This window comes from Felis catus, chromosome D1, assembly GCF_018350175.1.
Source record: "Felis catus isolate Fca126 chromosome D1, F.catus_Fca126_mat1.0, whole genome shotgun sequence".
Lineage (NCBI taxonomy): Eukaryota > Metazoa > Chordata > Mammalia > Carnivora > Felidae > Felis > Felis catus.
Window position 1 is genome coordinate 27,685,317 of NC_058377.1, and position 144,179 is coordinate 27,829,495.

The 144,179-nt window shown below is 40.8% G+C and overlaps 1 long non-coding RNA gene across 8 annotated transcripts; it reads left to right on the top strand.

Moving 5' to 3' along the window:
- The first annotated feature begins 4,824 nt into the window (after window positions 1–4,824).
- On the top strand, window positions 4,825–76,920 carry LOC109492332. 8 transcript variants are annotated; one of them, XR_006586134.1, is made up of 10 exons: window positions 4,825–5,022; window positions 10,139–10,264; window positions 10,373–10,476; window positions 13,574–13,657; window positions 14,414–14,498; window positions 14,885–14,957; window positions 15,290–15,348; window positions 38,188–38,266; window positions 72,474–72,569; window positions 75,976–76,920. It is a non-coding gene; the product is annotated as an uncharacterized LOC109492332 (long non-coding RNA). The 8 variants fall into 8 exon arrangements; XR_006586135.1 differs by lacking the exon at window positions 38,188–38,266 and having other exon boundaries at window positions 75,976–76,919; XR_006586137.1 differs by lacking the exons at window positions 72,474–72,569; window positions 75,976–76,920 and adding an exon at window positions 40,357–43,137.
- The last annotated feature ends 67,259 nt before the right edge of the window (window positions 76,921–144,179 follow it).

Here is a 144,179-nt window from a genome sequence, read left to right on the forward strand (position 1 = left end):
TAAAAAGTGACCAAGAAAACATTTATTATCTCACAGAGCAGAGTCCAGAGACAGGGTGTGACCATGTTGATTAATTTGCTGGCTCAAAGTCATGCTAGAAGTCTAGGATCCATGTTTCTGAAATTTTCTTTGCTTTTCCCTCCTGGTTGCAAGATGGCTACTGCATTTCCAAGAATCATAGATGATGCCAATCTCCAGAGTCAGAAAAGAAAAATATTTGTATCTTTGCATCCTTTTTAAGAACGTGAGACCTTCCAAGAAGTTTCTCAATATACTTACCCTCATCAATCATAGGTCAAAGTTGCCTCATGCCCATGAATAAACTGATAAATTGGGAGGCAGAATGGAGTTTCTATGATTGGCTATGCAAGACCAGTAGGTCTCAACCTATAGATCATGGACTCATGGGCTCTCCAACATCCTTTCAGGGGGTCAGCAAAGTCAAACTATTTTTGTAGTAATACTAAGAAATTACAGGTCTTTTTGACTGTAGATATTTGCACTGATAGTGCAAAAGCAATGGTAGGTAAAACTGCTAACACCTTAGTGTCAATCCAGGCAAAGTCACAAATGAAAATGAAAGCATTGAAAAAAAAAACGAGCCATGTTTCTGGCTATGGGAAACCATTTTGAGGGTGGGGCGGGGCTCCTGGGACAGGAGGGTGCAGACCCTTGCTGGTTGGGTATGTTCATACTTAACATGAATTCAATACTATGTACCATTGTACCATTGTAGTATAGTAACTTTTATACAGCAAAAAAAAAAAAAAAAAAAAAAAAAAAAAAGACACCATTGTTTTGTTGTGTAGCTGTTGTGTTCTCCACTGCCACAGCTTATGGTAAAGAAAAAGGCCAGTTTCACTTAAAAATGTCCTTGATGAAGTAGTAAAAATGACTAATTTCATAAGACTTGGCCTTTACTTATTTTTTATTCTAGATGACAAGATTGGAACTACACATAAACCACTTCTGTTACATTCTGAAGTATGATGGCTGTCTTAAGACGAAAACACTTGTGTGATTTTTTGAGTAGTAAGATCAATTATCCACTTTTCCATTTAACACCATTTTTACCTGAAATAACAAGAGACAAAGTATGGTTATTCACACTATACACTTGACAGAAATTTCCCAAAAATGAATGAAGTCACTTCCAGAAAAACAACTGACATTATTTTTGTTGCTAATGATAAAATTTGAGCTTTCAAATGTAACTTAGAGTTTTAGAAAAACCTGCACGTGCTACCATCAGCTTTATAGTTTCCAAACACTTAAAAACTTTTTTGATAAAATTAGTGGTGACATTAAGAAATATGTTTTGGTGAGAGTTTTTTGATATTATATAGTAAAATAAGTCAACATTTAGAAGATCTGCATAATTTAGTGAACTGATATTTTCCAAATGACCAAGGCATGCTGTTAAAAAAATCATATGTGACTAAATGACCCATTCAAAGAACAAGATAAATTAATGGATTTTCATGCAATAAAATATGAAAAGGTCATCACTTTGTTTAAGATTCTACATTGAAAGTAAATAAAAAAAAACACTTGCAAGGTTTAGAATATCAAAGAATATGCACAATTATCTGAAAAGAAAATATTCCCCTCTTTTTAATTACCTACCTGTGTAATTAAAGGCTAGATTTTCTTTATATACTTCAACCAAAACAAATATCACAACAGATTGAAATGTGGAAGCAGAGATGGAAATCCAGCTGTCTTCTATTAAGCCATACATTAAGGAGATTTACAAAATTGTAAAGGAATTCCACTTGCCTCAAATTCTTTTGGCACATGTAGTTATTTTTTAATAAAAATATGTTATTTATGTTGGCATGTACTTGGTTTATCATTTTTTGGAATAATTTTTACAAACAAGTGTTTTAAAATTTCTCAATTTTAAATGTTAATGTGGTAAATATCAGTAGATATTATACACATAAGCAAAACTCCTTGAGGAACACAATTGGGAAGAGTGTAAATAGATCCTGAGACAAAAAAAAAAAAAAAGTTTGGGAAATCCTAGTTCAAAGCAATAAGATTTATCCATGGATTTGGGAGGGACACAGTCTGCCTGGAAGGACATGACTACCTGAGTCCTGAACCAGTTGGGAGTCCTGGTAGGAAAAAAAAAAAAAAAACACAAAACAGGTGGAGGTTGAGTGGTGATTCAGGGTTTACCACAGGGATAATCCTATGAGGAATGGAAAAAGGAAGTATCAGCTACTCTTTCAAGGAAAGAGAACCATGGCTCAAGGGAGGAGACAAGGTCATAGATGATTCCTTGTCCTCACCCTGTGCCTTCCCTTCCTCTCTTCTAACCCCCTTATTTTAGAAAAGAGGGACTCAAACAATATGTTAGGCAAGAAAGACAAGCATCAGTGGAGGAGACAGTATACAAAGTACAAAAAAATAGTTGAAAAGACCATCAAATCATTTCATTGCAACTTAATCTTTTTTAACATTGAATAATTTCCCACTTTTCTGGGACTCATAGGTATAGGCACACACACACACACACACACACACACACATATGCACATGATTTTGAAATACATACATATTTTTTCCAGTGGTACCTGCAACATGTATCCTACAGCCAAAATATACCATTTACAATCTAATAAATGTATGTTGGGAAATGTTTGAGGAAGTGTTTTAATATTTTGTTTTAATTTTTTATTTTGGGGGCTGCTGAAAAGGGGAAGGGGGAAAAAGTAAGATTAAACTGTGTTCAATATTGCTAAACCAGTTAAAGACAAGGTTAAAAATATCAGGATTATTTTTTAAAAAATTTGAAATCTCCTAACTTGACAACCATGGATCTTATCAGAGTTGGAGAAATGGGATCCAGTGTAAGCCAAGTATGAGTCTCCACACGGATAGCAATAAGCAAAATGATGGTGGAAACCACATGAATCCATCCTCAGATTCTTGAGGCTTGTTCCTGATACTGTCACCTCTGAAACTTTGTCATTTGTTTCACCTACCATGATCTCCACACACATAAAGGAGTTTCACTTTCCACCCACTGGATTAGATCACAAGCTAGTAGCAGTACTTGTTAATACTATTTCTTCTTTGACTTTGCATCCCTAGATTGAATGCACATTTGGCATATATTAGAGACTTTGTAAATGTACTTCTAAGGACAGTTGTGGTGACTGAAAGCCATTTAATACTCCTGGAGGCATACAGATAAGAGGGCACACCCTGAGCATTTATGAAGTACCGCTTGGCAGCCAGGGTCCACAGGAGATGGAAGGATTGGTTTGGAGATGTCGTTGGAGCTTTCATTCCATCTCTTCGACCATCTATGACCATCTTATTCCTGTTCCTTTTTTCTCTTTAATATTCTGTGTTTTCTCTCTTGTTCTTTTTGACCATCCCTCAATCCAAACTGAGCTTTTCTTCAGCTTCTCTAGGCCCCTGGCTATGCAAATTTAGTTTCTCAACTTGCCCTTGGTTCCATATTACTCTCTTGTTATTGCACATGTTGTTCTCTTGACCTGAAATATCCTCCCCTGTTTTCTTATCTTTCTATCCACTCACTCATCCCTAAAGACACAGCTCCAAAGTTTGATGTTCTGTGAAGTTTTCCCTGGTTCCCCTAGGAAGAATTAATTATCTCCTTTTCCACCACAGCGTTTTATTTGCATTTATGTTGTAGCTCCCCTAAAATGGATCAGGCTTTGCTCTTTCCACATTTCCCAGACCATGCTGGGAGCTCCCAAGGGACAGAGGTTTTGCCTTATTCTTAAGTGTGTGTGCCCCACCTAGCAAGCAAGTGGCACATGCCATATGCTCCTCAAATGCTTGGAATTCAGTGAAGGAATGAGAACAGCATCTCAGGTCTGAGTCTCTGGGCTATTTGTCTAACCAAGTCTTCACTTTCTATGAGGTTCACACCATTTGCTCATTCTCCTTTCTTTTTTTCACCCTTTGTAACCTTCAGCCAGAAGCTAAAGCCTCTCATCGCATGCTCTGGGATCCTGCTTCTCACCCAGGGCCCAGCTGCTGAATAATCATTACCAATTAGGATACGTAGATATTGTCATGTAGCATAAGTTTTCACGAGGCAGTATTCTGCCCATACTAAATAGTTATACATGTGGGTACACTAGATGGAGGGTGTTTTTCAAATGATGAATCAATTAACCAATTAATTAGTGTGTATTGAGCCCCTATGCCACAACCTAGCATTAGTGATATGGGGTGGAGGGTGAAAAGAAAGAGAAAGAAATGAATGTTTTATTTATATAGACTTGCCAATATTTGACCCCATAAAAGGAGCTATTTATATAGCTGGAGTGGCTTAGTGGACATATATTGAAATGGCAGAAACAAGGGATGGGTGAATATAACCACCATGGGATTACAGAGGGAGAAGTAACATGGGGTTGGGTTGTTAGGGTGCCAGGGAGAGGAACTTGCCTTGGGTCCTGGAAGTGGGTACATCCTGTGCTGGAGAGTACCACATCCCAATGTAGGACCAACTAAGCTCTGTGTTTGGTTGGACTGGCAAGAGCCTAGGGGAGGACTTTTCCTGGGGTCTGTGGGGAAGCAAATCTGCACAGAGGAAGGGGGCCACGTCACATAGGGCAGTTAAAGAATAAGCCTTGGGATGCCATTTAAAAAAAAATTAACATTTATTTATTTTTGAGACAGAGAGAGACAGAGCACGAACGGGGGAGGGTCAGAGAGAGGGAGACACAGAATCTGAAACAGGCTCCAGGCTCTGAGCTGTCAGCACAGAGCCCGACGCGCGGCTCGAATTCACGGAGCGCGAGATAATGACCTGACGTGGAGTCCGCCGCTTAACCGACTGAGCCACCCAGGCGCCCCTTGGGATGCCATTTTGATGTGGCTATTGTAGGTTTATGACAGGCCAGCAATTCTACAAAGTAGTGTTTAGTGGAGATTAGACTCAAAATGTCCCAGGCCCATGTGGAAAGCTCCTTTGCAGTAAATTCACCTTCTAAGATGCTTTTGATCCAGGGATACTAATTAACAATAAAGGTATGTTAGATTTACTAATTTTCTCCAAAGGATAGTTCTTCTAAAGATTGGCCCCTCAAAAAAGAGGAATTGAGAATAAGCTCCTTACTCAGCTTAAAATTTTTTTTTTAATTTTTTTTCAACGTTTTTTTTTTTTTTAATTTATTTTTGGGACAGAGAGAGACAGAGCATGAACGGGGGAGGGGCAGAGAGAGAGGGAGACACAGAATCGGAAACAGGCTCCAGGCTCCGAGCCATCAGCCCAGAGCCCGATGCGGGGCTCGAACTCACGGACCGCGAGATCGTGACCTGGCTGAAGTCGGACGCTAAACCGACTGCGCCACCCAGGCGCCCCAACTCAGCTTAAAATTTTGATGACATCCTCTGAGCCATGTTCCAGCTCTGCTCAGGGCCCTCAAAATGAGTTTTTAGCATTCTCATCTTGGCTGGGATATCTTGGTGCTGGCTTCCTAATTAAAAAGGTGTCTGCAGAATGTTATTTCCTTATTAGAACTCAAACCCTGAGGTTGTAGTAGCTCAGAACTGCAACTCAGAAGTTCATTATACCCAGTGTGTGCTGAATATATGAGAAAGTCTTTTACCTGAATTGTGTTTGTTTGTTTGTTTGTTTGTTTTGGCCAGGGATTTTGGATTCAACTCTTTGACTCAAGGGTATATGGCTCCTGCACTGATCTGTGGTGGGTTGTCTGAGACCATTGAGGCAAACTTAGGGATCTAAAAACTGACAGCAAAACTACTGTATCACAGCAGAAGGTGGCACCTATTGAAAATCCTTCTATATAGGGGCACCTGGATGGCTCAGTCAGTTGAGCGTCTCACTTAGGTTCAGGTCATGATCTCGAAGTCTGTGAGTTCGAGCCCCGCATCTGGCTCTGTGCTGACAGCTCAGAGCCTGGAGCCTGCTTCGGATTCTGTGTCTCCCTCTCTCTCTGTCCCTCCCCCACTCATGCTTTGTCTCTCTCTGTCAAAAATAAATAAACATTAAAAAAAAAAAGAAAATTATTGCATAAATGCAGACCATGTTCTCAAAGGAAAAATTGACATCATAGCTCATAATGAACTATTCAGTCTAACCCCTACTTATGTCATTGTTTTTATGTGAAAGCCCATTTTCAAGTTCAACTCAAAAGCATTTTGTCCCTAGTGCAACTTTGGGAGAGGGAAGGAATCTTCACCTGTTGTGTTCACACTGAAACCCAGCACTCAGAGAGCAATTTGGGAGTCTGGTAAACAGGGACTTCAGGTTTATCCATTTTTGTCCTTTGTACCTGTTACTAGTGCTTCTTTTTCTTTTCTTTTTTTTTTTTTCAACGTTTATTTATTTTTGGGACAGAGAGAGACAGAGCATGAACGGGGGAGGGGCAGAGAGAGAGGGAGACACAGAATCGGAAACAGGCTCCAGGCTCTGAGCCATCAGCCCAGAGCCCGACGCGGGGCTCGAACTCACGGACCGCGAGATCGTGACCTGGCTGAAGTCAGACGCTTAACCGACTGCGCCACCCAGGCGCCCCATCTTTTCATTTTCAAAAGTTCCCAGTTTGGCCAATACAGTGACATCCGTGAAAGATAGGATAGCCAAAATTACCTTACTTCTGAGGCTTTAAGAGCCATAGTGGGTACTCAGGGGAGGAAGGGAGTCTGGGGACCCAACGAATGTCTGGGGAGGGGATGCCAGGAGGTGACTGCAGGCCCCACAGATCTCCTGTGCTCCTGCCAGTCTAGAATGTTTCTGCAACAAGGGATAATGTAAGTGCTGCTTTCTGCTTTAGGGAAAGTGTTTCCTAAGAGAAGAGGAAGAAAACAAAATAGGGAAAACTTGGGAAGCTCAGCTAAAACTGGGCTTAATGAGTCTACGCCTCTCCTGCCACCAACTCTTCTCCCCTCTGGTAAGAGAGAGGCAGCAGCTTTTATTCACTGAAAATTCTGATGACCACGGGAAGGAGGAAAACACAGCCAGATACTCAGGGCCCCTGTTTGGCAGGCAGCTGCCTTCTCATCCTGGGCTGGAGCTGTTTCCTGCTGAACAAAAAATGGCTGTGAAATGTCAGCTTGGGAAAGCATTGCTGGGCCTCAGCTTGTAACTCCTCCTCCTGGGGGTTTAGTGCGTGGCAGAGCAATCCTATCAGTTCTGCCAGTGATTCCCCTGCTGTCAATAGGGGTTATCATATCAATAGACCCACAAATAATTGCCTCCACCAACTATTGCATTTCCCAGAGAAGCTAATCCCTAAGGGGGAGGGGGGAGAACAGCTAATGAACCACATCAGAAGGTGAAGCAGAAGGAAAATCTCTCCTAGGAATGTCAAGGCAGCACATGCCTCTCTGTGAGATGATAAGGCAACAGGGTTTGGGACTTGGAGAAAATCTCTAGCTGCAAACAAGACTGAGGAAGGAGGAGAAAAAGAAGGAAAGAACAGAATCGGCTTTTTACCCTGTGTGCCTCATAAAATGAATGATCAAAAGTAAATTACAGACTTGCAAATGAGTGGTTAACGACTGAGACAATATGAGTGCAGAGAGAAGCTCATCAAAACACACTGGGCAAGAGCAAGAGAGGGAAGGACTGAATACAAATGACACTCTATAAAGCTGGAGCATCACAGCAAATGGCCCCCAGCGGAGGGCCAGGGTCATTCCCCACACCTGTTAGGGGCAAGGGGAAACGTGCCGAGGCTCCTTTCAAAGGAGGAGGAGATGAAGAGGCTGTGTGCATGGAGGAAAATAATAAGGGGGAAGCATGGTAGAGAGGAAGGAGAACAATGGCGCAGCAGCCCCCAGCTCCCCAGGGGAGCTGATGAGAACAGCTCTCTCTTCCCTCTACAATGGGATGGGACTTCAGTGTGCAGTGGGGCTGGGGGAGGGTAAGAGAGGCTCAGGGACAAGGATATTCTTTGCAGTCATGCACAACCTCCCACACTATAAATGCCCTGAATGATGAAGTCATAAAATGGGGTGAGGTCAGGGTCAGGGAGCCCTGGATTTACTTAGGATCCTTGTGAAGCCCCCTCATCTACCTTGTCTTTCAGCTGCTGCTCATTCCACGGGGACTTCAAAAAAGCTGGAGAACTCAGGTTCTGGGAGCATTTTAGTGGGAGGGAGGGTGCCAAAGCAGAACGTGCCAACACAGTGGAGCAGGTAATTGTAGGGGTGCCACACAGTAACCTCTCCACTAGTTCAGGGCAGGGTGGGGGACCAGAGGTGAACCATTAGAGGTGGCTGCTCTCAGGAAGATGGATACTACTGCATACTGCAAAGTCATGCACACTCATTGGACCATGGTTAATTACGAAACAAGTGATTTTGAAGCCCTAGGATGTGCCAGGCTCTATGCAAGATGCAGAGGGTGCACAAATGGTTATAATTGTCCCCTGTATTTTAGAAGCCTACAGTACAGCAGGAGAGAACAGATATATGAATAAATATTTGCAAGAAATAATTGCAAAAAGAACAACTAGCTGAGCATTGTGGGAGGCTTCACAGAGGAAGTGACATAAGGTCTGGGTCTTAAAGTGCCAGATGAGGAGTGGGGTGAGGGTGGCATGCCAGGAAGAGGATATAGAGGCAAGAATAGAGCATGACGTGTTTAGAAAGTGGCAAGCAGTCAGTGTGGCTTGAGAGCAGGAGATGAATGTGGGAAGTGAATCTGGAAAATTAGGATGAGGATAGATTGGGGAGGGTCTTTAAGTTATGCTAAAGAGATTGGATTTTGTTTTATAGGGAAGCCACTGGTGGTTCCTGACTAGGGAAAAGGCATCATGGAATCTGTGGTTGGAAAGCCCTCCCTGGCAGCTGGGTAGAGGATACACACACATTGAGATGCCTGGGGACATCTGTATTGTGGTCATTGGGTACATCTGCTGTGCCAGGTGCCTACCTGCCCATATACAGGGATGAGGCCCAGCAGGTAGAAGCATGGGAGGAGCAGAATTGGCAGGGGCTAGCAAAAGGTATTAGATTTCTCCGTCCTATGCAGGGGAAGAGCCACCTGCTCCATGCAGGTTTGAGCCAAACCACACAGTAGGTTGCTTTTCTACCTGCCCTTTAGGCTTAGGTGGTAAATCTTCAGCTCAAAGGACATAAAGTGCAGAACATAAAGAGCTAAGGAAACCCAAAGCACTAGCACTGGCATCTGTCCAGCAATGACCTTAAAAAGCCAAGAAATCAAGAAGTTTTCCAATAGGTTTGAATTTCTGATAAATTAGCAAAGACAACTAAGATGGTCTCTTTGCTCCCCTTATCATTTAAGCATGGCATTTGTCCTGATTTAATTTTCATTCGTTAACATTTGCAAAGGATGTTGGGACTGGAATTTTCTTGCTTTCCCCTACCCTGATACTTAATTGATTCCTATTGATCCTTAGGTCACAACTTAAGCGTCACTTCCTCAGAAGAACCTTTCTCAACTCTATAGACTGATTTGGTCCTCTTAATTTTTGTCTGTCTAGGACCTATCTCTTTGACAATAGCCCTGTTTTAGATCTTCTATTTTTTCTCCCTTTCTTTCAACTTCAAAGCATATCTTCCCCATGATACATTCACCCTAGGCATAAGGACTTCTATATTGACTGATGAAAACCATAAATAAGCAAATTCACAATACAGTGTTAGGATTGAACATGGCTGCGTGCGTGTTAATTTCTTGCATTTGTTACTGGTTTATGAGGGGCCCTCATCCGCAATAGAAAGGGCTACTGGTTTAAGGAGAAATGGATGGAGATATTTTGACTTAATGGATCTTCCTCATCAACTTCCAAGTTCCATATCCACTATTTAAATCTATTATATGGCCCCAGTGTCCCTCATCTCTGAAGCTGTACCACTTCCAAGGCATTGGCTGGAACGTGTGCCCCTAATCCCAATGAATGGAGACCACCAGTTGCTGAAAAAGTTTATTTTCCCCTCTTCTTTACACACAATTGTGTTAGGGGAAGCAAAGTATCCAAGTATAAAAGATATATTTCCTAGCCTCCTTTGCACCTGGAGGTGGACACATGGAACAGTATGGCCAATAAGATATCAGTGGAAGTCATCAGGTGGGCCTCCAGGAAAGCTGTATAAGAGGGACTAGACTCAGTTGATACATACACTTTTTGCATTTCCCTCATTCTGGAGCTAGGATGTGATGGCTAGAGCTGGAGCGGCAATCTTTGCAAAATCAAGCAAATTCCACAGACCTCAACTTGGACATCCTTGAGCCACTAAACCAATATCAGCAACTGCCTACATCTGGACTTCTTACTAAGTGAGAAAAATAAACTATGATCTTGTTTAAGCTAACATATTTTGGGTTTTTTTCTGTTATATGCAGTAAAACTCAATCCTGAATTGATATACCCATCGTGTTTTGCAGGCATTCTGGTGAGTGAGTCAGCCAAGCTTATGAGTACCTGCAGTATGTTGCACCTTATTAGGTTCTAGGAGATTTTTTCCCTCCAGTGGGATGAGCACCAATAAGTAAGTACACTTGTCTTATCGCCTCTAGTAGGCACTGCCAGACCAAGCCCCTGCCCTTCCTCTAACCCCATTTCATACTGTCCCTTTTTCTTCACGTGCAACAGTCTCTAGTCCCACTGATTAAATTTATAGAATATACCTTTCCCCGGGTCAGGTTCTTCTTACTTGACGTTCCTCCCTCTGTCTCCATCCCTCCCCCAACTCTTCAGGGTCTCTTGAATCTTACCATGAATGCCATCTGGTATCTAAAACAAACCCTTTCCTATTGCCCTCATTATTTCCATCTCAATCCTTTTTCGGTTTGTTTTATTCATGGCACTATCACGATTAAAACTTTTATTGTTTTTTTCTTGTTTATATATTTTTTGTCAGTTTCTCTCTCTGCATCCAGCTCCTTTCCACCCACCCCCTCCAATCTGAGGACTACATGCTCTCTTAGTTTCTGGGGAGCATCTCACATGTGGTAAACATAAAGGAGATGCTCAGTAAGCACAGCCCATTCTCACTTTGCATGGGTCCCATATTTGTGAATTCACTTGCTCACTAAAATTCATTTGTAACCCCCTAAATTGATACCCGTGATGCTTTTGCAGTTATTCACAGACATGTGCAGAACTGTGAAAAATGTGAGTCACCTCATACACATGTTCCCAGTTGAGGTTAAACAAGATGATGCTCTGCCTTCTTGCTTCAGTCCTCTTACTTAAACAAGTGTCTTTTTGTGGTCTGTTGTGTTTTTTAAAATCCTTTTGTGTTTTTTATTGGTGTTTTCCTGTGTAAAATGGCCCTCAAGCATAGTGCTGGAGAGTCGCCCAGTGATTCTATGTGCAAGAAGGCTTTATGTGTTTATGGAGAAATATATATGTTTAAATGAACTTTGTTCACGTATGAGTTATAGTGCTATTGGCTGTGAGTTTGATATTAATGAATCAACAATATATACTAAACAAAGTGTCTCTGAGCATAAAATAAGGTTTTGTATTGATGGGTTAACAAAAATCTTGTGACCAAAGGCTTACAGGAACATAGTCCTGTACTTCCCTTAGGAGCAATGGTTCAGTGGTTTCTAATTCATGTCCACGGTGACTTTATAGAACAGTACTACCACAGGTAACAAGAATGGACTGTATTTGTTGATGAATGCTAATGTTTGTGCTGTGTGTGATGTGCGCACAGGGGAGGGAGAGGGAATTCTCAGCATCATAGCCAATGCATAGTCAGGCCAAGTTAATTCTGCTCCCAAGCTGGCAGATCTGGAGATTGTTTTTTGCAGGTAGAGGGAGGTTTCTTTAATTCTCTTGGCACCATCCTGTAGAAGGACTGTAGCGAGATGCCCCAGAATCTACAAGGTGCCCTGAGGTGGTGATGTTTTTGGAAAGGGAATTAAGAGCCAGCACCTCTCTGTGCCTGCCTATGTCAGACAATTATAGAGAAGAAGAATGACAAGAGAAAATGAAAAGGAAATGGGCTGACAGCCTGCAGAGTGGTATTTCAACTCCAACACAAAAGATTCAGTAGTAATTATAGAATAACCTTCATTTAAATGCAAATAAGCCTGTAATTAAGATAAGGGACCTACCATTTGCCAGCGTTTTTGTTGTTTCTTTTTATTTTTTAAATTTTTGGGGGGTGACAATTACAATTTCTCACACATCCCCCTGCTTTATTGATGAGTAGTCATTATGTTTATGGATTGTGTTGTGAGTGCAATATTTGGATAACTGCAGAATAGAAATTAGTGTCACTTACTTTCAGCTGCCCCTAGCAAAAGGAAAAAAATGTGTACAGTGCATAATGTTGACATAAGCAAAACTTCCTAAGTGGCATGGCCCTGGACGGCATCACATAATGTGCTGTCCCAGATCACCAAGAGCCTGAGACAAATGCACTGAGTCCAGAATTACAGAAGGAAACAAACAGCTTTCTTGATGACTTCTAGCAGAGCTGCTGAGCCCTTGCAAAGCATCTACAAATTGCACCAAGTGTTTTTCCTTGGTTGAAAATGGGCAGAATGAAGGATAGAATTTTTAGACATTTTCTCAATAGGATCTTCAGAGAGGGAAGATGATGATCTAGCCATGGCCTGTGTATTAGTTTGTGACACAGGACAAATTTCTTAGCCTCTTTTGCCAAGTTAATATTGATCACTTCACTTATTGCCTGCTATTGACTCTGATTGACTCACACTCTGGATTAGGAAAAGTGAGATCTCAAACAGACCAAATGGGCTACTTGCTGGGTAAGCAGTTATTCATTCATTCCCTCAACAAATATACCCCTTTCCCCAACATCTTTTTTCTTTCTTTTCTTTTCTTTTCTTTTCTTTTCTTTTCTTTTCTTTTCTTTTCTTTTCTCTTTTCTTTTCTTTTTTCTTTTCTTTTCTTCCTCCTTTCTTCTCCTCTCCTCTCCTCTCCTCTCCTCTCCTCTCCTCTCCTCTCCTCTCCTCTCCTCCTCTCCTCTCCTCCTCTCCTCTTCTGCTCTCCCCTACCCTCTCCTCCCTTTCCCTTCTCCTCTCCTCCCCTCCCCTCCCCTCCCCTCCTCCTCTCCTGTTTCTTCCTCTCTTCTCTCTTCTCTCTCTCTCTCTCTCTCTCTCTCTCTCTCTCTCATCTACTAGTGCCAGAACTATTTTAGATGATTGGGAAATATAGCAGGGAAAAAAACGGCATCAATCTGAAATAAACCATTCAAAGCATGCTGTGGAAAACTTTCACAGGCACGCCTGGCTATTATTTTTGGAAGGTATGATCAACCATTCCAACCAGTCCTTATTGCCACTTTTCCTTAACTCATTGACTTATGTTGTGATGGAAACCTTGCTGGAAAACATCAGAAAAGAGGGTGTTAAAGAGCAGCTGAAAGGTCCAGCAAGTTCAATTTATTCTTTTAATTAGCAAGGGGGTTCTTTTAATAGTCCATTAGCCATCACCTAATTAAAGAAAACTTTTTTCCCCCTAAAATATACAGAACTCAAAGGAGAATTTTCTAAGATGTTCTTTTGCAGAGGTTTGTCAGGTAGTCTAAATACTATGCTATATTCTTCAGGAAGTAGTTGGATAGTTGCCACCTTAACATTTTTTTTTAAATTATGTCTTGAAAGGATACAATATTTTTGTAGATTCGTGTGCTAAACTGGAGAAGCTTGGGACAATAAGCTGAACAACATGAGCAAAGCCAAATTCAGGTGACAAATCTAACAAATCTGACTCTACTAGCACAGTTTTCTCACCCCCCATCCTAACTTGTCCTTTGGCATTTTTCCTTCTCAACACCATGAAGATTTTACAAAAAGTTATGTGCTGTAAATGAACACATCTTTGCCTGAAAGGTGATTCCATAGCTTTCCTTAGGCTCTTTGTATCTTTAGTGAGTGTTACCCATTTGTCTGGCTATAGATGTTTCCTAGGGAACCTCAGATGCCCTTGATAGAGTTTACACACTGTTACCTAAGACTGAAATGTGTTTGATGGATTAACTGGGGAACTTACAAAACTTTAATGTCTTTTTTTTAAGTGCCTAACTTTGTATCCTCTGGGGTGATTGTTAACTTCAAAAGCCATTTCAAGGTTCAATAAAACTAATGGAGGTGAGATGGGCCTAGTAAAGCATTCTCAGATTCCTATTCTCACCATTCTTTATCACCCACACAATGAGCTTGCTAAGCAGTTCTGCATTATCCACAGATAATGTACACTCATCCTTCATCTTAAGTCAAATGACACCTCCACCACGGAGCCTTCTCTAATCTCTCCTAAGAACACTAGAATTAATTAGGCATTCCTTCTTCCATGTTCTGTAACAAAGACACCTCCTCTTCTTTGCCAAAAAAGAAAAAAAGTGAGTGCTACCCATAGTTCCTTCATATTTCTTGAGATAGAAAATAGATCTTAAAGTTGTTGAAACTTTTGATTTGGTAATTCTATGTTGCTTCTAATTCCAGGGTAGGATCTCAGGGGTGTCCAGCCAGCCTTTCTTTGTACTGAAAGGGGTCACCTTTTCAAACATTGTATTCACACAGCTTTGAGGTAGGTATCACCTTCTAAGGTTCTTAGGAAGCTTTGAGCTGGGGGAAATCTTCTAATTTCAGATACTCCAGACTTAGGTATTCTGTTTAATAATTAAATAAGGCTATCTTCATATGTGTGTTTAGAGAGAATACCATGAGGTCAATTTGTTTTGGATTCCTCTAGCTGAAGCCAGAGAGTTGAGCAGGGCACCATAAACTTGGGGGGAGGAGGGTGGCCAAGGTGAAGAGGCTCCCCACCTGAGGTGGTCAGTGAGCCCCAGTCATACGGTAAAAGGTTGACAAAAGAGGTGACCATTCAGGACCCCTAAGGAGAGACTTGTCAGTGGATTTTGGGAGAGTTACATATCATAATTTAATTTAGATTTTCCTTTTAAATTTTTATAGTTTATTTCTTCTCTGAACTTCATTTCTAAACCATTACTGTTCTGGGTGAGCTGTGCTTAGAGACATAACGGAGGTATTTATGTCTTCACTTTGGGAAAAAAGGGAGGTGGAGGAGGGTTGTGGCAGCGTTGAGAAGAAGCTCTGAGAAATCTGAGGGAATGGGCAGAAAAACCTGGGCAGTAAATTGAAGAGAAAGTTGATGATCAGCTATAAAGACAGATTCGTGCAAGGTTTAAGTACTCCCACTTAGAGAAGGAATTTGACTTCTTGCAGTTATGCAGACAGGGGCTCAGTATAATAATGGGGTTCTATAATTTGGTATCCAAGTGAATGATGAACCCCACCCGCCTTGGGAGGATTTTTGGTGACTTTGCTCATTCTTCTTGTTCTCTGTCTTCTAAACAGTTGAAGATGGATCCAAGGGCCCACATGGAGATCAAAATGCAGCATTTGCTTCATTTCTGGTACATCTAGTTTGAACAATATAGGAAAACTTAGTTACTGTAAACTTTGGGACCTGCAGAATCCTGATATGGGTTTGGACCACCAAGTTGCAACAGAATGAAGTAGAGATGAGCATAAAAGCCATTTTTAGATATCTGCCAGATACTGCTAATATTTTGGGGGTTTGCATGTATTTAAATTATTGAGAAATGTTCTATTCATATTCTCTCTCTCTCTCTCTCTCTCTCTCTCTCTACACACACACACACACACACACACACACACACCCCAAATATATATATATATTTGCTATCCAAGTTCATGGGACTCCCTAATTCTATCCTTGGACTCCTGAGAGTCCTGTGGAACCCAGATTAAGTAGTTCTTTCTTGGGAAGAAATTTCATGAGCAAGAAAAATATCAACAAACATTTTATCGAGATTAAGTAGGCTGCAGAGACCTAGACGCCTTAACTACCCACCCACCCCCAGATGCATCTCCAGGGGGATGAAAGTCAATGAAGGTGGAGGAAGGTGTCTTTCTGGCTCCAGGTGCAGATGTTCCACCCTACCCCTTGCCCTGCCCCAGACCCACCCTGATTTGGGTTTTGTTGCTTTCTTTTTTTTTTTTTTAACTTTTATTTATTTTTGAGAGACAGAGAGAGATAGAGCATGAATGGGGGAAGAGCAGACAGAGAGACACAGAACTTGAAGCAGGCTCCAGGCTCTGAGCTGTCAGCACAGAGCCCAACATGGGGTTTGAATCCACGAACTGTGAGATTGTGACCTGAGCTGAAGTTGGACGCTCAGCCCACTGAGCCACCCAGGCGCCCCTGGTTTTGTTGCTTTCTTCACTAGCTCACCATGCAGCCTCCCACAGCTTGCTTCATTCTGAATTCACATTGTTCCTAACTAAGAACAGCTCATTTAGTTTCTCCTCATTCTCTCCTGAAGGGAAAGCAACACAAATATACAAAAAATGATGAGTATCTTTCCAGATGCAGACAAATTCATCTTTTTCTGGGGCATTTTATTTTTACTCTTGGCAGAAGTGGTAGACTTGGTCAGCAACCCCCAAGGATGGTTCATTAGGGATGGGAGAAGGAGCACCCATGATGTTTGCTGTCCCAATCCTTTGCCTGCTGCTGTGATGACCACCAGGAATGGAATACAGTCAGAAAAGCACACTGTTGTTAGGGTGGGTTTTTTATTTACTTTCTTAACAAGCACACTGGAGGAAAAAGTCCCCTCTGTGACTTTGTTGTCACCTTTATCAAATTAGCTGCATTTGGATATGTCAGGGACTGTGAATATCAGCCTGAACCATTTAGCTGAACCTGCCTACTATGTGCAGGGCACTGTACAGGATTCTGTGTTGGCTGCAAAGAAGAATTCAGTGATAAATAATAGTCAAAACATCTTGTCTCCTACCATCCCTCTATCACAGATATTGTCACTGTTAATTTTACGTGTCTGCATAGCTAGACCATGGTGCCCGGGTATATGGTTAAACATTCTGTATGTTTCTGTGAGGGGTTTTTTTTTTTTTTTGAATGAGATTAATACTTAAATTGGTGGACTTTGGGCAAAGTAGGCTGTCCCCCATAATGTGGGTGGGTCTCATCCAATCAGTTGGAAGGCTGAACAGAACAAATCTGATGTCCCTCAAGCAAGGAGGAATTCTGCCAGCAGATGGCTTTCTGGCTGGAATTACAACACTGAATCCCTCCTGGGTCTCCAGCATGCTTGCCCTCCTTGTGGATTTTGAACTTGCCAGCCTCTACAATCATATGAGCCAATTCCTTTAAATATTCCCCTCTCATACACACAATTTTTAAATTTTTGATTGAAGTACAGTTGACATATAATACTAAACTATTTTCAGATGTATAGTAATTCAACAATTATATACATTATGAAATATCATGATAAGTGTTATATTATTGACTGTATTCCTTATGCTGTGGTTTTCATCCCTGTGGCTTATTTATTTTGTAACTGGAGGTTTGTACCTCTTAATCCCCTTCACCCATTTCAACCATCCCCTTCATATCCCTTTGGCAACCTCCATGCTAAATGAAATAAGCCAAACAGACAAAGACAAATACTGTATGATTTCACACACACACACACACACACACACACACACACACACACACACTATTGATTCTATTTTTTTCTGGAGAACCCTGACTAATAGAGATATTTTACACCTTTGTCTTTCATCTGATTTGCTACTTTTAAGGCACATCTCATCTGCAGGGGAAGTTGTCTATGACAGGGCTCTCCTATAATCTACTTCCTTAGAGATTGGTGGATAAATTAATTTATATCTTTAACAGCATGCTTAGAATTCTGCAAGGAGCATCTAAACTTATAGAAATCATCTTTGATTTAAGCAAAGGAATAAGCAAATGAAAATGATTGTCAAATACTTAATGATTTCCTTTCCTCTGGCATATTTAGGGTAAAGAGTGATTTTTTTCATCTTACAAAATGACTGTTATAATCCCTGGTTACGGAGAAGGGACTAAATTCCTAATATGTCTGTGCAGGGTTTAGAAGAAATAGGGTCTAACTGGTAAACAGGCTTTGGTTTTACTGACTTCCTGCTGTTCCTATTCCACACACAATCCTCAGCAGTGCTCATCCTAATCCATGACTTCAGTTACCAATGCCATGCTGATGACTATTATGACCCAGAGCAGCTCTGAGTCTCAGATCCATATATCCAATGTGTCTTTTCTTCTCTTGGATGTCTCATGGGCCTCTTGGTGTTAACATGTTCAAATCTAAGTGCATCATCTTTGCTGTAAATTCCAAATTCTGACCTCTTCCTGTATTCTCTGACTCAATGACTATGCTTCTGTTTGCCCACTTGTCTAAACCAGAAATTTGGGCTCATTAATATAGCTTAAACCTACATCTACTTCTTCCTCCCTTTTTGATTGTTTTGGTACAGTTCACGATCTGTTCAGGATTGGGTTATCATGGCTGTCTCTTTCCAGCTATCCCCTTTACTCTTTCATTTTACCCTCCAAACTGCTAACCCAGTGACCTTTCCAATGTGCAAATAGTTGTCTAGCTTTGTTTTTTCTTAATGTTTATTTATTTTTGAGAGAGAAAAAGACAGAGTGTGAGTGAGGGGAGGGGCAGAGAGAGAGGGAGACACAGAATCTGAAGCAGATGCCTATCTCTGAGCTGTCAGTACAGAGTCTGACCTGGGGCTCGAATCCACAAATGGTGAGATCATGACCTGAGCTGAAATTGGACTCTTAACTGACTGAGCTACCCAGGCACCCCAATAGTTGTCTAGCTTTTTAGAGTCCTATAAAGACTTTCTATCAATTTAAGGCTAATATTTAAACCTCTCAGCATGGTGTATTAGCCATTGCTGCATAATAAATAATCCCAAGGCTTAGTGGTTTAAACCAATAAACACTTACTATGTCATATAGTTTTTGAGTATCAGGAATCTTGGAGTAGTTTGGCTGTAGTTAGTAGTTAATAATTCTAGCTCAAGATGTCTCATGAGGTTGAAGTTAATCTGTTCACCTGGGCTTCAGTCTCTGAAAACTTGACAGGGATTGGAGGATCTACTTCCAAGCTCATTCATGTGACTATTGGCAGAAGTCTTCAATTTCTTACCACATGGGTCTCTCCACTGAAACATGCTTTTCCCAAAGGGAGTATCTGGGATAGACAGAGAGGTGGGGTAAGGGGAGAGAATGAGAGAATGAGGGGTGGGAGGAGCTCAAGATGGAAGCTTCAGTCTTTTATAATCTATTTTCAAGTGTGATATACTGTCATTTTCCCTGTATGCTGTTCTTCAGACAGACCAACCTTGGTAGAATGTAGGAGGGGACTACACAAATGTCTGGAGACCAGAATGTAGGGTTCATTGTGGGGCCATCTTGGAGGCTGACTACCATATATGGCATTTAGCAACTTTCAAAGGTCTTGCTTTTGCTTACTTCTCTAGGTTCTTTTCTTATTGGACTTCTCGCACTGTGTCTTTAGTCATACTAAACTTCCAATGAATTGTATCTTTCACAACTCTTTTGCCATTGCATGCTATACCCTCTGCTTTAAAATCCTTTTAGCTCTCTTTATTTTTCCTGATGACTCTGTCATGCCTTTTATGAGTCCCTACCATGAAAGGGCCTCTTGTGACATCCTTTTCCCCCAACTATAGGTCTTTCTCTGTGCTTTCACAGATCCCCACATCCACCTCTATCATACTACTTTAAAATCCATCATAATTATTGGTTTATGAATCTCCTACATTCTACTGTGACGTTTCTGAGTTCAGAGATGGTGGATTTTTTTTATCACCCATTTTATTCCCAATATTTCTCAAAATACTGAAATGTACTAGGAGTTCAATAAATGTGTGGTGAATGAGAGAAGAAATGAATGCACATTTTGCTGCAGAATATGAATTACAGGGAGAAGGGAATACAGGCTCTTTTGTCAGGTTTTATTATATTTCACAGTTTTATGGGTCAGGAATATGGGAATGCTGTTCTTGGCAATTCTGCTCCATGTGGCATTGAATGGAGTTGCTCAGTGGTATTTGGCTAGAGTATGAGCTTGCCTAGAAAGTTAAAGATGTCTTCTCTCCTGTGACTGTCACCTTACTAGCCATGGCTAAAATATTTGGCTTGGCTGTGTGTACCTATTTGGTCTCAGCAACTTGGGGTAGTCAGAGTTCTTGTAGAACAGCTAAGCGGTCCTTGAAAGATTTCCAAGAGAGCCAGGAAGAAGCTGCAAATCTTCTTCTGAGCCAACTTGGGAGCATAACTTACATTGCATTTTATGGGTTCAAGGAAGTCACAGAGCCAGCCCATCTTCAAGGAGAAGAGACTAGAAGGTCACGAGCAGCAGGTGGCCTGGCTCACTGGGGAGCCAACTTTGGAAATTAGATCCTGAAACTATAATCAACTATTGTCATATATATTTTACCTATGCTAAGTTTCTCTGCTATTATCCTGAAAGCACAATTTTCAAATATTTCAATCCAATTTCTATTAATAAGAAGGAGAAATGAGGGCTTACTATTATACATTTAGGTCAATGTGTAGCTGGATAAAAGTTGTATCTATAGAATCTTGACCATAAAATACATGTCAGCCTTGAAGGAAGTCTATACTGACATGACAGAGGGCTCTGTTCTTCATACTGCAGCATTTCAATTGATGATTTGATAAGGATTTTCAACTGCAGTGGAATCGTTTTCCTAGGGATGTTTTGGAGGTGCATAGGGTTATTTTTGACTGTCACAAGGACAATCAAATGTTGCCACTAATACTTAATTGCATCCTATGATATACGGAACAGTCCCATATAGCAAAGAATTATCCTGTCCAAAATTTCATTGGAACTCCTATTGAGAAACACTGAATACATAAAGATAAGCCTCCCATATTTGCTAATGTCATGACCTAATATGATTATCATAGGAGAATATTGGCTCAATAGCAGATTACATGGGGAAAGAAAACAGAGATCTTAGTTGGATGCAAGATTAATATAAACCAACACTATGTGTCTGCCAAAAATTATTGTTATTTAAAGCTATATTTAATAAAAGTTTCAGTTCAGAACACAAAGAGCTATATTGATAAAGATCTCAGGCCATTATACAGTGGTCAGAATGCTCGTGGAGTTTTACGGTCGCTCCCAGCAACCTGGTTTTAAGAGTGGCATAGATAAATCAAAGAATGGCCACCAGGAGAACAAAGAGTCTAGAAGCTATGCCTTATGAGTGGGAAACAGCTATTTTCAACTATTTGAAATATTGTGTGGAAGAATGATTAGGCATATTCTTTGAGATTCTAGAAAGCAGAATTAGGATAAATGAAGGAAGACTTTTCTAATAATTAAAACACTTTGTCAAAAAATGGAGTGTTATGCCTTGTGGGATAATTAACCCTGGTTGAGAGTCCCTGTAGAAAGTGGACTGCTTTAGCCCATGGGGTGATTTTAAATGAGCTGAACATTATGAAGGAGACTCCTGTATAGAGTGGGACCCCTAAGTCATCTTCCATAATCATTATTATTATTATTATTATTATTATTATTATTTTAGGACTCATAGACTCATATTCATGAAATACTTGTGGACACTGCTTCTCTACACTTTTTATAATAATGCCTTAGTTCATAATGCCTTTCTTCAGCTTTGTAACTGCAAATCAGTCCCTTAAGCTATCTAAACTTTTATTTCTTCAATCATAAAGCAGGAAATCAGAGTGCCAGCCATATATTCCTAATTGGATAGCTGGAATAATCAACTTACATAATAGTTTTAAACTGTAAAGTGTATGAAAATATAAGAGAATATTTTGTTTTCCACAGAGGCTGTGGACAATGTGTCTTATGTTTGAGAGAAATGATTTAACATTCTTTTTGAAGGCCATCCAAATGACTTGTAATTGTTCTCCTTTTTCTGATAAGGTGTGAAGGTCTCTAATAGCTGTCAACAAAGTGTCATGTGGAGTGATTTAAGTAGCACTTACTGTTCTCGTATTGGTTGGCCTTTATTTGGTCCAAACTTTTGAACAAGGAGGAGACAAGAAGGGGTGAAGGGGAGGGATGTTAGATAAGCTTTTACTTAACTGATGTTTATTTTGGGGGGGAAATGCCATCATCATTATCTGTGAAAAACAAATGTGTGTTGGCATCTACTCTTTTTTGAGATGGCTCCATAGTTAATGGAACTGTCCAAATTCCCCTGTTTGTTACAAGTGTTCAATAACAAAAATTCAAATGAGTAAATTTAAACATCAAATAGGCTGTATTCAATGATTCATTAATTGGGCAGCATCCCATCTAGCAAATAAAAAGGAGCTCCATGGAGCTGCAGAAAAGGAAAGTTTTTTACAATTTTTTAATGTTTATTCATTTTTCAAGAGACAGAGCGCAAGTGTGGAAGGTGCGCAGAGAGAGGGAGACACAGAACCCAAAGCAGGCTCCAGACTGAGCTGTCAGCACAGAGCCCAGCGCAGGGCTCAAACCCACAAATCATGAGATCATGACCTGAGCCAAAGTCAGATGCTTAACCAACTGAGCCAGCCTGGCGCCCCCGAAAAGGAAAGTTTTTAAAGGCAGAGAGGGAGGGGAAAAAAGGAAATGATTAGCAAAGAATGCATTGTTTCAGGCAAGGTTGCTTTCCTACTGGCAATGGACTAGGTCTGTCAGCAGACTACCTCCTAGGGCTGACCAGGAAATTCCAGGTTGGCTGATTGTAAGTCACATTTCTGGGAGAAGCTGAAGCTATCTTTAGGGCAGGTATTAGGTCTTGGTAGGGTTTAGGATATGTGACTCTGTTTTGGCCATTTTAAACACAATAAATTATGAAAAAAAAAGAACACATTGACTTAAACTAAATTTTGTTGTTGTTGTTGTTATTTTTAAGAGATACAAGTTACCGAATCAGCCTCAACAACCCATTCTAAATTCTAAGAAGAAAAAGCAAATTAATGTTCATTTAATGTTTAATTAAATTTATTATAGCTGGTATGCTGGTTTTAGGTTGAATTTATGGTATGCTAATGTTAGAGTTTTATGTGTTCTATGTACACTTTATAGCCCATTGGGGTCTCTTGCATAATCAACATGTACCATATACTTAATGCCCATTTTATGTGAGTTGGAGCACAATTTTACTATTTTAAATGATTATAGAAGTTTATTGTTATGTTTCTCCCCTTATATCATATTGTTAGCGATGTCTATGATTTATTTGATGCCAAATTCTTGATGTGGAACACAATTCCCAATTATAGCAATCTTCCTATAGGGAGAATGGTATTTGGTTTGTAACAATCCACTTTAGCATGAGATTTTAGGAATGCAGTTACAAAATAAGGCAACGGTATGCATTTTTCACTAGAGGTGAAATGTTTGCTGGTTTGTTTGTTTTCTAAAGATAAGGAGGATATATACTAACAGTAGAACAAAAATAAGCCCCATAGAAGTAAAAGTGATTATTGTTGTCTCTGTGGACATGACTAGTGTTGGTTTTCACTGACATCCCATTTAGAGTTACTCCTTCCTCTACACTTCTGCTAGTGTTCTCACATTAGGCAGCTCTCCAGAAAGGAATTTGTAAGAATATCTTGTCCAAGACCCACCCTGCACAAACAAAAATGCTGAGATATGGAGTGCTCACCGAAGTGACTTGCCCTGGGCCATAGAGCTGGTAAAGGTCAATGCCACACTTGAAATCAGATCTTTTGGAATTCGAACCCAGAGCATTTTTTGTGATTCACATTTTTCCTTATTATCCTGGTGCCTTGTTGCCAAGCAAGTGTTAGTCGTCATTGTTTACCTGATACCAGGTTTCTGCTATGGAAATGCCTCTCTCCAACCCCCGCATTTCCTCCTGTCTGGGTGGTCTGATCATAATCAATAGTCTTCCAGTGCATCCAGTAAAGTCTGGGAAGTCCAAAACCTCTGCAAGGAAAAGGAAAATGTCATTTTGCCAGAGGAAATCAATATGACTGATGCCCTCACCTCCAAGGTATACCCCTTGTGATGATTGCCCCTCATTCTCTGACCCTTCCAGGCCCAAGGTATCCCACACCCAGATTAACTGGCTCCCGTACACTTATTTATGTGCCATCAGCCAATATCCTTCAGCAATAGCAGCAGCAACCTTGATTTGTTTTCCCTTTTTACAGCTCTGTTGCTGGAAAAGGTGGATGGAACATTTAATTTGGCATTAAATTCTATTCTGGGGCATCGTCCCCTGTGGCAAAGGTGATGTGGATGGTTTGCATTTATGATTTTGCTCAGTTCAACTCATTTTTATGCTCAGAGAAGAGTTTCTGTTCAAGCTTTTCTTGCTTCTCTTGCAGTTTTATTTCTGATTTCATATAGACGATTTCATAGAGTGGAGCAGCCTGCTTTCCCTTTGTATTCAGACTACCATTTTTCCATTAGAAGTGTTGGCAACAACCTTGTTTCTGCATATACGTGCAGCATAGATAGCACATTTGAATTCTGAGTGTAGCTCTATTCTTGAGGGATGTGGTCTGTGTCAGGGGCAGACATGACAGGGAGCCAATGTGCATGCCAGGGAAAGGGATTCATCTCAGCTCTTCTTCTCCTTTTGCATTTTTACCTCTGATTTCATGGTGACTGGTACAGTGGTGGGTCTAATTCTTTTCCCTTTCTTTATCCTTGAATCACCTTCAGGAGAGTCGACAACCAGCTTGCTCTGCGTATTAGTCTGTTAGAGCCAGAATGCACCGGAATTTGCTATCAGTTCTCCCAAGGTGATATCTCTTCAAGCCTCATGGCTTTGCTGAGTGGCTGCTGGCCCCCAGACCTGCCTGCAGTCCCCATCTCAAGACCCCACAGCATTCCTAATTGCTGGTTTCTCTGCTCAGAAGCACCCTCTGCCCTCGATTTCTTTGGAAGGTGGCCCTCTCTCCTCAGCACTGGAAATCAAATTCTTTCCCCAAAACAGTAAAAACGTGTGCCCCCAGTTTCCTACCCCCACCCCAGCACTGACCACATCATCCTTTCCCTGGCCTCTGTCTCTTCCTTCACATGCATCCCTGGCCAGGAGCAGTCTGTGTGTGGATGTAAGGGTCGCAGGGGCAGAAAAACCAAGGTGAGGAGAAGTGAGATGCTGAGGCAAGAGAGGTTTCTCAAAAGAACTGAAGCCCCATACCCTACCTCTTGCTCCTTCAAGCATTTCCTGATCACTGATTTTTTTTTTTTTAGGTTGATATTTGCAAAACCTTTGGTTTCTGATAAAGCCTTTGTTCTTTATGTTTGTGGGAGAAAAGGAACAAAAAGGGAGAGAGAAACACAGTTAAACAGCAAATCCTACACATATCCCAAGGCTTTTGAAGACAAAAAGAATTGTACAAAATAAATTGCAAAAGAAAAATAAGGAAAAAATAATCCATAATTTTTCTCTATGCTTGACCTATTTTTACAATTGTGTTGTTAATGAATGTGTTTTTTTTTCTTATGTAGCTTAGAACATGGTTAACCAGGTTAGCCAGTCAGGTGTCTGCATTCAGACAGACCTCACCACCCTAGAACACTCCTAGGCACACTACTGGATTAGAACCCTCAAAATCCACATCGTAGACACTGAGAGTGATTCCAGCATAGACCACTAGATGGAGCCCTTGCTATGCACAAACAGCCCCAAGGGCCCTGGGGTAACCAGTGAAGCCTTTAGCTGGAGGGCAGCATTTTTAAGAGTGGTACTTGGTTAAGAGAATCCATTTCTCTTCCAGTTAGTCCAGAAGCCCAGCTGCTATTGCAGGTGCTCAAAATTTCTCAGTATGTGGATTCATACATAGTATCCTTAAACACACACACACACACACACACACACACACACACACATTACCTTTACCAAGTATTTATTGGAGGCCTGGAAGAGTCCCACTGGCAGCCTCCATCCCTCCAGGCTTCCCTGCAATTGCTGGAAGCTTCCCATTTTGGGGTGAGACTCTCTGGCTTCATGAACACGCAGCTTCAATATAATTAGCTGTCTAATTGCTCACCGACACTGAGCCCATGTGTGTGTTACTAATTATGATTTATTTAAAAACCCTCTGTTTGCCATTCTTTGTTCTCTATTTCCTCTCTATTGAAGGGCCAAGGGAGGGATTTGATTTGCAAACTGTTCTGAATGGTAGGCTTTAATTTCTTCTGTAATATCTGGACTTCTCTTTCCAGTTTCAAAGTCTAGGCAGCTTCTTATACATGATTCCCAGTGTGCCCGCCTTCTACTTGCCCACAGTAGGTATAAAGACAGGTATGGCTGCACTATCTGGAAATGTAACCACCGTATTGAATATCACATTAACATACCTGCCACCCCCCAAATCTGTATTTCTAACACAGTTACTGCACCCAAGCATCACAGCCATATATGTAGTTGTTTATTGGGCATCTCCACCTAATTATGCCAGTTCTAAGTCAACATGTGCAAAACTGGGTCCTAAAGCTTAGGTCAAACCTGTTTTCCTTTTACACCTCATCTTGTCCTTGCTCTTCCTCACTCCCAGTTTCTATCTTCAAGTCTGATTAATTTTACTTCCTCATATCTCTCTATCTGTCCTACCTTCGCTGCTACCCCTGCTGCTGTGCTTGCCCAGAGTACTGCGATGGTGCCCCCAAGTTCAGTTCTGACTCTCACTGTCCATCCCACCCAATCCACAATTTGGCCAGCTGGTCTTCCTAATGCACCATGTGCTCAGGTCCCTCAAAGCCCCCCAAGGCCCTAGCTGGTCTTATCAGTGCTTTCCCCAGATGCACTCTGCCCTGCCCCCTCAGGAGCCTCACCTCTTGGGGCTCCTTACACACCAAATGCTCCAACCTCACCCATGTTCCCTCAGGCCATGAGGATATGCCTTATCCTCATACCCTGCACAGACATATCTGCTCTTTGTTCAGACATTTTCTTCATCCCTCTGTCTAAGCCTTATCTGGTCCCAGGTACAGGTGTTACCACAGTTCTGGGCACATTTCCGTCAGAGCCCTGATCACCTGTCATTGCAGCTTTCCTTCTTTGTTTTCCCTTCCACACTGCAAGCTCCATGAGGCCAGGGACTGTCCATTCAACCCACAGGCATCCCCAGTGCCTAGCAAAGCACCTAATAGCAATTCTGTGAATGCCTAGTGAACAAACAGAAAGCACAACTAGCATTAACACTGTAGTGTGGTAATGCTAATCAAATGCCAGCTGGTGTTTGCATGTGTATGTGTGTGTGTGTGTGTGTGTGTGTGTGTGACAGAGAGAGAGAGAGAGAGAGAGAGAGAGAGAGAGAGAGACAGAACACAAGAGGAATTCTAGGGTACACAGCAGGTCTTCATTCTCTCCCTTTTAGTTAATTATTATCTAAATGAAGACCCGCGGGGCACATGGCATTTTGCTTGCAGCCTGAGGGAGGCTATCTACAAAGTTAAATATTCATAAAATGTACAGACATCATATACAACAAATACATGCCCTGAAGGTGAGAAGAGCATTTGATAAAGACCTGAATAAGTAAGGACTGTTAATCAGAGACTAGTAATCAAGAGCCCTGTATTCTAGATAGACTTTAGTCACTCTCCTGTAAGTTCTTATCAGTGACAAAGAGGTGCAGAGAGGAACAGAGATGCTACTGAAGGTACATTCTGGCTTGAAATGGTCAAAGTTAAGATTGGAATGTGGATACAGTAGTTCTTGAGTATGATGAGCATGGAAAAGTGGAGAGGCACTGTCCAGACCCTAGAACACACTGCCCAGCTCAGCGGCATGCCCTTGGCAGTCAGCCTATCTTAGCCCCTTAAGGCTCCATCTCAATTGCAGATGGTTGGCTGCCTCACTGATCATGCTGTTCCCAGAGCAGCCCACATCTGGTGACAGAGTCAGGTGGAAGCATAGCGGCCCAGTCATCCTAACCTGAGAAGGACAACACTGATGGGCAAAGGTCACTCCAAAGCTCCCTGAGGGTTTGCTGAGGCTTTGAAGGGTCTGCATCCCAGTTGGACTTTCTTCTTTCCAATACTTTTTTTTTCTTTATTTTTGTAGATGTTGACTACTGACTAATATATTATACTTTAAATTCCATTTCAGTCTGTTTTAGAGAATCCAGCCTAGGATGGTACTAAACCAGGATATAGTTTGCATACTAAGATGTAGTTTGTGATGAGATTTTGGAGTTGGCTCAATGCACTTCTTGGCTAGCAAGAGGACTCTTTCACTGGAGGCAAGTGGGCCAAATAGAGTCTCTGGCACAAAGTGGGGGTCCAATGGTTACCATTCACTGGTGGTGTACTGGCTGAAGGGAATGCACAATGGGAATAATACATCAGGTGTTTGAAAGGTGTGGAGAAAATATTAACTATAAGGATAACAGGATTGGATGGCTATTGCTAAGGGTTATTGACGCTTCACAGAGTGAAAATAAACAGCTGAGAGCAACAGGCAGTTGAAAGCCAGGTGTGAAAGCCAGAGGGCGTCTTTGGTTGCATACAAAAATTCTCTAGCAGGTGGGCTGGGAAAGCTGAGGACTAAGCCCAGGAATCTGAGGGAGAGCAGCTGAGCTCTAATTACTGAGTTAACAACCCAACCAAGGCAGGTCTGTTACATTGTGGGAAGGGCTCTGGTTATTAATACCTGTGATTCTGATTGGCTGACCTGGAATGACAAAGATAGGAAATTGGAGACTGAGAAGGCTAGGGTAGGAGCATGTGAATCGGCATATGGAAGTGAATGCCATGTGTGAGGATCTTTGTATCACACGTTAATGCCCACCAGAGCTTAACTGCCAAGGAAGAGGCACATAACAACTGCCAAGACAAAATGGAAAGTTGACATTAACTACGGGTATATAGACGAAGGGGTCATGGTGGCAAGGATGAAGAGTGTGCATAGGCACAACAACAGGGATTCCCACTTACCAATTCTGATTTCTGCCATTGCTGAGTGCTCAACCTGCCAGCAACAGAAAATAATGCTGAGATTTCAAAATGGCAGGATTCCTTAAGGAGACCAACTGAACATTTGAGGGTAAGTTGGCCACCATCTTATACTGTTCTCGCTTCTATAACAAAAATACCATGGCGTTGGTGGTATAGGGGTAAGCACAGCTGCCTTCCAAAAATACCATGGATTGGCTTATGAACAACAGAAGTTTATTTCTCACAGTTCTGGAGGCTGGAAAGTGCAAGATCAAAGTGCCAACAGATTTGGTATCTGATGAGAGCCTGTTTCCTGGTTTATAAATTCCTATCTTTTTGCTGTGTTCTCACATGGCTGACATGGAAAAGGAGCTCCCTGAAGTGTCTTTTATAAGGACCCTATTCCCATTCATGAGTATTCTACTCTTATGATCTAAGCATCTCCCAAAGGTTCTACTTCCTAATACCATCATATTGGATGTTAGGGTTTCAACATAAAAAATTGGGTGGGGGGGATAAATATTTAATTAATTCTAGCTATTTTCCATACTGAAAGAGCCTGGGTTTCATCTTCAGAGGAATACACATATATTTTAGTCATGGATTTACCTTTCTGGTCTGAAGGTCTCAGCAAGCACTGTCAGCAGACCGTATATAAAGAGTTTGATCCACCAGTTCTGAATCCCACATTTCCTTGTGCCAGGGTAGGAAATCCAATTTACAGCAAAAAATGTATAGAGTGGTTCCATTATCATGGGATACATTAGACATCACATTCAATACTACCAAGATTCTGTTGAACTGGTAGACCGTTGGGATGGCTTGCTAAAGGCATAGATGAAGCATTAGTTTGGAGCCATCATTATGTAAGAATGAGGTGCCATCCTCTGATATGCATTATATCCACTGAATCAAAAATATTTATGTAGCACTGTGTTCCCAACAGAAAAAAAAAACATGAGCCCAAGAACTGAAAGGTGGAAGCAGGACTGACTCCACTAGGACACCCTTAATACCCACAGGGGAACTTGTACAACTCTAGACTCTTCAGGGTCAAAGGTCCTAGTTCCCCTAAGGATATACTTTCACTGGGAACACAGCAAGATTTCCAATGAATTATATGTTATGGATTTACCATTGGCCATTTGGGCATCTGTATTCATAGATTAATGGACAAGAAGAGGAGACACCAAGTTTGCATAACTGATCCCAATAATCATGATTGGATAGAGGTGTTGGATACAATGGGGCCAGGGAACAATATAGGAGATATTTCTTGGTATTGCCTTGTCTAATTGTGACTATAAATGGACAGGTCTAGCAACCCAGCCCTGAGAATGGCATGGTGACCAGGATCCTCTTGGATGAGAGTCATGCAGCCAGATAAGCCATTGTGGCCAGCACAGGGAAACACATCACCCATATTCCCTTCAGGAGAGACTTATTGCCTAGATGTGAGACAGATATTTTCCCACCCTCAGGTTCTCAGGGTCCATCTCAGCTGAAATGGTGGGTGTCACCTGAGATCATATCATTCTGAGGAAACATATGCTTAGTGCCTGAGCCAGGTGGTATACAAAGTCCTGGCCATTGGGCCCAACACAGGGTAACTGTGACAGGTACTACTTGCTTCAGAGCTCCTTGGTGGGGTGGGTTGGCTGAGCTTGTTGGGTCTGCATGACAGTTCCTCTCTTCCTCTGCCCAATCATGCTTACTCCCTTTCTTTCAGTTATTGATCCCTAATGGACTTCTTGCATACCAAACTATGTCTCACAGTTTGCTCTCAGAGACCCCAACCTGTGAAATTTGTGCATTACCTCGAGCCTTTCTGTTTCCAGTTTGAATACTTCCAGGTTCTTATGTTTAGCTTCTGTTGATCAGTATTGAGATTCTGGAGCTGAAGATAGCCTGAATTCTTCTGGGTAGACCTTTTCTCCAGCTGTAGTTCAGTTCTAAAATGCAGTGTTCTAGAAAGCCTGAGAGGAAATGTTCTATCTTTAGTTTCAAAATGAAAAACCTCCATTAATCTTAGCCACACATCTGATTGTTGGCCACAAATCCATTTCTTCTCATAGATTCACTGTGGTCCTTTCATGGAATTGAAATTCAATTCAGTGATGGAAGCTTTAATCTAATGTTTCTGTGATTGGAGCAAAAAATAGGAGAGAAACTTCTGTTCAGGACCAGGTAGATAAGAATGCAGCAACTTTGTTGGCAGAAAAGGATAAACATGCATGTTTGAAAATAACACGTTTGATAGAACTACAATAATAACTGTAGGGGACCCAGTTAATGTGATGTCCTAGATCTGTCTGACCACTTCTGGTGCCCTCTCCCTGAGGCCTTTGCCACTTTCCTGGGCCTTGGTCTGAATCAATCAGGAACACAGAGGCCCTGACTTGTCCAGAAGTGACATGGGCAGGCCTGGTCACATAGCACAGAACTATGACTAGTGAAAGACAAGAGATGTAAAGGAGATAAGAGAGGAAATGCCTAGTTTTTGTCTTCCTAATAGCTTATTCTTAAAGGCAGTGTTTCTGTGTGGCTGTTCAGGAGGTGACCATTGGGATGAAAAACCAGTGATGTCTTCTTGTGAAGCTGTGGTCATCTTGTTAACACAGGACTTTGGACCTTGTATTTGCATTCCCTCCTTCCCTGTTTCTCTTCATTTTCCCCTCATTTTGTTTCCTGGAATTTTAACCATCCCCTCCCCCTATTAAGGGTTATCACATAAGCTTTGAGCTGAGATTTGTTTTCCATGGGAAGCATTTCCAAGGCAAATAATGGATACTTCTCAAGTTCTTGCTGAGTGCTAACAATTGTTCTTAGAGTTGTATAGGTATCAACTTCTTTCTTCTACATAATAACATGATGAAATAGGTACTACGATCATCTTCATTGTACAGATGAAAAAGGTGAAACAAAGAGAGTTTAGGTGACTTGCCCATGCTAGTGAACCTAAGAAGCTGAATTTGTAAATGGCCACTGTCAAAGCACTGGTTAAGATCTTCATGTTTCAAATACCACATGAGTTGACACCTTTTGAAAGTCTTTCCTGATGAATAAAAAAGAGGTATTCTTTCAAAAATAAAACTCTTATAACATTCTCGGCACCAAAACACCTCCATTTATTGAGTATCTATTATTGTTGAAGACTGGGTTCTGAAAATGAATCTATTCAAAGATATGTATGTATGTATGTATGTATTTGTTTTTTCTGTTCTTATAGTTTGATTATTGGTTGCCAGTTCCATCTGTTGATGAATGCTCTCAGATAGCAGGGGCCTTTCTCCTTCCCTCCTTATATATATAATGTTGGCCAGGTATTGATAAGCACTGCTCTCCCCTCATAGTCTAACTCAAAACATCAAAAAAAGCAAATGGTAGGCTGTGTGGCCTTGAGTGAAATCTTGGAAGAAAAGTAATCCTGGTGAGAAGAAATGGATAGCCTGCCAGAAATGCAGGGATCATTGCCCTAAGTCTATAGACCGTCAACATCTGGCTCTTACGGGAATCCATGGGCACACCTGAAGTCCATGAATATATGAAATCCTGGAATATATGAAAATTTCTGAGTTGGTCAGCGTCTACACTTGGGGGGATGGATTAAGAGAGGACATACACATTTCATTAGATTCTCAGAAATGTTGCTTTTGTGGAAAAACTAAAATTTAAACCTTGGTATTACTACTTTCTATGTGCTGTATGTAAGCCATTTAACAATTGGGGTCTCAGTTTCCTCATGGAAATGGAATACTAGTACTGGTAGTCCTAGTATCTACCTAATGCCCAAGGCTTTTGTAATGATCAGATAAGATGAAAAATGTCTGTAGAGGAATGTTGTCCTCTCTAAAGCACCTTACCAAGGTGGGATAGGTAATCATTCCTATCTGCTGAGGCTTAGATTGTAGGGTATGAAGGGGAAAGACTCTAACAGTGACTAACTTCGTATTTTAGGTTCGGTTCATTCAGAAGTTGGCCTGAGAAAAGAATTTGAATATAAATAGTTTATTTGGAATGTGATGTCTGGATGTATTGGTAGAAGATTGTTTGAGTGAGACAGGGAAGGAAGGAAGGTAACCTACACAGTGCACAATAATGAGCAGGTTGCTTCTGTGAGCAGCTAGGACTCAGTTCCAGTGTGTAGAACATGCCCTTGGGTTGCCTTCCCTGAGGGAAAAGCATACTCCTGCAACAGGAAAAACCTCTCAGGTAGAGTTGCAGGTGGTTGTATGAGGAGGCCACTTGCATATACCAGTTCTAAGTGCCAAGAGCAAATATAGGTAGGGCATTGGCAGCAAATTGTGAGCTAGACACAGTCATGTGCATTATCCATAATAAATTCTAAGTCAGTGGTTCCCTCAGATAGTTTTCTGCTAAAATCACCTGGGAGACTGAAAAAAAATCAGATATTCAGGACTCATATTTGAGAAACTTTAATTCAGTATGTCTAGGGCAAGGTCTGATAATTGACATTTTTCAAAGGCTCTCCAGATAATTCTAATGGTCAGTCAGTTTGGGAAACATGGCACTTAAAAACCCATTTGATGTAGGTATAATTTGCTCCATTTTGAAGGTGAGGGAACGGAGACCTGATTATTAAGTATTTTATACCATATTCTCCCTAGACTGTGGTGGAAGCAGAATTCCAACCCAATGTCTACGTCTTTACCTCAGTGTCCCACTGCCTCAAGGACCTGTTTCTCTTTCAGATACCACATCTCTTGAACCTATAGAGAAAGGGTAAGAGTCATATCTGATGAAATACAGAATCCTAAGCCTGTTCCCTTCAAAGCCATCTGTATTGCCTACCAAAAGAATGAAGCCTTGTAATTGTTTTTCAAATATGTTCTGTTGTCATTATTTCTCTGCCATGGCCAGGTTCTTGACATCCCATGCCCGTGTTATTAAAATGTCCTTCCAGTTCATCTGCCGGCCTCAGTCACCTGTTCTCTAGTCCTGTGACCCACTGCCAACACAGCCTTTATCACCTTTATAATAATGTCTTCTTCCTAGACACCTGCAGGGGGGTCCTCATTCCTTATTTATAAAATGGAGTCAAACACTGTTGATTGGATATAAAGCCCTCCACAATCCAGTTCTCATCCTAGGTCTCCAGCCTCATCTTGTATCTCATGTATGGAATATCAGGCAGAATCCAGGCAGAAAAACAGAAACATGTCTAGGTATCTTGACAGAGAAAATTTAGAATGGGAATTAATTGGGTTAGAGTCCTCACAGAAACAAAAAGCGTACTCTGAGGCATTGCAGAGGTTGTAACTACAGGAAGCAGCTACCAGTCCTACAGTTGTGGCGTAAAAGGGAAGACACTGGGATTATCAGAACCTAGAGGCTCAGAGAAAGAGCTCTGTGGAGATTAGGCTCAGATCTCTAAGGAGGTAGAGATACCCCATGGGCTGTCAGTACCTCAGGAGCTCAGAAGAGGGGTCCATTGGAAGAGGTCCTCACATCTCTGAAGGGGAGCAGTTATTCAGCTTCCACTGTAACTCATGAGTTCAGAGAATGGCCCTCATGCTTCTGGGCTTAACTCTCTGATGAAGAGGAGCTGCCCTAGTGTGACTCATATTTCCATGGGGCACAACAAGTCTGGGAGTCAAAGGACCCAAGAGGTTGGAACCAATTACTGCTGTCAGGGTGATGAGCCATTAATGGGGCAGTGTTGACAGGAAGAACAAGCCAACAGAAAGGGCCAAGTCTCATACTTCCCCCTGCCTTACAGCCTCACCCTAGTGGTCCCTGTCTGTGGGACCTAACAGGGAGCCTGCTGACAGAGGAGACAAGTAATCTGTAGATCCCCAGCCCCGGCACCACATGGCCAAGTAAGATAGTGCTTCTGAGCTGAGAGACAACAGATTCATAACTGGAATGACTCCTGAAGTGGCAGGACCACCAAATGTGCTTGGCCCTTACACATCTCTGTTTTTGGCTAATACTATCCTGTCTCGGAATGTTCTTCCTAACCACAGATTGTTGGCCCACATGAACACTCAGATGGCTTCCCTTTGTGAAGCCTTCTGGTTTCCCCCTATTTCCAAACCCCTAAGCCAGAAAAAATCCTTTCCTTATCTGTTTTCATTTATACTCCTATAAAGCACTTATCACATTGTATTATAATTGCTTGCTTCAAATCTGTATCTTTGAATTGAAGGTCAATTCTTCAAGAGAAGGTTGCTGCTTTATTACTCTTTAGGTCTCCAAGGGTTCAATAAGTGTGTGTCAAATGAAAAAGCCAGAGGTATGAATGAAGAAATGAATGAAGTGGGCAGGTGCAGATTCCCTGCCTTCAGAACACAAGGTCCCAAATAGTGTCACTTTTAGGAGAGCTTGGTGGGCCTTGCCCTTTTCCCCTATCGAAACATGGAAACACAAAAATAAACATTATGTTTAGGATTGTTTTAGAATTTCAAAATTTCATTGGATTTCCAACTGCTGTGTCCCTTTGGTCCAAAGCAAATTGAGAATTTGTTAAATGTTTGGTTCCGTTTAGCACAGATCTGTTCTCTGTTTCCTTTCCCTATACCTCTTTTCTCTTACTTCTGTAGGACCTCAATTGTTTCCCCTTAGCAATTAATTCCTGCTGAGGTGTTAAGTAATATTGGCTTGAGGTAATATTGGCTTGAGGTAATATTGGCTTGAGGGTGTCTTTATTTTAATGGGAATTCTCAGAGACTTGAAGTCCTTTTAAAACCTAAGGTCTATATTGCTAATTGTAGATTTTGAGATATTTACAACAGGCTGTGAATGAAGGTATTTTTGGAAGCCTTCATATTCATACTTGTGTTCCTGAAAACTCATTTAAATTCAGGTCCAACATGTGCTTATCCAGCATTAGTATATTCTAAGCATTCTATTAAGCCATTTTGTGTTCATTGTATTATTCAACTGAATCTTCATAGCAACTCTGAGGTAAACATTATTTTCCCATATTACACCTAAGGAAACTGGGGATCAGAGAGGTCAAATGAGTTGCTTGTGATCACACAGCAAGTAAATGACAGGACTAGAATTTGAATGCAGGTCCATTTGACTCCATGCTCACGGCTCCTTTTCCATTAATTGTGCTTATGGGTGGGCTTAGCTCAAAAATGAACCCAGATATTGAAAGAAAAACCAGATTCCTGTGGAGAAGTCCCTTCCTTCTCCAGAAGGCAGGGATATTGGGATATTTCTCTGAAACATCAGCTCCAGGTGATATATGAATCTCCTGCTCCCAAGGAGAAATTGCCTGGAGGGGTGTGGTCCAGTAGTAGGATCCCTGGCCGGGAAAACAGAGGCTTTTCTGTTGGGTCACTTGACATCCCTTCCCTTGGGTTTCTCAGATACGAAATTAGAGGTTTGTGTGATATGATCTCTAAGGTTCCCTTCAGCTCCAAGATAGAATGAATACTCTATGTTTTGAAATGTGGGGCTCTTTTCCTTCAAAGTCATGGCCTCTTCTGAGTCTTTAAGGACTTCTGGAAGATGATGAAGGTTTAAAAATCAGCCTTTTGGTGGTAGAAGCTTCAACTGCCAGTTTTTGACCTGTGAAGGAGCAGAATCAGCAGGTCTGATGGTGGTAGAAGCCTCAACTGCCAGTTTTTGACCTGTGAGGGAGCAGAATCAGCCGGTCTTAGCCCCTGGCATGGACAAATGTCTCCAACATAAACTTTAGTGATCTAGGCTAACAACTCATGACAAACCCATATGGATTAACCCTGTCGTAACTTGCTCAGTGTTTGGAATGGGTCTTGAGCTGCCTTGGCTAAATGCTAAATAATTCATGACACTATTTTCCTGTTATTGTTGCCTTGAACTGCTCTTGACTCTGCCCTTTGCTGCTGCTCCCCAGAGCTCCTGTGAATTATGGCTTGCGGAGGAAGACATGTGAGGATTCCAGTCCCCAGGGAACAGAGACAAACATAGTCATGGTTTCTATGGCACCCCCGAGACCCCAAACTGCTGAGTCTCCCACATCTCTTATCGTAACATTTAGAGCTGCCTTGTAGTTCACCCGAGGACATGTTCCAGAGAAATCATAGAATATTTATTAGCGTTATTACATTTTCTCTAGCACCTTTCATCCCAGAGGATCCCAAAATGCTTTGCTAACAAAATATCCAGGGAGATTTTACCCATTTCTAAAATCAAGCTGCCGTTCCTCACTTTTCCCTCATCACACCCCTTCTATTTGCCTTCCTTCAATCTATTTCCACCTGAATTTTTATGGCTCTCTTCATTACTTAACAAATAACACTCAAATGCCTTAACCTGGTTATATTAATTTCCTTTGATGGCTATAACAAATTACCACAAACGTGGTTGCTTATAACAATACATATTCATTCTCTTACAGCTCTGGAGATCAGAAATCTGAAATGCATTTCACTGGGCTGAAACCAAGGTGTTGTCTGGGCCATACTCCTTTTGCAGGCTTCAAAGAAGAATCTTTTTCCTCACCTTTTCCCACTCCTTGGCTTGTATTCCTTACGTTCTTTGGCCCATATTCCCTTCCACTATCTTCAAGGTCAGCAGGATAATATCTTAAATTCTTTTTCTATTCTATTGTCACATTGCTTTCTCTGCCACTCTGAAACTTGCCCTGCCTTCTGCTTAAAAGGACACCTGTCTTTACAGACATTTACTTTACATTTAGGGTCTATTGGCATAATCCAGTATAATCTCATCACATCTGCAAAGCCACATATGCCACATAAAGTAACGTTAAGATTCCAGGGATTAGAGTTGGGTGTTTTGGTGACCATTATTCAGCCTATCACATCTAGCAATGATGGCTCTTTTCACCTGACTAAAATCAACATCTAATTCTGTGCCCCACCCTCCCCGCCACAGACCATATGTCTTAGCCAATCTGTGCTGCACAGTTGTGTTCAAAAAGTTTTGCATATATCTGCATTGTGTCTTTGCTCATGATTTTCTCTTTGTATATATACATGTATACATGTATGTATGTATGTATGTATGTATGTATGTGTGTGTATATATATACATTTACGTGTATGTGTGTGTGTGTGTGTGTGTGTGTATAGTGCTACAATTCTGCAGTTTTGAGAGAGAGATACCAGAAATGCTTCTTTGCCTCCATGTGCCCTTCCCTCTCCATTTACCCCAGGTGGAACAAATTCCTCTGAAGTGCGTGCCATTCCTACAGTCTGGCTCAGCTCTGGTTGTGTAAGGTGTTTACTAGCTTGCCTGCTAAGCTGCATGCTTCCTACATGCAAGGACTCTCCCCCACATAAGAACCACTTCCTGCCTTTCACATGGGGAGCCTTTAATAAATGTCACATAAATTATTTCCACAGGAGTGATAGAACAGGGGAATGTTTTCAGATTGATTCCACAGGCTATGGTTTTGTCATTCAACAAATATTTATGGTTCATTTAAAAATATTTATTGTTTTCTTCTGATGCCAGTCCAATTCACAGTGATGAACAGGTATGCCTTTGCCATTAAGGAACTTAAGACCTAGAGGGGACTTTGGACACCAAAAAAGTAAGTATGACTCCTGCTAAATAAGAAATCAGGGTGCTATAGGAACACTTAACAGGGGCTTATCTGGCCTCATAGTGAGAGCTGATGGAAATTAATTCAGCAATTAGAGATTCTACTAAAAGGCCAATTATAATATTATTATTCATAACAAAAATCCACCTTCCATTTGCATAGTGCTTTTCATGAGGTGTGACCATAATGTAATAGAGTGAATTTTTTTAAAGCAAACATAACAAATTATATTACAGGGAATCTCAGTGTTGGAGAGGACCTTAAAGGCCATATTGTTCAACTCTCTTTCTGATACAGCTCTTCCAACCATAGTATGCCTGATACATGTGTTGTTTTTCAAAAAAGTTGCCTCTCATGTGTGCATTAGAGAATATAGAGGAAAGTGGGTTCCATATACATCTATATGTCTATCTACATGCATAAAATTTGTGTTTATATTAATACAAAAAATTTGTGTATGCATGTATATTGTATATATAGATACATGTGTGTATGTGCATATATGTATATGTATATGATATATATGACATGTATGTATGTATATATATAGCAGTTGTGTTATAATTCTGCAATTTTGGGAAAGGAGTTCCAAAAATATTTTGGAAAATAGCATTATTGTTAAACTCATTTGGATATATCTATACTCTCTCAAAGTGACTAATTTGACCAGGAACAGATAAACGTGTGTCAAAGTCTGGAAGCATTTAAAAATTATTTTCTTTACAATTATTTCAAAATAATTTCACAGGGATAACATCTACACATCAGCTTTTCTCCTTTTCTCAAATGGAAGTACAAGCTCAGAATGAGAGTGGTTTAGTGGAAAGACTGAATCTTGGAGTCAGACAGACATGAGATAAGATCATGGCTCTTCTTCCTAGAACTTGTATGGATCTAATTAAGTTATTGAATATCCCTGTGTCACAGTTTAATTTGTAGAATGAAGCTAATAACACTTTCTTTATAGGACAGTTGCACAAAGTATGATTAGCATGTAGCAGAAATGAGTTATTTTCTATCCTTTTATGAAGAAGCTGGGACTGGTCTGATATCCAATTTTATGGTAAATAGAAAATGAGAATGTAAGATGATTTTTCTAAGGATCCATAATTTTCTAAATACAAAGACCATGTTAATTGTTTCTGACATATTGTTCTTTTTTTCCTGTTCAAAAAGATGTACATTGTTTTTCAATTTTTTAGAAGTCAGTACAAATGTATGCCTATATGCACACACACACTTTTATTAGCTCTCAGCACTTTGACTTTTCAGTCAAAAGACTCAAAGACCTAAGACAGGTTGTTCCAACCTTCTGTTTTGAAATAAGAATCTTTCTGTATTTTCATACAAGGACATATCTTATGATTTTAGGATGCTCTAATGATACATGAAAGCTCATCTGAGGTTTAATGTCATCTTTTTGAGGTCTATCCCTGCAGTAGTTTTACCATAGGGTCGTACTCCATTCCTCCACCTGCATGTGGTACATTAAGCCCACATCACCCTTTCCTCTCATTAAGTGAACCAGCTCCAACATCAGAGAAGAAAGGTGGTTATATCACAAGTTAGGGAATCAGAGTCCCTGAAACTGTTCCAGGATAAGAGATTTATCTCGGCAGTTAGATATCATACAATTGGGAGGGAACTGGAAAAGTGAAGACTCAAAAGGGAGTTAGTTGGAAGAACAGAAAAAATGAGCCTGTGACCAAAAAGGCAATCAGAGAGTACATCCAGGCTCTGATGTGGAGATTTAAAAGGGAACTTTGGGGAAGGGCTATGGAGAATGTTGCCTCTCTGCAGCTATTATCTGTGTGGGTCCTCAGACAGGTGTCTGGTGGTGAGCCTGAGTCTGATGTTGCTCAGCAGGGTCCATAGTTAAGAAAAATGGCTGGATGAGGAGCAGATGAGAATGAAAACAAGATAAGATGCATCGGGCAATTCTGCATGTGTCTATCATCACATCTGGTTATTAGTTACTATTTCATTTTTGCCTCTCAAATCTTGTGAAAATTCTTGTTTTAGCCAATGCTAACTTGGAAATATATAGAAAAGGGATTCTTGGATATTTTTTTTTTCAGTTTATCCAAGATGACATAGAATAATCCATCAGGGTTATTTATTAAAGGAGAGAGAGAGAGAGAGAAAGAATTTGTTACGTACGTCATCTATATTCACTTGAAAGTCCACTTACCTTCTTGTGATGGAGTCCACCAACAGGAAATTGCAATTATTTATTATTTTCCTTATTATGATGAAATTTACATACAGTTACAGGCTCAGACCTCAAGTGTGCAATTCAATATTTTTGAAAAATATATACATCTGTATAATCGACACCCCAGTAAAATCTTGTAAGCTTGGAAACCAGGTAATGCGAGTTGTCCAAATTTGTTCTTTTTAAGATTATTTAGACTATTCTAGACCCTTTGCATTTTTATACACATTTTAGAATCAATTTGCTAATGTCTGTAAAATGTCTGGTTGGAATTTTTACTCGGATTCCATTGACTGTATAGTAAATTTGGGGATAATTGACACTTAAACATTATTGAATCTTCTAATCTGTGAACAGCACAGAGATAAATGAATATCTCTTCATTTATTTTTATTTTCTTTAATATCAGCAATATTTTACAGTTTTCAATGTAGATATTTGGCACATCCTTTGTTAATTTTATTTCTAAATATTGTATGTCTCATAATGTTACTGCAAATAACATTTTAAAATTTCATTATCCAAAATTTACATACTGATATTTGTATAGTGACTTTGTATTCTGTGACCTTATTTTATTCACTTCTAAATTCTAATAGATAGATTCCTTAAGATTCTCTGCATAAACCATTACAATTTCTATGAGTAAACAGAATTCATTCCTTTTGAATCTTAATGCTTTTAATGTACTTTTCATGCTTTATCTTACTGGCTAGAACCTCTAATAGAATGTTAAGTATGAGAAATTAAAAAAAAAACATTCTCACTCTTTTCTTGATGTAAAGGGGAAAGAGTTCAATATTTCATAATTAAGAATGATGTTAATTGGAAATTTTTGTAGATGACTTTTATTAGATTAAGTTCCCTTCTATTCCTATTTTGCTCTGTTTTAACCATGAATGGATGTTGAGTTTTGCCAAATGATTTTTAAGTTAAAATGGTCATCTATTCATATAATATATAGTTTTTCACCCATGTTTTGTTAACATGGTAAATTATATTGATTGACTTTTTGAATGTTAAAAAAGCTTGCTTTCTTGGTATAATACAACATGGTCATAATTTAAAACTCTTGTATATTGACGGGTGTGATGTGCTAGTATTTTGTGAAGGATTTTTGTGTCTATGTTCATGGGGAATATTTGATCACAAACTTCTTTAATTGAAATGTTTTTGTCAAGTTTAGAAATCAGAGTTTTGCTGGCTTCATAAACCAAATGTGAAATGCTCCTTTTTTCATTTTCTGAAGGAGTTTCTGAATGACTGTATTACTTCTTAAGTATGCCATATAATTAGTAGTAAAACCATCTGGACTGTAAATTTACTTTGTGTTACGAATTTTACATTTAAAAAAAGCTAGATGGGGCTATTTTTATTTTCTATATTTTTTATGTCAGCTTTATAAAACTGTGTTTTCAAGAATTTGTTCATTTCATCCAAGTTGCTGAATTTATTGGTGCAAAGTTGTTATAATATTTATTATCCTGTTTATGTCTGTAGGATCTGTAGTAATATCCCCTTGTATTTCTGATAGTAGTAATAAGTATTCTCTATTTTTCTTGATTGATCTTGTTCAGAGTTTTCCAATTTTATTAATCTTTCAAAGACCACTTTTTGTTCTATGTTTCTTGTACTTATTTTGGGTTACAATTTCTATTTCTGTCTTTTTTTTTTCTTTTGGCTTTTATAATGAAAACTTAGGTCAGTTAGTTTTAAATATTTATTTTACTTATCACATAAATATTTAAAGTAATAAATTTCCCTCCTAACACCATTATAGAGGCTTCACATGAATTTTGATATGTTGCATTTTTATTACCAGTCAGCTCAAAATATTTTCTAATTTCTCTTACGAGTTTTATATTTTGATCCACAGATTATTTAGACCTATGGGGTTTAATTTCCAAATATTTGAGGATTTTTACCTATTTTATTTTTATTATTTTCTTATTTAATGCTTTGCTGTCAAAAAACATGTGAAATTTCAATCTTCTGAAATTTATTGAAACTTATTTTATGATCTAATATATAGTCCATATCAACAATATGTATACATACATTACATCATGTATACCTGAAATATGTGTATTCTATAGTTTCAGGGTTATATTGTTCTAAAAACTTCAATTAGATCAAGGTAGCCTATAGTGTTTCACAACTAGTGAAATAGTGTTTTTCCTTATTGATGGTTTCCCTAGGATTTCTAACAATTTCTGATTTAAAAAATTAAAAACCTCTGTTTTTCTATTTTTATCTTTATTTTTGTTATTTCCTGCTTCATGTATTTTGATGCTCTATTATTATAAACACTTATAGGATTTTTATATCTTCAAAAAGAATTGATCTCCTTTATCATTGTGATATTTCTCACTTTGTCTCTGAAAATACTCCTTATCAAGATGTGTGTTTTGCCTGTTATCATATAGCTACACAAGATTTCTGATGATTATTGTTTTTGTGATTATCTGTTACGTTATTTTTCTTTCAACTTATCAGGGTCTTTATATTTACAATGCATCTCTTGTAGGCAACAAATAATTGAGTCTTGTTTTCTTTTCCTAGTCTGCAATTTCTTCTCTTACTTGGAGTTTGTAGTACATTTGCTTTTAATATAATTATTGATGATTTTGGATTTAATCTACCATCCTCCTATTTATTTTTCATTTGTTCAATCTTTCTTTTTTTTAACCTTTATTTATTCATTTTGTGTGTGTGTGTGTGTGAGAGAGAGAGAGAGAGGGAGGGAGAGAGAAAGAGAGAGAGAGAGAGTGAGAGAGAGAGAGAAAGTGTGAGCAGGGTAGGGAGAGAGAGGGAGTGGGGAAGAGAGATTCCTAAGCAGGCTTTGCACTGTCAGCACAGAGCCTGCCATGGGGCTCCATCCCACAAACTGTGAGATCATGATCTGAGCTGAAATCAAGTGTTGGACACTTAATTACCTGAGCAACCCAGGCACCCCTAATCTTTCTTTGTTGTATCTCAGTCTCCTTTTATGGCTTCTTTTGAATTTATCAACTTTAGTGTTCAATTATATTTATTCCATTGGGTTTTTAGCCATACCTTTTGGAGATTTTCATAGTTGTTCTAGGAATTGCTATATGATCATTATCTTCTCAAAGTCTGCTTAGAGTTAATATTGCATCTCATCATATAAAATGTAAACATTCTATAAGACTATAATTTCATTTACCCTTATTTTGTATGCTATTGTTTTCATGTATTTTACTCTTAAATATTTTAAAACCATAAAATACATTGTCTTATTTTTGCTTTATGAAGTCAGCTGTTTTTTAAGGGCATTAAAAAAAGAATCTAGGGGCGCCTGGGTGGCACAGTCGGTTAAGCGTCCGACTTCAGCCAGGTCACGATCTCGCGGTCCGTGAGTTCGAGCCCCGCGTCGGGCTCTGGGCTGATGGCTCAGAGCCTGGAGCCTGTTTCCGATTCTGTGTCTCCCTCTCTCTCTGCCCCTCCCCTGTTCATGCTCTGTCTCTCTCTGTCCCAAAAATAAATAAATGTTGAAAAAAAAAGAATCTAATATTTATATTTATCTAGATATTTATCTCTTCTCGTACTCTTCATTCCTTCTTGCATATTAGAATTCCATTCTGTAACCTGAAGAATTCTTTTTAGAATATCTTGTAGTGCTTACAGTGAAGGTCTTCTGAACATGAATTCTTTCTATTTCTTCTTACTTAAAGATATATTTACTTTGTTTTAATTCTTATTAAAATTTTTTTTTAACATTTATTTATTTTTGAGACAGAGAGAGACAGAGCATGAACGGGGGAGGGTCAGAGAGAGAGAGGGAGACACAGAATCCAAAACAGGCTCCAGGCTCTGAGAGGTCAGCACAGAGCCCGATGCGGGGCTTGAACTCACGGACCGTGAGATCATGACCTGACCTGAAGTCGGACGCTTAACCGACTGAGCCACCCAGGAGCCCCTTAATTTTTATTTTAAAGATTATTCTTGCTATACATAAAATTTTATGTAATTGTCAGGTTTTGTTTTTGTTTTCTGTTTTCATTTTATTCAGCACATTATAGAATTTGTTCTGTTTTCTGGCTTTCAGTGTTTCTGTTGGGAAATAAGCTATCATTGGTATCATTGTTCTACTGTGTCTGATACATTGTTCCATTCGAATTTTAAAAGGTTCTTGTTTCTTTCTTTTTAAATTTGTCAGAGAGAGAAAGAGTGGGAGAGAGAAAGAGAAGCAGAGGGAGAGAAAGAGAGAATCTTATGCAGGCTCCACACTTAGCATGGAGCCTGACCCAGGGCTCAATCCCATGACCCTGGGATCATGACCTGAGTGGAAATCAAGAGTCTGTCACTCAACCCACTGAGCCACCCAGGTGCCCGTAAAAGATTATTTCAGGGTGCCTGGGTGGCTCAGTTGGTTGAGCGTCCAACTCTTGATTTTGGCTAAGGTCATGATCCCAGGGTCACGGAATCAAGCCTGTGGCAGGCTCTGCACTGACTATAAAGCCTGCTTGAGAATCACTCTCCCTTTCTGCCCCTCTACCTCACTCTCCCTCTCTAAAACAAACAAACAAACAAACATAAAAGATTCTTTATTTGTATTGGGTTTCAGCAATGTAAATATAATGTGCCTAGTTTTTTTTTTCTGACCTTGGATTTGAAGGTCAGAAGTTTTGGTTTATTTGGAAACTTTTTGGTTATTTCTTTAAATGTTTTATTCCCCATTTTGTCTTCTTCTGGAAATGAAACATATGTATGTAATAACACTTGTGATTGTTTCACAGAACAAGGAATCTCTGTTATGTTTATTAAAAAAAACCCTCTTTTTCTCTCTTCAGTTTGGATAATAAGGATCTGTCTAAGCTCCATGATCCTTTTTTTTTTTCTGAAATCTCGAATTTGTTTTAAGCCTATTCAGTACATTTCATTTCAGATACTGCAATTTCAGTGTTAGGATGTCTATTGAGTCCTTTTTTTTTTAATCTCTTCTTGAATTTCCATCTGTTTACTTGGTTATATTTATATTATCTTTGAACATATTTATAATAGCTGTTTAAAGTTCTTGTCTACTAATTCCAACATCTGTGTCATCTTAGAGTCTGCTTCATTGACTTTTTTCTTGATTATAGGTCATATTTTCTTGCTTCTTTACATATCTAGTTATTTCTTATTGTATATTGGGTCTAGTGGTGACACATCATAAGTCTGGAGTATGTTGTCCTTTCTAAAAGAAAGATTGATTTCATTCTGGTAAGCAGTAAAATTATTGGGGATCCATCTAAATCTGTTGGGATTGTTGTTATTGTTTTTTTAATGTTTATTCATTTTTAAGAAAGAGATAGAGACAGAGTGCAAGCGCAGGAGGGGCAAAGAGAGAGGGAGACACAGAATCTGAAGCAGGCTCCAGGCTCTGAGCTGTAAGCACAGAGCCTGACATGGGGCTTGAACTCATGAACCATGAGATCATGACTTGAGCCGAAGTCAGACACTTAACTGACTGAGCCAGCCAGGCACCCCTGTTTTTATTCTTTATTAGGGTAGATCCAGTGCAGTTTTGTCTTTAGCACTAAGATGTGGTTCTCACTTTAGGATATGGTTCTTATTTCTAAAGGATGGACTTTCTGAGGTATCAACTGGATGTCTAAGGTTCTCAGTTAGATATCTACTCTGTCAAAAAATATATATCTACTCTATATCCTATAATTGTGTGGACATCTAGTATATCCATTCACCTCTAAGTCCTGGAGCATCCGTTCTATGTTAGGCTCTGTGGACTCTTACCACTTTTGAGGTCACCTTCCATGTAGCTCCCTTCTCTCTTTTATCCTATCCTGAAAATTTATGGAGCTTCAGCAGTCCTGAACACTGATTTCTATTTTCAGATCTCAGAGAGACTGATGTGTTCTGCTTGAGTTCTACTTCCCTCTGCCTTTGTTCAAGAGGAGTTCTTGGTCAGGAAGCATATGCAAATGTTAAGCTCACCTTGAATGTTTTCCTTCTCTCTAGAATTATTGTTCTGTGCTTTTTGCTGTCCAATGCCTACGAGGAATTTCCTTGTACATTTTATTCAGTTTTACAGTTGTGTACTTTATATAGTCTTCTTTTTCTCCTGCCCTGCATTTCTCTCATTCTTTCCTTCCTTCTTTCTTTCTTCTTTAATCAAATGTATAATACCAGCCAGTCACAGAATTTACCTACCTTTTCCACTGCTTGAAATTCATCCACAATAATACCTCCTCTGAATGTTGATAATAAGCATTATCTTCCTGGACTTCTCTATGGAATGAGGATGAGGAATAGTGACTATTTTGAATGACAACTTATAGGTCAGCAGAGAGTATACAATGAAGTTGCATAATATGTTTCTTTGAAGTAATTTGTTTGAAGAGCTAAGGTCTTACTGTTGCCCAACTTATTGTACTCCAAGGGACAGATAAATGTAGACTAATGAAATAATGAATGTTGGGGAAGAACTTGACACCTAATGTATACCTATATACTTTATTATTATTTTTTTAAGCTTTAAAATCGCATTTACTTTTAAAGACAAAGGGGTTAGGATTGTTAATTTGCTCTCTAGCAACTACAAGAAATCTGCTTAAATCACCAGAATTGAGGTATAACTCCATTCTCTTTTGGATGGCTGTCCATTAGGTGGCCAGTGGATTACAATAGGTAATTCTTTAAAAAAATTCTTTGCTAGAATTGAACCATTTATATTTCAGTTGCCTCCAAGTTCTTCTAAAGTTTTTGTTCACTAGCCAATTATGGGTGCTGAATCATTTGCTCCACATGGATTAACAGAGGCAACAACTGTAACAATATTTACTTACTGGAGAAGAAAATATTACATTCAGAGGTCTGGGGTATTACAAATCCAATTCTGAAACCAGAGCATACTTCCAGTTCAGCTACTTAAATCCCATGAGAACAAGTTATGTTGGGCACTTCATCTATTTCTCTATTTGTTATATCACATTTCATCTTGTGTTATATTTTAATTTAATATATTTTATTCTCTTATCTGCTTATTTCTTTATTGTCTATTTTTGCCACTATAACGGTAAGGCCCATGAGAATGGAATCCTTGTAGGTTTTATCCATTTCTCTCTCTTCAGAGTCTAGAATAGTAAATAGTGTGTTCTTGGTAAGCATTTTTTGCATGTATCTCTTATCTCTCTTGCTAAATTACAAATACTTGAAGATAGGTAGTCTTGCCCATCTCTAATTTTTTTTTGACTGTGAAAGGCCCTTAATTAAAAATAATTGAATGATTTGACAAATAAATGAAACCTCTGAACATTTTGGTTAGTGCCATTAAGTATTAAAATTGAAAGAGTGAATACTTAGCAGTGAGAGAAAGGAGAAGGATAGTTTGGAAGAGAAGAAGGCATGTCTGATTTTTGTGAAGATTCCTTCCTGGCTTCAGCCAGCAGCTACAAAAATCTCTCTTTTGGTATTTTCTGTAGAAATACCAATTCTAGACAGAGTATCTTCAAATAATGGAAGTCAGGGACTAGAAGTTAGGATTCTGCAGTCTTTTCTTGGCTCTGTTATGCTGTCTTTGCAGAATGACCTTGGAGAATCATAGCCTCTTTGTGCTGCTCTGTCCCTATGGAGATGAGAGAGCAGAAGAGAAGAGCTTTCTTCCCCCTTCCCACATAAGTGTTTGTTTTTAGCCTCATGAATTTGCCAGAGTGCTTAGATACCAAGGTGACAGACATCACAAAAAAATATGACAGCAAAATAACTTGTTAGGAAGACATATAGAAATGGAATGCATTTCTAAAGGGGTGTGGAACATGGGATCTGGAATAATGTTAGTGAAAATTTTGGAGATCTTTTTATGAATTTTGTAAATAGTCAGTTTAGTCCTGATTCAGACAGGATCATGGCTAAAGTTAAGGGAATGGAGTACTTCTAATGAGCACTGATCTGAGTCACCCCACAAGGGTCTTAGGCAGGGCATGAATGGCAGAAGCTGAAGCCAGAAAGAATTAGAATTAAGTGTCCTGTCTTCCCCTAACATATCTGGCTTGTTGTGATGACTACTACTCCGAAACTGAGAAGCTGCTTCCAAAGTTACCACATATCCTGAGGCCCCACAAATCACAACTTGCTCCTCTAGTGGAAGCATTCTATGGTTCCATTTTTTTATAGTAGTAAGTAATACTGCTGTGGACAGCCAGAGATATGTAGCCATTTATTTATTTATTTATTTATTTATTTATTGGCTTTGTTACCTGTGTGTCAGGTGGGGGAGGGATAAGGAAGATGAGGAAAGGCCTAGAAAGGAGACTCAGGGAGAGTAAAAGCTGTCTTTATTTTGTTAGCATCTTCATTTGTAAACATATAATGAGAGTGAGAGAGAGAGAGAGAGACAGAGAGAGAGAGACAGAGAGACAGAAATACAGAAGAGAGAGAGAGAGAGAGAGATATTGAGAGCAATAGGATTTGCCATAACAAGTCATAAACTGCAATTAGTTCAAGAAGGGTGGATAGAGTCAAGAGTACCAAAAAACCCACCAAAAAAAAGCAAAAAGCAAAAACAGAAAGAAAAGAAATGAGATAAATATTTAAAGAAGGAAAGAATAAGTTTCCAATGTGTATTGATAGGGATATAAAAGTATGTTTTAGAACATATTTGTGGGGGACATAGAATAATGAATTAAAAAATAGAAGAGGAGGTGAAGAAATTGACAACCATTCATGTAAGGGTATATACTAAATAAAATTATAAAAGTGAGAGAGTTCATTTGAGATAGTGAACTAGAGCAATGTCTCTCTGTGTCTCCCTGTCTCTCTCTGTCTCCATCTCTCTTTCTCTCTCTGTCTCTCATACACACACACACACACACACACACACACACTTCAGGAGAGAAGCAGCTTGAGATCATGATGCAAAGGCAAATTGACATAAATAATTTTTGTGTCACAATTTCTAAGACAGCGTTTTCATAACTGAATTGATATGTTACATGTGAAAGTACCACTGTGTCCCCCTAGGGCAATGCCTTTTCATGCCCTCCCTTCCACCTCACAGACCACAGTTCTATGCCACATTCACTGTCCTGTCAGCTGCCTGGAAAACTGTGCCAGCAAGAAGCAGCAGAGGAATGGTACCTGGGAGATGGGATGGGAGGCAGCAGGTAAAGCCTGGGCTGCTAAGTTTCAGGAGATAAATGGGTTTGTTTATTCCACAGGTATTTTTTTGAGTCCCAAATCCAATTATATGTTGGGCATGAGGTGCTGGACAATGGGACAAATATCTTACCACAGTGAAGTTGAAGTTGTGTTTGTGTCATAACTGAGAGTGAAATATAGGGAGCTGGGCAGGGAAGGAATCTCACTGTCTCTAGATCTAGCCTCACAAGTTCTACAGGGTATCACAGAGGAAGCAACTCCATGATGGCAGTTACAGAGCAGGAGGTTGGAAGAAAAAAGCTGAGGCGTGTTTTCTGGGGAAAAGAATAGGCATATTCCCATGTAGAAAAACGATTAAGATGTCTGAAATTCAGAAGATTAAAATTTCCAATGATCAAACACCTCTGCTTCTTTCACCTTTTGATGAACAACCCATGGATCCTTCTTGCTGGTGATTTTAGCCAACTCTCTGCCTTGTGAGAAGGGAGGATTTCAGTTCCTTCAGTGGGCTTGACAACTATGCCTTAGAGCAGAAAGAGACTGATGAAATATGGCTGTGTCTGTTTTCAGTTAGAACATTAGCAAACTCAACTACAAAAGGCCACCTCGCAGAACAAAAATCTTGCGATGTGCAAAGTACAATGGAAACCTCCTGGCTGCAAACAGAAGTGTCTTTGGCTGCCAAGACAGAGGGACCTTGCAGAAGATAGAGCATGAAAGTGATTCTGCACAAAACAAAAGTCAGAACATAATGGTATATATTTCAGGCACATGAAAGGATATGTGGCAGCAATACTAAAGAGACATGGTTTTCCTGCAGAATGGGGGCAGAGGGAGAGCAGAAACCCAATCAGCCAATACAATTGTGGCACAGAAACAGATTTGGTCCTGTAAAGGGAGAGGGGAAAAAGCTTATTTTTATGAATTAATCTCTAGTTGGTTTTCATAAGTTGTTCAGAAACAAGTGAGCATATGAATAATACATACTGTACACAGGCCCAAAAACACAGAGCTATCTCCAGTTGAGATTGTGAGAATGAAGGCATTTGGAGGAATATAATTGAGTAAAGAGACCAGAGAGAAAGCATCTGAAGGTGGGGGTGTGAGCAGCAGCAGGGAACAGATACCCTGGGGGGGGGGATATATATTTATTATCTCCCCAATTAGGTTGCAAATTCTTGGATAGCTGGAATAATCTTTACATCTTTTACAAATTTGTATCTTCCCAGATTGCATAACAATAATTTGCACATAGGAGATGCTAAAAAATATTAATAAATAAATTAATAGATCATTTTAATAGATAAATTAATAGATAAATTCAACATTGATGTGGTGATGAACATATCTGATTTCCAGGCTGGTCATCATTGTGTCATTGGAATGGAAACAGAAAAGACGAACGCTGTACTCTTGGGACCAACATTAACACAAGTGAGGCACTGTTCAGTTGCCTAGATGGAAAAATGAATACAGGGATGGTGTGCCTCCAACGATGTTTTATACGGTCATGCAATTCATTAACTAGCCAATGGTCCCTAAAGTGGCACACTTACTTGATCTAAAGACTGGAATAGTGAACTGAAGTTAGAGGCTGTGGTCAGTGCTTCCACAGAACAATAGTCCCACAAGATGCTCACTGGAAAAAGAATTCCATGGTCAATTAAGCTTAGGAAGTGCTTTCTATATTCCCCTCATTATCATTTAAAAGGCTCAGAGAAATCCTATAGTAAATTGCCCTGTTGAACCTTGTTTAATCCAATACTTTCCAAACTAAGTTGACTGTGGAAAGTTTTCTTTTTCTTTATTTCCTTAAAAAAAAAACCCAACCCATTAGCATCTTTCAGAACTAGTTTTCCATGAAGTGCACTTTGAGGAATCCTAGTTTGGGTGATTGTTAAGAAGCAGGGCATTTACCAACTGTCTTCCACATTACATGAAGGAGGGTGAGGCTGGGAAGCATAACTAACTCAAATCTTCTCCTAGGAGATTTGTAGTGTAGTAGAGGAGACAAACCATCAACCATACTTAACTAGGCCCATGTCTCTGACCCTAACCATAGGCTGTGCTCCTTGTAAAGCATACCACAGATGTGATCTCCTCATCCAGGAGGATCTTCCTACTTCAGACCCCAACCCCCAATATGCCTCCTTTGCCTGGCTCATGGCCTTCATCCCTAACCCAAGCAGGCTTGGTGCTCCACCATGGCCACTATGGGTGTGTGAGGGAAGCTATGAGTGCACCTCTCCTTTGCAGGGGTCTGCTTGTACAAGTTAATGCTACTCAGCAGCTGTTGATGTTATTCATGGGCTTCTCAGATTGACCCAAACCATAGCTGCTTGGAAGAGTGGCACCAAGAATCTTTTACTATTAAATGACACCAGCAGCTGTTCCAGGTGCTCTGGCTGCTGAAGCTCTCTGTCAACAGGTCATATTCACCTTGTCGTGTAACTGTTTTCATAGTAACACAGACCCACACGTGTGTCTCTACCAGCAACCTGGGCTATGTTGGACAGATCTACTCTCATTTTCCTAACATGAAGAGGTTCTCTCTAGCTACAGTAACAGAGACTTGAGCCCATGCAGTACTTGGAGGATCCCTCTGATGATGAATTTTCAGCCAGAAATATTGTATGATTCCCGTATTGCACTTTCCTCCCACTACCTGACAGTGTGGTCTTAATGGCTACTCAGTTCTTCCTCCCATATGAAATAAGACTGACATATCCGTGGAGATGGCAGCTCTTGCTTCTCCTCTTGGAGGTCCATGGTGACAGAGAGGGAGTCTTCTTCTTCTGGTAAAGTTAGTTATTTGAATTTTTGACCCAGTTCTTCATTACCTATCATTGTTGCACCTATGTACACTTACTTTACACATTCATCTTACTATGGTCCCATTATAAGACTTATAGAAGAGTTTCAAGATTAGACAGTACTGGACTCACCAGTTCTGCCACTAACTCTGAGAAATTAACCTTCTTGAGCCCCCAATTCTTATGGAAATTGAGGATGTTATCATCTACCACACAGATTATAACTCAATGAACCACTGCTGCACAGAGATCCTAGTACATGACAGGTACTCAATGCCTACCTTGCTCAGTCTTCTCAATTTTTGTCCATATCAGTGCTATCCAATAGCTTTTTCTGCAATGATGGAAAACAGTGTGATGGTTCCTCAAAAAATTAAAAATAGATCTACCCTATGACCCAGCAAGATCACTGGTAGGAATTTACCCAAGGAATGCAGGAGTACTGATGCATAGGGGCACTTGTACCCCAATGTTTATAGCAGCACTTTCAACAATAGCCAAATTATGGAAAGAGCCCTAAATGTCCACCAACTGATGAATGGATAAAGAAGATGTGGTTTATATATACAATGGAATACTACTTGGCAATGAGAAAGAATGAAATCTAACCATTTGTAGCAATGTGGATGAAACTGGAGAGTGTTATGCTAAGTGAAATAAATCAGGCAGAGAAAGAGAGATACCATATGTTTTCACTCATATGTGGATCCTGATAAACTCAACAAAGGCCAGGCGGGAGGGGAAGGGGGAAAAAGGAAAAAGTTACAGACAGGGAAGGAGGCAAACCATAAGAGACTCTTAAATACTGAGAACAAACTGAGGGTTGATGGGGGGTGGGGGAGAGGGGAAAGTGGGTGATGGGCATTGAGGAGGGCACCTGTTGGGATGAGCACTGGGTATTGTATGGAAACCAGTTTGACAATAAATTACATAAAAAAAAGAAATGTTTTAATTTTTGTGCTGTCTGACATGGAAGCTACTAGCTGCATGTGGCTAAGTAGCACTTGAAATGTGGCCAGTGCAACTGAGAAACTGAAATTTTAACTTTTGTAGGTTAAATAGCCATACAGGACTAGTGGCTACCATATTGGATGACACAGCTTTATGTAATTTAGCTAGCAGTTTTTAATATCCAGGGTGTCTAGAAGATGAATTAGAACTTAATCTGGAGGATCAGTGCCCAAATCTTGGGATATCTACCCTCACTAGATATCCCTGTGGGATTCAATGCCATCATGAATGTAGAGAGCTTCTAGAAATAGGGTTAAGACAGGGGCAACTGCTCTGCTACTCTGCCTCTGAGGCCTGGGGAGAACTTACATACCTATTTATGGAATGTAGTCCTCAGGGAAAGGAGACTGGGGCTTCATGGTATTTCAAATACTTTTGAGCCTGAAGAAGATGTAATGTATAATGGGAAGGTGTCAAAAATCTTGTCACAGAAATGTGGAGGCACGTGAGACTCCATCCTACTGCATTCTATATAATTCTATCTACCTTTTCAATCACTGGCCCAGAGATAAAATAAATGGTATTTGCCAAAAAGGTTTTAGAACCTCTCCAATTAGCAGACCATATCACCTAACCTCACGTGAAATCACTTCTTCCTTAGAAGTAGCTAAATTTATAAATGTCGAGATCTTGGAAATGTTAAAACCATTAGAGATAGACACTTGGAGAATTTGGGGAAGGGGGGGTGGGAGTGGAATGTAAATTTGGTGAAAAATTAGAATAACATGCAATATTTATTTTTGTAGTACAATTTACATATCTAAAATCATTTTGCTAAGAAGAAACATAAAATGTATTATGTATAACTTGATTTGCTCATAAAATTATCATTTAGGTAAAATTAGAGACGTTGAGAACTGGAAAAACAAAATGGAAAAAATAGGAGAGAACAGATTTTTTACTGATTTATTTTCTTTATATATTTATTTAACAAAAAGCATCCTCGGGGGAAAAATTTCCTTCAGGATGTTCTTTCCTCCTTCCTTCCTTCTTTCCTTCCTTCTTTTCTTCCTTCCTTCCTTCCTTCCTTCCTTCCTTCCTTCCTTCCTTTTTTCCCTCTTGAGTATTCACATCTTCACAAAAATTCTCCTTTTTCAATGAAAGCCCATTTTCTCCTTCTGGCACTTCAATGGACAACAGTTAGCTCCTTTAAACTAACATCTTCCCAAGTTACATTTATTTGGAAACTTCTCATGTGTTTCTCTTTTACAGTTTTTTCATATCCTCTCTCCCCACCTGCATAAATTTCCTGCCACCCCTCCCCCTCTGCTCTCAAGCCCAGGGCTCCAAAGGGAATTAGTGTTGCCCAGTTGTCTGTTTCCATTTGGTTTCTGTGTGGATTCAGGGATCTTGCCCATTTGGTCCGTGGGTAGGCTCTTGGTGGTTGAGGGATGAAAGAGAATAAGAACTCTAATCTTACTGACTCATACCTCTTAACTGTTTATCATGTGCCAGGTACTCTCCTAAGCACGTTATATTCATATTCCATTTAATCCTCCCCCAAACTCTCAAAGTACAAAGCTATAATTATTCTGTTTTATGGATGAAGAAAGTGTGGCTTAAGGAAGGTTGAGTAGCTCGCCTGAGGTCATGCAGCTGGTGAGCTACTGAGCCAGCCTCTGAGCCTGGATTCAAACCCAGTTTGTATGGCTCCAATCTTTGGCCTATTACCTACAACACAACAGTGCCCTAAAACAATAAGAATACTATATACATAGGGCTTTGTGGTTTAAAAATTTCTACACACATTAGCTTATATGATTTTCAATGTAATAACTTTACTGGGGAGATATGGGAAAAACTAGTATCCCCATTTTAGAGATGTGCAAACAGGGTGGGAGAGATTAAATGTCCTCCCCAAAGTCACACAGTAAATGGTGCTAGTGGTATTCAAACAGCATGTTTTCTGACCTGAAGTCTATTTCTGTCTCTATACAACAGTTGGCCTGAAAAAAGGGAAATGTCTTTGGAACTAATATGCACTCAGAAGTTATTGGATCTAAAGTGCACACACACACACACACACACACACACACACATTCACAAACTTTCCAGACCTGATGCAATGAATCAGAGTTGAGTGGAGGGGAGGAAGTCTGGCATAGGGGATTTCTACCGCTGTCCTGATACCAACTTTATAACAGGGATTGAGAGACATCAGGAGAGAAGGCTTCTGGCCTTTCTTGCTGTTTTTGTTTGTTTCTCCTTTTAAAATTCTTTTTTATGAGGCTGCCATAAAAACACTCATTAGGCAGTGTTGATTTTCATTAATGTTGATTCTCCAAGAGCTTAATCAATCTTCTGTGACCAATGACCTCATTCCCATGGGAGAAGAAAGCTGTTTAACAAATTAGCTTTACAGATTGTAGGTAAGGCATACAGATGTGAGGTAGCCTGTGTTGCCAAAATAGGACGTGGATTAGTGGTTTAATATGCACAAAAACAATAGCATTGAACTGTCTCCTTGCTGCTGCCCAAATGCATCATTAGAAAGCAGCTGTCCTCCTTCCCCTCTCTCACCTCCACCCCTCCTCACTCTCCTTCCTTGTGTTCACTTTTGCCCTTTCTGAAATCTATGCTTTGAAAGCACCTAGAGGCAATAACACATCTGTGGTTAGTGGGAAGGGAACACAAACCACAGATGCATAAAGGTAAAGCAAGGGGTGGGGGGAGATCAGCCTAGTTACCAGTGTTGAACTTGGAGCCTAGCAACTTTCCTAGGAACTGATTATTCAAGGTAGGCAGGAAGACACTTCACTCCCAAATAGTATCACCCACCCAGGAGTCACTTAGCTGAACTTCCACTGTTACTGAGGCTACTTGCTCAGGGTTAAACAAATATTATGTTTTCTCCAGGTGGACTTTCCAAAGAGAGTATATTCTGGATAGGGAGACCCATCAGTTGCTGAAAGAAGCCCTGGAAGCCTAGATGATAAGGAGTCACAGGCATTGGGACAAAGGCAGACAACCTTTTCTTATAGGACAGTGTTGCTCATGGCTGTGTCTGGTGGCATTGACCTACCCACTAAAGCCTTGAGCTTCTGCCATCAGTGCTGCTGGGCTGGTCCACACTCGGCTGTGTGCATCTGGACTGGAGTGCAGGCCCTTCCTCCAACAGACCCCAGAGGAGCTGGAGTCAGAGCAGCATGGGACACCAGCTGCACTTTTACTTCCAGAGGACTTCCCCAGCTGCCAGCTAGTTTTATCTTCTTAATGCTCTGTTGTGGACAAGTAGGCACAGTTATTGTTCTTCTGTGTTGAAGAAGGTGGGGGCCTAGAGGCATGGGTCCACAGTGGCAGGCTAGGGTCTTTGAAGACAGTGTCTTCAGTGGGAGAAAAGAAAGGAGAATGGTGCTCCCTTCTCTCAGGAAACTAGCTGGAGGGCTGGGCTGAGAAAGCACATTGGTGCTTTGGCAAGTGTTTTTTTTCCCCTCTTTCTGGTTTCCCCCTTCTGTCTGCTCGGGGTCAGGTGCTGAGTGAGCTGCCCTGCTGGCTTAGCCCAGTGAGAAATCTCCATGGTCTGTTTCCAGATGTCTCACAGCAGGACAATACACACCCTGGTGTTCACCTGAGGCTGGTCTTTGAGATGCCACAGCCTCCAGGTGCAGTGCTGTAGAAATGTGCTGGGGAGCCTGGAGCTGCTCACAGCCCCATTCAATGCCCCTCCTTGCCAAGGCTGCGTCCCCAGATGGCCTGGCTTATAAAACAGGGAGTCTTCTCCTTCACTCCCGCCTGCCTCCTGCCCCAGCAGCCTGCAGTGCATCACATGTCCGAAATCAGGCCACTGTTGTCTGTTCTGTAACCACACACCACAGAGATGGGGGACTGGCTTGGCTGCAGAATCCTGCAGAAAAGGGCTGTAGTGGTCAGGGCAGGAGAGGTTTCAAACCCAGGTCCCTGCAATTAAATCTGGTTGCACAGAAAGAAGAAGTTGGTCAGGCCACAGACTTTCTTTTTGTATGTCTTCCTTTTCACTCTAAATTGATCAAATATATTTTGAGTATCTACTTCATGCAAAGCCCTGAGGACGACCAGACAAAGATGAGTAAGTAAGAGTAAATTCCCTGACTTTATTCAGGGCTACAGTCCCTAACTTCAGTGACCTTTCTTGTTCCTGTGAGGAGGCCCCTTTTGCCTGAGGTTTTATGGATATATGACTATTTCTTCATTTTTGTAAGAGCTTCTTGAAGCAGTGAGCCTGCAGTTCTGTGCCCCCATGCTTTACTCCTACAATTAGAACACTAGCAATTTTGTTAGTATCTAGCACTGTGCCCACTGTTTATTTAGTCCTCGATAATTATTTGATGAATGACAAATAAATGGACTTCTATGGGAGGGCCATAAATATATCTCTTTCTAGCTCCTGGGAGGAGGGTCCCTTTGGATCAGTTACTACAATATCTTGAGCACCTGCCGTGTATGAGACACTATGCTCAATGGTTTAGATACACCAGCTCTAACCCTCATAACATTGCTACATGGTGGATGTTTTTATATCCAGTTTATAGATGAGAAAAGGGAAATGCAGAGAAGTTAACTAATGGGGCTAGGGTTACATAACTAGGAAAGGTCAATCCAGAATTCAAAACCACATTTTTCAGTCTTCAGAGCACCCCTCCCCTCCACTGCACACACTGTTTATGACCAGGTGGAATGATATGACCATTAGGCCAGGTTTCTACCTATTGGTTATTCCATAAGAAAAGCCCAACAGTGAAGGTAAAGTCATAGCCCAACTGCCTGCTGGGACACTGACATCTGGATATAGTTTGGAATCACTTCTGAGGAAGGATTGTGACTCCTGGACCCAACCAGGGCTCCTCTCCTCCTCTGTGGCCCTGGGGAGCCCTTAAGCCAAGGCCTTATATGACCTTCTAGAGGATTACAGATGCAAGATAGTGTAAAAAAGAGGAATGCAAACTCTCTCCTTGAACAGGGGCCCAGACTTGAATTGAACTCAGATTTAGACACTTCCCAGTGGTCTTAGAACTACTTCCCAAGAGCAATGACTTTCAACTGAGCTGTCCCTTGGGCTAGAAACAAAGCAGTGACCTCAAGGTGAAAGTCTCCATATCCCATTACCAATCCAATTACCTGGTGCTTGCAGGTTAGATAGGAACTGCCAGACCGGAACTCAACAATGGATCATTTAGTTCTGTATCTTGTCTCTGACAGTAGTTGGACCTGAGAGCCTCACTCAGGCACTTTTCATTGTCAGTCTGCAGACACAGCAGTGTGCTTTCCTTTAAATGAAGGAATAGAGCCGGTCATGGAAAAGGAAGGCAGCACAGAAGCCCACCGTATTACCATAGCTCCCTTCCAGTCCCAGCCTTCATTCCCATATTCATTAATTCATTGAACATTGAGCAGCTACTATATGCTAGGCAATGCTGGACACTGGACATACAATGATGAACAGTCTCTCCTCTCATGGGCTTTCATTGTAATGAGAGAGTTCAGGTAAGAAATACTTAAGCAGATGGACATATATTATAACCATCGTTCTAAGTAGTATGGAAGAAAACATAGCATGATAAAGAGGATGTAGAGTGATGGGGAGTTGGTACTCTGGCTATTGGATGGCCAGGGAAAGAGAAGTTCTCTTGGACAACGTTACAGGTCAATAGAGGTTTGAAGGCACTGTAGGGGCATGAGAATGCTATCTGAGGGAAGGTACATGGGAGATGTCTGTCTTTTGTCTTCTGTGTTGGGGGTTAGGAGACATCTTGCTGCTAGAAGCAGAAAAGTAAGCAAGTGAAAATAAAATTTGTTTGAGTTTTAAGGAATAGAAGAATAGTAAGGTGGCTGATGCAGTAGGGATGGAAGAAGTAAAGAGGGAGGTAGAGATTATTTCAGGAAGGTTGAAGGGGTCCAGATCATGAAGACTTCATGGGCCATGATATAGATTCTGGGTTTTATTCTGACTGACATAGAAGCCATTTGGAGGGGTTTGAATAGTATAGATTACATGGAAACAAAGTATTCATTAAACATGTCTTCAGATAAATATTTGTTGAAACAAGACATGAAACACTTGTTGGATGATTGAAAGAACAAATTTCACTGAACCACACAAGTAACTACACAGAGAGGAAGAGTTCCTAGAATAACACACTGTCCATATTTGCTCAGAAGAGAGGAATATCTTCCCACTGAAAAAGTGATTAGCTACTTTGATTTTTATCTTCCGAATGGAGGATGGATCTTGGTGTTAGGAACAGAAAAATAGAAGTGTACAGGGCAAGGAATAGAAAGTGTGGCATCCAGTATCCCTTTGGAAATGCAGTAATTCTCTTGCTTTGACAGGTAATGACTGCCTGTTCCCTCCCATGAATGAGGTTGTTCTCCTCTTGATGCAGATTAGCTGCCCCTTAACAGGCTTGGTTTGAGGCACTCTTCACCTGTCTTTGCCCAGATATCTACCTGCTTCTTGGCTTGGGGCCTGGGATTCCACTTTACAGTTTCATCCTTTCCTTGAGCTTTGAAAATTTCATTCTTAAGAATCTCTGCTCCAACAAAATGGGTGAGTAAACCTTTAATGTTATTATCCCCTGTTTGCACCAGGTCTCCTGTTCAAATGTCACCTTTTTAAAGACATCTTTCTTTACTCTTGCCCCTGACTTCCTTTCTTGCAGGAGCCACAGCTTCCCTATTCCCTCATTCACAGTTTGATCAAGCAGCCTGGCCCATGGTTTGCATTTCTCTCTTTCAGACCCCAAGTCTCTTGACCACAGGGACACTGACATTCACCTGTATCTTCCACACCCAACACGGTACCTGCGCGCAGTACTCATGGCATTTTTCCTTCTTTCCTTTTCATCTTTCCTCTCTTCTTATCTTCTTGTTTTCTTGCTTTGTTTTTAATGAAGCTGGTGAAAATCAGTAGGAGCGCATGTTTTTGGTGTGACAAGTCCTTGGGCACATCATGTAGGTGCAAGATTCCTCCTGAATCATGAGCCACTTGGATGACTGGGTTTTTAAAAGAAAATTATTTCTCTTATCCAGCTAACACATGATCACCACAAAACATTAGAAAATGTAGGTAAGCCTTCTGGATATACAAATCAGCTCTAGTCTATGACCCTAAGAAAACACCTGTTAATATTTTAATGGTTATCCTTCTGAACTCTTTTTCTAAAATACAGGCCTTTTACAGGACCCACTTGCAGGGCTACTTTCAAGAACCAGGGAAGTGAGGAAGGGTGTATCGAGGTACATATGCCAGGGTAAGGGCAGACATGGGAAGATGGCATCCATGAGGCTGCCTATATAGCCCAACTCTGATCCCATCCTCGGCATTTCTTTTCTCTTGTGAGACCAAAGGGCCCAGGCTGACCATCTATCTTGTGGGATCTAGCTGTCAGAATCACCACCAGTGTGGTATTCTAATCTCAAACAATCTGAAGCCTCTGCACTCGCCTTTCTCTTCTTGCCACCAGCATGCCACCTGCTTCCCAGACTTCCCAGTGCCTTCTATGTCTGCCCTATAAGGTCCCAGGTGTCTTTCCTACACATGTGACATCCCTCAGTCACAGAATAAAACAAGCATCTGTCCTCACCAGGGACTTTATAGGCTTGACTCATTTACCCACCTGAATGTTACTACTTAATTGACTGAACCCATGAAAAACAAACCTGCGCTGATCGATAGAGAAATAATTTTGCAAATTGTGGGCATAAATCTTTAGAGATCTGTGTGCACTGCCATTTGTTAAAATGCTGAAAAGGTAAATCAATTTTCTTTATTAAAACACAATTGCTTCGTCTATTGTTAGATTAGGCAGGAGCCGGGAGGCAGGGTGCGAGGAGGAGCGGAGGAGGATGTTTGGGGTTGCTTATTTGCCCTTCATCCAGGGGTCGTTTGTTAGTCTAAAGAGAGTCAAGTGTTGGGGAGGAGATGAGAGTTTCCAGGCTGGCAAATGCTTTAATGTTAGAAGAAAAAAAACAGCCAGGGGTTAGTGTGGTGTGTGTTTAGGAAAGGTCGCTGGGGACTAAAGATGAGGCACTAAGGAAAAAAACAACAGCAAGGGACCTCTCATCTTCATCATTCCAGAATGGACCAGACAGGGTGAGTTAGATTAATGTTGTGGTGGCAACCTTAAAATTTCAGTGGCTTAAAACAACACAGTTTTATTTCTTGCTTACACACATAGGCATTGTTGGTCAGCAGGGATCAGGCTGATGGAGGAACCCCCATCCCAACTTGGCTGCTCAAATGTGCCAGAGATAAATGCAAATGAATCACACATTGGTGAAATTAGTGTCTTCTGCTCCATTTCACTGGCCAGGAGGTAGGGATAGGAAGTGCCATGCTGTCACACGTCCTGGTGGTGGACAGGCAGAGTGCACTTGAGCACTGCTAATGACCACCATACAGGACAACCTGGAGCCTCCTTTCTACGGTGTCTTACACTGCACAGTAATGTTGTGTTACCATCTGTGAGCACCGGGCAGAGACTACTTCTGATTCATTTTAGCACCTGACACATAGTATGGGCAAAAAAAAAAAAAAAAAAAAAAAAGTTTGCTTTGCAGACTGAGTTAATTACTTGGTAAGCAACAAAGAAGGGAGGCTACAGAACTTAGCAGAGCAGTACAGAGACATGATGGTACTGTGTGGTACCATTGAGGGAAGCATCTTACCTTGGGTCTGGCATAGGTGACTGCATTTTAATGTGCCAAACCCTGAGCTAAGATGTTTAATTTTTTTTTTCAACGTTTATTTATTTTTGGGACAGAGAGAGACAGAGCATGAACGGGGGAGGGGCAGAGAGAGAGGGAGACACAGAATTGGAAACAGGCTCCAGGCTCCGAGCCATCAGCCCAGAGCCCGACGCGGGGCTCGAACTCACGGACCGCGAGATCGTGACCTGGCCAAAGTCGGATGCTTAACCGACTGCGCCACCCAGGCGCCCCAATGAGCTAAGATGTTTAAATGCATCATCTCATTTAATTCTTATCACAGCTTTCTCATTATCCTCATTTTGCATATTGGGATTTTTTTTTCCAGATTATAGATCACGATGGATTTTGGAGATGATAGGGCTCTCCTAACTCCTGTCACCCATCATGTCAGGATAAGGTTGTGTTAAACAACAAAAATTCAACTGAATACATGTAAAGAAAAAATTGGTCTTTTTTGGTGATTCTTGAATTGGGAAGCATCCCATCTAGCAATAGAGAGAAGCTCCGCCAAGCTGTAGAAAAGGAAAAGTTTTTAAAGGTGGAAAGGGGGCCAGAAAAGGATATTATTAGCAAAGAACACATCATTTCAGGCAAGGTTGTCCTCCTAAATGGATCAAAAGGGCCTGTGGGGCAGATTACCTCCCCAGGGCAGACCAGGTATTTCCAGGCTGACTGGTTAAAGGTTACAGTCCTAGGGGTATTGGGACTGCAGGTAGGTTAGGTGCTAAGTCTTGGTTTGCTGATGTGGGGTTTAGCACAAGGGACTCCATTTTGGGACTTGAAAAGACAACTGCTGGTGGCTTTGGTTGAGTCACTTGCCTTTTCTGAGCCTTGGTTTTTCATTAGCTTAAAAACCAAAAAAAGATTGGCCCAAACCATTCTCTAAGAGCCTTTCACATTGTTTCATGGAATTTTAATGGCTTTCCCCTGAGTGGTTTGCACCTGGGGTAACTTGATGGCTAGCCAAAGGACTGTGACTTTCTGCTATCAGTGTGCACAGAAAGTTACCTTTGAGTCACACCCGAGGAAGAGCAAAACCCAAAGAAGCCAAGTTTTAAATCCACAATACCATGAGATAAAAATATGATTTAGCTAAAGGCTTTTCCTATGTTAACAAACTATCATCATGGTTGAATTTCAAGAGGCGTAGTATCTACTGTGTAATAGAGAATGTGCTCAGGAAATTACCCGAGGATGGAGATTTCAGAGACAGAGCATCAAGATGTATTTCATTAAGCTTCACTGCTATTGGCCATATTTGGATGTTTATCCTTCCCATCCCCCTTAAAGGACCTCAAAACCACCAGAAAGTGAAGTGGGGCCCTGACTACTCTCCTTCTAATTGTTCTGCTTATAAGAGACACTGACTCTTATAATAAAAGTCCCCTTGGACAGACCTAAGGAGGCTGGGATTTAGGCAGTGTCCTCTTTGGATTTAATATGACAGAATGACAGAACCAAGGGTTTAGTGGACTGAGGAGCACAAAGATATGTAATGCATCATGGTAGAGTAGAGCATGGGAATGTGTGCGAGTTCATCCATTCAAAAGTCCCAGCTGTCCTAGAGCTCCCCTGGACCAGCATGGAAACAAGCTCACACAGTTCTTGGATATTCACTCCATGCCAGAAACTGTTCTCAGCACTTGACAAGCTTGTTTAATTTAATCCTCTTATAATCAACACTTCACAGAAGAGAAAACTGAGAAACAGAGAGTTTAAGGAACTTGTCTAAACACACACAGGCAATAAATAATAGAGCCAGACTTTACAGCAAGGCAGTGACTTCACACTCTCAAGTAATGTTTTGCAATTTCTGTGGGGCCAGATCACTTGGCAAGTCACATGAAATTGTGTGGTGCCTGTATAGGAATATCAAAATAGCATATAGAAACCACGAGGAGGTGATTTCCTCTCTTAGGCCCTGGCAGCCTGTTGTCACTATTTCCCCAGTTTGTATGATTCCTGGGCTCTCTCCTCCCTACAGTCCTGACAGGCAGGAACTGTGTTTCTATCATTTTTTTTCTGTTTCCCTCACACTTAACAGCATTGGGTACATAGTAGGTACTCATTAACTAGTTGTTGAAAGGATAAACCTTGTTAGATTGAAAAATATGGAGATACGGCATTGAATAATATAAAGGATGGTTAGTGAAAACCCAGACATCTGAGGGAGTTGTCAGTAAAATGAAGTCTGTTTTTTTTTTTCTTTCTTTTTAACTCAGAGAGAAGAAGGGCTGGGCAGATATAATAATGGTTTGTGCTTTCTGAGGTTTTCATACAGATTTTGACCCATATAACAGAAAAGTTCCTTGAGCATTCACTGTATGTCTGGTGGGTACAGTTCTTTTTTTTTTTTTTTTTTTCTTTTAGAGAGAGAAAGAGAGAGGGCACAAGTGAGTGAAGGGCAGAGAGAAAGAGAATTCTATAAGGGGTAGAGAGAGGGCGAGAGAGAAGCAAGGCCCAAAATCATGAACTGAACCCGGAGATCATGATCTGAGCCAAAGTCAGTCAGATGCTTAACAGACTGAACCACCCAGGTGCCTCTGGTGAGTGCTGTTCAATGCCCTGGGACTACAGGATAAAGGCCTGCCCTTCCTGGAGCATAGTTGCTAGTGCTCTTGGCACAGGAGTAAACGTAGGCTGTGGGGATTGAGGATTTTCCTCACCCTAAAATAATGAACAGTGGGAGGTGTCACCAGGCCCTGGTGTGAAGTTTCTCTAGATCTTTAAAAATAGGAGAATTCTTGGTTCAGGGGCTCTGCTCAGAGAGGAGAGAAATCAGCTCACGTGTGCATCAGAGGAAAATTGCTAATGAAATCAAGTTAGTTATTTTTACATTCTGTTCTGTTTTTCAACAGTTTATAATGGAACCCCAGGGTTCTGTCGGGTTGCTTTTCAGACTCTGGGAGCCTTGATGGGGGGAAAGGTCAAGAGGGGAAGGCTTAGAGAGAGGCCCAAGATTTCTGACTGCACTTTGATTGGTATAGATCTGTTTTGTTCTGTAAGTTTGGGTTCCACATACGATTCGCTTATGAAAAATACGAGGATCCTGTTTTTTTCAAGCAAACAAACACAAATGCCTTAAAAAAGTAGCAATTTAGGATTTTGCCTTCTTCATCTCTCCTCTCATAAGCACTTACAGGGAGCAGGGAGGGAGAGGAAACTGTCCCTCCAGAGAGTCTGCGATGAGAAATTGGCTGCTCTATTGATTTCCTAAAACAAAACATTCCCTATGCAGATGTGCAGAGAACAGTCTCTAATTGACTAAAGAGAGGAGGCTGGACTCCTCTGTCAAGGAACTAGCAACAATAGGCACAGGAGCAGAGGGGGAGGGAACCAGTGTTTTTCTGCAGACAATGGATCTAGACTAAGGGAAGTAGGTTGGAAGAATATTGTCAGCAAGAGATGGCTGCTGAGGTCTGGAAGTGGAGGCTGCAGGGATGGGACAGCCTCTCTTTTTAGGCTCTGTGAACAGAGAAATGTGGTGAAAAACTAGGCCTTGAGGGGCACCTGGGTGGCTCAGTGGGTTAAGCATCTGATTTTGTCTCAGGTCATGAACTTGCACTCAGTGAGTTCAAGCCCTGGGTAAAGCTCTGTGCTAACAGCTCAGAGTCTGGAGCTTACTTGGGATTCTGTGTCTCCCTCTCCCTCTCCATCTTCCCCTCCCCTGCTCTCTCTCTCTCTCTCTCTCTCTCTCTCTCTGTCTTCCTCAAAAATAAATAAACATTGAAAAATTTAAAAAAATAATGTTTTTATTTATTTTTGAGACAGAGAGAGACAGAGCATGAGCCGGGGAGGGGCAGAGAGAGAGGGAGACATAGAATCTGAAGCAGGCTCCAGGCTCTGAGCTGTCAGCACAGAGCCCCACAAGAGCCTCAAACTCACAGACTGTGAGACCATGACCTGAGCTGAAGTCAGACGCTTAACCAACTGAGCCACCCAGGCACCCCTAAAAAATGTTTTTAAAAACTAGCCTTTGAGGTAGGGCTGTTGGGTTCCTACTTACACTGTTAATGGCCATGAGGCTGTTGGCATTTTAAAACTTCCCCATTTATAAAGTGGTGATGCCACACCTGATAGTATTTTTTAAAAATTTTTTTACATTTATTTATTTTTGAGAAACAGAGTAAGACAAAGTGTGAGTGGGGGAGGGGCAGAGAGAGAAGGAGACACAGCATCTGAAGCAGGCTCCAGGCTCTGAGCAAGCAGTCAGCACAGAGCCTGACGTGGGGCTTGAACCCATGAACTGTGAGATCATGATCTGAGCCAAAGTCAGATGCTCAACTGACTGAGCCACCCAGGTGCCCCACACCTGATAGTATTTGAAGAAGGATCTATGAGGCTCAACACATTTTAGCTGAAATCATTTTGGAGCAAAACAAATCTGTGGTAGGGAAAGTCATTACTAGAGGGACGTGCTCCCACCTTCTAGAAATGTCCTCTCTCATGGGAAGACATAAGACAGAACATGTAACACTGGTGTGCAGAGCAGGTAGTCAGTGCAAGTGTATGGAGAGAGTCGGCAGAAATCATCCTGTAAAAGCTGGCATGGACGAAGGGCATTTTCACAGATGCATGGAAAGAGGTATGTATAAATTATTAAGGTATGGAGGCAGGAAGGAAGCCACTGAACTGAGCTGGAATCTGGGGCCTGGCATCAGCCATCATGGGGAGCCACTTGTCCATCCATCAGCCATGTCAGGAGAGTGCACTGGGACCTGAAGGGCTCTGAATTTGCAGTGAGGGGAGAGCTGAGGTTCCATAAGGACTTCCTGGAGACAGCAGTAGAGACGTGATGGAGGGTTCTGGGAGAGCCCGTGGTTCCAGCTGACAGGATAATGGAGTAGCGGGTAAAAAAAAATAAAGGAGAGGACGAAGGAAACCCATGATAAATCCACCTTTCACAGATAAACTCTGCTCCTCAACGTTAAAGATTACTTTTCTCCCCTTCACTTTTTCAAGTTCATTGAAAATGACACCGAGTTGCCATTTCCCTTCCCACTTGACCTGCTTCTTACTGGACTTCCTGACCTTTCCCACCAGGGCTTCCTCCAGCTTGTTTTTTGTGTCCGTGGTTGTGGATGTGGAAAATTACGGTGAAGAATGGCTCGTGCTGGTTAGAATCTAAAGTTTCTGAAGAGAGGGGCTCTCCAAGGGGCAGCTCAGTCCTTGTCCCTGATGCACTCATTCCAAAATGCAATCCCAATGTCTACACTGCACTAGTTTCTGTCTTATATCCTTCTTTGTATTTCATTATTTCCATTTCTTCTATAAGTACTTATAATTCAATTTCTACTGTAACAATGAGTTTACATTTGTAATATTACCTTTACATGTAATGTAGATATGAATTATTATCTGCATTGTAGTGATGAGAAACCTGAGATTCAGAGCACTTAGGATTAGCGTCAGGCTGTGAGCAGCAGAAAACCCCAAATAGTAGCTATTATGTAAAAAAGAAAGACATTTATTTCACTCTCATTTTAAATAATGCTTGTAAACAGGCAGTCTGGGGTAGCATGACGGCTCCATGAAATTGCTAGGGATTCAGGCTATACCATTACTAGGTGTGGCTATCATCCAAATGGGTCCATGATGGCAGCTAGAAAGCTCCAGCTATTGTATAGATATATTATAGGCAGTAGGAAGGAGAGAGAGGTCAAGAAAGGGCAAATGTCACACAGCTGCCCCTTTTGCCTCATTAGCTGGAATTTTATCACGTGGCCACATCTAGCTTCAAGAGGGACTGGAAAATATTGCCTTTATTCTAAATGCCCATGTGCAAACTAAAATAAGGCCTTTTATTATTGTTAGGGATAAAGTAGATAACAGATATTGGAGTGGATAAGTAATAGTCTCATGCACATGTGTCTTGACCAGAGTCCCAGACCAGTGAGGGAAGGAACTTAAGCCTATGTTTTGATTTAAGTTCCAGTGCTCTCTCTAATGCTTGGGGTGGGCCAAGGGGAATGTGATGGGCACTGGCAGAACCCTAACCAAAAGATAAGTTTCACTTTCTGCTATGAAAAACTACTGGTCTTTGAGAAATATAACTAATGAAATACATAATAAATGTTTTTTTTTTTTACTATTTTATTGACTGTTTATGAGTATCAAGAAAATTTGCATTTATGTACAGTGAATGCATCAGGAGATCGAAAGAAAGGAGTGTGCTGTTAAGGACAGTTCCAGCAATCAGAGGTTAAGGCCAACGTTTAAATCTGGCTTACTTTGTATGTGGAGAAAATGTGGTCTCTTTGATGGGGAGCATGTTGAAGACATTGGTTTCTTATCTTTGGAGGACAGTGTGATTCTGATATAGGAACTGTTGCTCAGCTGATGTCTGAGCTAAAATAATATAATAAAATAAAACAAGCCTTTTCTTCTGCACACATATACTCAGAAACCTTTTACTGCAATAACAATATCTATCCACAAACCCCTCTCGTAGTGATAGTAATGGCTAACATTTAATGAATGCTTATGTGTTCTGAGCCCTCTATCTACTACTTACTTGTTCCTCTCAAGGTCTTAAGGAGTAGGAATTATGAGACTTCCATTGTATAGTCAAGTCAACTGAAGTGCAGAGAGATTTAGAACTTGCCCAAGATCATGTGTTTAAGTGTTAGAGCTAATGTTCAACTCTAGGCATTCTGGTTCCAGAATCTGCCTTCTTCACATGACATTTTACAACTGTTCCTGCAGTGGCCCTTGTCATTGAGAGTTTATACCTATAAAGCTCCAGACTGAGAAATGTTCATGCTATAGGACAAGTAGTTCCATGGAACACAGGAAGCCATATTAACAGGGGCTGAGGGCAAGGCCAATATCATGAGTTAGCCTGATCTTGAGAGTTACTTTGTCATTGGTTTGTTGTTTCCTTATGGGAAAAATACCGTCTCCAGGCCTTTTGAGTAGTTATTCTAATTCTAGAATGAAAATGAGAAGAGTGAGGCCCAGAGATTTGGGTAAGTCTTTGGACCTTCCTTGGCTTTAGTTTCCGTACTTGGGTGCTCTTTGGAGTTTCCGATTCAATTCTATGAAGCTCTGCTGCACTGTGTAATACTCAAGCCCTTTCTGATCCCCTTTCTTTCCATTTATGAAACTCTAAAACATGGAACCAAGAGCAGCTCAGGATGGCAGCAACAATGCCATTCTGTACAGTTCTTACACCATAATGCATGCCTTTATTCTAAATGCCCATGCATTTATGTACAGCATGAGGTTCTCAGTGAAGCCTACACTCCCATGTCCTTGATCTGCACCATAGAGACAGTGTTCACCCATTTACCAAGCATTTGTTAAGAACCTACTATGTGCCACATGTTGCACTGTGCCTGGAGACACAAAGGGGAATAAGATATTGGCCTCAGACACCTCAGTCAGGGTAGAGGTTCTTAACCTGAGGTCCATGAATGGTTTTCAGCAGATCTGCAAATGCTCTAAAACTGTATGCAATATTTTGCATATCTGCCAGGATACTCACATTTTCCCCTAGGGACAAATTTCATAGTTTTCACCAAATTTTGTAAGGAGTTGGTAATCCAGGAAAGTTATGAATCACTCACCATGTGGTCAAGACAGAATCCAAACAAATATTCAGCACATAGTAGAAGTTCTGTGGCAGAGACATGAATGAGCTGCCATAGGATATGGAAGCAGGGACATTCACACTCCCACCTGGGTCTGAGGTAGATTGGAGCCCTGCAGAGATTATGTCAGTTGGAACCAAGGGAATACACAAGAACTGGATAGGCAGGAAGCAAGGAGAAGGGCATTCAAGGGTGTGAACTGAGGGGCCCAGTCGATTTAAACTGTTCTATATTGAAAGAATGCACATCTGGATTTGGATGCTGGGTATATAGGCTATGAGGACTAGCATGGTGGTAGTACAGAGTGTCAATTCTTGAAAGTCAGTGCCCAGGGTGCATAGGGAGGGTGGCTTTCAGGGATGGTGACGGTTGGGACTAGGTAGAGAAAGACTTCCTGATATGTCCCTAATACTGAGCAGCAGGAATCTGACCTCTGGAGACAGGCTGCCTGAGTCTCAGAGAAGGTCATCTTCACATCTCAGCTTCCTCTTCCTGAAAACTGGGCTTGATATTTGATAAATAAATCATGCAATCTTCCCTTCACACCCTGTCCCGAATAAAAACATTCACCGTTACCACCACTTCACAACTGGCCACTGTGGGCCCCTGACAATCAATTACCCACCGGAGATGAAATTATTGTTTAATGGCTCCTGGAATGGGCTCCCACTCTGACATTCATCACAATCAATAATGCATCAGCAGGGACAAAAGAAATTACCTGCCGCCTGCTAAGTGAAAGAGTCCATTTATATGCAGCACAGCCCCTTCACGCCTACTGAGCAGGCCACCACAGGTGGGTTTCCACATTACAGAGCTCCTCACTCCAAGGAGATGGGTAAGTAGGCTCTTGGGTGAAAGTTGTGCACATTGCTACCTACTCAGGCTCGACAGAGTCCAGGCAGGTCTTGTGGGTGGGCCACACACAGGTATGGTGAACAAGCAATAGTGGCTGATCAAACTTATGATGAACCAGCTGCCACTCTCCTTCCCAGACCTGTTCAATGTACATTGCACCTCCATGTTTTTCTATGGAGATTACAGGACATAATTTCCTTTTAGATTTTTGTAGGCCACCGGGTCTGGTTTCTGGTGTATCCTCGGTCTGTCAACTTCCTGCAGGATGATTCTAGATGAATTTTTCACCTCTTAGATCTTCGATTTCTCACCCCAAAAGTGGGCTTACTAATACTGACATTAGAGGATAGTGTTGAGGGCTAAATGAAATATTATATGTAATGCATATAACAGGCATCCTCCTGCCTTCCTGCCCTTATTTGGGAAAATATTCTATAGTTAGTGTGATACATCCTGATATTGCTGATATAATATTGGTGAGGTTAATTGAAAGAAGGACAGATCAAGAGAGTAATCATATTTAAATTTCAAGTCCCCAAATCTTGGAGAGCTTCCATGCTATTTCACTCTTTATATATCAGCAAATACTATGGAGACATGAGTTCCACCATTAGATCAGCTCAGAGATATTTTATTTATTTATTTATTTATTTATTTATTTATTTATTTATTATTTATTATTTATTATTATGAAATTTATTGTCAAATTGGTTTCCATACAACACCCAGTGCTCATCCCAACAAGTGCCCTCCTCAATACCCATCCTCCACCCTCCCCACCCTCCCACCCCCCATAAACCCTCAGTTTGTTCTCAGTTTTTAGGAGTCTCTTATGTTTTGGCTCCCTCCCTCTCTAACCATTTTTCTTTCTTCCCCTCCCCCATGGTCTTCTGTTAAGTTTCTCAGGATCCACATAGGAGTGAAAACATATGGAATCTGTCCTTCTCTGTATGACTTATTTCACTTAGCATAACACTCTCCAGTTCCATCCATGTTGCTACAAAAGGCCATATTTCATTCTTTCTAATTGCCACGTAGTATTCCATTGTGTATATAAACCACAATTTGTTTATCCATTCATCAGTTGATGGACATTTAGGCTCTTTCCATAATTTAGCTATTGTTGAGAGTGCTGCTATAAACATTGGGGTACAAGCGCCCCTATGCATCAGTACTCCTATATCCCTTGGGTAAATTCCTAGCAGTGCTACTGCTGGGTCATAGGGTAGGTCTATTTTTAATTTTTTGAGGAACCTCCACGCTGTTTTCCAGAGCAGCTGCACCAGTTTGCATTCCCACCAACAGTGCAAGAGGGTTCCTATTTCTCCACATCCTCTCCAGCATCCATAGTCTCCTGTTTTGTTCACTGTAGCCAAGCTCAGAGATATTTTAACCAAACTAGAATCTAAGATAAAAGTTTTCCTTCCTTCCCTCTCTCCATTTGTTCACTTGTTCATCTATTTGAATTTTATTGGGAGATGACTATTGGTCAGATGTTATATCAGTCCCTGGGGATACACAGATAAAAATGCACTATTCCCTCCCACCCCCTGCCCAAGAACTTGCAGTGTGGTGGAGAAAAAGAATTCTAAGGAGCTGATTATGAAGTAAGTACCAATTCTCCTTGGGGAAGTGTAGAAGACTTCAGTGAGGAAGTGATGCTTGGGCTCACTCCCACTGGACAGGTAGGAGTTTTCTGGTGCACAGGTGGGAGAGCCCTTAGGGAGATCAATTATGATTTCCCCCACCAGTTCCTTACTTTTTCCACCAATTTCAATATTTTGTGCTGTGGTCAATTTACAGGTGGGTAAACTTATCAAAGGGAAGCCAAGTGCTTTGTTTGAAATCATAAAGAGACTAGGTATACATCCACAAATGGAATTCACTTGTTCTTATTTAAGCCTAGGGCTTTTTAATGTTTGCTGTGCCTATGTGCCATAAACAGAAGGAGCAGATTCATTCAGCATGGATTGGCTCTCATCGGGACCTGCACCCAGGTAAGCAGTGGGGAGGAAATGGTTGACATAAAGATGAAAAAGACCTAGGGGCTCCTGGGTGGCTCAGTCGGTTGAGTGTCTGACTTCAGCTCAGGTCACGATCTCACAGCTCGTGAGTTCCAGCCCTGTGTCAGGCTGACAGCTCAGAGCCTGGAGCCTGCTTCTGCTTCTGTGTCTCCCTCTCTCTCTGCCCCTCCCCTACTCTCGCTTTGTCTCTGTCTCTCTCAAAAATAAATAAACATTAAAAAAATTAAAAAAAAAGATGAAAAAGACCTGAACATAAGACATGAAAAAAATAAACAAATAAAAGCAGTGCCATACAGTTAGTGGTTTAGAAGGGGTGTAGCAAATTATAAGGATACACAGAGAAAGGAAGAGTCAACTATGTAGGGTGAGGAGAAGGTTTCCCAGACAAGATAGCATCTGAGAAGTTAATAACAGCTATCTTTGCTGGCATAGTTTAGTTCAGCTTATGATTCCCTTGAAGTAACAATGAGTTCCAAGAATATATGACTTCCATATTTCCCTTGTTTGTTACCCAGCTGCCACACCTTTTTGACGTGGGCTTCCTTACTAACAGTGAAAATCACTTCTTCAACTATATCTTTAACCCTTCCCTGTCTGATGTTCCTTTTGAGGCAAAGTCTGAGTGCTTGGCAATGCAGAAACAACAAGGCATGTATAAATGCAGCACTCTCTGCCAGTGTAAGAGTGTTTTATTATGATTAAAAAACGTTTTTCCTTAAAACAACAATCTATATTGGTAATTATGTGCTGAGGTCCATCGGTTTTGTGCTCTGAAGGGTGCAACATTATTGTCAAGAACACTTGATTGCTTGCCTCTTCTTTTACAATCTTGGCTTGCACTTTAGGCGCCATCCAAAACATTAGTGGAGAAACCAAGAATGAGACAGTGGTAAATACAAAAAACTTGGATGTGCTTCATCCATAGGTTTCTGCTTCCCTGCAGAGACAGGCAATGAGATGACTGACCTAAGCACTTGCAGACACCTGTGGTTGAAATGGAGAAATATGCGGTGCCTTCTGAATGGAGAGGCACATTCATGGAGAGGCAGCCATACACCAAGGCAGAGACACTTGCCTCTGATCATATTTGCTATTTCTCCTGATTTAGTCTTGAATTTATTTTCCCATCAGCTAAACATCCAGTGGTAGAAAAATCTTACCACTGGACACTCATGACTTTGAGTTGACATGACTTCATTGGTGCTTTACTCTCTTTCCTTCCCTTTCTCAGCACAAATAGAGGGTGTTATGTAGTCACAGTTTTACAAACCTGAAATCAAGTAAGTACATTTCTCTATAACTTGTTTTTCTCTTAACAATATATTGTAGAAACCCCTCTGGGTCAATAGATATAGATTGAACAGGAACACATTCTTTTTATTAGTTGAAAAATATCTTACAGTATGAGTGTTCTACAGGGTATTTAACCATTCCCCTATTGAGAGGCATCCAGTTTGTTTCTACTTGTAAAACTATCCTGTAATAAACATCTTTGTACATGTACTCTTTGGCATCCTACTTTCATCTCCAAGCGTTTGGTGCTAATAAGTGTGAGTTAGGGTGCAAAGTATACGCATGTTTTGAGTTTTAATAGATCTTGTCAGATCATTGTAGCTATTCACACTCCCACCAGCAATGTTTGAAAAGTTGTCTTACCTCCAGGATTCTTACCAGTTTATCTCTTTTATAATGCATAAACTTCTGGAGCACCTGGGTGGCTCAGTACGTTAAGCCTCTGACTCTTGATTTCTGCTCAGGTCATGATGTCATTGTTGTGAGATTGAGCCCCACATCAAGCTCCATGCTGGGCATAGAGCATTCTTAAAATGCTCTCTCTCCCTCTCCCTATGCCCCCATCTCTCTCTCTCTGTGTCTCTTTCTCTATCTCAAATACATAAACAAACAAACAAACAAATAAATAAAATGCAAATACTTCTGGAAAGGTGTTTAAATAACTGTCAAAATAACAACGCCTACAATTTATATAATCTTTTTGCAGTTTGCAAAGCACTATTTATCACATATATTATCCCCCCCAACCCCCATAAGAGTCCTTCTGGATGGTTTTTATAGAAGCAGAACCAGGCCTGGAGTACAGAGTTATTTGTCCAAGGCCAGATATCAGAGGGACATCAAATCTAGAACTGATGGTTCCAGGGGACTTTTCCCTATCCCCAGCTCCTTCTTTATATATATGTAAGTGTAAATTATTTGATCACAAAGTGTAAAGAGTGCTGTGTCATGTTCATGGCCTGGCTCTGATACTAATTACCTGGCTGGTTTTGGGCCATTATTTCACTTCTAAGAAACTAAGTTAGATACCTTCTGTCATCCCTTCTAGTTCTCATAACAGTGGCCTGAAGTCAGGCTGACAGATGTTAACAGGGGCGCAGAAGCCTAAGGAAAAGGGAATCCTAAGGGAAGTGAGGTACAGTAGGAAAGAAATTTTTAAAATCATGGAACACTGCACTAATCACAAGCTTTTGTATATGGAGGATTAAAGCAATAAAGTTTGAAGTATGTGTAACATAAAACTTGGTCCACGGCTCCTGTCATGTATTAAGTGCTTACCACTGGGATTATTGATACTGAATATTTGTAGCTAAGCAGGTAAACAGTATAAGCAGTTCCAGGCAAGAAGTGGGAAAAACTCAGTTTCTTCTTTCAGTAACTTTGGGTAAATATCCAAATGATCTTGGAGCATGTGTTCATGAATTACTTATAAATTCTGGCATTTCAAGACTTACCACGTGCCAGGCAATTGGTGGCTTTATATATATAGCTATCTTCCCTGGAGGATGGTCACATTTTGTAGCAGGAGTTTGTGGCAGATTCTTTAGGTAAGATAGGCTTTGACCTGCCCAACTTACCCCTGAGGTAATTTCTAGAAGCCTCATGCTTAGTTTGGGTTTACTAAAACCTCTGAGTTTCATTTCATACAACTCATTGTCAATCCAGTCTCATCCATTCTATTGATTTTTTTCTTTCTTTTCTTAATTTTTTAATGTTTATTTATTTGAGAGAGAGAGAGAGAGAGAGAGAGAGAAAGGGGCAGAGAGAGAGGGAGACACAGATTCTGAATGAAGCTCCAGGCTCTGAGCTGTCAGCACAGAACCTGACATGGGGCTTGAACCCACAAACTGCAAGATCATGACCTGAGCCGAAATTGGATGCTTAGCTGACTGAGCCACCTAGGAGCCCCTATTGATTTTCTTCTTCTGACTATAAAAGTAACACATAATAATTATAAAGGTATTCATAAGCATTAACATGAATGTAAATAATCTTCTGCCCATGCTTTTTAAACACAGTTAAGGTCCTACTGTATGTTTATGTGTGTGTATAATTTTGAACCCTGCTTTTTCTCACTTAACACTAGAACATCAGCAATTTCTCTACTCCCCACACCTGGATAAGAATTTCAGCCTTGTCCATCAGGTGCAAGTGGGAAAGCTGGAAAGAGGACTGCAGATGCATTGTCTTTCAAAGCAATAACTTCACCACTGTTGAAATGAGGTTCCTTGGATCTTTGTCTCTTAGCAATTAAACATGCAAATCCTCCTTCTTGGGGGAAGACTGGGAAGAGTATGGAGGGGAGGCAGATAGGTGTGTTTCCTTTCCCAGGACTGAGGCTGCAGGCTGGGAAGAAGGTTCTAGAACTTTCTAGATCACGTTTCTCTATGATCTTCAAGAAGACCACATGATGAAATAGAGACTGTTGGCATAGATGCTTTGATTTGGTTTATTTCCCTATGAAAGATTTCAAGATTTGGGATGACAGGGTTGAAGACACAGATTTTTAAATTTCTGTATACTTGTGAATTTAATTTTAAAACTGAATGTACATGAAAATACTTTGAAACTATAAAGTAACATCCAAATACCAATAAGATCATTATTGCTATTAAATTTAATTTGGTTGTTTGGCGACCTCATTTTCAGTCTGTATTTTAAATACTAAAGTAGTTGTGAATGTTGATTAGTCCACATCAGTTTCTTCATCTGTAAAATGAATATGATAATAGTGCCTACTCTGGCTTTTTTAAGGATCAAATGAAATAATGCACACAAAAGTGTTTTAAACTATAGAGTACTGAAAAACCCATAAAGTACTGCTCAGGTATTAATAATAATAATAGTTATTATTATATTAGCCATCCTTCCTACCTTTACATTATCTTACCCAGATACCTTTGGTAACTTCAATCAGTTTCTACTGAGGACTATTGGAGATGACCCAGAGAGACAAAGAATGAAACCTGCTCATGTGGTCTGGTCCACAGTAGCTCCCTATATTGGTACTTGATGGATAAAGTGAAGAAACTGATAATACCCTTGGCCTGACACTTGATGATTTCATGGCTGTGACACTGAGAATAAGTGCCTATAGCTTTCTGAGCCATAGAGCCATATATAACAAAACACATATGTTATAACATATAACATAAAACATGTACATTATACCATGTATACACATATTGTGTGTGTGTGTGTGTGTGTGTGTGTGTGTGTGTGTGTGTGTAAAATGATTAAATGGTATAATGCCTGGCGCATCACCATGGTTTATTAATGGGTACTATTAATTGAAGGTAATCTCTAGCTCTATGAGAACAAGACAGTTATCACATGTTTTGGTTGACCAACAAGAGTTCAGACTGGCCAGTGGAAGGACCCGAAGTTGCTAAAGAATGTTTCTCTAAGAAATCCTTATGGATTCCATGATACTAAGTTCTTTTTTTTTTTTTAACACATATGAATATTTATTAATAGCAATGCAACTGAACAAAAGCTGATCCTGAGCCATATAATTCTATTGTGGGACTCTGAGTTTTTTAAACTCAAGACGGAAGGCAAAACACCTGAAGCCAAATAGTTTGGGGAAAACCGAAGGTAAGGAATAGGTTTTTGGTTCTAGTTTCTCCTTGTATTCATTTTGCATGGGAGGAGCAGGAGTCTTGCTTTTTGACTTGCCTGAAGCTGGCATTGAGCTTGGAATTCACCTCACAGTGTTCTCCTGGTTTGTTATCCTATTCAGTCAGATTCAGACTCAGGGGGCTGCCCTAGGACTGCGGGAGGGCTTTTCAGGCAGAGGATTCTGTTAAATTTGGGGGAGGGAAGTTCCATCTGGGGTCACATTTCTCACAGACAAGATGCAGAGCCCTGGGAATTGAAGCAGTGTTTCTGAGAAATATGGGCAAATGAAGCTGGGGATGGAGGGGTGGAGTTGAGAAAGCAATGAGGTCAAATCTGGGAAAGGAGGAGAAAGAAAGAGAGGCAAATAGAAATCACACAGTGCTTGTGCTTAGCTGTGATCTAACATGACTTTCCCCTCTGTTGGCAAAGGGGGGCACATGATGTTAACATTCATTATCATGTCATATTCGATTGACTGCCAGAATTTATTATACTTTCTGCTGTTACACACTGAATACTGACAAAACCCATTCCTTTGCTCAAGAAAGGTCTCTGCTTTCTAATCTTCACACAATAACAGGGAGGTGGAAGGCCATCAATACCAGAGTAATGAGTGTCAGAGTGAGGCCAGGTCTGCAGCACCTTAATTCCAGAAGCAGCAGGAAAAGGAGAGAAGAAGAGGCAATGGAGGGATATGTGCCTGCCTCAGGATAATGAAGCCCTGAGACAGGGCTGGGAGTCTAACTAGGTGCAGAGGTGCGAGTGACGGGATCCCTTACTGTGTGTGTGTCAGTGCAGACAGTCAACCGTGTGGCTGCATGCCACCCCCTAGTAAGAACTGAGAATAGCAATATAGGAAGGAGGAGGAGCCATTTCCACCATTAAAATAATCCAGTTTATTGGTGAAGATGCATTTTCCTAACTTGTTAATTATCTCCAAAATCGTTTCCTGAGCATCTCCTATGGACCAAATGCTGTACTAAGCTTCTAGGGATACAAGAATGGAGAGACACAATTTTTCAGACTAGAGTAGTCCACTGGGCACTGAGAACAGGCAATCTAACAGCTATTGGAAAATGTGCTAAGTTTGGTAATAATGTTTCATTGAGACACTTGAATATTTATTAAAAAGATTTATTTAAGACACTGAGCTCGATGCTGGGAATATGAAGATAAATAAAACAGGATAAATGTTCTCTGGGACTTCACAGAAAGTACAAGGGGAGCACTGAGCAGTGAGGGGTCTAGCACAGATCCCATGTAAGGTAGAAAGAGATGCTGGAGCAGACTCTTAGGGGGAACTAGTAACCAGGCAAATGTAGGGCAATAATGGTTCAGGAAGAGAGACCAGCATGTCAAAGGGCTCAGAGCAAGGAAAAAACATCTAGTCGAGGGACTTCGGCAAGTACTGAGCATGCTGGAGCATTGAGTCTGTGAGTGGTGGTGGGTGGAGAAGCCATCAATCCCACTTGCAAAGTGCCATCAACAGAAGGCATATGACCTTGAGGAAGCCATTATCCAAGTAGCATTTGCCTGTCCACGTTTCCTTTTTTTAAAAATGTTTATTTATTTATATTTTTAGAGAGAGAGTGCAAATGGGGGAGGGGCAGAGAGAGATGGAGAGAGAGAATCACAAGCAGGCTCCACACTGTCAGCACAGAGCCTGATATGGGGCTCAAACTCATGAACCATGAGATCATGACCGGAGCCAAAATCAAGACTTGGATGTTTAACCGGCTGAGACACTCAACCACCCCTGTCCATATTTCCTTATTTAGGGTTCCTTTTCCAATTGCTCCTTCCCCTCCTTAAATCTTAAAGTACATTTCATCTGAGTTAAGTATTAGGTGGCAATACTGATTAAGTCCAAGGGAACTTATACTTGAATGAATACTCTTAAAGAGTATTCAGATCTCAGAACCCAGAGAATTGGGAGAGGCAGTATCCCCAGAACATCTCAAATTAAGCCAACTCCTCATAATGCTCATCTGTTTAGGGGAGGTGAGAACAGAGAAAGTAAATTCAGAGAACTGAGGTAAATGTGTGATTAAAGAAGTCAGACTGTGTCTGAAGGCCAGAGCTGTGTCCTGGCTCGCTTGAATCCTCAAGGATAGAACTCAGGCACAGATTCTTTTTTTCTTATTTGCAGAGAGAAAATTCGAGAGAGAGGTTTTGTATTTTACATTTATCTCAGCCCTAAAGAACATCATGAGGAATCTAAAATATCCTTGATGGGGGGCCAGAGTCTCAATGTTTTAAATTCTGAAGGAATAGCTTTCATATGGAAGGCTGGGGGTTTATTTATATTAGAATGATTCAGATTTGCTGGAGCCCTAAGAATGGGTCAGCTGAGGTAAAGTTATCTTACCAGTTTCCTGTAAACCTAAGGATGCATTTGCATCTTTGTTTGTAAAAATTAAAATAATAATTTACATACACATTTGCATTCTGTACAGACTCTGTGTACACAAGATTAAATTAATTAGTAGCTCTGATATATAAGTTGTATCTAACAACTACCAACAATGTAGTATTGTGGAAAGAGCTCAGGCTCTGAAGCCTTTGAAACAGTATTGGATCTGAATCCTGAATCCATCACTGATTAGCTATATGACTTCTCTTTGAGTCTCAGTTTCTTCACATATAAAAATAGGAAAAACAATATCTACCTCACCTATCTATTGTTTAATGCTCAAATAGCTTCATGATAGATGCAAATGCCTAGCACAATGCCTGGCTCAAAGAAGGTATGCAGCATACGTTTGTTCTTTTGACAACCAGGATTGTGGCCCAAAATGAGAGCATGAAGGACAGTTTTTTGAGCAGGTGTCTTTGTCTTCCTAGGTTTCATTCTATAAAGAAGGGGAGGCTGAGCCACCAGACATTTGTGAGATTCAAAAAAGGTTGACCTGAGTGCATGTTCTGAATCTCCCAACCATCCTCACTATCCTCAGAGTTTCACTCCCCTTCTTCCACAGCATAGATTCCAGTTTATGGATGACTCTGCATATACTGGGAACTCTCCATTCCTTTGCTTCTCTATTACTCCTTCATGCTTACCTGGAAAGTTCCAGTCCGCCACTTACTTCATGTGTGAACCATGACTTCATGTGTGGAGCAACTGAAGGTGACTGGATAAAAAGACCCATGATCATGTTGTGTTAGTTGGAGTCTCTAAGAAGCAAGTGCCTAGGTGGAGTTTGAAGTGGGTAGGGGAAGGAGCAACCCCTCTGAAAGACATAGCTGAGAAGGGAATAGAGGTAGGCAAGGAAAACTCTTAGAATGTGAGTCAGGTCTGATACATGTGAGAGAGTAAGGAAAGCCTTAGATTATGCTGCAATTCTAAGAAAGTCTTGGCCAACACAATGTGGAGCCCAGGTACAAAGACTGCCAATAGGGAAGTCCCATGAGGGGCTCCATCTATGCTTGGTCATGGGCTACGCATTGCCAAGAAGAGCATGGCTTTGGCGCAAATGTTACGTCAAATCCCAAAGACACTGCATAGGGAGGTTGTCCACTAACTTCCCTCTTCCAGCTGACTGCCAGCTCTTTCTTGCAGTATCTGAATATATACTTTCATGGATACTACACAGACTTACATTAAAACCAAAAATATCAAATGGGCCTTTAGTACTGCCTGGCCAATCCCACTACATTTCCTTAGTCAATTACTCTCCCTGCTCTGAAATGACTACTTCACATCTTCATTTCTCTCCTCAAAGTTCTGAAACTCCTCTACTCAGATAATTGCTATACTTTATTTGACTGAGAAAATAACAATCATCAGAAGTAATCCACCACCCTGACCTATCATAATTTCTGCATCTGTACCCGCATACACTGCCTTCTAGCCTGTAAGCTATAGACCCCTCCACTTGTGTACTGGATTACCCTCCAGAAGTTTCAAGAAGCTTGTTCCTTGCTACTCATAACCCTCAGCAGAGAGATATCTAATTAGCACCTTACTTCTGCATTCGTCTTTGGGTAATACTCCCTCAGATGGTTGTCCATACTCTTCATCTCCATTTTTCCACTTCCAAACTTTTCTTGAAGTTTTCTTGAAGTTTTCTACCATGCTAAAGAAGTTGTTTTGTCAAGATCATCTCTCATTACATCTGACTTGACTTGTCAGCCACATTTTGCAGTTTTTCCTCCTTGGAAAAATTTCTTCCCTTAGTTTTGAAGGCACTGTGTTCTTTGTTTCCTCCATCTCACTGGTTACTCCTTAGTCTCTATTCCTAGGCTCTCCTAATCTCTGCAATCTCTTGATTTGGAATGCCTCAAGGCTCAGTTTTTGTATATCCTTCCTAAATTTACTCCCTAAGCAATCTCATCTACTTTCCTGTATTTAAATAACACCTTTTCACTGAAATCTTCCATCTTTGGCCCTGTCTTCTTTGTTCACCTCCAACCATCTCTGCTTGGATATCTAATAACAATATCCACAATTTGAATTGAATTGAATTGTTGAATCAACAATTTGAAATGGGATTCTTGATTTGTGCCTTTCCCCTACCCATCCTTCTCTCCCATTTATCCAGGTATTCAGACCAAAACTCTTGCTATAATCCTAGACTTTTTCATACTTGACATCCAAACTATCAAATTATCCAGGCTTGACCTTTGCAATATATCTGGGATGTGTTTACTTTCCATCTCTTCCAATTTTACCCTTTACTCCAAGCCCAAAGCACCTCTCATTGCACTACCATGATAATCTCCTAACTGATCTCCCTCATGCCACTTGTGTACCCCTATGCTCTACTCCTCACAGAGTACTTGGTTAGGTCATTCCTCTGCCAACAAGCCCCCAGTGTTTGCCATTACACTAGGGGGTCTAGTCTTAAACTATTCCTAAACCTAGTGGCTTAAAGCAGTATTGTGGACTCAATGTTTGTGCCCCCCACCACCAAATTCGTAGGTTGAAACATTATCCCTCAGTGTAATGGTATTAGGAGGTGGAACCTTTGGAAGGTACTTAGGTACAAGGTCCTGACAAGGTCCTGAGGGTGGAGACCTTATGAATGAGGCTAATGCCCGTATAAGAGTCACTAGAGAACTTGTTTCCTATCTCTGCTCTCCACCATGTAAAGATACAATAAGAATCTGGCAGTCTACAATTCATAAGAAGGGTTTCTCCAGACCCTGACCATGATGGTACCCTGTTCATGGACTTGATCACCTGATCACACTTCTAGATGTATAAGAGATACATTTCTTTTTTTTTTTTTTTAATTCTTTTAAATGTTTATTTATTTTTGACAGAGAGAGAGACAGAGCGCGAGTTGGGGAGGGGCAGAGAGAGAGGGAGACACAGAATCCAAAGCAGTCTCCAAGCTGTCAGCACAGAGCCCGATGTGGGGCTCAAACCCACAAACTGCGAGATCATGACCTGAGCTGAAGGCAGATGCTCAACCAACTGAGCCACCCAGGCTCCCTGAGATACGTTTCTTTTGTTTATAAGACATCAAGTCTGTTGTTTTTTTTTTTTTTTAATTTTTATAAAAGCCTGGGTGGCTGAGCTGAACAGCAATTTTATTATGTTTCATGAGTTTGTGGGTCAGGAATCCAGGCAAGGGTGACCTAGGTGATTCTTCCTTTCTATATGGTATCAATTGGGGTCACTCAGTAGGTTCAGCTTGAGGCTAGTCTGGTCTAGAGGGTCCAAGATGGCTTCACTATCATGCCTGGCACCTTGGCAAGGAGGATTGAAAGGCTGGACTCCACTGAGTCCAGGTGACCCCTTCTCCTTCATCATGTACTCTAGGGCCTCTCCACATCATCTCTCCAGTAGAACTTTCACATGATGGCTAAGGGCTCCCAGAGACCAGCATAAAAGGTGGAAATTCTCCAAAAGCCCAGATCTAGAACTGGCTTAATGTTACTTCTGTGGTAGTCTATTAGGCAAAGTTTTCACAGGCCACCCAGATCAAAGAGAAGGAGAAACATACCTCCCATTCTCAAGGGAGGACTAAAAGAATTTGTGGTTCCGTTGACTCCACTATACTAAAAATACAATTGAGATTCTTTTTTTAAAAAAAATTAAATGGTTTTTTAATTTATTTTTGAGACAGAGAGAGACAGAGCATGAGCAGGGGAGGGGCAGAGACAGAGACGAAGACACAGAATCCAAAGCAGTCTCCAGGCTCTGAGCTATCAGCACAGAGCCCGAACGCGGGGCTCGAACTCACGGACTGTGAGATCATGACCTGAGCTGAAGGCGGACGTTTTACCGTCTGAGCCACCCAGGTGCCCCGAGATTCTTTTTTTGTGGAGTTCAATGCCCTACATGATTGGTCTTTGGCTACCACTGTAAGTTCATTTTTTCTGCTCATTTTTTTCAAGTAATTAACATTCCTTGCTGTTTCCAATTCAAGACATTTGCACTTGTTGGATAATCCCCAAAATATTTATACCATTTTCTTCCTTTTCATTTAGGCATCGGCTCAAAGGCCACTCCTCAGAGAGTTCTTCTCTCAGATGGCCTGGCTTCTCACTTCCTGAACCCATGTGATTGCTCTTCATAGTCCTACTCAACACCTGACCCTATGTTACCTGTGGTTGGCTTACTCTTTGCCTTTCCACTGGAAGGAAATGTTTTTGTTTTGCTCACCCCTGAATCTTCAGCACTATAAGAGTAGAGAGCACTTAAAAGACTCTCAGAAAATGATTATTAAATGTTGAGGAAATCAAGTAACTCCTCTGTCTTCAAGGATATTAACAGTAAAATGGGGAGACCAGATAGCAGTACAGTTACTCTTATTCTCTCAGGCACCTTGTTATAAATGGCTTGACTTGACTTGTATTTATTTCCTATAATTACATGTGGGAAGGTCCCAAATGTAGAGATAGAAAAGAGGCTCCAGAGGGCTTCCTTCCAATCACTAAAGTTGGCAGCCCCCAGTGCTTTCTGTTTGGCTTAAGTACATCAGTATAATCGAAGCATATGTAGTGGGGGAGAATTTTGGGTTTGCAAATGCTCTTGTCTTGCAATGGAGGCATGTGAGTTGGGGTGAAATGTTCAATCAGAGTGAACACTTCTTACTGATAATTCTAGGATAAAAGTGACTTTAAAGTATTATGGCTCTGCCAGCAGATTGTTTTATCCTTCATCAAATTCCCAGCTCAGAGCCTAGGTCCTGTCACATAGTAGGCACTCAATAAAGATTAATCAAATAATAAATTATATTGGGGATTCTATATGTGGCTTTTGTTTAATTGAAATGTGAGGATTGATGCTGCAAATGAGAACTCTGGCCAACTCTGGGTACCAGCTGGAGGCAAGAGTGTAAAGGGGGTATTCTGAAGAAGTCTCATGACCCATCCTCCCTGTACCTCTGTAAGACTGTTAGGACGGCTGTGGTAGAAAATAACAGAGATCCATTTGAACTAGCTAAAGAAAAGTGATCACCTTGTTGGGAATACTCGGAGGTATTTTATGGAATCCATGAAGTCTGAACACCAAGGCAGAGCTGGGGCGGCCAGGAGGCAGCTGGGTCTCAGAAGGAAGTATAGCTGATGCTTGAAATGCTGGCAAGAGCCTCTTCATCCTTCATTCAGTTTTTCCCTGCTGCATTTTGGCATCTTTCTGTCATGCTGAATACCATTTTTCTACATATGGCAAAAAACATGGCCACCTATAACATTCAAGATTCTTGGCTTTGGCTAAAAGAGGGAGGTTCATATGACTCTTTCATAAACTCAACTTCAGTAATTGAGAAGAAAGGAAATGTTGATCCAGCTGGTTATAGGTGTAGTATGCTGATCAAATCAGCTGCTGTTAGTGGTGGAGTCAGATAAGAACACAGTGGCTCATGTGGAACTGTAAGGATCAGGGAATGGGAAAATGGTTCTCAGAGAAGGTCAGGGCACTAGTGACTAGACAATCATGTATCTGTCTACCTCAACCACGTTCTAGGTGAAGTTAATCCATATATAATTCCTTCTGAGGGACAGTAGCTTGCCTTCTCCACAAGGCCACATCTATCTACTGATGATTGTGACTTTGCCCCCATATTATTCATAACTTGTACACCAGTCCAGAATGAAATATTGGGCCCGATTAGGTAATTTTCTAAGCAACTTGGAGATTGAAAGAATTAGCCACAGGGGTAGACGCTGAAAAGGTGCACTGGGAGATGGCAGAAGGTAGACTTGGGCTCAACAGGATAGCCAAATCCCATGCTGCTCAGAGTTATTAGGAAACAAATCAAAAGGTGGGCACAGGAGGGGGCTCAGTGGCATATGACAGAAGCTGATCTTCATGACATGATAGAGGTAGGGGTGGGGTGGGGTGGGATGAGAGATAGGATCCTGAGAGCTGGTTCCTAGAGCTTCCTGGTTTCCTACAGGCATTTAGCTCCAATATCAGCCCACCTATATTAGAGTAAACCTGTATTATGTAAGCTTGGTCTCTGTTCCCTGAAAAAAGAAGTTTGAAAAGAAAGTTTGCTCTTGCATTTTCCTGTCCCCATGTCCCTGGTTGTGTGAACTGGCTAGTTTGGGAGAACTGATCAGGAAATCAAAAGGCTTCGTATTCATGGTGAAAGTTGAGAAGATGAAGAGTATTTCCACTCCCCCCATTTTACAGAGGAAACTCTAACTACCTGAGGCAGTTACATAGTTAAACATTTGGCCAAAGGTCAGATGTCATGAAAAGATTTAAAACAGGTGCTTCCATCCTAACACCAAAGACTTTTCATTCTTTCATTCTGGCCTTACCTTTGGTTACTTACAAAAACTGATAGGGTCCTAGAACTCTAACTGATCTAATAAATAACATTTATAAGAATGTTAGGCACATGCATTATGAAGTTTAAATTTACCTGTTTTGTGTCAAACACACACACATACACTCACACACTCTCTCTGTCTCTCTCTCTCTCTCTCTTTCTCTCTCTCTCTCTCTCTCTCTCTCACACACACACACACACACACGACTCAAGAAGAGAAAAACTACATAGTTCTACATTAAATCATTATTTCCCTCTGAAAATATTTTACTTATAAAGTAAATTTTTCCCATAGGAATTGATTGACTAATTTTCATTAAAGCTATTGGAAATACAAGTTTTAAAAATTATCTTCTTAATTAAATTTACTATTTAATTTAAATGTAATAATCATTGCTTAATCAATATGCATAGTGGGTTGAATAGAGGCTCCCCCCAAAGGATATATCCACGTCTTAATCCCCAATACCTGTGCATGTGACCTTATTTGGAAAAATAGTCTTTGTAGGTTTAATTATGTTGAAGATTTTGAGAGGAGATCGTCTGGATTGTCTGAGTGGGTCTTAAAGGCAAGTGTCCTTGTAAATGACGTAAGAGGAGAAAACACAGACATGGAGGGGTGAGTCATGTAAAGACTGAGGTAGAAATTGGAGACATGTGGCCACAAGTCAAGGAATACTGAGAGCCCCCAGATACTGGAAGAGGAAAAGAAGCATTCTTCCCCAGAGCTTTTCAGGAAAGCTAGGACCTGCTGACACCTTGATTTGGAACTTTTGATCTTCAAAATGTTGAAAGACTTAGACATTTCAGAAAATCAAAGCCTTTCTCTTTGGCTATTTACTTGCCTACACTAATCTGTATAGGATGCTACCTGTTCCCTGTTCCTTACATCCAATTACCTCCTTTGCTAAAAAAAAAAAAAAAAAAAAAAAAAAGCCATCCTCCTTCATGAATCTTCTGTCAGCATCTCAACTCGTTTTAAGCTCACTTCTGTGCCCCATGCCTTTTCTAGAGTCTGAAATTACATGAGAAGTAAATTTGGAGATGGTTCCAATGTGATATGCCCTGACCATCTCTTTCCAGATAGGTTAAAGTTATAATATAGCAACCAGTCTTCTACTCTTTCTATGAAGTCCCTCCTCTCAACTGGCAGATTGAATTGTTATTTGCATATAGTACTAGACATAATCTTTTGGATTCTTACACACACACACACACACAAAACTGCTGGCAACTGTCTCACAGGGCTAGGGCTAGGCTTGCTCGTTCTCTCTCTTAAATCTACTGAACATTTAAAATGGAATTTGAAATCATCAATTAAACAACAAGGTAACCAACTGAATGAGAGACAGTGTTTGTGAATAACATATCTGACAGGGGTTCATATTGACAATATGTAAAGACTTTATACAACTCAAGACCAAAAAACCCAAATAATCCAATTAAAATAAGCAGAGGACCTGAATAGACATTTTCCCAAATAAAACATACAAATGGCCAACAGACACATGAAAAGATGCTCAGCATCACTAATCATTAGGTAAATGCAAATCAAATCCACAGTGAGTTACTACCTTACTTTTCAGAATGGCTGCTATCAAAAAGACAAGAAAGAACAAGTGTTGGAAAGGATATGGAGAAAAAGGAACACTTGTCTACTGTGGGTGGGAATGCAAATTGGTGCAGCCACTCTGGAAAACAAAGTGTATGAAGTTTCCCCAAAAAAGTAAAAGTAGGATTATCATATGATCCAATAATTCCACTACTGGATGTCTACTAAAGAAAATTGAAACGCTAATTCAGAAACATATATGCACATTTATGTTTATTGCAGCATTATTTATAATAGTCAAGATATGGAAGCATCCATATCCATAGATGAATGTCCATCCATAGATGAATGGATGAATGGATAAAGAAATTGTGGTGTGTGTGTGTGTGTATATATATATATATATATATATATATATATATATATATATTGAAATATTCACAGCCATAAAAAAATGAGATGGACCTAGAAAGTATAATGCTAAGTGAAATAAGTCAGACAGGGAAAGAAAAATACCATGTGATATTACTCATATGTAGAATTTAAGAAACAAAACAGACAAACAAACAAACAAACAAAAACCAAAAAATCAGACTCTTAAATACAGATAACAAATTGGTGGCTTCCCGAGGGGAGGGGAGTGGGAGAATGGATGGAATGGATAGAGGGGATAAAGAGTACATTTATTGTGATTCACACCAAGTAATGTATAGAATTATTGAATCATTATATTGTATACGTGAAACTAATATAACCCTGAATGTTAATTATACTTCAATAAAAAAATACAAAACAATGCAATTTGAGAAAAACATTTGTCAAATACACATAGCAGTTTTCTTACATCAAATTTGGCTGGTTAGGATGAGTCCTTTATTGAATGTTCTCCTGGCATAAGCCATTATTTCTTGTTCTAAGTTGATAGGAAACTAAACAGAGCAAATGAACTTTACCACCCCTTCCCAGATTTGCTCTCAGATTTCCTAATATATCTGTGCTGTCTTAGGGCCCCCTGACTACTAACAGTCCCTTTGCTACCAACACCTTCAGAAGTGATATGAAAGATATTTGAAAACAAACTGATAATCTCCTAAAACACTGAAGAAGTAGGAGACGAAAGTGGGCATTATGGCTAATGTTAACTTTAAATTAAACACAGCACTCCCCTTCTCATCACACACACACACACACGTCAGAATTATTTATGTAAATGTTTTAAAGAATGGGCCTAGAGATATTTTTCTTCTCAGCAGCCTTTTGAATAGTTTCTATCTTTTTCATCTAAGTTGTACTTTAATGTCTTTTAACTGTATAGTTTTATGTGTCACTACTGATGCTAGTCGCCAGATAAATACAGCAGAGTGCTGGCATAGATCTTCTTTATGGGGTATATATATATACAAAGTTGCTTCCACATTTGTACACGTGTTCCATATTTTTGGAACCTGAAACTGACAGGAGAAATAATAAACCAACTTTGTAAAGTAACAGATTCCCAATAGTTTAAGGCATTGAAGAAATCTTGACAACCCTCTTTATTATGATGTATAGACAACATTCATTCAGCAGCAAACATTTATTTTCTTGCTACCAAGTTCTAGGCACTCTGCTAGGCTTTGGGGATACCACCATGACTAAAATATGGGCTGTGCTTGTGACTTTTAAGTCTTGAGAGGCAGGCGTGGGTATAAATGAACTGAAACAAAACAATGCAATAATTTAAATGGAATGTCGTGGGAACACATAGGAGAAAGCAACCAACATTTTCCAAAAGTAGGGTCAGCAAAAGCTTTAGAGCATGATGAAATTCAGTGGCTTTCTGAGACCAAAGAGTTAACTGAGGTAGATTCAGTGCTGAAAATAGCATTTATTCTACCTGAAAAAATAGGACAGTAAGTGGGTGACAAATTGCTCCATGTTTATTTCTTCTTTAAGAAATGGAAATATTACAAGTCGCTGTGAACAATTTTTTCTGCTTGCTAAGGTCTGCCCCTAGCTCATGTGGGAGAAGAAAATAATGAAAAGTAGCTATGATAGTTGCCTTCAAATATTTGAGGTGCTGTCATATGGAGAAAGAATAACACTTACTCAAAGATACTCCAATGGGTCATGGTTGGGACCCAAAGGCAACAATTACAAGGAAGGGGATATTAGCTCCATGTGAGAAAGAGAGCTATCTCCAGTGGAACTGGCTGCCTTTTAGGAATAGTGAGCTTCCCATCACCAGCAGGATTTGAGTAGAGCCTGGTGATCATGTCTAGAGGAATAACCAAGCTAAGGTTTCTTTTAACCCAATGTTTTTTTGTTTTGTTATTTATTTATTTATTTATTTATTTATTTATTGGATACATACATTTGTGTGAATTAGGAAGCAGAAAGAAGCTTTGGGGGAAGGATGAGGCAATAAGGCACAATGGTGATGCTTAGGACAAAGGATCTTCATTTCCTCCTCGATCTCCAAGTGGAATAATTACACCTATTAGCCACTCAAACTTCTTCAGGTCTCTGGAGGGAAAGATGTATGAATATTATCATTCTGGTCCTATAGAGGAGGGAGCCTCTACAGCTCAGCAAGGATAACATCTATCTTCCATTAAGATAGAAGTACAAGGCTTATTTCATTATAAGATGTTGGAGGCTTGCAGATTCTCAGAAGAAAGGAAAGCAGAAGGGCAAAGTAGTGTTTATTTATAAAGCCAGATTTTACATACAGTGCCCGCCAAGGATTTAATGTCGCGCTTCAAGTGAATAAATCCCTCCAGTGTCAGAGACATAAGACGTTGTCAAGCTGCCTCTGAGACAATGTGATCATAAAGTCTTAGAACCGAAATACCTCCAGTCACCTTGGTAAGAAAATAATCCTCTCTCAAGTGATGCTTTGAAGTTTAATGGAGTTGCTCCCTATCCAGTAAATGAAATCTGGAGTTGTGTGTGGCAGTGCTGTGCTGCTGAAGAGGGCTTCAAAGCAGAGGAGGGATGCTTCTCTCTCTCTCTTGGAGTCCTCCCCAGGATGACCCCAATCTGCTTTTATAGCCCCATTTCCCATAACTGTCCTACATGAAACATATGCCTCAGCCAAACTGTCTACTCCACTTGCTCAGAAAGGCCATGGAGAAGAGTTCAAGCCAGCAGACCTGCTGGAGCTGTCCAGGGAGTGCCCCATCTTTTAATGTGGGTTTAGCTGAACGGTCAGGATACAGTTTAAATGAAGGCCAGGATGGAAAGTTGGACCCAATAAGCATAAAAGCATCTGATCAGGTGACCATGGGTAGAAGGAGCCTGGTAAGACTGCCCTATCCTGACAGTGAGATCCTGGCCATGTCACTTTTGAGTCCACATGGGCGTAGAGAATGAGACAGGTGGAGCATGGTGATTAATCTGAGGTCAGGAAAAGAATCTCCAAGGCAGGAGATGGGGTATCAGCAACCTGGGGACCATGTCAGTCATGGGACTTATCCCCCGAAAGAGGAGTTTTATCGAAAAAGGCTTGCAACCAGATGCCATTTCAATGTGGGATCACTGGAGAGGACTAACTGCCATTAAGACAACATTCTTCACAGAAATGAAGGGCACATCTGGTCCTGTCGTTGCTGTGTGCCAGAATCTTGACTCCGATCATCAGGAAGGATCTGACCTCACAGACCTGGCAGTAATGTATAACAATGGCCAGAGAGATTCTTTACTGTAGAGCTTTGTGAGAGTGACAAAAGGATTTAAGTGTGACAGAACTCACAATGTGTAATGAGAACTATCTGCAGTTCCTTTTACATCGCAATATAGAGCAAAGGCAGTACATCTTTTCAGTAAGAAATTGATGATAATCCTTACTGCAGTTTAACCCTTTTGGCTCTGATATAATATGGATCCCTCTTGAGTATTTCCAATATTTCCCTTACCTCAAAATATCTGCTAGTATAAATGTGCCTTGCCTAAGGAGCTTATTTGCCACAAGTCCTGAGTCATTATTAGCCGAGTTCTATGTAAATCTATACCTGCCCATCATGTTTCTCATATAGCTGGTTGTGCTGACATGTCTCTGAGGTATACTCTATCCTGAGTACCATTTGAACCCTACCTGAACTGAATGAGGCTAGGTGGATAGATAGGAACCAGATCAGAAATGGCCAGAAATGGCCTGTCACACTGTCTCGAAGGCCTAGCCTTGAGCTTTATACTGTGGCAAGTGGAGAGTCACTGAAGGCGATTAAGCATGTCAGTAGAGGAGTCTGTAAGCAAAAGAGTGACAGTGCACAGAGAGAAACTAAATCCTGGGAACCTATGGAGTGGAATCTGATTTATCTCTCTTCAGGCTGAACCCACTTCATATATCCTCTCAGGCAGGGTGGGACGCTGGTAGCGACATGTTAATTGTTCACATAGTGCATAGATATACAGGGAAGATTCTCAAATACTTGAATTTGGAAGTGCAGGGTAGAAATGGATGAAACAAAGATAGATTTGAGAGAGTATAGAGGTACTTGCTGATGAGAACATAGTTAACTTTACCATTTGAAGTTTGAATAAGAAGAAATTATTATATAGAGAATCAAAGCTTCCCTTTATCTGCAAGGGATCTGATGCTTTTTGACTTAAATCCAGTACTATTGTTTGGCCTTCTGAAGCCTGTGAGAGTTTGCATTTTTAGGAAGACTTTCTGATAGCTGGCTCAGTGATAGAGACATGGAAGAGAGACTTGTATACAATTTAATTCTCCTGTTCTGTGAAGGCCCAGCTGATCTTATAAGCGATCAGCTTGGTGGTGAGTAGAGTAACACTGAAAGATTCTTTAAGGCCATTAGTTCTTCCTGTCTGTCAGTCTAGGAAAAGAAGGACAGGATGAGCAATTGAAGTTGCAAAGTGAAGATAAATTTCTATCAAAACTGGAAAACAAATGGGGAGCCTCAGGCAAAGATGATCAAGTAGGGTCACTTTTGGAAGTGGAATGTTTCTTGGATAAAAAAGTAGAGTCCCTTGGTTAGAAGAAAGAGGGACACTGTATGTACCAAAGACTGTCAAATTGATACTGTTACCTCTGATATGGATGGTGTCAGAGGTAAAACTCAGTACCCAGAGAATGGGGCCAGTTAGGGTTTGGCAAGAATTGGAAGAGATTTTCAGATTTTCTGAATACTGATACACAGAAATCTGGATATTTTGGCATCTTATTGATAAATGATCATCACGTTTCTGTCACTGAGACCTAAAGGATGAATTGTAGCTAATGAGGCAAAGGATAGGTGGTGATAATGAGTTAGCTCTCAAATAGTCCTGGAAAGAGGGGTGCCTGGTTGGCTTAGCCAGAAGAGCGTGTGTGTGACTCTTGATTTTGGGGTCATGAGATTGAGCTCCATGTTGGGGTGTAGAGATTGCTTAAATAAATAAATAAACTTAAAAATAAATTAAAAAATAAAGTAGTCCTGGAAAGAGACTACTAATCTAAAAGCCCAAGAGCCAGAAATACCATGTTGAACGTATGACATAGTAAAGGAAGAGGAATCACAAGAAATAGGTTCATGAAAATCATTCTAGGTCATTTTGAAGAATTTAGGCAATGATGGCCTTTAAGTGATTTTTTAATTTTAAATTGTAGAATAAAGTGACCCGTTGAGATTTGGAATTCAGGTAGTTAATGATGATGGGAAGTTTGAGATAGGGAGACCAATTAAGGGGCATTGGATGATGCAGGCAAGGGATGACGCATTTCTGAGCTAAGGTCTTGGCTGCAGGCATGAAGCAGGTGACATGGATTTAAAAAAAATGGAAATTACAATGGGTCTGACTTGGTGATTGTATTAGAGTTCTCCAGAGGAATGGAACCAATAAGGATCTACAGTATATAGAGAAAAAGGGGAGATTTATTATGAAAATTGGCTTATGTGATTATAGAGGCCAAGAAGCCCCTTGATCTACAGTCTTCAAGCTGGAGGCCCAGGAAAGCTGGTGGTGTAATTCCATCTGAGTCTGAAGGCCTGAGAGTCTGAGGCCAATTATGTAAGTCCCACTCTGAGTCTGAAAGCCTGAGAACAAAGTACAACCAATGTCTTTGTCTGAGGGCAGGAGTAGATGGATGGCTCAACCCAAGCAAATTAACCCTTCCAATGCCTTTTCTGTTCTATTTGGGGGCCCTGGACAAATTGCATGATAACAGCACATACAGTTGAGGGCAATCTACTTAACTCAGTCTACAAATTCGAATACTAATCTTTTTTAGAGACACCCTCACATACACATCCAGGAATAATGTTTATCTTCTATCTGGGTATCCCTTAGCCCAGTCACATAAAATTAACCATCACAGTGATGAATTAATATGAAAAGTCAGAGGGAAGAGACAAAGATGACTGCCAGGTTTCAGATTTGGATGCTTTCAGTTAAAGCTGATGATGGTGGGACAATCAATTATGACAAGAAAATTTAGGCAAAGGGGAAGGTCTGGGGAAACAGGGTCACCCATTTTTAGATATGCTGAGTGTGAGATATTATTGTGAGACAAGCAAGAAAAAATATCCATCTGAAGCTAAGAAGTCAAGGCTGAAGATTTGATTTAGGAGACGTTCACTTGTGGGTGGCAATTAAGATAATGAAAGTGGATGTGTTGGCTTAGGGAAAGCCTTAAGTGTATATGAGTCAGAACACATGGGGCCTATGGTGATCAGGTGTTCTGGGCCTTGGAGATTCATTCCCTCCCAATTTTGACAGCTCAGCAAGATGCCAACTAGGCAGTTCTGAGTAAGCTCAACAGAACAGGGGGATATCAGTGGCTGAACTCCAGAGCCTTTCCCTTTTCCTGATAATGCTATTCTTTGAAAAGGGAATTCCCACTGCTGAATTGACTAGATATGCCCTTGTCCCCTTATCACTTCTTCTATAAATGTGTAGTGTAATACGAATTTATACAAGTCTCTTGTAGGGGCCTTTCCACGGTGCATACAGCCATGTCTGGCCTGGTCACAGTTCCTCGTGGGTAGGGATGAAGACTGCATGTTCTCTGCCATTTCTCACTTGCAGATATTTTTTCAATAATTCTTACATTTTTAATGCATGATACTAACTGTGGTGTGTGTGTTTGTGTGTGTGTGTGTGTATGTGTGACCCCTTTTCCTGACATCTATCATTGCCTAACTTGGGGAAATAGACTAGGCTTAATGAAATGACCTAAAAACCAAGGTTCAGGCTAATATACCCAGAGTCCTCCCTGGAAGTTACCTAGAAAGATTAGAAACATGTAATTTATTCCAATCAGAAGTCAGTGCAGTTTTATGTAAATTACATGACTTTCAATTTTCTTTGGAGTACTGGCATGAAATTCCATAATAAAAATAAAAGCCAGACCCTTTAAGCCTATCTTTGAAAGGAGACTCTTATGGAAGGGAAGGGTTTCCAGAACTCAGGACTCATATTCTTCCACTAGAAACTCCTTTTTTAAGTTTCTTTCTGACATTTACTGTCTTGGTCAACTCAGCACAATGGGGACATATTTACTCTAAAACCTTCCCCTTTATAACCCTTATGGTAAGGATCAGTGTTTTAATTAATTATTTCAAAATTTTATAAACACTCAATAACTCAAATGAGATATAACTCAAATTAAGGATTTTTTTTTTAATGACATGTATTTCATAGCAAATAATTACTGAGTGTTTGCTCCATGCAGGGAATGATCAGAGGTGCATTACATGTAGTAACTTATTTGACCTTCATAACAACTCCATGAGGTAAGTCCTGTGATTATTCCCATTTTAAAGATAATGAAGGGATGTAGAATAAATAATTTTTCCAAGATTACTCATTGAATTAGTTGGGAGTTAGGATATGAATGAAAGCAGTTTGCCCTCAGGGCCCTTGCTCTTAGGTACTCTGATACATAGCCTTCTAGTAGTAAACAGAGAATAACAGCCATCAAAGCAAACTTGCAATCTGTGGCTTGACCTCTGAGGTTTGGAGTCCTCTCTATAAATAGTCAATGGCAGGTGGGAAATAATTCCTCCCTTTTTGCTGCTATACTAGTCCCTTTTTCTAGATATCAGTTCAGCACCCATTTCCCAGGCATACACACTTCAACTTTTTCCACCAGAAGCACAGGCCCTACAGATCCAAGACTAGAGAAAGAGATAAAAGCATGCCTTTCCTCTCTAAGGCCTGCTTTCTATAGTCTGGAGTACCGTATCTGTTTTTTTTTTTCTGGGAGATTGTCAACAGGAATTATGTCCTTTTTCTTCATTGGCCCTACTTCCCACAAGGGAGCAGGTCTCAGCTCTGTATTTTCATCAACAGAACCAATCCAAAGTACATACAGGAATTGCCCACTTGTACCACCACCAGGTAGTTGGCTATGTGGGGTGGTTGGCAATTTCCTGGTTTCTCCAGGTGGAACTCACATCTTTCTCCCTCTCTCTTTGGTCTTCATTGTAACTGTGTCATGATTTAATCATAACTCCTGCCATAGTTTCCTCCTGTTAGTCTGTAAGCATCTTGAGGACAGTGATTTGCCCTGTTTCTGTAGCACATAGCTCTCAATTGCACATGGTGGGTTCCTATAAAATATGTGTTCAGTGGATAAATGAGTGAATAAATAAACTTAATGTAGTTAATCCTATTTTTTAGCTTTCAGGTTCCTGACCTCAGGTCCCTTTCTCCAAAGGTGTCCTGAGTTTTTGAGTCTGTTGAATATTTTAAACAAAACCAGATCACACAATTTAGTGGTAACTTAATATATTCCTGCAGAATCTTCTATTAATTAACTGAGTGATTTAACAACAATGGACTTTATTGTCATTTTATAGTGCTTTGCTAATACTTCATTTTTATTCTCATCTTATTTTCCCACCCCCTAATCTGAAACAATTTTTACTATCTTCCATGCAGCACTTTTTATCCCTCATAATCAATATTAATTTCATTCTAAGATCATATTTTGAGATGGAGCTGTTTGCTTGGTTCAAGTTTGGAGATCAAGAGGAGTTTGTAAAATCTGTGTTTTCAAAGAAAATTTCTTATTAAGATAATTATCTGCCAGGCTAGCAGGTTAATTTCAATACCATTGTTGCAGAACTCACACATTGATGTATTTCTGCTTCAAGGTGATTGGGTCACTCTTTGAGAAAGGTTGCCACAGCTTGGGTGAAGCAGGCATGGAGGGGAGAGGGAAAGGAATCCAACAAGCAGGTGGCGTTCTCCCCATCACCCTGGATTTCTGTACAGTTGGCACGGCCAGGCTTGGCCTTGGGAGACTGAAGCACACCTCTCCAAGCTCTCAGAAGCATTTGACACTGTACGGAATGAAGGTTCTAGGAACAAAGCCATCCATGGGAGGGGGCTAATGGGAAAAGAAGGTGGGGGAGAGCCGGTGAACAGCTCTCCAAAGATAACTTTCAGGAGAAGTGATCTGAGAACACATTTGGGGATATTTGTGGGGGATTTTTGCTCCACATTCCAAGTACTTTGTTAATTCAAGACACTCCATTTGTCATAAAACTTAAAAGGGTTTTGGTAGAATTTTTTTTATTAAGATGAATAATAGGGTTTACTAATTCATCATTTAAAAAGGCAAGAAGTTGCTATACAATTGCAGAACAGGAGCAAAAGAAGAAATCATTTCTGTTCTTTCTGGAATCAGCGTTCTGAAAATTCAGAGTGTGCCTTTCTTTTCTTGGCTTGGATTTTTTTTTTTTGTCAGAAGAATGTTATCAATTGAGTAATTATGCAAGGATTCACATGGGGGAAAGGCAGAAAATGGAGATAACTCTTTTAAAAGAAAACGTAAATAGCATCATGGCTTATTCAAAAAGAAGGCCTACTGATTCATAAATAGATCCATGGGCTGGTGGAGCTAGAGGCAGAACTAGCATCCAGACGAGGGGAACACACACATTCACTGACTTCTTTTCTCTCCATTCTCTGATTTAAACAACTAAATGAAAATAGTCCTCGAATCTCTTCTCCTGCTCCCTCTCTCCTTCTATGTTTCTTTCTCTTCTCTCTCCTGCTCAACCCTCACTCCAAATTTCTCTCCTATACCTCCCATAATACATGCTAATTTTAAAAGCTATGTTATTTTCTTCAGGCTTTGTGTTCTTTGCTCTCATGTGAGCAATAGGTACCCATTAAACATATTTTAATTGCTTCTTTGCTATCAATGTCATTTTGTGCTACATTGCGTATGTTCATTTTTATCACTTAATTTGATCTTCAAAAGCACCCTGGAAGGAGGTAGGGAAGTGTCTTCCCCAGTTTTGTCAATGGGGAAACCCAAAAAAAGACCATTCCATTGGCCAGGCTGCCTTGACCAGCAAGGGGAAGGCCTTAGGACAATAACCCTGCTTATACACTCCAAGGTGCTAATTTTTCCACCCTTTCCAGCTCCCATGGACTATTGCAGTATTTCCTAAGCTGTCTCACACATTCGCTCTTGCCACTCTGCCATGTTTTCTCTAAGGAGAAGCTCAAGTGACCTTTTAATTTTTTTTAATTTTTAATTTTTTAATGTTTATTTATGTTTTTGAGAAAAAGAGAGACAGAGCTTAAGTGAGGGAGAGAACAGAGAGGGGGAGACACAGAATCTGAATCAGGCTTCAGGTTCTGAAGGGTCAGCGCAGAGCCCAATGTGGGGTTTGAACTCATGGACTGTGAGATCATGACCTGAGCTGAAGTTGGACACTTAACCGACTGAGCCACCCAAGCTCCCCTCAAGTGGCCTTTTTAAAATGCAGACCTGGTCTTGCCTGTCATGGCATAAATGGCTTCACTTCACTCATGGGAAAAACGCCAGTATATTTCACATGGCCACAGGCCCTGTGGGGTTTGGCTCCACCTGTGTCTGGCTTCATCTTGCCCTGTGTTCCCCATCTGCTTTCCACTCTGAGCACATTGCTATTTTTTCAGTCACTTGTTTTCTTCTGGTCCCTCCTGCCGCAGCCTCTTTGTTTGCTCTGCATGAGATGGTCTTCTCTCCTCACTTCTGTCCTTCAGATATTGGCTTTAATATTGACACTTTGAGAAATCTCTGACAATTCCCCCCTACCCCCACCCTTGGTCAGATCCCTCTCTTCTGTCTGCTCAGGGCATAGTTGAAATTTTATACTTATGTGTATGAAATGTCACATAAACTTTACAAATATTTGAAGAACATGTATCTCCTCCGATGGACTTTAAGCTCCATGAGGCCACAGGCTATGTCTTTATTTGCTTACAATTATACGCTCAAAAAATATTTATTGAGCCAAGCCAGGGATAGTAGAATTGAACTGTGGAGAGTCCAAGAAAATATGACTTTTCAATGTGACTCATCTTGGGAGGGTGTGACTTTGAAGCCTGGTCAATGTTAACAATTTCTTTAGGGATTGAGTAGAACACAATGGTTAAGTATGAAAATGAAACAATTTGAAGATTACCTTGAAGACTAACAGAAACCGTTAAAAAAGGCAGTAGAACACAGTTATCCAAGAGCCCTGTCAAATGGTATGCCTTTGATGAAGTCTATCCTGATCAATCTGGGCACAGTTGGATATTTTCTGCTCTTCTTCCCTTTCCACACTGCGCAGTCCTAATTGTTATAAATGCCTGTATCTCCAACTCAACTCCATCTCTCGTAGGGCAAGGATCATGCTGTATTTCTATTTGCCTTCTATCTCACATGATCCCTAACATGGCAGGAACTTAACTAATATTTGTGAAATGAATTTAAGTTGCATTTATTAAGGAAAGCCAACCACACCCAAATATAATCAGAAAGAGCCACAAGCTAGCATTATGTGAGGGTTAGAAGACCAACTGGGTCACAAGCCAAAGGGAAGCCATTTTCAGTGTCATTGTTTTACCTCTCCAACTCCTACATCTGCTTCACCTAAAGGTTAATGAGAAATTAATCATAAAAATCTTATTTTTATTATTATCATTCCAGATTAATCATATCCCTTCCATAGGATGCTTGTGGTTTGGTGGAAAAATGGTGAGCTTTGTTGTCGTATACACTGGTTCTAATTTTGCCACTCGTTAGGTCTATGACATTCGACAAGTGGCCTGGGGTCAGGCTGCCCACCATGGAGTGGAGATAATATAATCTTCTGAAAGTTGTCACATGGCTTGTGGGACAGGTACAAATTTCACTAGCATGTGAGCATCTCAGCCTTTCTTGTCTCCTGCCCCATCAGTCCCAGCCCACCAAAGAACATTTTGTCTTTGTGGCAGCCAGTACAGCTTTCCTTCCTCCTCCTTCGTGATAAGAATTCCATCTTTGACAGCTAGTTCTGTAATTTTATGATGTAGAATCCAGTGAATGAATACAGCCATGTCTAGAGAGGTGGGAGTTAACCGAGAAAGAAATAAAAGACCGGAGCCTCATGGCAGGAGCTTTGGGGCTGCTGGGAGAGTATGAGGCACTTAGACAGGGCTCCCTGGTGGCTGTGGGGCAGCAGAGAACTGGAGTTGAGGTCACAGTGCTTGTTTGCTTGCTATTAGGTAGTATTGCCCTATCTTAGGAGTTGGATTCTCTTAATGTAGTTTGAAAGAGTTAAAATTGCAATCCTTTTAAAACTTATGTATGATTTTTGGACTGTAATTCTTTGAATGAAACTACTCCAAGACTGAGCCACAAGGAGGCCCTGGATCTTAATGGTATGTGTATTGAGATGTTTAGATGAATATTATGGGCACTTAATACATTACTCCTATTCTCCTCATATCCTATGACCTTACTGACACCGTCTGAGTCAGATAAACAAATTGGTGAGGAAGATGAAGGGAGGTCTTGATGTAGGTCACCCAAAAGCCCCCTTTGCTTCAATTATTTGAGTGTGTCTAGGGAAATATATTTGGGGTTTTAATTATTTAGATAATTGATTTGAGTCTCCACTTCACTTGCCTTTCAAGTCAGAAAACACTGCAGGCTTGCTGCAAAGTTGGCTTCTGGAGTTTACTTTTCTTTCCATTGTTGTCTATTGAAAATGGTGAATGAAACCTAACGTTCTCCAGACAGTTGTCAATCACAGCAAGATACTTGGGTCCGATTGGCTAGATGTGAGTTGAGGAGCAGGTCTGCCTCCAGCCAGAGCTATGCGATGATTCAAACTTCCAGAGCCAGGCTGACCTTACCAGTAGATGTTGGCAGGTTCAGGGCTCTGCAGAGAGGACAGCCCCTCTGAATGGCAGTTTACAAAAGAAGAAGAAGAAGAAGAAGAAGAAGAAGAAGAAGAAGAAGAAGAAGAAATAAATCACAAGTAGAAAAAGATTTTAACATCAAAGGAAATAAGTGCTATGAAAGACAGAAGAGTTTCTGATGATTTAGACCTCATTGGTGGCTGGCTGCCTTTCCCTCTTGACTCTCTTGTCTGTATTCTGGGGAAAATGGAGGGAAACATTCTCACTGATTTTTGTCAAGTGAAAGATGCTTAATATGGTAATCAGCCCCTTCTGAGGAGAATGTATGTAGAAGCACAGCCCCAGCAGCAATGATTATACAGTCCCTAATTGTCTCTCGTGTCGGCTCAGACCAAAAAAGATGAAGGAGACAGGGAGGGAGCCACCAAAAGAGGAAATTTTAATCATGTACCAAGAGGCATTCTGGACTTCTCAAACCATGGGGAGAAAAGCTGGTGGTTGGTGGCGGGAGGGTGGGGGAACAGTACAAATCCTGTTTTTTTACCTTGATACTTACTGAAACTGATTTTTGTCATTACTTTTGTTTTAATTTCCATAGCTTGATTTCCCCCACAGGATTTGGGCATTTGCTTAGGAAACTGTGCTGAATCCTAATCTGCTTGCTTCCTCACATGTCCAGTGAAGTTGGCATTAGAGGGGGTGAGGGGCAGCCTTTGGACAGAAGTGACCTGGTCCTGGGAACCTCAGGTGACTGGACAACAGTGGCTGCTGCCCTCTTATTCATGACTGTTTTTGGGTTTTGTCCTCAGAAGCATTTTGGGGTGGGGTCCTTGAAGAGCAAGCCTTGCTAAGGTGCCCTAACATGCTCTCACAACCTTTACCCACCATCCATCCATTCTGTTCTTTACTTGGAGGTAAAGTGAAGTGGTTAAAACAGTGAAGCTTTGGGTCCAATGAACCTGCTTTGTTCCCTGACACCTCTGCCACAGGAAAGGCAGATAGTTACTATCTACTCAGTAGGATGGTTGCGTGGAACACATAACTGTTGGGAGTGGTAAATAGACCCCTAGAGCAATAGAAAGAGAGAGCAAGTAGAAATGCCTAGCTCACTGCCTGGCATGTAGTGGGTGCTTGATACAAGGTAGGAGCATTTGGTCATCCTGCAAACCCTGAGGGCTGATGCTGTTCTGAATACCAAGCAGGGTACTGGGGTCACAGGAGGCAAAATGTGCATCCCACAGGGAGCTGCTTGGAAATCTAAGATTATTTTTAATTTCTTCCACAAAGAAACTACAGATTATACTGTAATCTTGGGGAAGGTAGGAGCCATGCCTGGAGATGTTGTATAGCACAAGAGGCAGGCACACATTTTTGACATATTAATGATATTCTCCTACCATGAGCAGCTTCAGTGTGCCTTTGGGCTGGTTCCCATCACTGGTGATTAAGGAAACAAACACATGGGCTTGTAATAAACATTGTTAGTGAGTGCTGCTGCTGCAGAGTATTAAAAAAAAAGCCTTGTGGGTGAGAAACAAAGGGTTTAAGGGAAAATCTAAGCTTATCTTGCATTGAAGGTCCACAGAAGTCTGAGGCCTGCAGAAGTGGGACCCCATTATTATAATGACTCTATATACAACCTCTTTTCAAAAAATATTCCCTGTCTTAATTAAGAAGTAATGAATGTGTAAATTGCCAGCATCTCTAGCAGAGCTTAATGAAAGGAAATACTTTGGGGTGAGAAAGAGGATAGGATCTTTATGTGTCTCATAAATCAGTGCTTCTGAAACTGTATTTACATAGATATCACACAGGAATCTTATTAAAATACAGATTCTGATGCGGTTGGTCTGGGGTAGGGCTTGAGAGTCTACATTTCTAAAGGTTCTGGGTGCTGCTGGCCCTCAGACCACATATTGAAAAACAAGGCACTCAATTAGCACATGTCAGTAGCTCTCTCTGCTCCCTGCCCTGAGAGAGTATTGCCCCTCTGCCAGAGGCAGGAAGGTCCTGATTCATTGAACAGCCTTCTTGGACCACTTTTTCCATCTCACTGATTCTGTTTCAGCTGAGAATCCACTTAATTCATCAGGTACATTCTCCCCAAACTCCTGGAGACACAGCTCCTAGAAAGACAAACAAACAATGACTCTTTGGGGACTTGTGTCCACAGCTCAGTGGGTGAGAGACACACCACTTCCCAGGGTTTAACCAGCAAGAATTCTCTCTCTGCTGGCTGCTGCTCTTCCTGTGTTTGGACAACGATGATTAAAGGCCCACACGCTTCCAGCTAAGTGTTGGTGATTGGCTGGCAGGCTTGAAAACACCAGCTTTTCCAGAGGTCGATAAGCATTGGGGAAATATTTTTCATGCTGAGCAGGACTACGCAAATTGCTCAGCATCTGGAACAAATTGCCATATAGGTACCTGGGCTGCAGAGGAGCAGGAGAGAAAAAGGCTGCTGTCAGAGAAAGAAACAGAGCCTCCTGATTCGGCAGGCAGGAGATGGGAACCTGCCTGGCCATGGGATGCTGTGTAGCCTCTGTGTTCAGTGGTGGGGAGCAGCATTCCCCTGGAAGGGCTGACAGGAGCCAGGACGAAGTCCACTGGCTTAGCAACCTGGAGAACAGGGTTTTGCAAAAATGTGGAAAAGTGTGGGTGCCAGGGAGGGGAGAGGACTCTGTGGGTCAGTGCATGTGGATCACATACAGACTTGAGTCCCAGACACAAGTAATAATGGCTCAATTATCATTCATCAGGAGCCTTGATATGACAGGGGTTGTCCCCTAGGCCCTGTATACATAACTCCATTAACCCTTGCAACATTTTGAAGTAGGTATGTTCTTTTATTCCCATTCTGTTGATGAAAAAAATTGATGCCTAGGAGATGACATGAGTTATCCAAGAATACATCCCATTTGGGTGAGCCTATGGTGACTGAGGAGACTCAGCAGCACTCCATGGGTACAATGGCTTGCAGATTTTGAAAGAATAGGTTGGGGTGCCACATGCTGCCAGCTGTCTCTTCCACTTGGTACTGCCCTCCTCTTGCCAATGCCAGCCTTCCTCTCCCTGGGGACCCCTGTGGGGACTTCTGCTGCCCCACCTTTGGGCACTTTCCTCTCCACTCCTGACCCTGTCCATACCTGCTGTCCCAGTCCACGCGGGACTCATGCCTGCCCTCACTTCTTTCCTCTTGGCAATACTTCTCCCCCCATCCCATTGCCACTGGAAATCTGAATGTCCACTTTCATTTCCTATTGTCTGTGTTCCCCAAAATGACCAGAATGACAGCTAGCAGGGTTGATACAACTGGTCCATGCTGGAGCACTGCTGAGAGCGGGCTGTCCAGGTAACCTTGACTGTGCTGCCCTCTTCCCCTGCCAGGGGGCACTCACAGAACATGACATGGGCAGTACATGAATTAGCAAAACCCTGGTTGTGAGCTGATGATCCCACAATCGTTGCTCCTACCCTAGGTCAACAAGTGGATGGAAATGGAACATTTACCACAGCCAAAATAAAGATTCATGCTCTCAGAACTTAATACCACTCATCAATCCTTTTACTTGCTTTTGGTAAGTTCTTTCTCCTGATGCTTCCCAAGTCTTTTAGAATTTTTCTCCAATATTTTGTATTTTCCCAGTTCTTTAACTATTTCTTTCCTTTGATGTATTTTCCTCTGCCTAGAAGTATACTGCTCCCCCCATGGTAGGCTGAAAAAAAATGGCATCTCAAAGATATACTCACTTCCCAATCCCTGGAACCTGTGACTATTACCCTATAATGCAAAGAGTATCACCTTATACAGCAAAAGACAGGATTAAGTTAAATATTTTGAAAGGAGGGGCTTATCTGGGATCATCAAGATAGCCCCTAAGTTCAATCATAAGTGAGCTTATAAGAGAGATAGGGTAAGTTTTGAGACAAATACACAGAGAAGGAGAAAACAGTAGAGTATTTCAATAAATGTATTACAATATTATAAATGTATTTTCTCTTCCTTATGATTTTCTTAATAACATTTTCTTTTCTCTAGCTCACTTTATTGTAAGAATACAGTATGTGATACATATAACATATGGAATATGTGTTAATCAACTATTTATGTTATCGGTAAGGCTTCAGATCAACAGTAATACTAAACTCTTAGGAGTTCAATTTGGGGGGAGTCAAAAGTTATATGTAGATTATTGACTGTGTCTATATATCTATACATCATCTATATATCTATATCTGTATCTATCTATATCTATATCTATCTATATCTATATCTATGCCTATATATCTATACCTATATCTAGGATGTATTTGGAGGAATTGAGTCACATAATTAGAGACACTGAGAAATCCCACACAATGTTCTGTCTGTAAGATAGAGACCAAGGAGAGACAGTGGTGTGGTTCCAGTCTGAGTCCAAAGGCCTGAGGACCAGGACAGCCAATAGAGTAAGTCTCAGTCTGAGGGCAGAGGCAGATCTGTGTCCCAGCTCATAAAGTCTAGTAGAAAGTAAACTCTCCCTTCCTCTGCCTTTTTGTTCTGTTAAAACCCTCAATAGATTGGATGATGCCTACCCACACTGGGGAGGGCAATCTGCTTTACTCAGTTTACTGATTCAAATGTTGATCCCACCTAAAAACACCCTCACAGACACACCCAGAAATAATCTTTATCCAAGTGTCTGAGCATCCTGTGACCCAGTCAAGTTGACACATAAAATTAACCATTAGCTGTGATGCAGCTACTAGTCAAGGAATTCCAATAGCCTCTAGAAGTTGAAAGAGGCAAGGATTAGATTTTCCCTTGGAGACTTTGGAAAGAGTGTGGCCCTGTTGATGCCTTGATTTTGCAATTCTGACTCCAGATCTGTAGGATAATCAATATATATTGTTTCAAGACACCCAGTTTGTGCAAATTGGTTGTGACAGCTCTATGAAGCTAATACACCCAACTATGTATGTAAAATCGTAATCTCTGAACACCATGTCTCCCCATCAGCTTCTGAATTTCTTTCCTACCTTTATTACCCCAACATTATCATCCACATTCCCTTTCTACATCCTCACACCATGTGCCTCTCCTCACTGCACTGTAATCAGGCTTTCCTGCCCTAATAAGGTCACCAGTAACATTCTAACTGTCTAGGCCATTAACCAGGTCTGCTGTATTCCTGCCTCCTTCCTCTCTGGCATCACATCTGCTCTTGTCCATCCTTTCCTGGTGACTTTTCCTTCCTTTTGGACTTCCCTTCCTCTGCCAGACTTTGAAACACTGGCTTTTATCTGGGTTCTCCCCTTGACCCAACACTTCTTTTCGTCTGTTCACTTCACTCTCAAATTTTAGTTAGAAGGCCCATGGTCATTTGAGAGGGCTCTGCTCAAGTCTTATTCCAAACCTCAGTTACTACTCTGTTTCTGCCTTCAACTCCTATAGACTAAGCTGACTTTGCCTCTGGGTCTGTTAGAATCAAAAGTAACAATCACACATTGCTACTAAACCAAGAAGCATATTTAATTTACTAGCAGAGACCACTGATGAAGCCAGATTCTTGCACACAAACTTTAATCAGAGACCATTGTCTGCTGCCCTGGCTTTCCAAACATTCCTTGTCCTGCACTGTGATGGCACATCCAGAGGGGGGCCAGAAATCTCTATCTTCTCTGCAGCTGGGGTCACACAGGCCTCCTTTCACCAGGTAATTCCATCAGTGTGGTTTTTTTTTGCTTTGTTTTGTTTGGTGTGTGTGCGTGTGTGTGTGTGTGTGTGTGTGTGTGTGTGTGTGTGTAAGCTCAGCCAATGGTTCCTGAAGATAGGGCAAACTGTCATTCAGCCTGAGTACAGCCCCTTTGGCACTGACTCATCTGACCATGTGATACATTCACTCCTCCAGTTGCTATCAAACAAGAAAGGATCAATGAAAGGACTTCCAGAGGAATAAGGGTGTTAGTAACTGTAGTTCAGCTGGAGAGGTGGCCCAACATCCCCAAACTGGTTATTTGTAATAGGCTGTGCTGGTGCCTTTATATATTTAGTCACCTTCTATCAAATCTCAAAGCTGAGTATCAGAATCACTTCTCATATTACATTTACTTAGGCAGGGGTATTTTCAGCTTTTAAATAGGCTTCTCTGACTATTACAAGCTACCAGCTCTGTGTAGATGACTCCCAAGAGTTTTCTTCTCATCTAGGCTGCTCCTAGGCTTTGTCTTACCATTATCTGCCTGGATGGCATGGCTGCCTTGATGTTCCACATACATCTTTCGCTCAGGTTCCAAGCTTAATTCATTATCTTTATCCTGCCCTAATTTTTTCCTAAGTTAATACCTTATTTGTTTGTGACCCCATACCCTTGTGACCTATGCTGGAGACTGGGCATCACTCTTAACCCCTCCCTGCCTTCCCACTCTTTATCCTATTGTTTAGTGCTTTGTTTCAGTTGGCCCCTTTATCCTATTGTTTAGTGCCTTGTTTCAGTATTTCTGGAATCTTTTACCTCTCCTTTCTACAACTGCCTTGACTCTACGCCCTTGGACAAGCTCTTGACCTTCCTAGACTTTATTTTCTCTCTTGAAAAATAGAAATTTTAATAGTTCTTTCCCAGTACAGCTACTGTGAACATTAAATGTATAATACTTTGAATTTGAATGATGTCTGGCACATACATATACACATACAAGCACTCAATAAATATTAGCTATATTATTATCAGTTAAAGTCTTTACCTTCTGTATATAAAACTGTGTTATTAACTATAAGGCTTTCTGCCTTATTTTGTCCGTTCAAACCGCTGTTTCCAGAGCTGCTGGAGAAGGTGATGATTTAACACCTAAATCTAAGCATATTATTCCTCTTTTAAACTCTTCAGTGATTTCCCAGTACCTACGGGATAAGATGCAGTTTCTTAAGAAGGTAAATGAGCTCTCCATGACATGGTTACTGTCCAATTCTCCAGCCTTGCCCCTGGCATTTTCAGACTCATACTTTATGTTCTACACAAAAACTTAGCGTACACTAAACTGTGTAGATAATGACTTCATCATGCAGGCAGGGAAGTAGGTGCCCATGCTCATGAAATTCTCTTTCTCTGAAATGCCTGTCCCTCCAATTGAACCCACACCTTTCTTCAAATGGCTAACATTAGTCAATGTAAGGCTCAGATCATGTGTGCCCCCTGCATCCCACCCCAGCACCTGCATGGAGTACCCCTAACTCATAGCCTCTGCACACCTGTACATCATAGAACTCAACAAATGATATACATGATTATGTGTTTATGTCCTCTACATCTTTTTCTTCTTTGCACTTGCAGCAGGTGGTGTGGCCCACAGTAGATGTCTGAAATGCTTGCTGTGCTTAATTGTCTCTTCTTGTCTACACTTAGGTTCCGCCTAACTGGTCCGTGGAAACCATTGTTTTGAAATGTTGGTGAATTGGAGAAGCAGAACAGGTCTGCAAGATTCCAGGGGTTTCCATTCTGGAAGAATACAGTGTGGACAGTGTCTCCTGGCGCCATGCCTCGCACGCAGTGGCCCTCCACGAGAGGCCATGACAGGAAGAACATAATCATTAAGAAGCAACTGCTTTGAACATAATTAAAACATCACATGTGAGATCAGTGAAGGCAACAGGGGCCAATGGTGAAATGCAGAAGACTGGAACACTGGGCTGAGACAGGGTCTAGGGGAGTTAAACAGCTGTGGAGATGGCCAAAAAGGCACAGCTGGAAGGGACAAGCACAGTTCCAGGAGTGGCCCCCACTAGAGATAGAGAATAGGGGATGGAAGGGTTTTAATTGGGTCACTTGTTATTCAAGGGTGCTCTTCTGTCCCTAGGTAGGCATTTGGGCTAGGAAGTCACATGAACTTGAGCAAAGCAGGGTAACAATGCCTGTGGGTTGCTAGGTGGGGTATGGAGTGCTCTAGTCCTGCCAGGAAGGCCAATCAGCCAGAACTAAGGAGAACTTACTCAGGCAGGATCTCAGTCATCTGAACACAGCATGGCTGGGGGTGTGGTTGGGGTAGTCTTTGGTAATGGTGTTGAGCCAGTGGCAGCTGGGCCTGCGCTTCAGGGCCCTAGACTGGGGAAGGCCCCTCATTCTAAACCTCACCAGATGTTGCTGGCATTGTTGGTGCTCCATAGTTCCTCCTTCCTGGATTCAGCACCATCTCAGGGATGGGACACAGCATCATTTTCTAAGCTTTCCAGGGCTAACGGGATCCACTTGTCACATGGATCATGAGAGGCGTCCCAATTTCAGTAATATTCCAAAGGCAAAAGAAACTGATTTAACTTGGAGAAACACAATTTTTAGTATCTCTGGGAGGAGTGGTTCAGGAAGTGAGGCAAAAGGAACCCCACAAGGAAGGCATTCCTGTAGGTGAAGGCAGAGGCAGGCACCCTGGGAAACTCTGTGCACCCGGGACTCAGGGGGTCCTCAGGTTCCAGTGGGGCGGACTGAAGGGCAGCAGAGGACCCTCTCCTGCCTGCAGCACCTTCTGTGCTCACTGCTTCCTCCAGTACTGAGGCATTTCTTTGTCAAGCTGCAGGCCCCTCCCCACCAATGGATTCCAGCTCCCTCCTTCTTCAGGCCAGGCTGGGATGCATTCTCCCTTTGCTTTGATGTTTTCCAGGATTTCCTAGGGAGCTACCACAGTCCTTGGTGACCTGTTCAAGGGCTTTGTGACCTTCTCCGTCTTGGAAACACTTCTTTACCTTGAGGAGGCTGCAATCTAAGTTTGGTTGTCTCCTCAGAGGAGCAATACAACAGCTGTTGGTCCTTCTTTTGGGAGGGTTTTTTTTTTTTTTTTTTTTTGCCGGCTCTTTATCTTTTCCAGGGTTTGCTGCCCCAGATGAAGGATATTCCATAAGAGCCCTCTTCACCTCCTGTACACTGGCAGGAAAGCAATTTATCACTGCATTTTAAAAAATCCTCATTAAGGCAAATTAAGGCAGCAAAGCTGGCAACAGAAGGTTTTTGAAAAAAAATAGTGTTCATGAAATATTTATTAAAACAGCCATTGTAATAAATATTTGAAAACCAGTTATTAACGTTAAATCATATCAGTGTCAAGCATACGTTATACACCGTCTGTTCTGCTAATTGAGTGTCAGGGTCAGATGCTCCGTCTCCTGGCAGGTCAGCTGGTGGAGCATGTCCGTGCGCTCTGCCGGCGTCCCTGAAGCCTCTGCTGAAGGCCGATCCAGAACCCAGATCCCCTGAAATGGAGCAGCTCCTGCGATGCACGGGCCTCTAACATCTTCTCACCCAGCTAAAGGAGGTTGCGGCAAGAGTGAGTGCGGCAGTTTCAGCTGCAGGACGCAATTGTGGGGTCCTTTGAGATGGAGAGCTCTATCCGCTAACATGTATGATTTTGGAGAGGACAGAATGATTGGATTCTAGGAAATACAAGAGATCGCATGGAATAAGCCCTGGGCCCCACCCACTGTGGTTTTCTTACACCGCCTGTTTTTGGTTTCTATTTGTTTTGCTTTCCCTTCTTGATAAATGTAATGTGTCCATCACAGTGCCTGTAAGTCCCACGTCCGCCGTGACACACTGGGTGTTCGTAAGGAACATGGCACATCCCCTGCTTGAGCCACTGCAGCTGGGATTTCTCTCCGCCCATCTACTTCGCGCTCTGCTCTTTACTGGCCACTCTCCTTGCCACACGACCTCTCATTTCCATCTTTACCTCCTGTGTCTATTAATTAGTCTTTTTCTGTAATGCAAAGACATTTTGAAGAAGAAAACACAAACAATCCAGGAGCCAATCACCCAGAACAAACATGGCCATTTAACCCTGAGCTTTGGGTCTTATCAGAATTGCTGTGGCCTTCCTTTGTTCTGACCACTGTCCTTCCTTCTGCAGAGACATTGACCTTTCCCAGTTCCTGTGCTCTCTGAGCTCCTTCCTGCCATGTGGCTGTTGTATATGCTGTTCCTTCAATTTGGAATGCTTTTCCCTCCATCTTTGCAATTATCTGCTTTCTCCTCCTCCTTCAATCCTCTGCTCAAATGCCACCTCCTTGAATTACAACTCTATGATAAGCTTTCAAAAATACTCATAGACATCATCACAGCTGACATTTCCTATTTATTTGTGGAATGAATGGACCAACATCTATGTTTCCAACCAAGTTTAAGATCCATGAGCAGGATCATGTTCTTACACCTAGCACAGAGACTGATAACACACAGCAGGTGCTAAATAAATATTCGTTGTGAATAAATTAAAGAGGGAATGAATAGGTAGGTCTCCCTACAAACTGTGTTCCCTCTGGCCATTTTGCACGAACTCCTACATTTTGATATCGTATAAACACGTATTTGTATAAAACCCCATTTATGAACCACTATATATAATATTATTTATTTAATGCACAAAACCAAACAATAGACATATTCCTGTGTTATTGTTCCTAATAAGTCAGGACTCAGAGGCTCAGAGAGAGGCACATCTAATTTGTTTAGGGCCACAGAGCTAGGAAAGAGTAGGTCCCAAGCTGGTTTCTAATTTCATGCTCTCTCTTCTACATCTTGAAGCTTCCTCTAAAGTTTGGCCTCCTTGTGAGATATCCAGTGCATGAGCTGTAGTGAGCATGTGAATATAAAGATTAGTTCTTCTGGTGCTATCATTTCTTCCAGTCACCTTCTGCTCACTTCTGAAGACCACCACCCAAGATGCTCTACAACTGGGCCTAAGGTAGGCTCCTTGCGTCAGTAAAAACACAAGTAGAAGGTAATGTTAGAAATTCGATCTGAGAAGTGGAGCATTGGTGCACGTTGTACTGTTCAATGCAAACAGGGTTCCAAGAAAGCTTGGAGTAGGGATCTCACTTAAAAGGATTCAGGTTTCTGAGTCCCTAACAGTCCCCAAATCTGCAAAGATGCTATCACAGCATAACAGCAAGCATAATCATAATAAAGCTGTTCAAACCTGATGAGGGGGCAAAGCCAATTATTATTTTTCAATGCAATATAAGCTGAATGATTTGCCAATGGGGCAAGATAATTATCCTGTGAGCTTTCCTGAAAGAATGGAATAAATGTTCATTCTATAAGCTATCATCTCATGCAAAGCAAAGCAAGAAAATAAATCTTAATGTCAGGATAATAACAGATACACTAAAATCAATATTGATTATTTGGAGAAAAAGGCTGTAAAAATGTTAAGTTCTAAGACTAAAATTATACTAAAAAGCTGGAGTTTAAACACAGAATATGGCTTAGGAATGCATATAAAGCATTTTCTGAGCACTATTACAGATAGTTTATTTCTATTGTCAACATGCTCTGCTTTATGAGAGGATGTGGCTGCACATCTAAGTTCCTCAGAAGTGGCAGGCAGGGAATATTCCCACTGGTTTCTATTAATTGGGATCTCGTGGGGGGTCTATAAATCTCTTACCTGTTTCTCTGGCCCAGCCATTTTTCTCCATGACTGTGGGGGAGAACAATGGAGATCTATGTGTCCTTCATACTGATCTTATTGAAAAGAAGAAACAAAGAGCAAAAACAGCCAGGAAAAAAGTAAAATCAGCTTCTCTATAACGTGACGCATAACATCAGGTGAGCCCCTCACTCAGCTTTCTTTTCTGAAGAGGAGGGGTCTTTGCAGCCAAGATGAAGACCCATTTCTTCATGGAAGCTCGCTGAGGCACAGAGACAGGCATCAAAGGCCAAGTAGAAGTAAAATGTCAGATAATTTAGTTCATTTTGAAAGAGAAAGTGGCCTAATATAGATGAAGCTCATCCATGTTAATAATAAGAAAACACATTCCAATTCAGTAAGAATGGACCATGTCCCCTAAGACATGCCTTCTTTTTTGGTTTTCTTTACAGTGCAGTTGAAAGGAGAGATTCAGAAAAATGGGAGGAAGAAGACGAGACACAAAGGGCACATTTAGAGGAAAATAATAAAGATGGAACTAGAGAAGGAAAAGGGAGATGATGGTTAAATAGTGGGAGGGACAGAGGAGAGGAGCCTGCTGGCACCTAAGAGTCCCTCCCCCACTTCTGACTAGTTTTGTAACCTGAGGTAGGCAGCCTATTACTTAGCCTTTCTGGGCCCCAGGATCCCCTTCTCTAAAGAAAAGAAGGAAGGTTGAGAGGACACCTGAAGACTCCTCAACCCCAGGGCTCTGGAGGCTACAATGCTCTGAACCATGACCGGTTCCTCACCTGGGCTCTGTACCTTGGTGATGTTCCCGGTTATCAAATCCACCTTTAAAGTTGTAAATTCAGGGGTACCTGGGTGGCTCAGTCAGTTGAACATCTGACTTCAGCTCAGGTCATGATCTCACAGTCTGTGAGTTGGAGCCTCACATCTGGCTCTGTGCTGACAGCTCAGAGCCTAGATCCCGTTTTGGATTCTGTGTCTCCCTCTTTCTCTGCCCCTCCCCCACTCATGCTCTGTCTCTCTCTGTATCTTAAAAATGAATAAACATTAAAAAAATAAAAATAAAAACTGTAAATTCAATTTCTGTCAAGATAGTATATTCATATGGTAATAAATCAATACAGCACAGAGCGGCTGATGTTGCAGAGAAACTGCCCCTGGCTCCATGCCTACCCCCCTCTACTTACAATCCTATTCAAGGCCCTGCAGGGCAGGGGCTCTCTGCCAGCACTGCATTTTCCATTCACCTGGGGACTTAGAAACACCTCAAGCTCCAGCGTCACCGCACAGAAATGATATCAGAATTTCTAACATAACATTTTTATTATCATTTTCAAAAAGTATCCTATTTGCTACATTTAAAATTACTTAAATATACTTAAATTCCTTTTTTTACAACATAGACTTTTGACAGTATTTTTTTAATATTCTCTGATTCAGAGGAGGGGTCAACACCCTAACTTTTTATTCTTCCTTTGCTTCTCCTTCTATATCATGCTTCTTTCTCTCTCATTGACAAGGCTTATCCATCATTTATATTCTGGTCTACAGCACAAATAAGGCTTCTGTTTCCCCCTCCCCCCCATCACACACATAGGTTTTCTTTAAAAGTTGAAAACTAATAAATAGCATTTACATTATTGTGACCGTGAAAAATATTATTCAATCTCTGGCGAAGGAGAGGGCTGAGATTACATTTCCTTCTCTATGGGTGTCCTCTCGAGGAGACTGTTCCTAGATTCAAAGTCAAATAGATTCTGTGTTCTCATACCGTATCATTTGCTTAGAATCATGTCTCATTTTACATTGCCTCTTATTTAGAACATGAAATTTCTGATAATTTTTTTCATGAAGAATAATTACCTTCCTCTTGTACCAGTGCCTTTGTCACGACTTTAATTGCTTTTCAGATGCTCAGTTATACCATCTAGCCTCACAAGTCTCCTTTTTTCCCTGCTCACCTCCATCTTGGAGATCCATTCTACTCCCGTCTCTGTGGGTGGGTTTTTAGTCTTCACACACAGTAGCTGTTATGAAATGTCCTCTGCTGTTCTATTAAATGAAATCCTGTTTCTTGGTTCACATTTTCCCCTTCTGCGATTATGGAATACATTCTCACACAATTTCCCCCAAAAAGGTGGTTTAGAAGGAAAGTTTTTTAGCTCCTACATTTTAAAAGTGAGTTTCTACCTTTACAATTGGATGACTGTGTAGGTAGGCATTCTGGATTAAAATGTTATTCTTTCTGAAAATTGAAAACACTGCTACATGATCTTTCTACATGCAGGTTGCTAACTGGAAGTAAGATAGGATGTGTGCCTGATTCTCATACCTGTGTAGGTAACTTTACTTTGTTCTTCTGGAAAATTTTAGAGTCCTCTCTTTATCAATGAACTATATGTAGATGTAAACCTTTTGTTAATCTAAAAACTCATCTTTTGGCTCTTGAAATTCTCATCTATTATATTGTTAACCATGGTGTCTTTCCATTATTCCATTTTCTCTCTCTAAGGCTCACATTAGCTGTTAGATCTATTGAATTGCTTCCCTTTATCTCTTAATTTTTTCACAATTTCTTTGCCTTAGATTTTTTGTATCATATCTGGGGTATTAATTTTGTTTTCTAGTTATAGCACTTAAAATTTGTCAGTTGTATTTTTAATATTCTTATGCTCCAATTATTCTCTTTTTCAAAATGGAGAAAGTATCTTCTCAAATCCATCAGCGATGATGATGATGAGATGATGGTGATGATGATAATAATGATGATGATGATGATGATGATGATGATGAAAATTCTTTACTGTTTTCAGAATCATGAATTTTTCTTGCAGGTTTTTCTTATCTAAGCCTGTGTCTTTCCTGCTTCTTGTTCTCCTATTCCAAGCAAGTCTTATTTACATGTTGATACTTAAGGGAATAATTGGGAATTCTGACTGTGGACTCTGGGCAGTAAAAGGCAGAACCACATTGTTGTGTTAAGTATCAACATGATTAACTGAGAGACTGAAATTTCCGCAATGTGTTCAACTTCTTCAGCAAACAATTGTTTTTTCTCCTTTGTTTTCAGTTTGACTTTTCATTCCTTCCCTCCGCTATGCCTGCTCACTCCCAGCTCAGAACCTCATAGGGTTCCATGTGTCAGGATGGATCCCACATCACCCGTTAGCTGCCTGTAGGCAGTGGCCTTTTGTACTTGCTTCCTTATTCAGCTCTGTTTTCTGTCTCCAAGAAATTATTAAAATGCCTGCTTATTAATGATATCCCCATATCCAAGCCCTTCTTCTTGTAGCTATTACATATTAGTAATATTTTATTCCTTTTTACACTTCTATGCTAATATTTCAATTGTTTCTTAGAGGAAACTGGAAGCAAATGAGTGTTAATCTAGTCCACCATTTTAATCCTAGGAGAGTACTTTAAAACATTACATTATTGCTAGGAAAAAGGTCCTAAACTCCAATTTATCTTTAAGTCATCTGAACTTTTGTTCTGGACAGCACAGCCATATGGCAAAGAAAACATTTTCTGGTCTCAATTGTCAGAGATCCAACCTATATTACCCTAAGCTAGATAAAGTCCAGTCAAGGACTAGCAGTTTCTCTCCTCTGTGATAGGCACCCAGTGATCTAAAACCACAGTCCCAGAGAACCACACAGAATCAGACAAAACCTCTCAGATTATCTGGTAATAGCCTATCATTTAGGAATAAGGAAACAGCAGCTCAGAGAAACTGACCTGCTCAAATCACACAGCCAATGAACCTGTATCTTCTCTCATTCCACTGTTCTTTCCACTACACCACCTTTAATTCTAATTAAATTGGTGCTGATTAAAATATAATTCAGATCCTTTAACTAGTGGTTAAAGGCTATATTTGAATAGGCACAGCTCAGAAGGCACACATGTGATCATATCAGAGAATCAGAGAATCAGCTTCTAACAGCTTCTAACATTAAAATAAAACTCAATTTTTTTAGGACATTTCTGGGGTGCCTAGGTGGCTCAGTTGGTTAGGCATCTGACTCTTGATTTTGGCTCAGGTCATGATCCCACAGTTGATGAGATCAAGCCCTGTGTCAGGCTCCTATCTGACAGCCCAGAGCCTGCTTGGGATTCTCTCTCTCCCCTCCTCTCTACTCCTCCCTCTCCCTCTCTCTTTCCCTCCCTCCCCCTTCTCTCTCTCTCCAAATAAATAAATAAACATAAAACAAATTAGGACATTTTTGTGGAGACCACATGATAGACTCAAGATGTTGACATATAACAATTTCCCCTGATTTCAACATGGCATTTTGGGGGTCTGCCCTTGCAGAGTTAATGTCAGTGATATTTCCACTGGAGGGAGGGAGGGAGCACAGTGCCTGGAAGGAACCTCCATAAGCTGATGGCTCATTCCATCATACCATAACAGACACCATGGGCTCCACGTGTCCCAAGCAGTGTTCTCTAAGGGAGAGTGCATTCATATCATTTCCAAAGCAAATAATCTGAATTGCTGGAGTCAACATTTTTTTTCAGTCAAAAAAAAAAAAAAAAAACACAAACCAAACCAAAAGAAGAGGGGGGGGGGGCGGATAATGAAGCCCAGTCCAGACCTGGCTCACATAAAAGCTGATGTAAAACAGATTTACAGCAGCGTACGGCCATGCTTTTATGTGAAGCTGAGTTTCAGAGGGGGCACATCCATCTCTGAGGAAGCTGAAGTGAGCGAGATTTAAAAGACAGCCTTTCTTTGTTCCATAATAGGTAGGACACTTCAGAGTAAAAAGAATCAAAAGGTGTTAAGCACGATATTTATAATGGCAACATTGCACACCTATTTTGGTAATAGGCTTTAAGTACTTAAGACATAGAATCATCTTATATTTCATGTGCCAAGCTGTGTCTCTTCCTTTGTAAATTTGTCACGTAAGAGTGATGTCAACACTGCCTCAAATAAATGGTTTTAAACCTGAGAGTTGACGCCAGGGCCTTAGCTTGGTGTTAGTTAGCTTAGTGTTCAAAAGGTCTTCAATTCCCAGGATGATTCTTAAGGCATGTAAATGGGTTGTATCACAGGAGAGGGGAGCTTATCTACAAAATGTGAACACTCTGGACAATAATTATGAAGTTTATTTAGCCTGCCAGAAGTTCAGTTCATATATCATGAAATATTCAGAAATTGGACACATCCAAAAAGGCCCCCCCCGGTTTTTGTCAATAATTTAGACAAAGTTAGAAACATCTGTGCTAATTTTTTCAGAGAGGTCATTACTTGACAGGTGGAGTTGGACATTGTTCAGGGCCTTCACAAAGTCTGGTGCTAGGTGTCCCCAACACCTTTGGACACTTCGTTGTTCTCCTAGGTGACTTGGGAGGAAGAGGAGAGGCTGTTGGATGTAGCAAGAGAAACTGAAAACTTTCTACCAGTGTGATCCAGCAGGAGGGAAGGCTCCAGAATGGCACGACTCTCACAAAAGAAGCCAAGGAACTTTCTCATTCACGTCTGCTTGAGGAACTGCTGCAGAAATGAAAAGACACGTTATGCTGGTTGAGGTGAGAATGTATTTCAGGGTCAGGTAAGGGCGTCTGAGCTTTGCAGAGAAAGTTGAAATGAGAACAATGTCCATATTGAGTGCAAAACAATTAGGTGAGACAGCGGAGAAGACACAAGAAGACGTGCGGGGAGGAAAAGTTGATTAATTTCCCCACTTCTGGTGTGAAAAGTTCATCAACTGAAAAGCCAAGAGTGCATGAATAACTAGGTAATAATGCATTTCACTGTCATGATGGCTTCCTTAATTCATTCCTCCCCCATCTACCCCTTGCTCCTGTCTTAGGTTTTAATATCAGTGTACATTTTTTGGTATCTCTTTGGATCCCAAATGTCTTTTCTTTTTTTTTTTTTTTTTATGAACTCTTTGCAAGGGTCAGTGGCAAGTTCCCACTGTTAAAAAGATGGTAAGAACCTAACACAGATTATGAAACTGGACTCTCCTGGGCCGACACTGTTTCACTGACAGGGTAGGCCAATCTAAGAGCACCAGAGTGATCTCGAGGGCCTCGTGACCTCACACTCAAAGGGGAAATATGAGTTAATATTTTTAAAATTTTTCTGTAAGAATCTTCAGTGCACCAAGCTCTTGGTCTCCCACAAGAGCCCACAAATGTATATTCATAAATATATGTATACTTAAAATTTTGCATACATTTCATACCATCTTCTGTCCTTGTCAGTCATGGATCCAATAATAGCAGTAGTGAGTATAAGAACAACGTATGCTTCTATATACAGTCACATCCTACTTTTCTGGAAGATTTCTGAGTAGACAAGAGAACTGTTTGCCTAACAATTTATGTATACTTCTCTCCAGGGTGAACTTAGACCTAGGTGTTCAGAATACCAAACTAAGTACACATGTGGCAATTACCTGGATTTTGTTCAGTGGGGACAGCCCAAACCTGAAGAACGTAAGATGTTTTGATCTAATCTTGTCCGATTTCAGTCCTGAGTTTCTCACCTGAGTTACCCTCAGGGATCACCTTCATTAGCTAATGACTCATCTCTATTTTGCACTGTGCTATGTAGATGATCTCCTGTTAAGTTGGGCTCTCCCCCCAGTCTCCTGGAAGGCTGCACGTACACTCTGCAGTGTAAACGACAGGGGGAATTTCATTAGAGCAATAGAATTTAATTATCCATTTTTAGAATTGAGCGAGGATGCAAGGCTAACAGCTTGGCACTTGCCAGAAGTGCCCGGGGACCATCTTCTCTGAAGATAAGTGTGTGCGGTTGTGTTCAGAGCCTCCGTTTTCATGCTTCTTCTGTAAACCTACAGAGACTTTGCTCCATTCCCCACTGCCAAGCTCACTTCAAACCCTGCTGGGTACTAAGCCTGAATCCTAGGCAGAGAATCCCAATCATTAGATCTCTCAAAGGTTTTTATTTTGATCATGTTCCCATTTATCTTGTTTTTGTCCCTTACTCTTTCATTTCCAGTCCCACATACGACCAGGTCAGTTGATTGCCTTCTCCCATCACCGAGTTCTATTGCTCTTTGAGTTATTTTTTACAGTTGGGTTAGCCAGTTTGGGGGGGGGGGATAGAATCATTTTGGTTTCTCCCCTGTTTGAACTTACTTTGTGCCCCCGCATCTCCTACCAACCTGGTGGGAAGATGTGTGGCATTTGACACTCAGGAAACTACCTTGAGCCCTTCCATCGCTGGAAGACCGCTATTGGTCCCCATGTGATGGTGCCACCCTTGAAAACCTCTCCTCTCAACTTCCTAGATGATGTGTGCAAGTGCACACGGATCGAATAGTACATGATATGTAGGCACAGGGGTGTTTAAATGTGAGGAAACTTATTCACATTTTCTTGGTTTACTCATTTTCCCCTGACATTCGGTTTGATTTACCTCTTGTGCAACCTCTGTGATGTTCCTGGACAAAAGGAAAAAAAAAGAGTCTTGAAGTTCACAGAATCCCTTTTGAAAATATCTTCCTCTCCCTTTTGACAGTGGAGATAACTCTTGGATTTATAGCCCAAAGCCCTAAACTCTCTCCCAAACCCCAGATTTGCCTGTCTTGGCTCCTAATTGGCATACCCACTTGAGGGTCTATGGCTCTCTCCTATTGAACATTTCTCGACGTCTTTTCCCCCACCAAACCTGCCACTTCCCGTCTTTCCTGTCTTCATAGATGATAGCACCATTGATTTAGTTTCTCGAGCAACTATATTTAAGTGCTTACGTGAGGATGTCTCCTTGCTTCCTCTTTTTCTTAATTGCATCATCCCAAACATGAAATCTAACAGTGAGTCCTATCAACCCTTCTTGAAATTATAACCCAAATCCATCTTTTCTTCATTTCTGCTGCTACCACTCTAGCCTCAGCTCCCATAAACTTTATTGGACCTCTGCATGAGCTTCTCATTTCTCCCTCACTCTGTCATCTATGTATCAATCATTTATCTACCTAATTTTAAAATAGGGAATAAAGGATCATTTTTTCACAGTTTAATAAAGCATAAAAGGGCATACACTAAGAAGTGCACCTTACAACACTGTACCACATCTATTCTCTCTCCTGTAACAAATATCAAATAAAAAAACAATAAAAATAAATAACAACTTTTAGGCCAAATCATATTCAATCATTGATATTTTTAAATTATTTTTGACTTCCAAAAATGGCAATTGAATATGCTTTGATCTATTAGTTTCTTATAACCCCTTTTAGATATTTTGCAATGTATGTACATTCAAACCCAACAAAGTCTCTTTTGTACCCCCTCCCCCATTTTACACAAAAAGCATCATCCTTTACAATTCCATCTGTATCAATTTATTTTTCATTTAATAATATATCTTGGAGATATTTTGTTAATAGTAAGTAAAGAGGATATTTTTTTAAACAACAGTTGAACAGTCCCATTATATGGAAAGACCATTACCAATTTATTTCCTCTGCTATTAATGGACATTTAGGCTGTTTCCAACATTTTGCCACTACAGCATGTTGCAGTGAATAACCTTGCATATGCATTGCCTTGTAAGCACTAAACTCCTTGCTGAGTTCTTTGCTGTCACTCTTCCTTTCCTCCCAACCATTTTCTAACAACCAAGGTGATCTTTTTAAAACATGATTCAAATTATGCTATCTTTATGCTTAAGATCCTCCAATGATTCTCTGTCACATTCAAAATAAAAGCCCCAATGTCGTGACAGGCCTATGTGTTCCCAAGGGATTCAGCTTCTGTCAATCTTCATCCCCATCTTGTGTTCCTCTCTCTCCCCAGTGTCACCAAACTTCAGCCTTCTTTGTGTTCCTCAAATATGCCAAGGTTATTCTACATTGTGGAGCCTTCGCTCTGATAGCCTAGAATATCCTTTTCCAGATCTTTACCCTGCTATCTCTCTGCCATTCAGGCTTTAACTTCAATTCAGTGGTGCACTGGCAAATGCATAACAGCCAGCTCTCTGGAAAAAGAAGCCATAATTTGTTGCCTTTGCCAATTTGTGTGGATATTCTGCCATGGCCTACTTAAAGCTACCAATGTAATGTCAAACAGCTCCCAAAATTGTGGAAATCTTAGCAATCTGTTCTTTTGAATTGGTAGCTGGCTCCAGCAAACACTGCTTTAAATACTGCTTTTTCTGAATACCTAATTTAAAGTAGGCCCCAATCACTACTATATTGGTTTCTTCTATTTTTTTAGTTTAACCATATCACTATCAATCTAATTTTTTCTTGTTCATTTACTTATTTGACTATTGAATGATTCCAGGCCCTCCTCCCACCCAACACATTACACGTGTGTGTGTGCGTGCACACACACACACACACACACACACACACACACACACGAACCTGAGCTCCAGGAAAGCAGTGACCTTGTTTGTCTTTTTCAGGGCTTCTCTCTTTCCTGTGCTGTGATTGGTATCTGGAAAATAATATGAGATCAGGAAATATTTGTAGAATGAATATGTGAATGAATGGATTTTAATCACTGATTAATTTCCCATCTAAATTTTGACTCTAAATCTTTAAACATTGTTCTTTCTCCTTTCCATCTGAATGTTTTCTGAAAATCTGATGTGACTGTCATAAACCCAGTCACATTTAATATTTCTCAGTATGTGGTCACTATTTCTTTGATTGCTTAAATTGCAAATCTCTCTGTGCTCTGATTCCATGTGACCTATGAGTCCTTTCTACTGAGCTCCACAGTCTGTTATGTCTGCTCACTTACCTCCTCCCACCAAGAGCCATACTTATTCCCTTTTCTGTACCTTTGCATATATTTATTCATTTCTCTTTGAATTTTCTTCCTTCTCTTCTTTTCTAATATTAGTTCTTCAAAGTCCAATTCAAATCCTATTTCCCGCTTGAAGACTTCTTCTTGCTCTTCAACGCATATGGATTTCCTTTCTCTGAACTTCTACTATGTCTGCAGTTGAGAAAATCTCAACACTTGACCTAAAAAAGAGGGTGCATCTTAAATATGGACTGTATACTCTGGTGATATTAACCAGTTAATAATAAATTTTTAGGGATTATGTACAATGTCTTTATTTTTAGAAGATTCATGTTTGAAGTGTTTAAGAATGGAATGTCATGATGCTTATAATTTACTTTTAAATTATTTTTGATATGGAAGGAGAGAGGAAAAGAGAGAGAATTGAGGAAATATATTAATAATTGGTGCATCTAGATAATAAGTGTGTAGGTGTTTATTGTTATATTATTCTTTAATTATTTCTGTACATTTGAAATTTCCAAAATAAAAAGTTGAGAGATACTTGATGCATGAGATATACCTATTAGGCTTTAAACCACACAGTTTTCTGGCCCCCAACCATGAAGATCTGTACCTTCCTTATTTTAAATTATATTAATGATTATTTATTTTTTGAGAGAGAGAGAGAGAGAGAGAGCAAGTGGGAGAGGGGCAGAGAGAGAGGGACACACAATCCAAAGCAGGCTCCAGGCTCTGAGCTGTCAGCACAGAGCCCGGTATGGGGCTTGAATCCACAAACTGAGATCGTAACCTGAGCAAAAGTGGACCCTTAACCAACTGAGCCACCCAGGTTCCCCGAGATCTATAGCTTCTGATTCAGTAGGTTGAGGTGTTTAGGTCCAGGTAGAGGTATTTTTATAAACTTCACAGATAATGCTGATGGGTAGTGTTTTAGATCAGGTTTCTTAGAAGCCTGGTGTGAGACCATGCACTTCCCTGGGGAATAGCTCTCAGGAGAAAAGGAGTGAAGGGAACCAGACAGGCCAATGGAGAAAAATTATGCAAGGATATCATCTCAGAGGGAGAGTGACTTCTGGTTTATCCTATGGGGTAGTTCTGGAGAACAAGCGCACTGCAGCTTAGTCCCATTTTGAGGCAAGGGACTGGTGTTTTGTGTTGCCCAGCCATTCCGTTACTGCTACAAGAGGGGCTGGTGATGTTGGGAGGTAGTCGCCCAGATGAAGATTTGTCCAGATAGCTATGAGCTCTTCGCCATCCTTCAACTGGGGCACAGGTGCACCATGCAAGGGCAGGGGACCTGGGCAGGAAATGGGCAGACTTTGTTGCATTACGCCTAAGTGTTGAGAGGTACCACTCTATCAAAGCATCATGGATTAGAAATGTACTGCTCCAGCAGCACCTGGGTGACTCGGTTGGTTAAGCATCCGACTTAGGCTCAGGTCATGATCTCACAGTCCGTGAGTTCGAGCCCCGTGTCGGGCTCTGTGCTGACAGCTCGGACCCTGGAGCCTGCTTCAGATTCTGTGTCTCCCTCTCTCTCTGCCCCTCCCCTGCACATGCTCTGTCTCTCTCTGTCTCAAAAATAAATAAAAACATTAAAAAATTTTAAAAAATTAAGAAAAAGAAATGTACTGGTCCTAATTGCATATGTCGTATCATCCCAATCTAAAGGCAGAGACCCTGACTTTTCTATTAAAGACTTCTACAGAGGTTAGCACAGTGTTGGGCATGCTATAAACAACAGATAAATTGGCTGGCTAATTGTGTTGGCCTAACTCTATTCTCTTACAACAGCACCTACCCAGGCCATGAAAGAAGTTCCCTTAGGAGATATGATTCCTTGACTCTGGCATGGTAAGGAGGAAGGTATAAGATGAATTATAGAGGGTTAAGGGGTATGGTCTACCATTTGCACAAAAATTCCATGTTAAAGATGCCAGGTCCTTCTCATTGTCTACTTTTTATCAAACAGTGTATCTAGAACAATATGTATTATCTTAGTTGGGGTCTCCTCATAAGCAAACCAAAAGACAAGGATTCAAGTATGGCACTTGATGTGGATGGTTATTCCAGGGTACACCAGTAGAAGAGTGAGGACTGAGAGGGGAAAGGGAATGCAGCCAATACATGGCATATCATCATGCAAGTTACCACCACAGTGCCTGAGCTTAGCCCCTTGGGAGGTTTTGGACCTAGTGTGGTATATGCACCTTGGTATTTTCAAATCTGAGGCTAGGGAGCTAGGATATTTATATGCCAATGATATCAATCATTGCTCAGTGCCTCCTCTTGTGGGATTGAGAGGCCTTGATTTACTTGGCAGTGGCAGGGCAGTCTCTAGCCACAAAAGGAGACCCTCGGGCAAAGCGATGCAGAAACATGATACTGGTAAGGAGCAGCACATCTTATCTCACTTTATTTGTACAACACACCACTTCAAAGGGGGCTATGATAGCTTCTCCAGACTAGGAAAGGGAGACCAGGAGAAGTTCAGCAGCTTACAGATGTTGCCAATTTAGTAGCTTACAAAGCAGAATTAGAATGTGGATGCCCTGTCCCAACAGTCTGTGCCCTTATTTCTGCCTAAAATAGCCCCTTGACTTATAGCGGCAGCATGAGTGCTAAGAGACACTTGTAATGACCACAGCAATTACCACTGCTAAATAAATGGATGGTCTGGGATGTTTGGCAGCCCCCTTCAGGCTGAACTCAATGGTGAATAAAACTCCATTGGGTGGGTTCCAGTAATCTGAAAATGGGTTTAGAGGCAGCATACACCCTAATAAGTAACAAAGGTCAGTCTGTCTAGAGAACCAATCATGCAGGAGCCAGCCGGCACTGAGTGATTTCTCTGAAACTGTCCAAGCCTCTAAGAACACCTGTCATTTTCCTGTTGGTCACAGCTCCAGCCCATGTGGGGTTCCAGTGACTGCCTCCGTAACCTGCATATCAGTGCAAAGTTCCACACTCGCTGCCTCATTCTGTATATCCACCAGCTCTCTGTCAGTGCACTGACAGTTTTCTTCCTGAAGAGCCAGGTCAGTGGTGCTAATTGAAGTCTTCTGCAATTCATAAGCACTGGAAAGAAAACTAATGTGGAAGGGCTGAGGTCAGAAGGGAAAAGTAGCATTCCAAGTTAATTCACCAGACTGGAAGGCTCAGGACAGACAAGCTTTCACCACTGTAGGGATTCCTGTGTTTGGGGTGCTGATGAGTCTCTCTAATGTCTCCTGATTACCTCTTGCTGGTTTCCCCAGGTATGTTTGCTTGGCCACCTTGTTGGCCAGTCCTGGGCACCATTCACATAAAAGTCTATGTCCCACACCTTGGTCACATTCTGTGTTTGCTGAGTCAGCTGGGTGCACAGTGCTTCACTGGGCCTGTAGCTGGGATACGTAGATTTGAGTCACTGAAAAGAAGTGCTTAATGTCATGATTGTTATGAAATAGTGGCAAAAAACAAACAAACAAACAAACAAACAAAACACCTGAAAAGTTGCAAACCCAGAACACTCAAAAGAAAGCTTGAAGTTAATCCCAGAAATCCCAGCCAGGGCAGGTAGAAGCATAAAGTTATATGAGAGGTTCTCTAAATCCTTTCCAATTCTAAGGTCCTATAAGCCTGTATATCAAGACAAAGGATATTGTATTGTACTGTATCTATCTATCTATCTATTTTTTTTTTAATTTTTTTTTTCAACGTTTATTTATTTTTGGGACAGAGAGAGACAGAGCATGAACGGGGGAGGGGCAGAGAGAGAGGGAGACACAGAATCGGAAACAGGCTCCAGGCTCTGAGCCATCAGCCCAGAGCCCGACGCGGGGCTCGAACTCATGGACTGCGAGATCGTGACCTGGCTGAAGTCGGACGCCCAACCGACTGCGCCACCCAGGCGCCCCTCTATCTATCTATCTATTGATTTAATTTGAGAGAGAGAGAGAGAGAGAGAGAAAGAGAGAGAAGAGAATCTTAAGCAGGTTCCACACTCAGTGTGGAGTCTGACATGGGGCTCTATCCCAGAACCCTTGGGATCATGATCTGAGCTGAAATCAGGAGTTGGATACTCAATCAACTGAGCCACCCAGACACCCCAAGACAAAGAGTATTTTTGATCCCAATATGTAAAATAAATTTGAGAAAGATCTTACATTTATTTCTCTATAAATTATGTATGTACTATTGTACTAATGTGTTATTTACATTACAAAACTCATATGTACATATTTTCAAAGGGTTGTATCAAAATATAAATAGACAAACTAATATTTTCTTCTACATCCGTGTTGGATAAACATACACACCTCCCTTGCAGTGTGAGCCTTCTCATTTGGATACCACTGCTCTAGGCACAATATTTCCTTTCCTTGTTTACCTAGTCCTATTTTGTAGGATCGCAGGGATTTGAACAACCCCAGACTTCCAGGTGGGTGGTTCCCAGAGCCAAACAGAGTAGAAGAGCTCTGGTGTCAGAGACACCCAGGTTTATTTTTATTTTATTTTATTTTATTTTATTATTTTATTTTTAATACTTATTTATTTATTTAAATTCAAGTTAGTTAACAGATGGTGTAGTATTGGTTTCAGGAGCAGAATGCAGTGATTCATCACTCACATCACTGGGTGATTCATCACTAACCCAGTGCTCATTCCAGCGAGTGCCTTCCTTAATGCCCCTCACCCATTTTTTTTAAAATATAATTTATTTTCAAGTTAGCTAACATAGAGTGTATTCATGGTGCTCTTGGCTTCAGAGTAGATTCCCATGATTCATTGCTTACATACAACACCCAGACACCCAGTGCTCATCCCCACAATGCCCACCACTCATTTTTCCCTTTCCCTGTCACCCCCCTCATCAACCTTCAGTTTGTTCTCTGTATTTAAGAGTCTTTTATGGCTTGCCTCCCTCTCTGTTTGAAACTATTTTTTCCCCTTCCCTTCCCCCATGGCCGTCTGTTAAGTTTCTAAAATTCCACATATGAGTTAAAACATATGATATCTGTCTTCCTCTGACTGACTTATTCACTTAGCATAATACCCAGCATTTCCATTTTTTTGTGTGTGTCTTCTTCAATTTCTTTCATAAGCTTTCTATAGTTTTCAGTGTATAGATTTTTCACCTCTTTGGTTAGATTTATTCCTAGGTAGTTTATGGGTTTTGGTGCAATTGTAAATGGGATCGATTCTTTGATTTTTCTTTCTGTTCCTTCATTATTGGTGTATAGGAGTGCAACTGATTTCTGTGCATTGATTTTATATCCTGCAACTTGGCTGAATTCATGGATAAGTTCTAGCAGTTTTTGGGTGGAATATTCTGAGTTTTCCATATAGAGTATCATATCATCTGCAAAGAGTGAAAGTTTGATTTCCTATTGGCTGATTGGGATGCCTTTTATTTCTTTGTGTTGTCTTATTGCTGAGGTAAGACTTCCAATACTATACTGAATAACTGTGGCAAGAGTGGATATCCCTGTCTTGTTCCTGACCTTAGGGGTAAAGCTCTCAGTTTTTCCCCATTGAGAATGATATTAGCGTTGGGTCTTTCAAATACGGTTTTTATGATCTCAAGGTATGATCCTTCTATCCCTACTTTCTTAAGGGTTTTAATCAAGAAAGGATGCTGTATTTTGTCAAATGCTTCCACTGCATCTATTGAGAGGATCATGTGGTTCTTGCCCTTTCTTTTATTGATGTTATGAATCACATTGATTGTTTTGTGAACATGGAACCAGCCTTGCATCCCAGGTATAAATTCCACTTGGTCATGGTGAATAATTTTTTTAATGTATTGTTGGCTCCAATTGGCTAATATCTGTTGAGGATTTTTGCATCCATGTTTATCAGGGAAAGTGGTCTATAGTTCTCCTTTTTAGTGGAGTCTTTGGTTTTGGAATCAAGGTAATGTTGGCTTCATAGAAAGAGTTTGGAAGTTTTCCTTCCATTTCTATTTTTTGGAACAGCTTCAAGAGAATAGGTGTTAACTCTTCCTTAAATGGTAGAATTCCCCTGGAAAGCCATCTGGCCCTGAACTCTTGTTTTTTGGGAGATTTTTGATTACTAATTTGATTTCTTTACTGGTTATGGGTCTGTTCAAATTTCCTATTTCTTCCTGTTTCAGTTTTGGTAGTTTATATGTTTCTAGGAATTTGTCCATTTCTTCCAGATTGCCCATTTTATTGGCATATAATTGCTCACAATACTCTGATTATTGTCTATTTCTGCAGTGTTGGTTGTGATCTCTCCTCTTTCCTTCTTGATTTTATTTTTTGGGTCCTTTCCTTTTTCTTTTTGATCTAACTTGGTAGTGGTTTATCAATTTTGTTAATTATTTCAAAGAACCAGCTTCTGGTTTCATTGATCTGTTTAACTTTTTTTTTTTTTTTTTTTTTTTGGTTTTGGCAGCATTGATTTCTGCTCTAATCTTTATTATTTCCTGTCTTCTACTGTTTTTGGGTTTTATTTGCTGTTATTTTCCCAGCTCTTTAAGATTTAAGGTTAGGTTGTGTACCTGAGACCTTTCTTCCTTCTTTAGGAAGTCCTGGGTTGCTATATACTTCCTTCTTATGACCGCCTTTGCTGCATCCCAGAGGTTTGGGGCTGTGGTGTTATCACTGTTATTGGCTTCCATGTACTTTTTAATTTCCTCTTTAACTTCTTGGTTAGCTCATTCATTCTTTGGTAAGATGTTCTTTAGTCTCCAAGTATTTGTTATCTTTCCAAATTTTTTCTTGTGGTTGATTTCGAATTTCACAGCATTGTAGTCTGAAAATATGCATGGTATGATCTTGATCTTTTTGTACTTGTTGAGGCTGATTTGTGTCTCAGTATGTCATCTATTCTGGAGAACGTTCCATGTGCACTGGAGAAGAATGTATATTCCCCTGCTTTAGGATGAAATGTGCTGAATATATATGTTAAATTCATCTGGTCTGGTGGGTCATTAAAAGCCATGTTTCCTTGTTGATTTTCTGTTAAGATGATTTGTCCATTGTTGTAAGTGGGGTGTTGAAGTCCCCTACTATTATGGTATTATTATCAATGAGTTTCTTTATGTTCGTGATTAATGGATTTATATATTTGGGTGCTCCACATTTGGAGCACAAATGTTTACAATTGTTAGGTATTCTTGGTGGATAGACTCCTTAATTATGATATAATGTCCTTATTCATATCTTGTTACAGTCTTTATTTTAGATTCTAGATTGTCTGTTATAAAAAAGCTACTCTGGCTTTCTTTTGTTGACCATTAGCATGATAGTTGGTTTTCCACCCCCTTACTTTCAATCTGAAGGTATCTTTAGGTCTAAAGTGGGTCTTTTGTAAACAGCACATAGATGGATCTTGTTTTCTTATCCATTTTGTTACCCTATATCTTGATTGGAGCATTTAGTCCATTGACATTTAGAGTGAGCTTGAAAGATATGAATTCATTGCCTTTATGTTTCTTGTAGAGATGGAGTTTCTGGTGGTGTTCTCTGGTCTTTTCTAGTCTTTATTGCTTTTGGTCTTTTTTTTCTTTTTGTCTCTTCTCCCCTTAGAGAGTTCCCTTAAAATTTCTTGCAGGGCTGGTTTAGTGGTCACAAACTCCTTTAATTTTTGTTTATCTGGGAAACTTTTAATCTCTCCTTCTATTTTGAATGACAGTCTTGCTGGATAAAGAATTCTTGGCTGCATATTTTTCCAATTCAGCACATTGAATATATCCTGACACTCCTTTCTGGCCTGCCAAGTTTCTACGGATAGGTCTGCTGTGAACCCAATCTGTCTTCCCTTGTACATTAAGGACTTTTTTCCCTTGCTGCTTTCATGATTCTTTCCTTGCCTGAGTATTTTGTGAATTTGACTATGATGTGCCTTGTTGATGGTCGGTTTTTGTTGAATCTAATGAGAGTCCACTGTACTTCTTGAAATTTGATGTCTGTGTCTTTCCCCAGGTTAGGAAAGTTTTCCGCTATGATTTGCTCACATAACCCTTTCACCCTAATTTCTCTCTCTTCATCTTCTGGGACCCCTATGATTCTGATGTTCCATTTTAATGAGTCACTGATTTCTCTAATTCTTAAATCATGCTCTTTTGCCTTAGTCTCCCTCTTTTTATCTGCATTATTCTCCATAAGTTTGTTCTCTATATTGCTGATTCACTGCTCTGCCTCATCTATCCTTGGCACTGTGGCATGCATTCCAGATTGCAGCTCAGTTATAGCATTTTTTATTTCATCCTGACTAGCTTTTACTTCTTTTATCTCTATAGAAAGGGATTCTAATCTATTTTTAACCCCAGCTAGTATTCTTATTGTCTTGATTCTAAATTCTGGTCCATACCAGATTACAAGCAGATATATCTTGCTTGTATCTGTGTTAAGTCCCTGGCTGTCCTTCCTTCCTGCTCTTTCTTTTGGGGTAAATTCTTTTGTTTCATCATTTTGAAGGAAGAAAAGGAATAAATAAAGCAAAAAAAAATTAAAATAAAAACAACAACAACAACAACAACAACACACACACACACACAAAAGAATCAAATAAATGATGCTAGATCCTAGGTGTGTTTTGGTCTGGTTGCTGAAAGGAGCTTGATAGATTAGAGAAAAAAGGGGGAGGGAAGGAAATAGAATATAATGAAATGATGGAAGTAAAATAGAATTTGGAAATTTACAAAAAAGTAGAAAATATAGTAGAAAAAATTAAAAATATTTTTAATAAAAATTGAAAATAAAAATTTTTTGTCTTTCTGTATTCAAGAAAAAGAAAAGAAATGAAAAAGAAGAAAAAAGGAAAGTTGGATAGATGGTCCAGCAGACTGAAATACAGTTGAAATTACATCATTTTCCCTTAGAAGTCAAACTCTGAAGCACTTTATAGTTCATAAAAGAAGTAGGCAGAGAGACTTGTGGTGGTCCTGAATAGCAAGCTTGGCCCAGTTGGGTGGACTTAGTGTAACGGCTCTGTTCTCCACTAGATGGCACTGCTTAGTTTACTGGGGTGGATTGTTTGGGTGCTTGTAGGTGCGTATGCGCATGCGCTGGAGAGGTAAAAAAAACGGTGTCACCCAGCTACCCAGTCTCTAGTGTCAGAACTTTGCTCTCCATGATCAGCAGTCGCTCACCCATTCTTTGTCTCTGGCTTCCATCCACTCCCCATTTCTACACTATCTGTGACTAAGTTGTCAGGCTGCCAGGTGGCACCTCCCCCCTGAGTTTTATCTCAGATGCGGCTGTGTTTCCTGACCCCTCACGTCTGAGGGACTGAGGCTTTGACCCGCTTGGACTCTCTGTGGGAGAGTTTCAACGAGCAATGGCTGGATGCCAGCCACACCCAGGATTGCTCATGGGACTGTGCTGCTGCAGATGCCCAGAGACTGTGGCCTAGTGCCAGCCCACCCCAGAAAAAGTTCACATGATCGTGTAGCAGCAGTGTTTCAGGGATTATGGAAAATCACAACACACATCCGGCACAAGGCTTCACCCTCAATGAACTTGTTCTAGCACCAGTGAATGTGGTTGTTCTCCAGGGTCCACTGGGACTTTTGCCTGTGGGGTGGCTGCACAGCCTTTACCAAATGTTTTTCCCAAGAGGGGAACCACCTCTCCCTGTGTGGCCCAAAGATCCCCCAGATCTGTCTCTGCTCCTGGTGATTCGCCCTTCCCACCAGAGCACCACTAGGTATAGAGCTTTGGAGTCTTAGACTCTGCACTCCCCCTATTTATAGAGTCTTACTGGAATTTAAACCTTCTCCTTTTTCTCTTTTTAGTTCAGTCCCTGTGGCTATTTACACTTTTCCACTTTTTCTCCAACTGCTTTGGGAGGTGTGCTTTTCCTGTACTCTTCCCCTGTTTTCATCTTCTCTCTGCAAGCAAAAACAGCTCCCTGTCCTCCACAGCTTCTCTCTTCCCTAGTTCACCTCTCTGTGCCACATCCCTGCTGAATTCTGTAGTTCTGCTTCTGCAGATTGTTGTGTTAATCTTCAAATCAGTTATCTAAGGGTGCAGGATGGTTTAGTGTTGATCTGGCCGTATTTCATGGATGCAGAACACAAAAAAACCTTCCATGCTGTTCTGCCATCTTGGCTCCTCCCCTATATTTTTAATTTTTTGAGAAATCTCCACAATGTTTTCCAGAGTGGCTGCACCAGTTTGCATTCCCACCAACAGTGCAAGAGGATTCCTTTTTCTCCACATTCTTGTCAACATCTGTTGTTTCCTGAGTTGTTAATTTTAGCCACTCTGACTAGTGTGAGGAGGTTTCTTAATATGGCTTTGATTTGTATTTCTTTGATGATGATCAATGTTGAGCATCTTTTCATGAGAGACACCCAGGTTTAAATCATGGCCCCAGCAATTTAAATCATGGCCCCTACATGACCTCATGTTGGTAACTTAACTTATTGAGCCTCTGCTTTTTCACTCATAAAATATACCCAATTATAATCATAGTCCCCAACTTACAAAGTTGTTGTGCAAATGAAAATGGAGCATGTAGAGTGCTTAGCATCATGCTTGGCACATAATAAGGATGCAGTAAATGGCAATTGCCACTGAGATTTAAAAACTAATATACACTTCTGTCTGTCAGCCAACTCCTCTAGCATAGAGTTAACTGGTACTCTGACTGGAATATCCAAGCATCTCAGGAGCACTAAAGCTCATAGCTAGGAAGTTAATTGTGCCTGGACTCAGGTGCCTGCTGCTTCCTCCTGAAAAATGCCTCCAAGACAAGTTCCCATATAGGAGCCTTCCAGTGTGGCCTCATCCTGCCATAGCATCATCATGGAATTCAATGTTATGGAGAAGAGAGAAGAAATTATTCTCATTGTAAGAGGCAGGTTCCATGATACATAGGAGGTAGAAAGAGAGCCTCTAATTTGTACAGAACTGAGGAGTTCTATCTGGCTTCCATGGCTCCCACCCAGATACCCTTCTTCTCAGAGAGTGAAGTTGCCCCTTTTCACTACTTCTTTTTTCTGTTTGGCAGCACAGTGTATTGAAATTTTTCCCAGATTTTTTTTTCCTGGCCAAGATTAAAAAAATAAGAGGTGAAACCAGAATCTGCCATTTATTAGTTGTGTGACACTGGGAAGATTATCTGAGTATCAATTTATTCATCTGTAAGGTGGGGATATAAATTGGGATAAAAATGGGTTGTGTAAGGAGAAGTGCTTGATATCTCTTTCTATACATATGTAAAGGATTATTTTTGGTTCCTCCTCTAAGGGGAAATGGTGTGATAAAATGGTGAAGAAAAAAACAGAAACTCTATCTTGCTACCCCATGTCTCTGTGGATTTCCATGTCTCTGTGGATTTTATTGAGGGAGAGAAAGAACACAGGGCAGACTAGAGCAAGAGCACAGGAAAGAGAGGAGAGAGGAAGAGAAAGAGAAAGAGGGAGGGAGTTCTTGGTATAATCTGAGTAAGCAGGCTTTAGAATCAGAGGGAGCAAAATGAAGGGTGAGGAATTTAACTATTATAATTCTGATCTATTGCACCATCTAAAAAAGACATCTATTTGAACTCCTGTACAAGCAGCAATTACCTGGAAAATAAATGTAATAAGAATCTCCTAAGTTGGCAGTAAAATTAGCATCGCTGAATTTTAATTAATAGTCCAGCTTGGAAGGAATATACTTCTCCTTAGATGAAAAGAGTGGCCTTAATCATGGACCAAGCTCAAAACTCAGTGCTTTCAGCTAGAATTTTTATTTTTTCTCTTTACTGCCTGGAGATTTTCTGCACCTTCAGTGTCAATGGGAGCTCTCCAAAGAAATGATATTGATCATTAGCTTCCTTCGTGGGCCTCAGTTTCCTTATATGTAAAATGGTGGTAACATGTTGTGGATGAGGAAAACTTGGACCCATGATCTTTTGGGTCCCTTTTAGCTTTAATGCTCTTTGTGTTTTGATATGGACACATGTGGTTTCCATGTTTCTCTGTTTTCTGTTTTAAACATTGCCATAATAATAGCAATGATGACAATGGTATTGGAGGGGGGTTATGGAGAACCTAGGATGCTCCATGCCCTGGGTGAAGAGCTTTACAAGTATTATCAATTGTGGACTTTATGTCATTCTTTGAAGTAAGTATTCTTTGTATGCCCATTTTATAGATGAGGTGACAAATGCTCAGCAACACCTTGCCCAAGGCCAAACAGCTGGACAACAAATAGTGATGGGTGGTATTAGGGATAATAAAAATTAAATCAAGTTGTTAGAGATCCCAGCATTGCTTTTGAGAGTCAGTGAAATGTCCTGCTTCTGGGACTCTCAAACTTATCAGGGCCAAGTCTTTCATATGATTTACAAACTCCTAACCCATCACATTCTCCTGCATATTCCCTGCTCCCATTCTGATTAAACACAGTGCAATTATTTTCTTATTCTAGAACTCTGGACATTTTGAGATCACCTTTGGTTTTTTCCTCTTCTTCATTCTTCATAGCCAAGTATTCATTAAATTCTGTTCTTTCATTACTTAATTAATTCAGTGATAATGTGTCAGATATTGCATGAGAAACTTAATAATAATAGCTTCTTAATTTATATAGTGCTTTAGAGTTTTCAAAGGGCATCCACATGCATTATCTTATTTAATCCTCCCAATGGCCCCTGAAATAGATGGTCTGTATTTTATGGTTGAAAAGATGGAAGCTCAGAAACAGCTCACACAAGGAAGAGCTATAATGGAGCCCAGGCCTCACTCTGAGTTTAAAGTCCAGCACTCCCTACACATGGTTCTCCTCAGTGTCTCCTCCAGTTGTATTTCATTCTTTGTTTCCACAGTTTCTACCAAAGTTAGGTCTTCAAAAGCTCACCTCTCCTTTCTTTAAGAGCCTCATGGTTGGCATCCTTGATTTCTGTCTATTTCAAACCAGGTTTAAACTTTAATACCTTGTTTTTAAACCTAAGGTGGGTCTCTATTGGCTTGCATCAAGGTTACACACCTCTAGGAATCTTTCAACATTCTTCATCAACTGTCCTTATTCTGCATTTGCAAACACATGCTCTATGTTTCTCTCTTATCTTGTGGATCTCCCTATCAGCCTCTGAATATATTAGGTCCATTTGCTGGAGTTACTTGTTAACATATGTGCTTCTCAGAATATTTGGTTCATTTTAATATCCCTACCACTTGATACTCTGTTGTGCACCTTTAGAGCACTCAACATCTTTAATAAATAGTTGTGACCCTTTGCATTCTATCTTTATCACTAACACTCAATCCTCAAAGCCTCAATTCTCAAAGCCTCAATTCTCAAAGGCCCAAGTGCATCACCCTGGAGTAATCCTAAATTCTGGTTAATACTCAAGTTTATACCTTTGCTATCTGAAGTGTGGACTGGCAGGGCAAGCATCACCTTGGACAGAGCTTGTGAAATATTCAAGATCTCCAGGAATGTCATACTCAAGATCTACATTTTAACAAGGTTCTAGGTGATTGGTGTGCACGTTAGGTTCTGAGAGGCATTGAATGGGCCACAAAGAGGCTTTAATTAATAAAAACCTGGTTTGACTTGCAGTTCTGTCACTTACTAGTCATATGACCTCAGATAAACCTGTAAAATTTTTTGGGCCTCTGTTTCCTTACACATTAAATGAGAATAATAATAAGTCACCAACGATTATTGATGCATTGTATATGCAACAGTACTAATTGTCACAAACACTTACATCTTGGGTTTTCTTATCCCATTTTAGAGCTGAGAAAAGTGAGCCTGCATGATGCTGGCCAGGTAACATGCAATGCATTAGCTGGAGGAGTTGCAATTCAAACTTAATCTATTTGACAATAAATGCCATTTTCACTCCCCTCCACCATTCTGTTCTCTCTATTATCGGGTTAGATTACATATTGTGAAGATTGAATAGAATTCAGACTTTTTTTGTGCTTTGTGCCCTGTAAAGCTGCATACAAACTTTATTAGTCATTAATCGTATTACTAGCTCAAATTGTTCTCTAATTGCCTTAAATATTTTACTTTGTTTCCTTGCAGTTCATAGTGTTCTTCTTTATCGCTTGGGTATTTGACGAATTTGAGGTACCACTCTTTGCTGCAAACAAGAACTATCAAATATCCGCGGAATATACATGTGGATGCTTGCACAAGCTGATTAATGACGAGCATAGATGAAATGAAAGGAGGCAGAAAATAAGGAAGAAGAAGATAAATTGGCATTTGATTTATCTGGAGGACAGGAAAGTGTGAAAGAAAATTGATTAGAAATAGGGCTTGGAACATAAAAAAATGAACCTGCAGCGTTTTAGATTGTTCAAAAAAGGAAGTTAGAGAAGATTCTTGAGAATGTCTTAGCCTGAAAAGCTAGGACAGGAACTGGCCATTGGGTTTTAGATACAGATTCCGATAAGCTGCAGAATGAGTATTATATTTGTTTGTGAAGAGGGACTTTCTCATGCTCTGCTGTTTGTCCTTTTTGTGTATTATTCACCCATCACTGTTGCTGTGGGAATCAAAAATATGAAAAATAATAGGGCAATCAAAGTAAGACCTTACCAATATTGAGAAAATAGACAGAGTAGGTGTTGTTTCTGGAAGTACCAGCCCACTTTGTAATATTTCCAAATGCATCTACCGCCACCTCAGACCATCCTCCTGTCTTGGTGAATGAAGTGGGTCACCACTGTGTTGGCCCTTAGAAGAAGCCTACTTGTGCACTTTCTGTGTTCACCCCTCTGGGATCCTCTGTTCTCAGTCATCAGAGAAACTAGAGCAGCATTCCAATTTCTAATAGTCCAAGGATATTTAGAACCTAGGAAGAGAGGAGGTATCAATCAGCTTGGGATGGCTGGAACTACATTAGATTTTAATATCATCTCAAGGATTGGGTTTAGAAAACTGTGGAGAATGAATTTCTTAAGGAATGGAAGCTAAGGGAGTTCTGGCTAGTCTAGACAGCTGATGTCCTATGGAATGAGGGAGAGAATCCAGACAGTCTTCCTGAGCTGGGTCAAGACTGATCATATACCCACACCGTTATAGGAACTTACTGAATGCTAACTATGTGCCAGGCACTGCACTAAAAATATTATATACATGTTGTTTAATCTTTGTAATACCTTTATGAAGTAGATAATATTTATTGTCCACATTTTACAGATGAGTAAATTAAGGCCTGAGGAAATTAACTGACCCACAGATAGTATACTTGTTGGTTGGTAGAGTTAGAACTGGAAGTTACATCTGTCTCTCTAAAGCCTGATCACCTTGGCCTTTCAATGTTAGCATCATGAGGGACAAGTGGTTGGCCTTCTTAAAAACCTGTGGATTTGATTTATAATAATGTGAGCAAGGAGGAGGCAAAGCCTCTTTCATATAGGGACTCAGTCAAATTTGAATTTCGAATAAACAATACATAACTTTTCAATGTAAGTATATCCCAAACAAAATTTGGAGCACACTTACACTAAAAATTGTTTTATATATACTTGTATTTGCTAAATATGGCAACCCTATTATATGAAGGCATCAGTTCCAGAATTGTTTTGAATCTACTAGAAACTTAACCTATGATTTGGTCTTAGGGCTCAGCTAGGATCCAAGGAATGTTTCTGGAAGTGGGGGAGATGAAAGTCAGTAATGTGCAGAGTGAAAAGGACATCTTTATTGGGACTTGGGACATCTGTATTCCAGTTGTCACTCCACTCTGCCTAGACAGGCTGCCACCCATCCTTGTCCATTTGGCTATATGATACTTAGAGGTCTTCCCACGATTCCTGGCAGCCACATGCTTTTTGTGATTGGGCTTTGGAGCAGAAGGGCATTGGAGTCATTGCAGTGTAAAAGCGTCTTGTTTCCAGGAATCAAAGGTTTGGACAGAGAAATGGCAGTGAAACAGGGGAATGTCCCAGGACTATCTGTAAGAGTGAGGGGTGTGGAGAGAATTTACATGTAAAGACTGAAAACCAATTCATCCAGAGCCAATTTCAGCTCAGACCAGGGGGAAAATTGCTGTTCAAATTGGTATTTCCATTGCCAGGTTTATTGACAAAATGAAATAAAAAAGCCTCTTTGTTTTTATGAATTTGTTGTAGATTACAAAAAAAGGGGGTGATTTATTCTCCTCAGTTGGTGGCATACTGGATTTTGACAGGCCCTTTTTTCTTTTATAAGTGTAAAAACAGTCATGGATGAGCCAGAATATACCCCAGTTTCATGAAGATCAACATGACTCTGGGTCTTTGGATAGACTCTCTCCTCTGTGCATACATCAGTGAATTTTTTCCTCCCTCTTGGAGGCTGGAAGCTGCCTGTCCTCATTTTAAAACTGGGGAAAGAAGGATCCAGATGACTTGGATCTAGTGACCTTCCCACGATCACAGGTGAATGAAGAGGGTAGTAGCTGCTAGGCAGAGTAGAGGCAATCCTCCACAGCTCGGCCTAGACTCACATCCTCCCACAGCGCCCTAGGCCTCCTCCTGGATCTGATCAGGAAGCATAGGCTGTCCAACACCCCTGGAAACATCTGGCACCTTCTTGCCTTCCCTTACAAGTTCACAGCCACCTCAAGGCCTGGAAGCCTGTTCCTTGTCTCTGTTGCTCTGCCGTCTCCTCGTCCTCTCTCACCAGTGTTTGCAATCCTTCTCAGCTTCACTCAGTCTGAAATGTGTAGGGATCATAACTTGTGGGGTCGTACAAGAAGCCAGCAGCCCTTCCATAATTGCCACTGACGTGGAAACACAGGAGCAAATGAGCAGCAATTCATATGTCGCTGCGTGACAGAACAAAAACCTCTACTGAGGAATTAAAGCCATAAATATCCTACAGGGCTCCTACCTGTGAGCGTGTTCCTGACATCTGGAATGGCAGCTCATTGGAGCCACTCTGCTGTCAGCATACTGTTGCAATGCTGGCTGCAATTAAGCAGTGAGGGCAGAAGGGACAAGAAGGGGAAGCATTGGGGAGGAGGGATGGGGGGGTACCAGTGGGAACCTCATGACAAAAAGGCCCCTTTCCCCTACAGTGGCCACAATAACTATGCAGCCCCTACCCACTCCCACATGGAAGATCTCAGAAAGCCTGCTGTGACAAGAGGCCCTGTCCTTGCAAGAGGCTTTAGCAGCTTTGTGGCTGGTCTCCCATCTGGTTGACAGGAATGTGACAGCTCAGAGTCAGTGCTCTTGCCGGGGAAGCTACCCTGGGCCAGCTCAGGGGCACCCACAGAGCTGTGCCTGGGCTCGCTCCAACGGGCCGAGAGAAGTAGTGTGTCACTGCCAGGGATGAGGGAAGCGTGTGGAAAGCTCAGAAGAAATCCAATCAGAGATTCTCAGAAGTGGGGAATTTTGCTAATGGGGCTATCTTTTGGCAGATGTTTACTATTTCTGGAGGTGGGAGGGATGTTGGCGGCCGGGGATTGCATCCTGTGCTCAAAGCAGCTGGTGAAATGTGATTTTCCTACCGTGGCGGGAATTCCCAGGCCTGATGCTTTTTGCTGGGACCAACAGTATTTGCTGAATGAAATGGATCCACAGCTACTCACAGTGATTTGAACAGTGTTTTCAGGGCCTTGAGCTGAGCATTGATGGGAGACAACTCACCTTTTCTTTTTCTCCTTTGCCTGATGCTCAGCATATGTGTTCCTGCAGGTGAGCTCCTGCACGCAGACCAGTTCTAGGGAACCATTCTTCAGAAGGATGGCCTTGGTGGCCATTGGGAACTCTTTCTTAGGCCTTTTGTGCCTTAGTTTTCTGATTTGCAAAATCGGAGAAGAAAAATATAGGCTATACACCATCTTCAGGTATTAAAGGCAGTGAATTAGGATCTGAGATTTAAGATCCAAAGGTCTGTGTTCATCCATTTTCACCCTTACCCGGATGGAAACTGCTGCAGCCAAAGCCTTCCTGTTTCTAGGGAAATTGAGAAGGTGAAAATAAGGAACACAGAAAGAAGCCCTTCCCCACAATAATTTAGGGATATAAGTGAAAATATGATCTTTTTATGTATAAACTGATTTTGAAATTTTATGAGCTAGAGATAAAAATGAAGAGCAGGAATCAAGACACAGGTTATCCTATTTTACATCAAGGCAAAGATGAGTAGGTATTAGTATGAGGCGCATCCCCACTCCTGGTTAGTAGGCAGCTAACCCACTCTTTGGTCTCCAGGGGAACACCTAAAATGAGTGCAGGTGCTGACCAGCCATGGAGAAACATCAGGATACTGAGCTGACATGCTGTACAGGAAAGTCTTGTGTTACATTCACCAAACCAGAGGTTAAGTACTGTGCCCTGGCTTCTTTGGAGCACTGTACTAAGGCTTTGACATAAGTCAGACCATATTCTTCACCTTGCTATACTCATATATTGCTCTAAAATTCCTGGACTTCAGCACTTTGAAGATTTTGTAGGGCATGATAGTAAGGAAGGGGAAGTGTAAGCTTAGAACACATTTTCAAATTCAAATCCTGACTCCCAAGTAATGAATCATGGGAACATAAGCAAACTTTCCTCTCTGAGCCTCCTGTCTTACCTGAAGGCGTGGATAATAATCCTCACCTACCCATGTGGTGGGAAGGGTGAGAGAACCACTGCATGTACCAGCTCAGCACATACCAGGCGCTAAATTAATTGTTTCCTGCGCTCCATCGCCCTCAGCAGTAATCATCAGATGTCACTGCTTCTGCTAAAGGAGAGAGTGAAAGAAATCAGCTACATAAGCTATTATTTTGGTGTTTATTTTGTGTGGGGAAATGGCTGTTTTTAGCCCTACCACCTCCAAGTTTGAACCCTAGATAGTGTGCTGAAAAAGCAAAAATAGTACATTTGACCTATGTACCCTAGGAATGGATGGATATTCATGCAAATGGAAAATAAAAAAGAATTGGAAGAATCTTCCAGGAGCCAGGAGTCATCTGACCTGAGGTCCAGTGTAAAAAATTACATAAATCAGAAAATTATGTTTAAGTCATTTAAAAATGTTTTGAAGATTCTCATTAAGAAGATTTTACTTAGGTGAATATATATGGTATCTTACCATTTATGTAAAATAAGGGGCTGGAAAAGTGCATATATATATATATATATATATATTTGCTTATATATGATTGACTATTTCTGGAACAATAAATAAGAAAACGGTAACTTGGTGACACTAGGCAGAGGTACTTGGTGGTATGCATCAGGAATTAAAGGAGATGATGTCACCTAGGTACCCTGTGTATCTTTAGAATTTTGAATTATGTGAATGTTTTAATTAGCTATCCAAATAACAAAATTAAAAGTTAAAATATACACTATATGTAGTGAAATCAAAGTGGCTTCTGTTAATTTCTAAGCAGTTACTTAAAAATTTGTAAAATCATGCCATAGCAAATGTCCTTTGAAAATAAAATGTAGATTTTAGTGAATACCCAGAGAAAAATCACCTTAGTTGATTTCTGTTACTCTTTCACCCAACATTAACTTCCCAAAATGGGAGTATTACCTGTGTTAATTGTGTGTGTGTCTGTGGATAGTAAGTTCACCTGATTAAGCCTCAGCCCCAGTGAAGTTCAGGTCTTGGGTTTGACTCACAGATGGCCAATAAACTCCACTGTATTCTGAGGGCACAGACTGTGCCTCTCACCTTGAATAGCTGGTTGTGAATATGGCCATTGGCCTTGTAGGGACAAGCCTGAGTGAAGGTCTGATGGAAGTCACACAAGTTCATCACTGAATAGAAAGACAATGAGGGGGGTGGGGAGTTGGTCAGAGATGCCCTCATGCAGGGGTGGAGGTAAACAAAGAGGCTGGAAGTGTTAGAGATGAGAAGAACTCAGGAAATATAACAGGACACGTGGTCACAAGTTTTCCCCTATGGCAGGAATGGGTCTGTTATAGGATGACCTAGCAGGTTTCACCAGTAATCAACCACACTCTCCTCCCGTTTTCTGCACACAACACTCTTCTATTCATACCCTTGATTCTTAGACTTTACAGCCAGAGGTGGTGCAAGTATATAAGTATATTGGGATGGGGATAAAAGTGTGGCTAAAATACCTAAAAAGCTTTATTGGAAGTTCAAACTAAATGCCTAAACATATTTTAGGAGTCTTCAGGTCTTCAGAACATTAATTCCTCCTCTATATTCTGCCTGAGATCAGCACTCATGGTATTTTATGCATGAGAAAGCTTTCTGAGAGTGGCACACAGTGTGTGTGTGTGTGTGTGCGCGCGCGCGCGTGCGCGCGCGCGCGCGCGCGTGCATGCTTAGGGGAGATTGCAGGACGAAAGGCCTTTACTTCCCTTCTTAGTATTGAATGTTTTCCAGATATCACTAAGGGTGGGAACAGGGTGGAGAGGGATTCTAATCCCTATCTGACCATATCTGTGCCTCCTATAGCTTCCCATAGAACATCCCAGGCCCCATAGTGCCAGCCAACTTGGAATAATAGTTTTAATAACATACACTTGTGAGACTTTATATTTATTTTCTAACCCTGGTCCTGTATTAATTGTTTCATTCACTAGACAGAACAAGCTCATGAAATAGGCTTATCTCCATTTTACAGATTAAAACAAACAAACAAATAAACAAAAACAAACAAACAAACTTAGGATAGCCTCAAGTGTCTTTCCTGACGTCCACATACAGCTCTCCTGATTCCTGGACATAACTATTTCTCATATAAGAGTAAGATGTCTTGGGATGTTTGGTATTTATGCTTCCAGGTTTGATTAAAAAGCCATGAAGGCATGCTGTTAGTGGGAAGCTTGCTCACAAATTATATTCCTTAAAGTAAGTTTTCATTAGAGCCTAGAGTTAATCCAAAGTCTGGGCTAGTTTTTACTTCACTTGAACTTGGGCCTACCAGCTAGCTGTCAGTGCTCACTGGTGCTTACCTAGCAGGAAGTTATTGGTTAATATGTTTACCCAGTAATTACACACCCATGCATATTACTCACTAATTACACTCAGCAGGAGCAAAAGTCATTAGCACAACACATCCCCGGCACTGGGGGTAAAAGGGACACACCATTCTGTATTAATTTAATAATTGCATATTATTTACCATATCTAGGGTTATTTCACCAAAGAATGATAACAAAGAGCTGCATGGTTTACCTGCTGATGCCATTTGCCAGTGCAAGTCAAAGGTGGTATGAAGGCTCCCTCCTTGTGTGAACTATGGCACAGACAGACTGCGAGGGACACTTGGAGGTCCCAGGCTAGCCCTAGTGGCAGGAGAGTTGGGCCTTAACAGCCGAGTTGCCATTACCTATGTGTGTCTATCCTAAGCATATTTAAAACCCTAGGCCAGCCTCCCCAATGCCCAGCATGCTCCTGAGCTGCTGTGTGCTCAGGGAATTAAAACTAATTTTAATATTAGCCCTAAGCAAAGCATAATTAGAAAGATAAATCTTCAGCAACTCTCTCCTACCCAGACCTCTCCACTGCCACCTCCCACCCTTATCCCACCTCCCTGCCATAATGCATTATGAAGCCAAATATAAATGGCTTGGAGATGATCTGTAACAACACTGAACACATTTGTTCAGCTAATTGAAGGCTGGTTCTGATGTCAGGCAGACACTGGCGGTATGACACCTGTGAGGGTGGGGCATTCCTTGCCTCTAGAAACTATGAGGAGGGAACAGCTGGGTGTGGACCAATCCTGACTTATTCCTTCAACTGAATACCAGATCGATCATCATTCATTCCTGGAGCAGCCACTTGCTTATCATGGCCACAAGAACCTGTAAAGCCAAAGGTGAGATATTTCTTGCACTAAATGATGCTGTCTTGGACTTCAAATGCCCACCTTCACCTCCAGAAATAACTGTTCATCTTCTGTAGCTTTTGATTGCTGCAGAGGGACTCCCCTCATTTCTCCTTGACAGGTACAGGCAGGTAAGCAGACAAGTGTCTGGTGATTTAAGGAATGAGGGACTATGATGGCAAAGGGGTTGACTCCCCTAAAAGGCTGGAAATGTGGTCTATAATGGTGGTCAGGTAGGGAGTGGGCTTCTCTGTACCTGCTTCACATCAGAGAGAGCTGAGACTTTGGAGACAATGAAGACAGCTGGCCTCTCAATTCCTGAGAGCAAAGAAGGTCTAGGATTTAGGAAGATTTTGCCATGTAGATTGGATAACTTACAATTTTCTGCTTCTTCTGTTAAAAATGCATTTAGCTAGTAATAACAGGCCATCTTCGTTCAGA